Source organism: Coloeus monedula (assembly GCF_965178545.1).
Source record: "Coloeus monedula genome assembly, contig: HAP1_SCAFFOLD_67, whole genome shotgun sequence".
In the NCBI taxonomy this organism is placed as follows: domain Eukaryota; kingdom Metazoa; phylum Chordata; class Aves; order Passeriformes; family Corvidae; genus Coloeus; species Coloeus monedula.
This window is the reverse complement of record NW_028120824.1, coordinates 1,482,702-1,624,779: the sequence shown is the minus strand read 5'-3', so window position 1 is coordinate 1,624,779 and position 142,078 is coordinate 1,482,702. Positions and strand designations below refer to the sequence as shown.

At 50.2% G+C, this 142,078-nt stretch overlaps 1 protein-coding gene and 1 pseudogene across 2 annotated transcripts; one reads left to right on the top strand and one right to left on the bottom strand.

The window, feature by feature from the left end:
* Positions 1-24,299: 24,299 nt before the first annotated feature.
* LOC309585546 (epidermal growth factor receptor kinase substrate 8-like protein 2) lies at positions 24,300-132,592 on the bottom strand (annotated as a pseudogene). Its single transcript has 11 exons — positions 132,557-132,592; positions 39,631-39,705; positions 38,821-38,969; positions 38,549-38,675; positions 38,079-38,194; positions 28,392-28,503; positions 27,506-27,625; positions 26,508-26,655; positions 25,237-25,420; positions 24,698-24,830; positions 24,300-24,371 (listed from the first exon to the last, which is right to left on the bottom strand). The product of its transcript is annotated as an epidermal growth factor receptor kinase substrate 8-like protein 2 (transcript).
* A 427-nt stretch (positions 132,593-133,019) lies between these two features.
* On the top strand, positions 133,020-135,548 carry LOC309585548 (inositol 1,4,5-trisphosphate receptor-interacting protein-like 1; the record flags this gene model as incomplete). The annotated part of the gene is made up of 3 exons (XM_082303515.1): positions 133,020-133,302; positions 133,807-133,899; positions 134,254-135,548. The coding sequence occupies 3 exons, from the start codon at positions 133,020-133,022 to the stop codon at positions 135,546-135,548; spliced, it is 1,671 nt and encodes a 556-aa protein (XP_082159641.1).
* Positions 135,549-142,078: the final 6,530 nt, after the last annotated feature.

Genomic DNA, 142,078 nt, shown 5'->3' with positions numbered 1-142,078 from the left:
ACATGCTAAGAACCAAGCTGAGGGCTTAGAGGAAACAACCAACCTCCAGGATATTTTGAATTGTGAAACTTAATTTAAGCTACAGCCCAGAACAAAGAAGTTATGACACCCTCATAAACCAGATTTAGTCTGCTCTGTCATGGCACAAGATTACAATGTCACACTTTCACAGAATGGTTAAAGATTGGAAAGGGACCACTGGAGGTCACCTAGTTCCCAGACATGCAAGGGTCCCCCAAAGCAGCTTATTGAGGATTGTGTCCAGATACCTTCTGAATACCTCCAAAGAGGGAGACTCCACAACTTCTCTAGGCAATCTGTTCCAGTGCTTGGGCATCCACACAGTGAAGCTCTTGCTCATGTACATCAGTTTCTGCCCGCTGCCTTTTGTACTATCGTTGGGCAAAACCCAACCAGAGCCTGGCTCCATCCTCTTGGCACTCTCCCTTCAGATACTGATAGACTTTGATGAGGTTCCCTCTCTGTCGTCTCTTCTCGAGGCTGACCAGGGCCAGCACCCTCTGCCTTTCCTCACACATGAGATTCTCCTTAATCATCTTTGTCACTCTAAGCCGGACCCTCTCCAGAGGCTCCATGTCTCTCCTGTCCTGAGGAGCCCAGAACTGCACACAGCACTCCAGATGCGGCCTCAGCAGGGCCGAGCGAAGGCGCGGGGTCCGTCCCTCCCGGGGAGGCTCCGGCGGCCTGTGTGAGGGCCGGGCAGGAGCGGGGCGCACCGGCCGCTCCCTCTCGCGGCCGCGGGGCCGCGCTGGGCTCGCAGCGCTGCGGCTGCCGGGCCCTCGCTCCCGGCAGGGCCCGGCCTGGGCCCCACCGCCCGTGCGGGAGCACCGGCCGCCGGACCCGCCTCCCGGGACACAGCCCCGCTCCCGCCCGACCCCGGCCCCGCTTACAGCACCTCGAGCCCTAAGTGACAGCTGGGCTTCGCAGGACCGAGCGCGATGGAAAAAGGGAATCCAGCCGAAATACGCACGCCTCACACTCCCAAGCTGTAGGGTGGGCTCTGATGAGAGCAAGAGCTCATCAAGACAGGCCCAGCCTAACCTGGGGGAGACCTGCGACAGAGGAGCTTGAATGTCCCATACCTGGGAAAGCAACAAAAAGCCTTAACCCAAAATTATTTAAGTAGTTCATATTCAGCATAAGTTTTCCTCCCTAATTCCCCATGCCCTCCCCACGACCCCAGCCAGCCTGGGTTTTGTAGAGTAATTTTAGGGCTCCGTGTTTCTGACCAGATCTCATCTACTGTGACATGTGACAGAGCCCAGTGAGTGGAAGGCTCCAGCCCACAGATCCCCAAGAAAATCTAAGATTTCCTTGCTGCTCATGCAGTTTTCTCAGACTGTTTGTCAAAAGTTATTGGTGGCTATTTTTTAAATGAAAGGAGTAGAGGGAACATAGCTTTGAGGCATATTGGGCTAGCATATTGTTCAGACTCTGTACAGGGACAATAAAGCTTTTAGGATCCTTTGATTGACATATATAATGAAGGTAGCTGTCAAACCTTTGTGCAGCAATTTTATTTTGTATTGACAAGCTATTTCACTGGCCAGGGTTTTGCATAAAAGGAATAATTCACATTGTTGTGGTGCTGCTATTTACAGAGCCTAGAGGACAGTGGCATCACTACAATATAAAGATTAATATTCAAATTTCTTTTGAAATACATAACTCTGTATGCAACCTATCCTACGTGCGCATCTTCATACAGGGAGAAAGGCATTGTTCTGCAGAGAGAAGGGGGCCTGGAGCTGCTGGGGGTTGTTGTTCATTCACTGATTCATCATGTAGCTTTTGAAAAGCCACTTAGTCACTCTGCAGTTGAATGTTTCTCTCTGGGGAGCAGAGAACAAAGCCTCAACACAAACTGCCATCACTGTTACCAGTCAGTGGCAGAGCTCACAGAGCCAGCATGGGGTCAAGGGGCTGCTCTGAGCAGCCCTTGTGTGCACAAAGCCCAGGACAGCTGTGCTCCTCCCAAAGAAGCTTCTTTCTCCTGCCAAAGCAGTGGCAGGGTCAGCTTGGGCTACCTGAGACAGCAGTTGCTGCTTGCCCACTACCTTTCTTTGATTATGAACAATAACTTGCCAAGAAATCACTAGCCTCAGAGAAAACAGGCAGAAAGCAAACGAGAGGGCAAAGCAAAACATAAAGGAGAGGGGGGAAAAAAAAATCCACATAAGCAAGGATGACTCTCACACTGTATTTGCTATGCAGTCAAGCCCACAAGTGGGTTGTGTATCTGAAGGTGGAAATACAAAGACGTGTCCTGTTCCCTGGGGAAAGGTAAGCAACTTCTCAAATGATCTTTAGAGGCTATTATCAGTCTCGCACTAGCACTGACATACCCTGTGCCCAAAGCCACAGCATGCACACACTGTATCCATAAAAAGAGATATTCATAGCTCTGCAGCTCATAGAAGTGCTGTGCCCGTGCTCTGGTACCAGTATCATTTAAAACAAAACAAAACAAAAAAAAGTTTGAGTTGCAAGTGAGGGCATGGAAGAACTTGCACGGCAAGAATTTGGAAAGAGCATGGTAATCCAGCTTGGTCAATGGGCACACAATTTTTTAAGAGTGTACCACGTTTGTTTGTTCAGTCATTCCTATATTCATTTTCAAGTCCAGAGACAGCAGCTTCATGTCTAGCCCCAAAATAACAGCACTGTCTGAGACAAAACCAGCTTGGTCAGGGGTACCAGAGCTTTTCCCAGCCCGTTTATGTAATAAAGCATTATATACAACTGTTGGAAAACATACCAGTTTAAAAATCTTTTATCTATGACTTTAGCCAGGTTTGCTCATCTTTGCCCCAGGGGAAGGGAACTGAAGCTTCTTTCCAGGGCATTGTTTCTCTAGGTGAGGCCTGATGGGCTTAGCATTTCAACAGACTGGGAGTAGCCCCAACAAGATAAAGCCATCGATGGAACATCAACAGAACCAACAGAACCTCAGTGGCCATCTAGGAACATCTACCCCAGACTCTGCCTCCGGCAAAGACTGATAAGAAATTCAAGCAATGAAGATCTAATTAACATCAGAAGCGAAGAAATCCGGATCTAATAGGAGAGCAGATAATAGGAACTACACAACTTGAGACCAATGAACACTGACCCAATTCGTTTCTGTGAGTTTTGACTGCAAAAAAGATCTGAAAATTCTAGTAAAGATCATGTGTCATGGAATGATTCTCCGCACACCCGGGCTATGTGCGGATGAGATGATTTCTGTGGTACATCCTGGCCAGAGAAGAAAGTAGTGCCTTGACTCTCTAACATTAAAAATGTTGTTGGAGGGCTTTTTGTTTTTCCTGCAGTTTCAGTGACACAACCAGGAAGCAGAACAGGAGCTATATGTCCCTGTTACTTGGGTCCTAAAATACAGAGAAAGAAGACAGGGCAGAAAGCAAAGAAGAAAAACAGCTTTGTCCTCATTCACATGATAGCCCTGTAAGGCTTTAACCCAAAAGATGTAACTGTATAGTGAAACATCTATGGGGGACTCTCTTGCCTGGCACAGAGGGGTTCTGCAGATAGACTTCCAGGGTGGGGAAAGAGTACCAAGTCGGCAACACAAATTACTTCAGGCCAAACTCCAATACATAACTAGAGATTCCATAGATACATCCAGCCTTAAGCCCAGGAGCAATACAGGTGGAGAGAACGGAGCCTGGGTGATTAAAACTACCTATTTAAGCAGTTCAAGGCAGCTGGAAGCAGCACTGGTGCCTCTGGGTTTCTCTGTTCATTATTTAAGGTGAACATAAAAACACAGAGTGCAGGAGCCCAAGGATGTTCCTCACTGGCTTCAAGCTGGCAGTTTGCTAAAAGCAGCGCTCCTTGGTTTCCTTGGTTTGCCGACCAGCAGTGCCACCTCCCCTCCCTGCTGCCACGGTGCTCAGCCTTCCCCAGGGTTAACAAAAGGGCACGTTACTCTGCTTCGCCAGATTTCAGCTCTGAGAATTTCATTCTGAACAGTTCAGCATCTGCTTTAGCCAAAACAGTTCCGCTATTTCCAGGAATATTATTAAAGGAAAAATATACTGCTTGGCACACGCTACCTAAATTCAGGCAACCTTTTATATGAGGATCTCTAGCTTCGGAAGGGAAATTTTGGAATCTGGCAGAGAGGTGACCTTTGTGGTAGAAATGTGTCTATCCCTATCAAAACCTACCTACCTTTGGCCAGATTACAGAGCAGGGAAATACTGCAGTTAAGGGCGCAGTAACGAGTTCTGAGAACTGCAGTTACTTGCTGTTTCTGCTGTGGGCAAGAGGTCCCTGATCTCCTGCAGAGCTGCAGCTTGTGCTCACCCACTGCCTTGGCCAGTTACGGCTGCACAGGTCCTCCATGGCTGGATGACGAAATTACAGAGCCAAGGGTGAGCGGAGAGACCAGCATTCCATCTGACGCCTACATACATTCCCGTAACTTTGGGATACGGGACAGCCCCATCTGCCACACAGCCCAGGGTCAACGTCAGCATCACGAGTGCTGCGCAGGCACGAGGGCACTGCAGGAAACAAACTGCGACCAAAAAACCCAGGGCCATTACAATACATCGATGCACAGCTGGAAGAATTAATGTCAAGCAGACAACGGCATTGCAGACGTCCCCTAATAACGAAGGCTTGAATCTGCTGTCTCAGTAAAACTCTCTAAACGAGGTTTGTGTGCAGCTTATGGGGAGTTTATGAAAGAAATATAAATATAGGCCATCATTCTGCAAAGCTTCACAAACCCAAACCCTTGCATTCAGGTGCCATCTCTCGGACTTTGCTGCAAAATCAAGGCCATTCACGTTAAAAGCACAGACAAGAACATCTGCTCAAACTGATGTGTTTTAACTGTATTAGTTAATTATCCAGACAACTCTTCTTATGTCATGGAAATGCAGTTTGAACACTGGCAGATAAGTGCTCTTGCATTAAAAAGGGAGAAATCAGTATTTGCTGTTGGATGTAAGCAGCCATTAGAAGAAACAGTCCCACCTTTCACCCAAGCATACCTTCTCCCCATCTTCAGCACATTATGCAGTCCTTCTGTGTATCCGTGTGTGGGATCTCAGGACTCATATCCATATACCGAGAACTGGCATGTCATCATCATCCTGGAGAATGATTTCAGTTCATGAAGTGCTGCTAGGAAAAAGATTATAATTCCTCTCACCAAAAGCCTCAACAGGCTACAAAGGAAGAGTACAAGGAAAAGTTAACTTCTGTCTTCATTATATGTATGCCCTTTCCTCATGCATAAAGCAGGAGCAACACAGAACTTCTATACATATAAAGAAGTTCTATAAATAGATAGATAGATTATATACTTCAGTACATATATATATGTAGATAGATATAGATCTATGTATTATTATGTACATACTTCAGGTCTGGTTAAAGCACAGCGGCGAGCAGAGGGGGTCTGTGGTGCTTTCATTCCATGAGAGAAGAAAACCGTACCTCCTGCAGAAGGCAAACTGTCCGTGCAGACTGCAGAAGGCACTCAACAAACAATTTTGGTTTGTCACTCAAGTGCTTGGTTAATGATTCACCCTGAACAACCAGGCAAGGAAGAAGCGAGCTTGTCCTCCTTCAGTGCACTGGCTGCATTAAGAAGAAAGAGCTCAATGTGGAGCCAGTGCAAGAGAGAAACTTCCCACCTGCACTGCTGCAGGAAACTCTTCCCAGGAGTATGAACTGGGATTATGTATCACAACAGCAGGTACGGCTGGAACTATGGAACCAACCCAGCCACACACGGACCTTGTGATATATTTTTCATTAGCAGAACCCAGATCCTTTACGCAGTAGTTGCCTCCCAAATGTGGAAACTGCAAGATAAAAAGCACATTTGGGTGACTTCTTGATGGGTGACTGCAGAGCCACAGGCTCATCTCAGATCTCCCACAGACCCAGCCTTGGAGTGCCTGCAAATTCCTTTTTTCCTCTTATGCTTCTGAATGGTTAAAGGCAGCGTGGCGAGCCATTTTACAGGGGATTTCAAGAAAATGACACGCTTGATGTTTACATGTTTTTGCCCATGAGACAACTTTGATATGCCTTGTGAAACACATGCTTTCACAGAAATCTGAGGAGGAAAACGACATCACCAAGAACAGTAAAATCTTGTTCTGTTTGGAACAGACAATTTTAACAAGACTGTTTTAACGGGAATAGCATTTGGTAGATATTTTTAAATGTTGGCAGCAGGTTTTGCTAGACAAAATTTTATGATATCATTCCTTGGATAGATTGCTAATCTGCAAAAACCCATCATTTGAGACCCATTCTAACATTACAGAAGTCCCTTGATTTCCATGTACACAAGGTCAGGCCATTTATGAGTGTAAAGTGTCCCCAGTACTTAATTTTTCCAGGTGACACTTGGTGCCACTTGGCTGTTTGAAAGACAATTTGAGCCAGTACACTTCCACATAGGACTGCACAGAAGGGCCATGTTCTTCTTCCCTTCTAAGAGTTGCATAAGCAGATATAAATGTTTCTGTGTTCAATAACTAAAATTAAGATTCCCTTTGCTTGTAGCCTCCTTCGAGAATGTCACTATTCTGTTTGAGAAACCACATCCTGCTCTGCATCCTATGTGGATTCATTCTGTCAATCCAGGGAGATCAAGTTCAGCAGCCTCCCCAGGACTGCTGATAATCTCCTGAAAGTCCACAGTAAACATTTCTTTACACACTGGATCAGATCTAATGAACTATACAACTTCACACCAGCCAGGAAAGTGTGTGGGACTGACTTTTTAACCAATGCAGACGTGGGGGTACACTTACAGGCCAACTATAATTTTCCCTAGAGAATGCTGAGCATATATTTTTTCCACTCAGAGCTATTGTTCCATGTTTTCCCAGGACTTCAGAGTGTGTCCAGCAGTGACTGGAACCCCCATGCAGTAAACCCACTCAGGCTTACCAGGAAGCTTCTGTGGGAGCCTCAAGTTTCGGTGCAGCTCAGAAGCTGCCCGCGCCTAAAGCATCTCCACGGGAACACGAAGCTTCCCTCGTGCATTTCATTTCTTTATCCGAAATATTCTTCCCACTCAGCCACAACCTAGAAAGGAAAAAAAAGGAAAAGAAGGAAGATCAACTAATTTTGACATAAGGAGTCTTGACTATCCCAACACACTGCAAGGTGAAAAAACATCCCTGCCCCTCTAACAAATCCCCCTGATACTGTCTCCATCAAGTATCAATTATTTAAACGCTGTATTAAGGAGAGTAAAGACACAATGCTTGGAATTCTCAACAACGGCTCAGCTTGGCTACTCCAAGCACTTTCCCACCCAGGGAGCTGAGCAGTTCCAGATTTAAACACCACATTTAATACAAATCTGACAGCAATTTGATTTGATTTGGCTGCCAGCATCGGAGCTGCTTCCACACAGACACACGAGGCTGCTCCGAGCTGCCATTTCATCGGCGCCTGGGGACAGGAACAGCACCCGCACCGGCCACCTGGCTCAGCCCGGGCTCCATCCAGCACCCACCGAGAGCCGCTGCGAGCTGAAATCCTCCCGGCCCCTCCTGCCGGGGAAAGCCTGCCTCCGGCTCCGGCTGCCCCCAGCTCCCACCTCCCGGGGAAAGCCTGCCTCCGGCTCCGGCTGCCCCCAGCTCTCACCTCCCGGCAAACAGCAGCTCCATCCTTGGTGGCTGCTCCCGGCTGCGGGCAGCCGCCGCCCTTCGGGCAAGCCGATGGCTCGGGCAGCTCCGGTGCCCGCTCTTCCTCGATGCTTTTGCGTTTTCCTGCAGCTCCCCGGGCCGGAGGGAGCGGGGGGCGGCGGCGGCGCGGGGGGGGGGGGGAACGAGAGCCCGGCACGGCACCGCGGGGCGCGGGGACCTCTCGTGGGAGAGGCGCGGCGCGCGCGGCACGGAGGTGTCCCCGCCGATGCCTGCTGGCCGGCGCCCACGCGCCTCCCGCCCGCCCCCGACGCCGCTGACCCCACAGCCCGCAGCAGCCCCAGGTGTGAGCGGCCAGGATGAGGAGGGGGCGGCTCCTGCCAGAGGCCGCTCTCCGAGGGTTCCCCGGGCACAGCTGTGCAGGGAGCTGCTGGTCCAGAGGGGCAATGGGGCATCCCGAGTGTCCCTCCAGGGACAATGGTCGGAGCATCCGGCAGGAGCTGGGGAGCAGCCGGAGGCACCTGGGCACAGAGCACTGCTCCCAGAAAATGCCCAGGGAAAACCCCTCGTGCCAAGGGGCAGCACCTGAGCAGGCAGGGCAGCATGTGGGGTCCCAGGGAAACATTCCACTTTCCCCTTTCATCTTGGCAGCCCTTCCCCAGTGCCCCCCCCCAAAAAAAGGGGGGTTATGAGGAGAAAAGGGATTTAAACGGAGGGAAAAAAACTTCCTTTTCCATAATTGTCTGTGTTTAAATTGAGGGGGAATCCCCTTCCTCTGCAATTTTAAGGGCATCAGTTGAAGAAAACCCTGCCTTTTCCATGCTCTTAGGGGTATCACTTGACAGGGAATCCCCATTTTCCATTATTCTCCAGTTTAAATAGAAGGGGAAAACCTTGACAATGCTATTTTATTGATTGGAATTGAGCATAACTCCCCCATTTTCATCATCCCAAGGTTTAAATTGAGGGGAAAGCCCGGTTGTCCCTCCTTTATAAGGGTGTGAATTGAGGGAGAAATCCCCCTTTTTCCATCACTGGAGAGACCTGAAGTAAGGAAAACCCCTCTTTTTCCAGTATTTTAGGGGATTCAGAGGAGAGAACCCATTTATTGCTATGGCATCTATTTAAGTAGAGACAAACACTCCCTAGTCTCTCATTTTAAGGGGTTCAATTGAAGGAAGCTCCCCCTTTTTCAGCATTTTAAGAATTTAAATCTGTACTTCAGGGCACTTCTAGCTGGGTACTGGCACCTAATCTCTCACAAGGGAGCGAGCCCAGCACTCACAAAACCTTCCTGCTGCCAGAGAGCCCATTATTTTTTCAGTTTTATTTATAATGAATACATCCCTAATTAGAGACCCCAACAGGAGTTACACCATGTATATTATTACTATTCTTCTCCACCCTCCATAGTCCTGTGACTCAATAGCCACCAATGAACAATTACAGAACTTAACAAGGAATCATGCAACTCATGTGTCTATGCTGCCAAAACAAGAAGCTTTTTTACCCTTTCAGTGGATGCAGCTGTAGTAAAACAAAAGGCATCTACAGAGCCCTTTAGTCACCTGGAATTTAAGGCAGAGCAGCCAAACAGCTGCAGCTCCTCCCAGTGCTTTTATCCCTTCTGGTAAAATTGCCTCCTCCCTTTTCCCGGGCATTGTGGGAACGAGAGGCGGGCCCGGCCAGGGGTATATTAACCCCAGCCCTGGGTAAAAAGAGGCTCATTCTTTCTGTGGGGTTAGTTGGGTGAGGGTGTCTTTTTATTTCCATGAAGGGGGGGGTCATTCAGGTTTTTTCAGCTTTCTTTCAACAGGTGCTTTTGGCATCTAAAGCAATAGAGGCTTTGAAGACACTGTGAAGAAGATAGCATTGAGTGCATAGTTCGTGATTTTTGGATCGAGTGTTCAAGGTTGTTAAGGTGCTTGGTGCTTTTTGTATTTTTTTTTTTTCCTTTGCCTTGTTTTTCTTAGAAGCACTGCAATTTCCTGAAATTCCAGATTGTGTCAGTATTACACTCCAAATTTTTCAGCAGGTTCATTGTGCTGCAAGAGGGAGCTACCCTGGGTCAGAGATGACATTGGAGATGGAGGCTTCTGATAGGTAAGTTAAAGACTGTAAGTATGAGTGGGAGCGGGAGCAGGGTCCCAGTTAGTAGCTGACTTGTTAGGATTTGGCTTGTATGCCACTACACTGGTGCATTGATTTTGGTTTTCTTTGTCATAGCTGACTAAGAGGCCAACCTGGTGATCCCAGTGCCTTTGGAGATGGCTGAGGTGGACTCCTTTGCATCCAGTGTGGATTCACATCACCGGTCATCTGAAAGCTAAGTTGGGGGCCGGGGCCCGGAGAAGGGATGATAGCAGGATAGTGGGTTGGAAATTGCTGGGAGAGATTTAAAAAGTAGTGTAGGGGAAAGGGATGCTCTCCAAGGGCCTTCTTAGGTAAGCTAAAGGGAGTAGCCCTACTTTTGACTGCAACTGTAGGGTGTGCAGCGCAGAGCAGTTCCAGTGTGTGTTGTCTTGTCCGGTGTGTGTTCTGTGTCTTTGGCTTCCCTTGGATCAGATCTCTCTGCCTTTTACCCTTAAGGGGCTCATCATAAGCATTGGCCATCATCTCTAGCTTCTTGAACTTTCATACTTCTCGGTAGGATGCCAATATCACTTGTTCTTTTACCAGTGGGCTTGGCCACATCTTGGAATCACATCTTGAAAGCATTGAGTCGGATCTCTTCTGAGGCCTTGTTCCCGGCTGTACTGCCATCCATCCTTTCCAGCCATGAGCTGTAATGTCCTGGGGCTTGTAAGATTGTCAGGATATGGGATCATTCTAAATGTGGCCTTGTCTCTCACAGCCATCTTGATCATTGTGACTGACAGTTCTTAGAACAGGTCACTGTTCCAGTCTTTTCTTCTGCTCCTTAGAGCCTCTTTCATCCACCATTGCCATACCATCAGTTGTCTCTTTTGGCGTCGTCCCTGTCCTTGCCATTGTTCTTCTTGCTGAGAGCTTTTTTTATCATCCTCATGTCACACTGCTTGTAGTATAATGTGTTGTTTGAGTTTGTGTCTAGCCTGGAATTGCTCTGCTCTGTAGAGTAGTCTTGGGGGGGGGGGGGTTAGGTGGAGAAGAAAGGAGACTTTACAGGGAGCCTTTTGCTTTGCTCAGCCACCTGAGCCACGCCTTGGATGGAGTGACTGTGGCCAGTCTGTGTGGTGTTCAGTGGAGATGTGGGAGTGGTGCAGTGGTGTCTTGCAGTTTCATAGTAGTTTGTCCTAAGGCCCACTCTTGTGGGATCCTAGGCAGTTTGCTTTGAGGAATGAGAACTTGGGAAAGGCTAAGCTTTCCCTGTCTGTCTGGGTAACTTTGACAAATAATTCTTTTGCAGAGGGAGAGCATGTAAACCTGATATGAATGGAGGAGACCAGAGGAGCACAGCAGCGAGGTGGGTCAGTGCCTGAAGTCCAAGCTACGGCCTGACTTTGGGCTCTACGTTTACCTCACTGTTGGGATTTTCATTTTGAAGATGCGAAGCACTTGGCACAGCAGGTTATTGGCACCGGGGGGACCATGAGCTGGATGAGTATTGATTCCAGCACAGAACTGGATGCTACTGGAGTTGTTGTATTAGTGATGAAACTATAAGTAGCCTTTGATTTTTTTTTTTGCGTTTTACAGGTGGTCTGCAGCATTGAAATCACTACTCCAACGTGACAGACACCCTTGCAGAAAGAGGTCACAGCCAAGCACTTTCAGGTGGAACCTACCTCGGCAATGCAACCCTTTTGGACACTACATGGGCATGTGCCTTTCCATTTTGTTTTGCCCCTTCTCCCCTGGGAAGGTTGGTCATCATTCAGCTTTTCAGGGGTGGTGTTTCATTTTGGTTATGTTGCAGGGCTGTTCTTTGTCTTTATTTTTAGGAAGTAAACCTGGATATCAGCAGTCAAGGTCAAGTGAGTGAGGTAAGCAGTGACCAGTGGACGCAACCAGTTATTGCTCGGGTGCCAAATTCTGGGGCAGCTCAAAGCATGCATTGTCTGAGCATCCATTTGTGTGTTTTAGGTGGCCCACTTGTATTATGCCTACAGGGGCTGAACCCCCTCATGGACCAGCTGATGGAGCCAGTTTATCACCCTTGAGCTGCCTGTCCCTGAGCCTTCCAGAAGTATTACAGGGCTCTGCAATGAAGCCTGTACCTTTTCTGTTTGAAGGTGCCATCTGGGCAGCCTTTGGCAATGGCTGAGGAGTTGTGGAGAGTTGGGGAGGGAGGGAGGAGCGAGGGTCTCCTCAAGTTTCAGCAATGCCACATCACCTTGTCTCCCCTTAACCCAGGGATACCCTGCGACGTCGGCCTCGGAGTGCGGCCACAGAGTATGAGCCGAGGACCGGGGCGTTCTCAGGAGCCGGTGAGTAGTGGAATTGTTGGGTTTTGGCTGATGTGCTGCTGAGTTCAGGCACTGATGTTTGGTTTTCTTTATTGTAGTAGACTGAGAGAGAACAGCCCTCTGAGGGCAGGAACTTCCCAGATGATGAGGTGGCCTTGTTTTGCACCTGATGAGGATTTGCATCCCTGGATATCTGAGAGCTAAGTCGAGGGCTACACCTCAGGGAGGGGGATGAGAGTGGGGTGCTGGGTCAGGACTTGGTGGGAGGGATCTTTGAATTAGCTTTGGAGATGGGGATGTCCACGAGAGGGACCCTTAGGCCACGTAAAGGCAAAGTCTCGCTGTTGATCACAATGCTGAGGTGTGCAGGGCAGAGCAGTCCTGGTGCGTGTTGTGTCACTTGTCTATTGTGTGTTGTGTCTCTATTGTGGGCATCTTGTGTCACATGTCTTTTGCCTTACCCCTTTGAGGGGCTTATCAGAAATGCTGGGCATCATCCTCAGCAGCTCCTTTGCGTTCCTTGGCCCGACGCTGGTACCCTTGAACCTTTGACTTGCAGGCTCGGACATGCATGGGAATCGCATCTCTCTTTAGCACTATTGAGTCAGACACCTTTTACAGTCTTGTTCTGAGCTGTATTGACAGCTGTGCACGGCAATGATCCCTTATAACAGATTAGGACTTGGGAGAATGTGAGGATAGGTAGAGGATTCCAACCGTACGATTCTCGGGCATCCATCTTTGCGGTTCTTGGCATAAGTCCTTCTGTTAGGGTCTTTTTCTGCCAGAGTTCTTTGAGCCTCATCTAGGTCATGTCATTGGTAATTCTTCTTGCTGAGAGTTTCCTCTCCTTGTTGCATCCCCTTGTTTGTCATCTCCTGTGTCACAGGTGTCTGTGTGTTTGGCCTGGGGCTGCTTTGCCCTGCTACACAGTCTGGGTGTAGGTGTAATAGGATAAGTCCTAGGGACTTGACATTTGTAATGTAGGGATTAGTTGGACTCAAGATGGTATTTCTAGGTTAACACAAGATGTCTGGAGCTGCTAAGTTATGATGCAGTACTTTGACTTTTGTCATCACTTTCTTTCAGATGCAGATGGATTGAATCTGTGGCAGAGTGCCCCATACCAGGTGAGGTGGTTCCCACAGGAAGGTCAGTCACAGTTTGTCTTTGCAGGGCAAGTGTAAATGGTGACTATGTTACAGCTTTGTTCTTCATCTTTATTTGTAGGAAGTAATGCTGAAGATCAGTGGTCGAGGTCGATGGAGCGAGGTGAGCGGTGACTGGTGGCCAGAATGAGTTGTTACTGCTTGGGTATCAGTTTCTGGTGCAGCTCTAAGCATCCGTTTTTGTTTGTGCATTTTAGGTGGTCCACTGGGAAGGTGTCCCGGCCCTGGGATGCTGGAGGCCAGGTGGGTGCAAGCTTAAGCTATAGGTGTGGTGTACTTGAGTTGGAGCGGGGAGGCTGTGGTTTCAGTGTCTCAGCATGTTTTTTTGCTTTGCTTCTCTGCAGGTGCTGCTGCTGCCCTGGGCATGCCAAGGGACAGAGGCGAGCAGGTGAGTTGGCATTTAGGTGGGGCAACTGATAGGTGAGAGGTACGTGGCAGCATGCGAAGCGTGTCCCTTTTCGCTTTGCGGGTATCGTCCGGGCCACCTCCGGAGTCGGATGGAGATTTGAGGTGAGCCTGGGCCAGTGGTGCAGAGGGAGCCCAGCCCGTGCATTTATTCTTCTGGAGGGCAATAGTCACAGTTTCTGTTTTGTTGTCTTAGGTACCACAAGTAGGTGCAGAGCCTAAGTTTGGAAACGGCCGGTGAGCGATGAGCCTCAGCAGTTATGAGGGAGAGAGGCATTGTGCAAGGGGTCACTTCTGGGACGTGTCATCACAGTCTGAATTTTGTCATTATTCTCCATCTTTTGCAGCCACCCAAGTGGGCTGTGGGCCATGTATTGACATCCACGGTGCTGAAGCATTCTTTTCTGTTGAGGATGGATTTTGTCTGCTGGTCTTCAAAGAGCTAAGTGTGGGGACTTTTGGTTGGGAGAAGGCAAAAACCTTTGGAATCACAGGAGGCAATTTGAAGTTAGCTGAGAGGAGAGGGCTGTAGTGGGCCAGGCCCCTTGGAGGTTAAGGGAGAGAGGGTTTCTCTTCAGCATCACTCGAGCCTTTGCCGGGCTGGGCAGTTCCAACCCATCTCCATGTTCTTGTGAGCTTTGCATCATTGGATTTTGAGTCTCGATGTCATTGTCCATCTTTTCACCCGAGGAGCCTGCCTTCGGGTCTGGCACGATTGCCACGGTCTAAAGTTTGCCTACTCTTCAGTGTAGCCATGCTTTTGAGCACTTTTGAGCATAGCAAGCACGTGGACATCTTGCATCTTGGCCATTTGTGGGTCGGTCATGTTTTGTGATGTCACTTCAGCCTTTGGCAGCAGAATCCTTCTCTAGGGATCCCTTTGTATCAGCTGGCAGTCGTTGCCTCCTTCTCTAGGCCTACTGCACTTCTTGAGCATCCTCTTACCAGCTTTGGCACTAACTTCTCATAAGGAGTTTACCTTTCACTGTCACGTACTACTGCCGTAGAGCCTTCTTTCCTTCGGCGTCATGGGCCTCTGGCTTATCTTGCACTAGCAATCTTGGGTCCATCAGGTAAAACTGCTGGGCAGTTTCAGTTTGTGTCTATGTGATGTGGTCTGTGTCCGTTGTCTTCAGTGTCATAGGGCTTTGTGATGTCTCAGTGCTTTACAGGCATCGTTATGGGCCATATTGGCAGCAGGAGCACTTGCATACTTTCCTGGATCGGGCTTATTCTGGCATCTTTATGGTTTTGCTTTTTGAGACCAGAAGAAGTACACAAGGTGTTCCTATCCATCTTCCTTCTCAGTTTTGGTAGTATCTTTTTTTTCATGTGCCGTTCCCTTGGACTTCTGTATGAAGTGTACTAGACCCTCCTCACTGCAGTAGTTTCGTAGCTTCTGTCGCCTCAAAGCATCCTGGTCTCAAAAATTTATCTTCTGAAGCGTTATCTCAAGTCTTCATGTCATCTTTGCTTATATTTGATGCACTGTGTGTCCATGTGCCACTTATGCTTGGAGCTGCCCTGCCCTGGCACATTCAGTCCTGGCTAGTTTGAACAGTTTTAGAACTCTCCTCTCCTGTCTATGGGCTTTTGGGTAGAAAGTTTATGGGCCTGGTGTGGGGATAACTCCTAGCTGTCAGCTACTTGCAGACTGCCTCATGCTGTCTTGCAGGTCCCTAAGGCAAATTTTGATCCCTATGGTCACTGATGCTACCAATTTTCCCAGGATCTACTGTTCCACATCAAGGAGCAGCAGATGGAAGAAGATGTTAAAGCATCTTCTTTAGGGGGGAGTGTTTCTAGTAAGGGCTGCAGTCAGCGTGTAAGCTGAAGAAGGGGTGTCTGAGAGTGTGTCTGTCTGTGTGTGTTGACTGGCTCTAACCTTATATGTGTGTTGTTTTTTGCCTTTCAGGTTCTTCAGTTCATTTTAAAATTTAGAATACGAAGAACCCAGCTGGTCCTGCCCATGCTGTGGGGTCAGTCAGAGGGACACAGGGTTCCTCTTCTCCTCTCTGCTGGGATGAACTGCCTAGGGAATACCATTTCTGACAGCCCAGTCCTACCTGTGTCCTTTGGAAAAGGGCAGAGGTGAAGAGGCGACTGCCAGAGTTCCTTGGGGATGATGGAGTTGTGGTGTTTGGCTGTGCCCAGAGGGGCAGGTTGGGCATTATTTGTGTGTCTGAGGACTGGGGAGCCGAGCTCTCAGTGCATTCCCAGCTCTCCCAGGGGTGGGAGCTGGTGCAGGGCTGGGCGACAGCCTCTGGTTGGCCTTGGGGCGGGCCCTGGCCCTGGCACAGACACGCTGGGGTGGTTTGGGGACGCTTGGGGAGCAATGGGAGGAAAATGAGGGATGGTGCTGGGCGGAGCGATCGGCCTGCGCTCGTGTCAGCGCAGCTGTGCAGGGCACTGGGATCTGGGTAAAACTCCAGCTCTCCTGGTGTTCAGGGATGCAAGGTCTGAGGGATTGGATTTACTTGGGCTTTCCAGGAACAAGGGGAAATGTGGTGCCAGAGCTGTGCCCTATCAGGTTGTGTTTCCCTTTGGGGACAGGGAGTCTCTGGGCTGAGGTGAGATTGCTGTGTGAGTGGCAGGGAACAGGGAGCTCAGAATTGCAGGCACTGATGGAATAATTGTCTTAGGTCTGTTTGGTTTGTGCTGGTGAAAACTGGGATTTGGGCTGGAGAGGTGCTCTTGGGAACAATGGATAGAGTACATTTGCTCCATGGATGTGTCAGGAAGGACAGAGAAGGGGAGTATTTATAACCTGTTCTCAGTATTTCATGCAAATTTGGGGTGGAGCAGCAATGCAGGTGGGTGGGTTTGGCCTGGGCCTGTCAGGACTAACCACAAAGAATCCAGCCAAGCCCCTGACCCCTCAAGGCATCTGTGAAACACTTCCACAGCAACCCAAGTCAGAAATCCAGTGATTAGGGAGGTAAAATTATAGGTAATTGCCTATGATCTGTGGGGAATTTCCTTTGGAATTATCAATCAAAGCAGAGCATATCTTCCAGCTCTTTTCCTGGTGTGCAGTTTCCTCTCTGGTTTCAAGGAGTTTGTGTGCTCCTGTTAACAAGCAGTGTGTTTTCACCCTGAAATTTGGGGTGATAGGCCTTCTTTAGCGTTTTTCCCACAACTGAATCATCCCTTCCATGAGTAGTCCATGTTGTTCTACACAGCTGCTTTGGCCGTGGGTCAGAGAGAGAAGGGAAATGACTTTTTAGGGCATTGAAATTTCTCCAGGCAGGAGTGGGAGGTCGTCTTCCCCCTCCCCAGAGCCCTGCAGGCGCATGGGAGTAGCTCAGTGCCAGCGCAGCTCTCTGAGCAATAACAACGCTTGGGAGGTTTGAGTGTTGATAACAGCTCTCCTGTCTCCTGGTAGCAGTCCTAGGCGGAGGAGGGGAAAAAAGGAACTTGTGTTATTCATGGAAAACTTTCTGCTGTTTCTTGTGCAGTGTTTTAGATCTTTGTATGATTTACTATCCAGTGTCTGTAGGTAGAGAATGACTTATTGGAGGTAAAAATTGAGATAATCACTAATGGAAATGTTAGGGAAAACTTTTGAAGTGAACTTGAGGTGACCTGTAATGGAGAGCATGAAGATTTTGAAGTAAACTATAGCAATCAGTTGTGCACAGGTAGGGAAACCTTTGGGGGTAAAATACAAGGTCACCTCTAGGTGAGGGAATGAACACTTGTTGAGGTAAACTGAGTGAATCAGTTGTGGAAGTATTAGTAAATTCTGGGGGTGAAACTTGATGTAACCTCCATGGTAGAAAATAAATGAATCTTTTGAGGTAAAAAGGAAGTAATCAGTGTTGGAGAGGCAGGGAGCTTGAGAGTAAACTTGAGTCTGTAGTCCAGAGAATGAACATACTGAAGTTAAATGGAGGTAGTAACTTGCAGACAGGGAAAAAATGTGGGGGTCAAGTCTGAGGTAATCTCTAGGGGAGACAACATTTTTGAGGTAAACTGAGGCAGTCACTAGGTGACAGGTTGGCAAAGTTTTGGGGGGTAGAAATTAAAATGACCTGTTGGGCAGAGAATGGACATACTGAGGTGAATATCAGGTAATAAGTAGTGGACAAGTAGCAATAATTTTGGAGGTGAAAGCTGGGGTGATGTGTGGCAGGGAGAGCGTACATCCTGAGGTAAAGTGAGACAGTACTGGAAAGATAGTGAAATATTTCAGGGTAAAACTTGATGAAATCTCCAGGATAGAAAGAGAATATTTATAGGTCAAAAAGAGTAAATAGTTAGTGGGCAGGTAGGGAAAATACTGGGGGTAAAACCTGAGGTTATCTCTAGGGGGAGAGAATGAACATAGTGAGGTAAAAATCAGGCAATGACTAGTGAATGTTAGGGCAATTTTGGGGGGGTAAAACTGGAGCTAATCTCCAGAGTAGTGAATGAATACTTTCTTGTAAAAAAGAAGAAATCAGAAGTGCACAGACAGGGACAGCTTGGAGGGAAAATCTGAAGCAATCCCCAGGGAAGAGAATGAACAGCATGAGGTAAACTGAGGTAGTCACTTGCAGAGACACAGTGAAAATTTTGGGGATAGACACTGAGACATTCTGGAGGACAGAGAAAATTACTTTTTGGGGTAAAAATGGGATGATGGGTAGGGCAAAGCTTGTGGGAAAAACTTGAAATAATCTGTAGGAAAGAGCATGAGCATTTTGATGGAAAAATGAGATATTTATTCTTTGCTTCCCTTTGGGATAACTTAATCTGCACCCTTCCATGAGCAATTCCTTGGCTTCTCCTGGAGAAAACCCCCATGGCAGAGGCAGTGTGCAAAGGAGCCCCGAGCTGTGCTTGGAGCAGAGAGTGCCGAGAGCTGCGTGTGCCTCTGCTGCCCCAGGCTGGCAATATCCCCATGGAACAGACTGGGCAAATGGGATTAGAGGGAGCACAATCCCTTCCTGGAAGAGGTTTTCTCCTGTGCAGATCAGGCACAGGGCAGGAAGGGAACTTTGGAGATCAGCTGCTTTCCCCCAGAAAGCATCACTCACACCAGCATGGATGACATGACCTGTGCCCACTGCTCACCATGCACCTGGCCAGAATCAAGAGCAAAGGTGGGTTTGGGGGTGAGCACTTGAAATAACTTTGAAAGAGAAGCAATCACCTTTTGCTGCTTCTTTCTTTCTTGCAGATGCTGGGATTGCCTCTGGGCACATGTGCTGAGCTCTCCCTGCAGGGAACTGTCAGCCCTGAATGCCTGTGCAATAACTGCAGCTGCCCAGGCAGACACAGGAAACTATTCCACACATTAAATTGCTGTGACCCAAGGCACTCCTGGAGAGAGAGTGTAGAGAGTTAGAGCACTGATCCTGCTCCCTGCTTTCCCAGTAGTGCATGAACATGATTTCATCCTGATCCTGAGAGCTCCAAGGACAGTAACAACTGAGGTGCCACTGATGCTGCCACTTTTCTGATGGGCCTGGCCCAGAACCATAGCCCAGCAGGGGTCTGTGGGAGCAGTTCAGTTCCCCCTCCCTTCCTGCACTCTGGGCAGTTCCAGGAGCCATCTGATCCCTTTCTGAGGTTGCCACCACAGCCTAAGCCCCCCCCCCCACTGGGCCATGATGGCATCTGCGTTCCCAGAGCCAGCGAACGGCTCCAGCCCTCGCACCACTGCCGCACATCAGGCCCGGCCAGGGGAGCTGAAATAAAGCCTGGAACTCTCAAGGGTAAACTGGCACCACAACCACAAACCTCCCTCAGTTGAGAGTAAAGAGGTGTCCCTGTATTTACACACGTCCAGGAACAATACTCCTCTAGAGCAGGCGTGGATTTACTTTTTTATCAGTTGAACTGGCACTGCTGCCACCTGAGGCCATTAAATTCTCCATCCCCACAATCCCTGGTTCCCCTTGGCTGTGGGGTTTTTGCTGTCCCACAGTGAGTTAGGAGGGATCTCTGGCCAGCCTTGTTGCCCAAGAGCATTCAAAATCCTAATCCTCACTTCTCTGACTACTGACTACCTTAAATGCCACTCTGCGTTGTGCAAAAAAATGCCTTGGTCCCACTGGGAACTGCACATCTCTAACAGCTGTTCTCAGTTATTCCAACTGAGTAAAATAATTATTAAAGAAAAGAGGAACCAGTTAAACCTAACAACTTTTGCCTGATATTTTCCTCAGGAATGAGTTAGGAGCGCAGTAGCAAGGCCTTCAGACAGGCACAGTGTCTGATATAAACTATATCTGTGCACACATAAAAAATAGGTTATATATAAATAGATAGCTATATGCCCTAATATATAATACATATTTATATTACAGAGTTATGTAAGGCATAAATATCTGCCCTACATCTAACCAAAAATATTTATCACCAACTACCTCTAAATTACCCCCTGACCCCTGATGCTAGGAATGTAACATTTTTAGGGATCCTAAAATCAAACAGATGCAGGAAAATAAACCACGATTTTATGCCATTAATTCCAAGATGTTTTCCTGGATCTGTGCTGCTGCGTCTGTTTTTCTGTAAGATCTTGTGCCTTATCCCTGAAGTGCACTCAGAATTGTCAGGATCATGAAATCCATTTGGGATTTTACTGTTGCTGCAGTATCCAGTGAGATGACTTTTTCAAAATTATGTCTCTTGGACGGAGCACATCTCCTCAAGTTCCTTCTCACTTTCTGCATCCTGGAAATGCAAAAAGGGAAAAGATCAATGTACAGCTCAAGTGAAACAAATAAAAAGCATCATTTCCCTTCTTTCTCTCCAACCCCAAATCAGTTTTTAAGCGTATCATGGAATCCTGGAATGGTTTGGGTTGGAAGGAGTCTTGAAGCTCATCCAGTTCCACTCGCTTCCACTGGGCCAGGCTGCTCCAAGCCCCGTCCAAGCGTGAGTCTGAAAAACCCCAAACAAGTCCCAGATCTAGACAGCCCACTGGAAGAAAACCCAAAATTAATTAGAACAGCAGAGCCTGGCTTCAGTCTGGCACTTCTCCTTGACAGCACGCAGAGCTGAACGGAGTGCTCAGGGCACACCCGAGGGCAAACTGGGAGAAATCACGGCGGGGTCTGCCCTGGGATGGAGACCCAGCGCCGCCACCGAGCGCCGTCCCGCTCGCCCCCCCCTCCGGCCCCAGGGTGGGTCGGTCCCTGCAGCGCGCGCCCCTTCGGCCGGGCTCGCCCACTCTCCGTGAAGAGGGGCGGGAGAGGGGGCTAAGCAGAAGCTGCGGAGACAGGATCCCCTCATGCCGCTTCTCACCGTTGAAGTCCCCGGTGTCGGCCACCACCGTGGTGTGGTGCTTGAGCTGGTCCAGCGCCGACTCCACCTTCTGCCGCTTCACGGGGGACACCGACACGTCCGCGGCTCCGGGGGACTCGCGCGCCCAGGAGGGACGGTACGTGCCCGAAGGCCACCGGCCCGCGCGCTCCCGCCGCCCGCCGCCAATCCCAGCCTGGCTGGGCGGCAGCGGCCAATCAGGAGCGCGGACAGGAGACGGACGAGGCTGCGGGAGGGAGAGCGATTCTGATTGGCTGGTTCGTGAGGGCCGGGCGGGGGTTCGCCTTGGCGACCGTGACGCCGCCATCGTCCCCGACGGAGCGTATCGGGGGAGTCTCCTGGCCCCGAGATCTCTCGGGCCCGGAACCTCCTGTCCCCGGAGTCTCCGTGTCGCCAGAACCCCCGGCAGTCTTCCCCGCGGCCGGTACGGCGCCCGACCCGCCCCTGAGCCACCCGTCCCTCGTGGCCGCGCGGGGCCCGGGCGCGGCCGGTGCCGCAAGGTGGCGGCGGGCAGCCCCTGAGGGAGGCGGCCGTGAGGGAAGGCTCGGGGCCGCGTCGGTGGTGCCCCGCTGCAGGAGCTGAGCGCTCTGGGCTCCCTTCCCCGCCGTTGTGGCAAGGTTCGAAATGGTTTATCGAGTGCAGCTCCAGGCGCTGAGAGAGCCCTCGGCCCAGTAAGGCAGGTGTTTTGGGCTCGTGGTTCGCCTGAACTTTATTTAGGCTGTAAAAGAGGTGATCTTGTTAGTGTGGGCCCACTTGGAAATTGTACTCTCCAAAACATCTACAGAAGGAATTACCAGTTATTTCAGCTGGGTAATTTAATTGTTAAGGAAAAGAGAAGACAAACTTTTGCTTCTGGAAACAGGATGGCTCTTGGCTGGAAATGTTGGAGAATCCGTGTAACAGGCTCCTAGTCATGGGGTTATGCTGTTCCCTCTTTCTGTATGGTTCCACTTGGGACAGCTGCCACAGTCGTTCCCCTTCCAGAGAGGCAAGAATGTGCTTTTGTGCAGCCTTCTCATGCTTTGCCCCTATTCTTAAGACACAGCTATCCAGGCCGTAACATCCTTCCTGTTGAATGTCAGTCCCCAAACCCAAAAGGAAATGTGTGGTTTCAGACATTCTGCTGAGTTTCTGAGACTCTCAGTGACAAAGCATTATGAAAACCCAGTGAAAGAGACGGAGATGGAGTTATAACTTAACTATTTTAATAAATCTTGTACAGTGCATGGTTATATCATTGTCTCCTTCGCTCAGTTACATCAATGTACAGTACTTTATAGCAGTGTCTGCAGGCAGTACAAACAGAACAGATGCACAGCTCAGTCGCGTGGAAATTTGTAAAAGTGGCCTCTGCAATAAGGTCTACTGAGCTATTTGTTTTAGGAAGTGCTCCTGTGGCTCCCGGCTTTACAGAGCTGTCATGTACACTCCTGTTAAAATCCCAGATAACTGTAATTCCCTGTGATTTGCTTTCCTCTACACCCCAGGACTAGAAGATGGTGTGTTTCCTAGCTCAACATTCGTTTTTATTTTCATTTTAGAAACTTTTTCGCCTCCCGTGCTTGCCATCCTGCCTCCCATCTCCACCCTAATCCGGAGCCAGGGCTTCTCAGGAGGATTGTCCTCTTCATCCCTCCCTGACAAGGTGAGTGCCCTTCTCAGATCCTAGCAGGGCTGTGACTAAACCCAGGATCCTCCCCTGCCTGCACCCTAATTCTGCTGGTGAGAGCAGTGTCCTGTTTCAAATGAAGAAAACAGATTATCCATTGGAGACGCTTAAGAATGAAGCCAAAACTAAGGTGCACTGGTGTTCTCAGTTTTAGACATGAGCTCCCCAGATGCTGTTTTAAAGCTTTTTCCATTAAATGTGCAATGACAGGCACAAATTTGGACAAAGACTCAGCATGTGCTGAGAGAGAAAACCCAGCTGTCCCTGGGCTGTGGGCAGCTCTGGAGCTCTGTGTGCTTCACTGCTTTGCAATCAGATTGGTCTGTCAGTCAAACAGAGCTAGAAATGCAATGTGCCAAACTTGCTGTGGACAGGAACTACGCTGCTTGCTTGAGTTTTGAAATGGTGAGTAAATTTTGGAAGCATAATCACTTAATTCTGCTTCTAGGGAGAGGGATTTTCCTCACCCCTATTTACAGATTGCTATATACAAATGCACATAACTTTATGAAGGAAAACGGGAAGTAAAGAGCAACACCCTGTGCTAAATTAGAGGGGGTTTTTTTCTTGTGGCCATTTAATTTGCGTTAAACCTGCCTTTCCCAGTGTGCTTTGGGGTTTCAGCTATTTGGGAATCATTTCAGCTGACTTTTTGCAGTGAAAATGTGAAGATGGGGACAAGTGACCAACACCCTGGGAAGGGCTGTGGGTGTGCCTGGGTCGGGAGCAAACGGTCAGGGCTTATCTTCTCCTGGTTTGAGGCCCGGTTTGGCAACACCACCACAACATTCCAGTGCAGGATCCGTGCCCCAGGGAAGGGCTGCACAGCTGCCCCCAGCCCCAGCCTCTGCATCAGCAGCGGTGGGCGGGTGGAACTCACCTATTTCCAGATTCAAATCCCTTTGTTTGTCACTCCTGCTCATTTCTAGGCACTGAAAGCTCATTTCAGCTGTTCAGAGATAGCCCTAGCTGGTCCATGGATTTAAGGAAGCAGCCAGACTTCGGGAATGTGTGTTGCCATTCTAGCCTTGTCCAACGAGGGGGCACAGGGGGACAGGACAAGGACAGGCAGTTGTCACCAGCCCTGTGCTCGTGGGCTGCAGGGGACACCTGCACTGAGGAGGAAATGGAAATGGAAATAGAAAGGGTTAGGTTGCCCAGAGAGGTCATGACTCACCATTCCTGGAAGTGTCCGAGGCCAGGTTGGACAAGATTTGGAACAATTTGGGCTTGTGACAGGCATTCCTGCCCATGGCAGGGGGGTGGAATGGGATGAGCTTTAATGTCCTTTCCTTAAACCCAAACCATTGCAGGGTTCTAAAGCCTTATTCCTCTGGTCCAGGCTCCAAGCCTTGAGGCTGGCCTCTCTTGTGCTGTGTGCCACGCCTGCTCTGCCAGGGGAGAGTGGGGAGCAGGGGACAGCCCTCGGAGAAAAGCTTTGGGGGTCTTTTTTTGCTTGAAGCCAGCCCTTGTACATCCAGCCCCGTGTGAATCCTGCTCTGATCGCATGCACGGAAAATTTCAGTATAAAATATATAGTTATAAAAAAAATACTTCATGCAAAATTAAAACACCTTTCCCAGTGGGACATGGTCTTATTGTCAACCCTTCCCAACAGTGTTCAAGGAATTGTCACTCTGATGGCAGCTGGACCCCAACGGGAGCTCTGCTGCATCTGGCCTGGGCCAGGAATCATTGCTTTCATTCCCTTTTTTTCTGCACTACTTAGGGCTAAGAGCTGAAATAAAGCAGAGAGACTTTAATTTGCAGAATCAATCCTTTCCTGGCGGCGCTTCGTGATTTCTTGGAGCTCCGACTCCCCTCTGCTTTTCTGGAATGGAAACAAAACAGGCAGTTTGGATTTGAACTTCAAGCTGCAGTTAAGTGACAGTATTTAATTAATGCTGTAAAAGTAGAGCTGGTTTCAAAGAGATAAGTGATATCAGTAAAAAGCAGATTAATTAGTGGAAACAGGGGGATCTTACAGATTTGCTCAAAAGACACTTCGGAATTTTTACGTGTGTTTTATTGCTGGTGTAGGTTTGGTTGCATTTTTTTTCCCCACAATTGTATTTTTTAAAATGCCTGTTTAATGAGCTATCTGACGCTGCTGGTACAGCCCCCATTCCAGCAGGAATTATCCAGAAAAATGCTTACCTCCAGCTGGTTTTTCTCCACTGTGATCTTGCTGTAGACTCTGTTTCCCTCATCACCGCACACCTTCTTCAGCTCCTCTCTGTTGAGGGAGAAGAGCTGAGCTCCGGTGAGGATGCCCAGGTGTTCCACGGTCCTGGGGAGACACAAAGTAGGGAGGTGACGATTGTGCTGCACGTGGCCTCGTGCCAGAGGTGAGGAGTTGGAGATGGGAGGCCAGGAGCTGCAGTGGGACCATATCACGGGGCCCTGGGGCTGTTCCAAGGTGGCAGCTGCAATTCCAGTAGCATTTCAGGCCTTGGATTTAGTTAGTTAACTGTTTATCTCCAAGAAAATATTTATACCAGAGAAAGGGAGTGACTTTGGGCTCTGAACATTCTGGTTATAGAGCCTGGATTGAACAGGGTTGAAATCTAATTTGCAACACAGGCTCTGTAAGTAAATCCAAGTGGCTTGTCCCAGGTGAGATGGTGCCGGTGGCCTCCCCCGCTCCTTCTCCAGGGAAGGACGAGCATTGCACGTGGCAATAGGGCAAATCTTACTCTTTGCTGAATGACTTGGCCTCCAGCCAGGCTTTGACTTCTTCAGTGCTGGATTCAAAGGTGAGGGGCACGAAAACTTGCTGAGGCTTTTCCACTTTGAAATTCCTGTGGGGAGGCTGAATTTTATTGTTTGTGATCTTCTTTAGCAGCTCGTCGTTCAGCTCATCCGTTTGGTGAATAAGTTCTGTAGAAACAAGTAGGGAATGAAAGCAAGTCTTCAGTCAAAAATGCCATTAAATGTTTGTGGGGAAACTGTAAGGCAAATGGGGATGTGGCTCAACATTCTTATTTAAATTCAGCCCAGAAAAGTGATTCCCATTTTCCTGTGCCCCTGTGTTGCCATTTATTTTGCTCCCATCACCCCTTGGCTGTTGCCTGATGTGGAAGCACAGTTCTGTGAGAATCTACAATTGGAGGTTTGGAATTGAGACCTTTTCAGTCCTCTCTGCTGCTTCTAGTCACTAATTTGCTGATCGCAGAGCTCCAGGTTTTGCTCCGCAACAGAACAGAAGCGGCAGGAAGCACAAACTGGGAATGAGCAACACACTCATGATGGGATGAGCTTGAAGGTCCCTTCCAGCCCAGGGCATCCTGTGCTTCTGTGAAAACTCCAGTGACTCTTCATCCAGTATCACTTTCCCCATGAAACTCCTGAAGACTGTGGAGAATAACTCAGTGATACGAACAGATTTGTGTCCTTGTATGGTGGGGCTTCCTGTCGTCCCAGAAGGGCTCCTGCTTCCAGGAGTGGACAGGGTGGGATAAGGGGTGAGGTGAGCAGGGCCCCTGATCTCTCTCCTGCTCTGTGAGCCCCACAGCACGTGCAGGGTGAGGGAGTGATGCGGATCTCCTGTTTGGCCGGGAATTCTGTGGAACCACATGAAGGAAGCGGCCAGGCGGGCACGGTGTGTGTGCCGGGAGATGAGCAAAAGGAAGTGAGAGAAAGGGATTGACCTGAGCTGTTCCTTAGACACACTTAAACATTTTGGAAGAGAAAGGAAACTCTCTCCTTGGGAGGAGGAGGAGGAAGTTAGAACTGGAGGAAGGAGGCATGGGGTGATCACTTATTGCCCTGCTCGGCCCGGGCCGCCCGAGAGCCCCGGCGGTGTCACAAGCCCCAGGGCTGCTCTCTTGGCTCTTGTCCTGCCTGGAATGGCCTCCAGACACAGTGCTGCTGCATTGCTGTGATCAGTAAAAGGTGCAGGGGAGCCCCTTGGGCAGGTCTGGTCCCCCGAGCGCCCAAACCCAGGGGAGCCCAGAGTGGGACACACACGTGCGTTCTTTGGCGTCCTGTGCAGAGTGGCGCGACAACATCTCAGTGCCCCACTTATCCCCGGCGTAGCTGGCAGGCAGCTTGTGGGTTGGGCTGGATGGGCCATGGCCCCTGGGGCTCAGGTCTCCTTTGTACCTCTGGTTAGACTGGTTAGAAAGGGAAAGAAAAGTAAGAATTTTTTTTGGTCGTTTTTAATTTTCTTAAGCTTTCTGCCTCACACCCACGGAGGGACAAACTGCCGTGTTCTCCTTGTGCTGATGTGGGGCTGGGGAGACCTCAGGTGGAGCTGCATGGAAGAAGTTAATTTCTGGGAATGAAGAACCCAAAGCAAAGTCTGAAGTTTGCGCAAGGGAATTCCTAGTTGTGCCAAACATGTTCGATCTCATTGGAAGGCAGAGCCTCACTGCTCCGTAGCTGGGATGTGAAGCGGGACCACTGCCAAGGGCCTGGAGCGGACTGGAAAGTTTTTTGACGTTTTGATTAAACTAGCAGGGATTTATCCAGAAGCCTGCTGGGCCGCCTTAGGCTTTGCCCAAACGCTGCAATACCAAAATGGGGAAGCAATTCCATGCTTCCCTAGGGTGTTTAGAACACTCCAGCTCCACATTTCTGCAGTGCAAGTTGCAGTATTCAGTTAATTCTCACTTAGATGGTGTTTCCATCTGCCTCCACTCCAGTAACGTGTTCCTGGTGCTGAACTGAACTGGCTGAGGGAAGTGTCCATCTTTAATTTAACCCCCAAGAAAAATCTTGATGTGGAAAAATATGGAAAGCAGGAGGCTGGTGCACAAATAGGAAGGATAGGCCTTATTTGGGAAGACGATCGTAGCAAAATGTGAATTTTATCATAGGAGACTCAGGAATCTCCTGGCTTTGTCTACTTCTGAAGGTCTGTCCTGATTGGTGCATAGTATCCTAAGAAATCAGGGAGGTCTAATGACAACATTATTCCCAGAGGCAGATTGTGCCCTGCAGCTGATACCAGTCAGGTATTACCTGACTACAGACCTGTTTGAGCTCTTCCAGTTTCACCACATCCAGGATATTGTACGGAACATAACCGGCCTGCCCACTCCGGTTGAGCAACTTCCACCACTGCTTATTATCTTCCAACACCTGAGAGAGGGACAAAAATAAATCTGCTGTGGGAAAATGGGATTTCAGGCATAAACAACCAGGATATAGCGGGGCCGAACCATCCAAAAGGTGAAGTTGCCAGAAGGACATCACTGAGGCCAGGAGCTCTAATCAGATCTGTTGCTCTCAGATGCAATCCAGGACTGAAACTTCTCCTGGAAAGCATCAGAATTTATCGTAAGGATGAACAGGAGAGCACCTCTGCGTGCTGAAGAACTCATAGTTCCTACATAATGTCCCTGTTTCTCCAGACCTTTTTTTCCTAATGACTGAGTTTCTGATGTCTTTTTGCATTAAAATAAATAATTAAATAAATAAAAAGCCACATTTTGCAGAGAAACCTTTTCCTCAGGTCACAGATCAGTGTCAGCCCAAGTCACGTCCCACCTTGTCCAGCTGCCAACAGTGCTGCAGTAAGAGAAAGGTTATGAGAAAGGTGCTTTTCAGAGAAAACAAATCCTCGTGGAGGAGGAAGTGGTGATAAGGAACCGACCCAGCGGGGGATGAGCAGGGCTCTAGAGCGAGTTGTTGTCCTCCCTCCTCACTGTGGTTAAAATGGGACCGATGTCTTTGAGCTGAGGAAATGACACAACACAGCACAGGCAGCCTGCTCCAGCTTTGGGTTTGAGCAAAGCTTTGTGTCACTGCTGAGATACCACCAGGGAAAATGGAGTTGGTGCTTGTTGCTATCCCGAGCTCTCTCCTGCCCCTGGGGGACACACCTTTTCCAGGAGCGGTCACGTACCTCCAGGATTTCATCCTTCAGCACCGAGAGCTCACTGGCGTTTCGCGCGGTGAAATCGTAGCGGATTTTGGCAAATCTCTTGGGCACAGCCACCCCCTGGGCCTCGAAATTCCTGCAGAAGAGAAGTGTCCTGAAGTTCATTAACCTGAGCTAGACTGTTGGAAGGACTCTGTGTGGAAGCTGGAATTGTATTAGAGGATCATCATAAACTAAAAATATATGTGACAATGTGGCCAGATTGCAATGAATCTAAAGACAGGACAGGGTTGGCTCGAGCTCACAGAGCTGCTGCCTCCAGTGTAAACTAACCGCCTCGTGAAAGCAAATGGTTTTTCACAGACATTATTCAAATAAAAGGGGAAAGGGGAAAAATAACCCAACCAAGAAAAAAGGAAGGTTCCCATTAGCAAAAAAAGCCTACATGAAAAAGTGAGGTTGTGAGCTATGGCCGAAGGGCCGAGTTTGGTGCTGATTCTCAATCAATTCAGCAAATGACAGTGCAATGATGCAACTGTTTTTTTAGTCAAATTTAGTCCTGATTCTTCACAGTAATTTGCCTCAAGAAAATGAGCCCCATATCCTTTGGTGAGTTCCCTGTTGGCTGAGGCCCAGACCTTCAGGCCGTGACTTCTCAACATACTTGCAGTGAGACTGGCTCCCTCTTAATTGCTTCTTTTTGAAGTATGGTTTGTCACTATCATCCTGCTGAAGATGAACAGGGCTGGTGTCTCATCTTCATGTATTCTTCCCCCTCCTCCCCTCTCCTTCTTTTCCCCTTTTTCACCTCTAAATAAATTTCTTAAAGGCGATTTAACCCTGGGATAGTCTAATCCACTTTAGTCCTTCGTGGTCCACCCTCAGATAGATGTGTTGGCACAGAAGAAGTAAGGGTGTTCCTTTAGGATCTGATACTGTAATAAAGGGAAGAGAAAGATGAAACAGGCATTTCATGTTTGTCTGTTTTCTCTCCATGTCGTTTCGTGAACATGTACTCACACTTGGCCAAGAGTAGTGCATTCAGACACTGAATATGAGTGTTGAAGAGGGGACTGAGAAGGAAGAAGCTTAGTGTTCTGCAATAGGAATTATGCTTTGGGGATTTTACGAATTGTTTCCCTCTTTTTCACCATCATGCTCTTCTTGCACACTTCCTTGTCTTTTGCTATTGAGCGAAAGTCTGGAGGCTCAGAAAGCCCAAGTTTCATCTGAGAAAGATTTCCTGTGTCAGAGAGAACGGAAGGGATTCTGTTTCCATCCTTTCATGCCAGGAAGGATGAACTGCCTGTATCAGGAGGTGCCGAATTGGTTCTGGGTGCTGCTGTAGCTCACAGAATTGCAAGACCCAGTGCTGCAGGAGTTCAAATAACAGACCGGTGGAAAGGCTCAGGGGCCACAAGCTGTGCTGCATCTCTCATGGACTTGCAAGGAACCTCTCCTTTGGTGTCTGTGCAAGTGCTGGCTGATGTGGGCACTAGGATTGCTCTTTTAATCAGGCAGCTCCAGTACCTTTCAGAAAAGAATTTTCATGGCACATCATGAGCCATTAATCTCTTGACTAACCATAACATTTCCTTACTCCTTGGTTTTACAGCATTACTCAAACACTGACATTTGTCATTTCACCAGCCATCTCCCTTGACCTCTAGCATCAGGCACTTGCAGGGGGAAGGATCTGGTCTCACAAATATTTTCATACTCTGATCTCTGTGATTTATTAACCATGAAGTTTTGCCTTCAGAACTCAAGATGCCATTTCAAATAATTTCATGTGCAAAAGTCGAGTTATTGGGCAAAAGGGATCCTTGATAGCTGGGTACAAAGGACAGCAGGACTGCTGTTGCTGTTTTCTTTTCAACTACTGTGCTTGCTGTGTGACCTTGAGGAAATAGGTTCACTGCAGCTTTATGGTTCCGTTTTTGCATAGGGAAAATAAGGGCAGTGATAATTGCTTTCAGTTGTAAAACACTTCAAGATTTATGGAATATGAATGATTCTTACTAAGTGAAAAGTGTTGCAAAGCTGGCTTAGTTGCACACTGTGCTAACAAAATCCCCTATCAGCCTATTGACCCCAGCCTGAAACACTCATTAAAGTTTATAGGACATTTTGGTGGATGAGTTGAGGCAGTTGTTCTGCTGGAAATATCATACTGAAAGCACTTTTAAATCCATCATCCGCTTTGACTTTTTTCTCTATTAAAACTAAACACAACTGCTTGCTCTTTCCAGTTTTCTTAGTTTAGTTTTTGATGGGTAAGTACTCACTGTTAACTCAGCTTGTACCCCCATGGCATCTGAGACATTACAGTTCATTCTAGTCATAGCATAAACACACAATAGCTGTTGTACTGAGACAAAAAGAGTTATAAAACATGTAAGATATCCAATGGACTGGTATTAACTATCAAGTTGCATGGTCACTTTTGAATGTCAAATGTTCTTTTTATGGATACTGCGTTAATTTAATTTGTGCTTAAACGTTAGCTAGGCTAGACATTGGTGTCTGAAAAGTTTACATATTTTTCCAATGTCAAAATGTGTAAATTTAGTATTAAAGAAACAAAACATATTTACTTGTACTAGAGGAAAAATACTTTCGTAGCAAAGAAATTAACTGAGGTGCTCTTTAGAAATAGGTCTGGCTTGCTTACAGAATTGTTGCTTATGCAGTAAAGCAGATCTACAGATGTTTTCTTTTTTTCTTCCAGATAAAACTTGGATTGTTTGAAAAGTGGGGAGATATTTCACCATAGTACAAAAGAAGATACAGAAGAGGAGAGCAGAATGAGAGCTTTGCAAGTGCCACATGCCTGCAGCCTGCTGTCTTTAGCGATGCTGTTCCTTCCAGTCACTGGAACGTCAAAACAAAATATCCCAAGACTGAAGCTTTCCTATAAAGGTAAACTTTTCAGTAGTTTTTCTGATTCTGCCACTTTGGTTTCGATGTGATACTGCCAGCAGTTCTTTTTGTATTACTAACCAGGAAATACATAATAGAAGCCTTAAAGATGGATGAATTCTGCCTCGGGGCAGTATTAAAATCTGGGTTTTTTGTTGTGTCGGGGCACATGTTTCTGAAGTAGAAATGTCTTTTAAAAGTATTATTTCTGTTTGCTCCAAGAGGATGTTAACAGACTATACATAAATTAGAGGGGAGTGGTCCTTGAAAGGCTCTGAGGTGCATTGGAGACATTCCTGTGTGGCTGGTGCGGATGATGTGACACATGGAGGACATTCACACCTTCCTACAGCATCAGAGAAAGTTGAGAGCGCTGACTCAAGTGTTTCAAGGGGACTGACATTTATTTTTGTAATAATTCTTTTTCTATCACTAAGTGGATATGTTAAACTCTTCATATGTGGTTTTCTTTCTCCTTGCCTCTTTGGATCACAAAAGCGTGATTCTCTGCAGAATTTCTTAGTCTTGTGTGTAGTTCTTGTTAAGAATGGTACCGTCTGAGGGATTTCAACACAGACATATTTATGTATTAATGGCCAATTTTTTAAAGAAGGTGGATTTCTTTTTGCTTTGAATGTACAGTACACCTCCACAGGCACAGAGATGTGTCACTGACACTTCCTTCTTTAGTGGAAACAAATGCTCTCCAGTTAGTTATGTTTCAGCTATGTCAGCACCTTGCCCTTAGGGGAGCTATTTCTGCTCTGTTTTTCAAACTTATGTCTTCCTATGCATTGCAGAGTTACACTCAGGATGGTGTGATGGGACAGGCTGTAGAGCCTTCATCGGGGCTTATGATATGTTTATCATGAGTTTAACACCCAGAGAAATGTATTGAGTAAGCAGAATGACATGCTATTTATTTACAAGCTTCTCTTTTGCTAGATTTGCATGCCACTGTGCATGCTATTCCACTGTGTATATAAATGTGTTTGGATGTGTTTGTGCGAGAGAGACAGAGGAAGCAAGATCAAGGGATCTTGACAACATTTTTATAAATTCAGGGAACAGTTGCACTCCCTGAAGCCAATGCATACAGAAACTGAAAGAGCTGACATGAGTTATGAAAGTTAGCAGTAAAACCCTCCTGACATACAGCCGGCCTTCTCACAGCTAGGCCTTTTGAGCTAATTCCCAAAAGCAGCATATACCATATGGCCATGGCATTTACTGTGGATTTGACACTCACGATTAGTGAATCCCTCTCAACTTCAAAAGCAGATAGCCTTTGGCAAAATCCTGATGGATGCCTTTGGCAGGTAAAGAGGGGGAGAAAGAAAAATTAGTGAGGTCAACACAGGGGGAAAAAAATGGCTGAAATCTTAGTTTAAAATAGTGGCAGAGACCTGCTGGGAACAGTTGGGAAAATGCCTGAGCTCGTTTAAAAAGACAGTGAGCAGATGATTGATATTTAGGCCCTGACCCAAACTTTTCTTAGCAACTTTATAAACCTTTCAGTTTGGCTTGAGGGATACCGTTTCCTGTCCAAACTTATTCACCTATATCCCTGTAGGGGGGGAAAATCAACAACAGATACAGATGCAAAACAGCACATAAATCTTAGTTTTGAGAGCTGTGATGGAACTGAAAAATCAGAAGAAAGAGAATTACCAGAATTTATTGTGCCTTGTCTTACTTTCTTGGGGGGTTGGAAGGTGTATATTTTTCCACATGGAACAAGAAATAATTTAATGCTGTTTTTTCACATTTATGTATTGTAAATGATTCCAGTATGGCTTATCATAATTAAACTATATTTTGCGTGTTGACAACAGAATATCAGATGTACTGAATATTTAATATAGTTGTGAGAATTAAGTCCACCTTCCTCCCCCCAAATCTTTCAGACAAAACAATTCCAAGGTTTCTGAGAATAAGATGTAGGAGAAATGAACTCTTTTGCCAGTTCTCATAAAATTGTTAGTCATGTCACTGACAAGTCCTGGCATCTCTGTTCTTTGGAATTCATACTTGAACTATCATGAAGAGGAGAATACAGGGCTCTTTTCCTTCTTTATGGAAAACAGATGAGAACTGGCCACATCAGGCAGTTCCAAAAACCTGGTCACATGTGTCTTTGAAGGGAAGGTTTCATCTCCTTTCAGGTGCAATGTGCTTATGGCATAGCTCCATCTTCCCAGAAGAGCTGAGCATTTGCTGGGGCAGGAGAGCTGGAAGTAAGCGGGACTTTGCTCTGCAGTTACTGAAGCTTCCAGTTGCATCAATCAGTGGTGGATGGAGGAAGAGGGAGAGGGTAGGGTGGTTAAAGATGTGTCTATAACTGCAGGAGTGCTTCAATAAACCACAGCATGTCAAAGCTCCTTTGTGTTCAAACAGCAATTGAAATTTTAGACCTTCTCTGAATGGCAGTTATAGGTTTCCTTCTTCTCAAGGTTGTCATCTTAACGAATGGGAATCTGTGCAGGAAATGTTAAGATATTCCAGTGAGTGATGTTGGGATCAATGTAAAGTCATACAATGGATTTCCTTTATTGTTTGTCCCAGTCTAAAGATGTGTTCTAAAAAATTGTGCATGTATAAAACTAAAACTACACACAAATCAATTAAAATATGTTGTAGTACAGAATCAAAGTCATATATTTTCCACCTGTGTTAACCGAATACACTATGATCTTTAATCACATATCTCATCCTTTCACATTTTCCCTGATCCATTAGTTGAAAAATTCTCTTATTCACTCAGACTTAACGTTTAGATACTCGTTCATGTCATTACTATCCCAGAAATTGTCACTCCTCTTGTGATGTTTTTAGGGTGCTCTCACTGCATATACCTTACTTATTCTGTGTATCTTAGATACTTCTACAAGATTGAGGTGCTTTTACTATTACAGCTTTAATATTAGGAGAAGGTAACAAACTGTCTTCTAATAGAAGATTATGATCTTTAGAAAACCAGGGGATGATTTTGAGTAATATTCCATATTTTGACTCTCTTTGCCTAGTACTGCTTTCAGTCTAAGACCAACAGTGTGTATTTATCACTCATTTTCATGTAGCTGGAGATAACCTGTGACCTTCATCCAAACTGCAGAACTCCACAAGCACAGAAGTGATATTCAGCTTCCCTAAGCAGCACGTCCTTGTTGTCTGCTGCCTCATTTAACATCCTCATTCCAATCTCTAGAGCAGATGCAGAAGGTTTTCATATACCAGTCTAATTCATTAATGTCATTTTCAGGACAGCATCAGTTCTGTTACTAAAGAATGGAAGGCTCAGTGTCCTAATTCATGTATGTTTAATTCATACAGTGTAGACAGTCTTGTTTCTGTTTGATCTTCTGAGTAATAATTTTTCCTAATTCATTGGGAGGTCCTTCCATAAATATCGTGTGTGTGTCTTTTTAGATTTTACTTCATAGGGAGAAGTAAAGAATAGCCAGACCAGAAGGTTGATTGCCTTCTGAGAAAAAGAAGAAAAAAAAGCAAATTTTTCTCAATTTGTGGCTATCCTAAAATTTTCCTGCCGAAAGAGAGAATCCTAATTGCAAATTTAACCCTATTGATTTGATTTACTTGGCTGCTTTTCATGGACATTTTAGTAAGTGCAGTCTGTGTTCTCAGTGAATGCATTTATATTACAAAAGTGTGCACCCTAGTTTCTTGGCTGGGGGGCATGCCCTAGCCCAGATTTGGACATTGTCACCAGTGACATCCACAAACATCTATCATTCCCGTGTGGGAATGTGGCCATTCCCCAGAGCAAGCCATGCTTACTGTGACAGCGGTGACTTGGTCAGAGGACCAGGAATCCTGCATTGTGACACAGTACAGAGGAATAAGCAGGACTGAAGGCAACGTTTGGCTTTTAAAGCAGGATTTACTTAGCACTGTTAAAAACGACTATGGTAGTAATTTACATCTAATAAACAAAAGCATTATTCTCAGCTGATTTGTTTTTCTCCATATAGAATGAATTAAGATGCAGTCTCACTCTCACTGAAGTCATGGCAAGAGTTTTTCCACTGAAGTTAATTGAAGCAAGATCAAATTCACGCTCTTCACTTTTTTCATCTTACCTAAGTAAACTAAAGACAGGTAGTTCTTTCTCCTCTGCTGAAGGATGACAGTGCTAAATCATCAGCTCCACATGGAAATTAGCCATGTTTAAGGATTGTTTAGTTTCACGCAGTGTTTTGCACACAGGATTTTCTTCCCCCAGAGTGATCTATTCTTAAAACATGGTGAAAAAGCAAACAGAGAACATTTTGGTGCCAGGAATTCTTTTGAAAATTTGACTGGGTGAGTGCATTTCCTTAATGTTCAAAAATTATCCTTTGACCATGCTATTTAACAGTGTCAAGCATTCTGTTCTCTATATTGTTTTTGCTTTAAACCTGTTTCATTTTAGAACTGATGAGATGCTTAACTGTTGCATCAGAGCAGTTAGTTTGTTCAGTTTCAGTACAGCTGGCTTATTTCCATGTCATGCATCATTTAATTATACATATAAAACATAGTTAAAATTGTACAGCTCCATGAGCCTCACTTAAACTGTCTGTGGCACTGCAGTAATCCCAGTACCCTGACGGGGTGTTGCACAGCTGTGACTGGTTGGAATGTGGTAAACTGGTGATGTGTAAGAGAGCCTAGAAGTGAGCTTGCATTTTGCAGCTGTGCTTGCTCTACTGGAAGAGGAAGTTAAACCAGAAAAAAACTGCTCTTGTGGCAATATCAGCATCTGTAAATCTGAATGCTTAATGAAAATCAAGGAAAATGTGCTGAGTGAGGAAGTGGTGCTTTTCCCTTGTTTGTCATTTAATTAATTTTTGGTGGTTTGTTATTTCTCAGAAAAATCTATCTCAGATTCCTCTGTGGAAAAACATGAAGTGTTTATGTGAGAGTGAAGATCCTAGTATTGGATGATTGTCTAGATATGCAAAAGACTTTACCTGTTTTGTCTCAAAAATGCTTTCTGGAGGCAGTGATCATTGAGACTTAAAATGTACCCTAGCTTGAAGATGGATGGGCACTGCTGTCCATGTGTATATGCTGTCGACTGAGTATAAACTTGAAGGCATCTATTACATCTTAGTAATGGGAAAAGCAGCAAATTTCTTACAGACATTTTTTTCCTTTTTTAAGCTAGTGAACTTGAAGGTCAGATTCAACTATATGTTGCATTTTCTGTCATATAATTATCATATCTATAATGTCCTGAAGAGCAGCCTCCAGTCAGTGACATCAACAGTTTACACAGCAGTTGAACTAAGAATAACCTTGGAGAACTGACCCATGTCAACCTCTTATGAGTGTAAACTCTAGTTCACAACAGTTTCTGTTTTTTCATGATCACAGAAGGGCCTCAGTTGGATAAAAGAAGAATTGTGTTCAAAAAATACAAAACTATTCTGCTGAATGTTCACTTTACTGTATCTCAGAAGATGAGAGGAAACAAAACTGAAAGAGTAATACTTAATAAAGTATTTTTGCTCCCTTATAAAAAGAAGGACAGGACAACATCAAAAACAGCTTCCCTAGAAGAATGCAGGGAAGATACATGATAAGTGGCATCAACTTGGAAGAGGGATCAAAACTCTTTCTTTGATTGCTTTTACTAATGACATCTGTTTAAGTAAATCCAATTCAGAGCAGTTTCAGAAATCCCAAACTTGTTCTCTTTCTGAGCACTATTTGGAGGGCATGGTCTGCCTGACATCAGTGTCTGTCTAGCAGTGGACATCTGTGGTCACTATGCAGGTGCTCGATTCACATCCTGTTTCCTTTTCCTCCCTCCCCATTTCTGCAGTTCCATTTATAGGTGAGTTCCCCAAAGAAGAGCTGAGGAACATAGGGGATGACTCTTCCGTACTCACAGTCCTTTGGAGATAAATACACAGAGATAGCAGAAAGAGTCAGAATTTCCTTTAATAAACCAGCGCAATATCAGACAGGAAGGGCCAGGAAGTGCTCCAAGAGCTAGAGCATTACACAGACGGGCTGGGAGGGCTGGGAATGTTCAGCCTGGAGAAGAGGAGGCTCTGGAGAGCCCTTAGAGCCTTTTCCAGTGCCTAAAGGCGCCCCAAGAGAGCTGGAGAGGGACTTGAAGAGCCTGGAGTGAAAGGACAAGGAGGAATGGCTTCCCGCTGCCAGAGGGTGGGTTTAGATGGGATATTGGGAAGAAATCCTTCCCTGTGAAGGTGCTGAGGCCCTGGCACAGGTTGCCCAGAGAAGCTGTGGCTGCCCCTGGATCCCTGGCAGTGTCCAAGGCCAGGCTGGACAGAGCTTGAAGCAACCTGGGATAGTGAAAGGTGTCTCTGGCCATGGCAGGGGGTTGGAACGGGATAATCTTTAAGGTCCCTTCCCACCCAATCCCTTCTGTGATTCCATGATTCCAGCGTCTCTACACACATGGAGAGCCAAAGCACAGTGCAGCATCTTTGGCACCTGATCCTTAAGGTCACTTTGCTGGGCTGATGTTGGGAAACAAGACCTATGGATGGACTGATGAAGTCAGTCAATATTTTTGCCTCCTGCAGTGGAAAACACCTGCGATTCCTTTCCTTGCAGAGTTGCTGGGGGTTAAACAGCAGACAGTGCTTATGGGAATAACCCCTCAGCTGATCTTTGTCTTCCCTTGGTGGTTATTAACAGTGGCAGGGAGTTGTCTCCAGGATGCCCAAACGTCCCAGTGTCACTGTACGTGTCCGTGTGCGTTCATGAGGTTCCGAGGCGGGAGCCAAAGCTCCGGGCGTGCGGATCCATCACCTATTTCCATGTGGAGTGATGTTCTGTTTGAAGGCATCCCCGACCTGTGTCTGCTCAGCCGTCTGGCCATGCTTGAGTGAGGAGTTCCAGTAAGGATATCCATTGGCTGAGGAGAGCTGGAAAGGCAGACATGGAGTCAGTGTTACCAGGAAAGGGGAAAGCTGATCGGAGAAAAGGAGAGGGATAGTGGTAGATGAGTCATGGTCTGGCAGATTTTGGTCAAGGTGTTCTCCAGGGAAGCCTGTGTCCCTGGAGCTCAGTTACGCTGTAGGGTGCTGTTGCCTTGGATTGGGAGAGGCTCATTATTGCTGCCCTTTTCCAGCCTCATTTGCTTTCTGTATTTAACTGGGGCAACCAGATCCAACTGAGTTTTGAGCCAACTACTTGTTGCACGCCACCACTACCCCTGCAGCTCCATTTCTCCAGAAAAGGGGGAGGGAGAGTGAAGAGACAGGGACACAGGACTAACCTTCCTCTTGCAAGTGTCCAATGTCTATTTCCCAGGGAGCTCCACGGAAGATTTCTGTGGGTGGTTCCCAGCCGTTGTGGAATTTGGGGATGTAGGTGGGGATGTTCATGTCTCGGGGCCACTCGGCTCTAGGACAGAAAGTGGGAATATGAGGGGACATTCACAAAGAATGTGTCTTTCAGGGCATCCCCTGAAAGAAGAAGCAGGAGCATCAGGGAATCCAAGCATCCCGTCTGCGTGGGGAGCCTGGGGAGATGGCAGCTCTGTCCTTACCTGGATCTGGTCCATGTCTCCCCCAGGGAATCCCAGAGGTTTATCTCTTTGGGTGTCAGGTGTCCTCTCAGGAAATCGGTGGTGTCTTTAGAAAGCAGTGGGCTGAGGACAGACGGGGCCAGCTCAGGGCCACCGCAGCTGTTGATGATCTGGGTCACACACAAACCACACAAAGAGGAGAGAACTTGCAGGAAACGGTCAAAATGTCAAACCAGGGACACACAGATGAGCAGGAATCGAAGACAAAGCTGATCCTTGGATCAGCACAGTCACTGCAAGAAACATCAACCTAAGTCTTTGAAGGAGACTGGACAGTTCAAGGGAACATGAGATTTTTTTGGATTGGAGTCAAAGGAAGAGCTGATCTACAAATGAGCTGTTGTTACAGACGAGTGAAGTGTCAGAAGCTGACACTTCAAAAAATGGAAAGTATCTTGCTATTCCTTTGTGGCTCCTTTTCCAAGTTGGGATTTCTGCTTCCAAGCATTTTCAGTGCAAATACCGAGCTGTATTTGCCTGAAGGTGAGACCAGACAGATTCCCAGGGGGGATTCCAGCTGGCTGCCCCTTTTGTTCACAGTAATGCCTTATTGACCCGGTGGAAGGATTCATATTTGCTGGGGTTCCTGTATTTACTTCAAGCTTCAAACCGGATCAGAGGCCAGGAACAACCGGCATCACTTCTGGAAGTTCCTGAGAAAGCTGTGGCCAGGTATGAGCAGTTTTCCAACCCTGTTGCACAATCTATCTACTTGTAAGTGTGAACTAGAAATAAAAGGAGTTCCCAGTGAGACCTGGGAATAAGATTTACCAGTTCCAGCGGCCCAAAGAGGAAATGCACCAACTCTGAAGCACGGGGGTTTTGGATGTGCTTCCTTAGTTTGGCCTGAAAAGAGAACGTAAACACAGTTTAACCCTAACCTGAGTGTGCCTTCTCTTTTCTGTCACATGGGGCGAGTGTTGTGGACTGATGAGAAGAGTAAGGGATGGAGGAGTAGGAATCATTCATTTTTATTTTGTGTCCATTTCTAATTCCCAGTGAATTTCAGGCGGGGGGGAATACCCTCTCTGTTAAATCAGTGCCTTTAAAGCTAATTTGAACAGACACAGAAGACCTTGGCTTATTTTGAAAGTCCTAGTGAGGAAGGGCCAGGATTGCTGGTGCTTCTGCCTCTTGCAGGGTTGAGAATCCCACTAGTTCCATGGATGAAAACAACAGGATAGGTGTTCTGAGGGTCCCCTGGCAAACTGCTGACAAGGGAAAGTCTCCACCAAGGTCTTGCCTGGGGCACCCGGAGCTGCCCTGGCCACTGAAAGGCTCCAAATCCAGTGGTATTTGAGGTGAGCTGTGGCAGAATGGAGGAGCAAACACTTGGGATTGATTTACTGCAAGAACTGGGTTTCAGTAACAGCAATCAGCTGAGCTGTGGTGAGAAACCTCTCCAGTTTGTGCTCCCATTCAGCTCCTTCTCCTGTCCTGGACTCCTGGCACTGTTGCCATGGGAGACAGGCTCCCCGCTCCTACCGAAATGCAAAGCATTTGAAATGCCGGAGATGAAACATTAATGTGGAGTGGGAAACAACTGCTGGCAGCAGGGTGACCCAATGAACGGGCACTTCCCAGGGACTCGGCAGCCCCATGGTGAGGAACGTGGCAGGACCCCACCACAGTGTCCCAGCTCTGCTGCGTGCTCCACCCTGGGCTCTTGCCAGGAGATCAGCTGCTCCTTCTGATCCTGAGCAGGCACAAATTAGCCATATTTGCTTCTCAAAGAAAAGGCTGGAGCTTGGTATCCTGCTTTAAGGTTGTTTACAGTCTCTTGGTTTTCCTTATTAATGACTGCCCAGGAAGGAGCTTGTAGGATGTGTTCGCTGGACAAGTTTGGTCACAACTGACAGAATTCCTGCTGCAGTGGTGAGGCAGGGACTGAGCCTGGTTCACTGTCCCCAGAGCTCGGGTAGTACAGGACAGTCAGGCCAGTAAAGCCCCTGCTCAGGGCTGGGAACGAGATCCTGGCCAGCTTTCCCTCTCTGCCCCTCTCTGCAGTCCTGCTGGCCTATGTCATGCCCTGGGGCCACTCTGCCGTTGCTCAAATGGCCAAAATCCACTCATCCAGGAGTGGGAAAGGGAGGGAGGGCACAGGAATTCATCTTAGGTGGTGAGGCCTGGAAATTTTCAAGGCAACAAATTGATCTTTGGATAATTACAGCAGAGCAGAGAACACGGTGCCATGGGCTCTGGCAGGGCTGTGCTCAGCTCTTTGTTCTCTCCCAGGTCCAAAAGTGTGACCAGTTCCAGCAGCAGCAGCAGCAGTGACAGCTCAGCCAGCGACTCCTCTGACAGCCAGGACTCCTCTACCTCCTCCGAGGACAGTGACAGTGAGGACAGCTCCTCCTCTGTTGAGAGTCTTTCTGAAGAATGGCTAAAAAGCAAAGGTCATGATAACACAGCAGGCTTAGTAAAGATGCAGACACTGAGTCCTTGAGCAAGAGGTTGCATAGATAACAGAATGTGCATTCAGATAAGTAAGAAGACAGAAACCATATGGAAGAGGAAGATAAGACCACCGTGTTTGCAGATCCCACGGAATAGCTCCCACCAATGAGGAGCTCGACTTTTGCAATATGTATGAGCTAATTAAAGGTACTATAAGTAAGTGTAGTTTTGAAAAATAAATCGAGACTTGCTGAACATGATGCCTTGAGTGCTTGTCTCCCGCGACTCCACCCAACACTCCTCCTCCTCCCCCTCCTCCTCCTCCAGCAGCTCTTCCTCCTCCTCCGACTTCGACTCGGATCCGAGCTCCTCCAGCAGCAGCAGCAGCAGCAGCAGCTCTGAGGATGAGCCCCCAAAGAAGAAGAAGAAGAAATAGCTGGGGAGCTGCAGGACTGGTGTGGAGTGGGGGACAAGCCCCTCCCAGGGGCTGGAGCACACGGCTGCCAAACATTCAATGGTCAACATTTCTACTGCTCACACTTTCCAAGTGTTTTGCCTAGTTGTTCCTAGGACATGGAAGGTATTAAATGGCTTCCTGAGACGTACTGAGAGAGTATTTTTGTGCTTTATCCTTTTATGGAAGATTTTACTTTTTTAGTTCCAAGAAAAATTAAAAAAAAATCTATCATCAGATTCGTTTCCATGAGCTGAAGTCCAGTAACCTGGATGCTTACATGCTGGAAAGCAAAAGCTTTTTATTGCAGGTTATGTTGTGCATTGTGTGCTGTTCCTCTGTTAATGACAGCTTCACTTCCATTGAGAAAATCCTCTCCAACTGTTAAAAGCAGAAGTTTTTCAGCGCTGCTGTGGAGCTGTGGCATAGTTGAAGCTGAATGCACAACGTGTCCCACACAGAGCCTCCCATCTCATCAGCTGGTGCCAAATGGATTCTGTGCTGCTGAGCTTGTGTTCCAATGGCTTTTCCTGATGCTTCCAGGTCCAGTCTTAAGTGCACCATCCAGCTGAGCTGTGTTGGTTTGTTACTGATCAGTGGAGTGCTTGTCCTGCCCGCAGGCTCTGGGCTTTTCACTCCCCTGTGGCCTTGGCTCGTGCGTTGGAAGTGTTTGCTGAGACACAGAGTGTTGGTGGTGGGAAGCAGCAGCTCAGTGACTTGGGGCTGCTGCTGCTTTAGGAGTTTCATCTTTGTGCCTTTTTTTTGTCAATTCGGTGTGCCCCAGTGAGACAAGGGCTGCAGTGGGTGTTCTGCAGAGCTCCAGCTCAATATTGCCACGCAGCAAAAGCAGAGAAATAATAACAGCCACAACTGGGCACTGTTCTCACTGGATGCTCAGTAAAAAAGAGACTCCTTGAAATAAAGGGCTCAAAGGAAAGTGTTTCCCTTTGCATGTGTGAAATGCAGGATTGCCGAGTGACAGTCTGCAGAAATTCAGTCATTCTTTGTTTGTGGGAACTGCCCTGTAGAAGGAAGTGAATGCAAAAGCCCCACAAGCCCTACAAAAGCAGATGCAGACAGGCTGCAGAGCAGGGATTGCTGGATGCAGAGTGGGAACTCGTTGTTCTTCTGGTGCATTGAAGCAGTTGCCATTAGGATTTTATTTGGTGATGCAGTCTCCTGAATTTCTTCTTGTCGGAGTGCCCTTTGTGGGGAGGGGGCATCACTTGTGGAAGAATTCTCAAGTATCTTGGTTTAGGTAGAATACAGTAACTAAAGTATTTTTAATAATTTTTATGGAAAAAGTAGTGCGTAGACTTCCTTTGGAATAAACTGTACTTCTTTAAATGTTTGTGCGTGTGTGTCTGTGAGCACTCCTGTGTTTTACAGAACACGCTGCAGACTGTAAATAAAACTACCAGAAAGGTGTTGAAGTCTTGTGGACTGAATGTACCATTTAATGGGAAAGGGAATAAATTATTAAGCAGCAGTTGCTAAGTGGATGCTTCCTGCAAATATCTGAAATCTTTGTGGTGTTTGTGTGCAGGTTTCAGCTGGAGTTGCCCTGGCATTGCCTCCCAGAGGGGCAGGATTGCTCCCCAGGAAGTTCTCCAGCCAGAAGTCCCTCTGGATCCAGATTATTTTTAAAAAAAAGTTTAGTTTGTCTTGGCTTTTTCTTTTTTCCCTGCCCTTTCTGGTTTGTCTCTCCCTGTTCTTCTTTTACAGAGGAACCCCTCCCCAGCCCGGCCAGAGCCGCAGCCTCCTTCATGTGCCGCTGCCTCACTCGCTGCTGCTGGTGCTGGCTCAGGAATGTGCTCAAAGCCCGGCTAAGCAGGAATTGTTCCGGGCCTGCTCTGTTGAATCGCTGCCGCCGCGAGCAAAGCTGCCCCTGCTCCTTGAGGGGAGCGCTCGCTGCAGCCCGGCAGGAAAAGAGCCCAGGAAAAGCCGCGCCCTTTGCAGGAGAAGCGCTGGGAGCAGAGGGGAGAGCGGGAAAAGGCAGCGAGAGCAGCTGGGCGGGCGGGGCGGCATCAGCGCTGATCCCTCCGCGGGCAGGAGCGCATCACAAATAGTCCCTCCGGCGGATCACTCCGCGGGCGGGCGCCATCACCGCTAATACAAGTATTTATAAATTCAAAAGAACTCATTAACACAGAAGAAAGCAAGTATGCTTCATGCTGGGTGGGAAACATAGGGTCTAAGGGATAAGAATTTTAAAGTTGTTGATTTTTTTTTTTTTTTTTTATTTTATGAGAGAACTACATATCCCATGGCACCCACAGAGTTCAGGACGGGTAGAGAGGATGAAACAAACTTTAAAGAGAACCTTAACTGAATTAATAATTGAAACTCAAATGTCATGGGGTATGTAGTTCTCTCATAAAATTAAAAAAAATTAATATAAAATAAACAACTTTAAAATTCTTATTTTATTATTATTCCATGTTCTTCTCCCCCTCCTGGATGAGGAATAGGGGTCGGTATTTGCGGCTGTGCACTGTAAGGAAATAAACGAGGAGTGGCTGAACCTGCCATCGCAGGTGGCTGTGATCTGGCCACTGGAGGAGAGGGTGCAGTGGATCTGGGTAGGGTACTGCCAGCATGCGGGATGGGTGAGGGGTGGGGACCCAGTGCTGCAACCTCTGGAGGCAGATAATCTGCACGTTCTCTGAGTCGGAAATAAAGGTGACGAACAAAGTCATCCGAAAGCTGAAAGCGACGGTGGAAAAATGAGGGATCAGATGCCTGTTGTGGATTTCGAAGCTGTGAAGAAGGCATATGAGAAGTTGGAGTTGTATTGGTTGTTGTAAAAAAAGGAGATGAAGCTTGGGAAGATAGAGGAATGCTTTCTGAAGCTGTGCTGGTCACTATATCCTTCTCACTGAAGTGTTGAGCAGGCATTTGAGGATGAAAAAGTCCCATAAAATCAGCTGAATGTCCCTGAGAAGTTCGAGAAGAATGTGCATGAAATGGAATGTCTCGATGCGAGACGTCACTATTAATAACACGTGCTTGGTCCTGTTGTGATGGAAGAGGTGTCCACGTATAGTTGAGAAAGTCCTCTTTCTGTTCTGGAGATAAAATCGTATTTGTTTCGCTGAAATGGCACGGGAAACATGGTTCAGCATCGTGTGATTGTTGTGATAATCCTCTGAGTGGTGTTATCAGAGTGATGATAGGGGGTACATGCCGTGGTGACACGGCAGCTGTTGAAATGTCTCTGCTGTGTGTCCACGGCTGTGGCTGCGGTGCAGACGGGGGCTGTGTGGACACAGAGCTGGTAGGAGGTGTAGCTGCCGAAAGCTCCTAGGATGGAACTGCAGTAGCCGAACGAATTGCACTGCTGGCTGGAGGTGCTGTGCTTATCGGTCGTATCGGCGTGGCAGCTGAAGCGTCCGTGTGTGGCTGGAGGTGCCGGGCAGCGGGGCCGTGGCTGGGCTGGAAGCGGGGCCGGGGCTGGGTTGGAAGCGGGGCCGGGGCTGGGTTGGAAGCGGGGCCGGGGCTGGGCTGGAAGCGGGGCCGGGGCTGGGCTGGACGCGGGAGCGGGGCTGGGCTGGAAGCGGAGGCGGGGCTGGAAGCGGGGCCGGGGCTGGGCTGGAAGCGGGAGCGGGGCGGGGCTGGAAGCGGGGCCGGGGCTGGGCTGGAAGCGGGAGCGGGGCGGGGCTGGAAGCGGGGCCGGGGCTGGGCTGGCAGCGGGGGCGGGGCTGGCAGCGGGGCCGGGGCTGGGCTGGAAGCGGGGCCGGGGCTGGGCTGGCAGCGGGGCCGGGGCTGGGCTGGAAGCGGGGCCGGGGCTGGGTTGGAAGCGGGGCCGGGGCTGGCAGCGGGGCCGGGGCTGGGCTGGCAGCGGGGGCGGGGCTGGCAGCGGGGCCGGGGCTGGGCTGGAAGCGGGGCCGGGGCTGGGCTGGCAGCGGGGCCGGGGCGGGGCTGGAAGCGGGGCCGGGGCTGGGCTGGCAGCGGGGGCGGGGCTGGAAGCGGGGCCGGGGCTGGGCTGGAAGCGGGGCCGGGGCTGGAAGCGGGGCCGGGGCTGGGCTGGCAGCGGGGCCGGGGCTGGGCTGGAAGCGGGGCCGGGGCTGGGCTGGCAGCGGGGCCGGGGCGGGGCTGGAAGCGGGGCCGGGGCTGGGCTGGCAGCGGGGCCGGGGCTGGGTTGGAAGCGGGGCCGGGGCTGGCCTGGCAGCGGGGCCGGGGCTGGCCTGGCAGCGGGGCCGGGGCTGGGCTGGCAGCGGGGCCGGGGCTGGGCTGGAAGCGGGGCCGGGGCTGACGTCCCGGGCAGGGCCGGGGCCGGGCCAGGAGCGGCTCGAGCCGCGAGCGGCGTTGCCGGGGTAACCGGCACTGAGGAGGGGCGGCCGATGCCGCGCCGCGCAGGCGTGGAAGCGAGGGCTCCCGAAGGCGGAAGTAAGGCCGGGATGGAAGCGGCGGGAGTGATGACGTCAGCAGCAGGCGCCGCCGTTCAAACGCGGAAGCGGCCGCGAACCCGGGCCGCGTGGGGATAGCGGGAGGGCCCGATGGAAGCTCCGGGACCGCCCCTGGCCGCGCGCATGGCTCATCTGATGGGAGGACCCCAGGCTCGGGAGGTAGGGACCTGCCTCTGCCTTGCGCCGTAACACATGGATCGGGCGAGATGGAAACCGAGAAATATTCTCGGCACTCTCGGTTCCTACACTCAGGTGTATTCCTGGTTCCTGACATTCCTTTAAAACTACCGAATTCTTCTCTCAGGTCCCTGGCAAATGGGGCTTTGCAGCCTGGGGGAGTTCTTGCAGAACGGGGTCTAGTGAAGCGCTCTGCAGGAGTGGTTGTGCACCTGAGCGGTCATTAATTGTCTCCTCTAATGAGGGAAACGTGATTAAACTCCCGGTGCTGTGCTGCTGTTGTGTGTCGGCCTCGAGGTGTGAGACAGTCCCTGTGTCACACTGGAGTTGCTTAGTGGCTGGACTGGGACTGGGACAGGTCTTGTTGGTCAGGAACAAAAGGGAAAATTTATCTTTTGGCTTGCTTAATATCTTGGCTTTATTAATGTATCAATGTCAATTGTTGTCATTTGCTGCCTCCTGCACAGTGTGTTTGCAGCTCTGTGTGAGAGCAGACTCTCCCCTGTTGGGGAGTGAGACAATCCTGGAATATCCTGAGCTGGAAGGGACCCACAGGGATCACCCAGTCCCACCCCCGTCCCTGCCCAGACCCCCCAACAGCCCCAGCCTGGGCATCCCTGGCAGCGCTGTCCAAACGCTCCTGGAGCTCTGGCAGCCTCGGGGCCGTGCCCATTCCCTGGGGAGCCTGGGCAGTGCCCAGCAGCCTCTGGGGGAAGAGCCTTTCCCTGATCTCAGCGTGAGCCTGCCCTGGCCCAGCTCCAGCTGCTCCCTGGGTCCTGTCTGTGTCCCAGGGAGCGGAGATCAGAGCTGTAGGCCCCGATGTGTTCTGACCTCACACTTCTCTACCAGAACAAACCCAGTGCCCTCAGCAGCTCTTTCATGGTCCTTCCACACCCTTCCCCATCCCCATGTCCCTTCTTTGGATGCTGTCAGCTTTGTATCTTTTGTATACTGTGGCGCCCAAAAGTGCCCCCAGGACTCCAGTACAGTTTAACAGCAATGAAAGAAAACAGTAGGTTTCAACTTTGATCTCAAAAGCTGTCTCAGGCCCCTGATACTGCCTCGAAATGTCTTTGCAGTTCTTGCTTTATGACTTGTGTCAAACACGGAGAGAGTGAGACTGAGCCCCTGGGGTCAGGTTCTGTGTGAGAAGCCACACAGCAAGCCAGAAATCTTTGCTCCAGATCACCAGAAATTTACAGTATTGAGGGCGGAAATACTGAGAGTTGAGTCTTGGGAGCTGAGCCAGGAAAGCAGCACCTCTGCCATGGGCAGATTTGGCACGTGGAGAGAGCTCGAGCAGCTTGCAAGAGGTCCCAGCAATGTGTGTGTGGAGCTGGGAGGAGCATGAGTTGCAGTGTCGTGTTTGGAGTCCCCCTGGGTGAGGATGTAGGAATAGACTGGAGTTTTTGGTGACTGAGGTTTCTTTTCTGTGGCAATAATTGTTCTTGGCCACATCATTTTGGTTTGTTACTCGCCTGTGGTTTGTTCTACAGGCCTGTTTCCTTTCTCTCCTACTATGGTGTCTCAGTTATCTTCAGCAGAGGCTCAGCAATAACTAAACTTGAGCTTAGATACTTAAACTTCAGTTCAGAGTAGATACATGGAAGAAATCCTTCCGTGTGAGGGTGGGCAGGCCCTGGCACAGGGTGCCCAGAGAGCTGTGGCTGCCCCTGGATCCCTGGCAGTGTCCAAGGCCAGGCTGGACACTGGGGCTTGGAGCAGCCTGGGACAGTGGAAGGTGTCCCTGCCCTTGGCAGGGGTGGCACTGGATGGGCTTTAAGGTCCCTTCCCACCAAGGCCTCGTCTTCCTTTGCCTTCAGTGTCTGCCTCAGAGTTTGTACCCAAACCAAAGTGAGGTTGGTGTCACCTTCTCTAAACTGGGAGAACAGATCACTCCAAGCTGTGGGGAGATGGAGAGGCTGTAGGATGGAGAGGGTGCAGCCCTGCAGACGCCGAGCTGTGGGGTTGCTGCTTTTCCTCGTTGTTGCTGCGGACACAGCTCAAGGTGGGTCTGAGAGAGACAAACTCTGCTTTTGGGGGTTTGTGTTGATGAGGAGGGGAGGGGAGGTCGCTGCTCTGCTTCTTGTAACTGCTGTGGCAGAGCCAGGAGCCCAAGGCAGGACAAGGGCAAAGCAAACCTCTCCGAGCTCTTGGGTTCTCTTCATTCCCAGATATTCTGATTCCTGCCCAAGTCCAAGTTCATTGTGCTGTGCAGGATGCAAGTTTAATCAGGTTTTAGTGCTGGTTTAGCTGAGTGTTTCTAGGGCTTGAGGATGAAGCCAAATGCTCTGCACTGAAAAAGTGATGGATGTTCAGCACGAGATTCTCTTCAGGAACTGGCACGAAAAGTGGTTGCCGAAGCTGAGGGAGGAGCAATTCACAGCTTGGCTGGAAGAGGGAGAAGTGCTCACTGCTGGTCTGTCACTTCATCCTCATGAGTGAGTCTGGGAGCTCCCGAGATTGGCCAGGCTGCAATTTCAGATAGTTTAGATGGGCTGGCCTTGAAAAAATCATATTTTGGTGCCTGGAGCAAAAGCTGAAGGTGGCAGGAAGTGGCAGCAGTGGCAGGGAACTGAAGTGACACCACCCTGAGCTCAGAACTAATTTTGGTTGTGACCTTGAGCAGTCCCTGGGCCACACCAGAGCTTTTTGTGTCACCTGCTTTGGGAGGTTCTTCCTTGCCCGTGGAGAAGTTGGGTCTGGCACAGGTCTGCTGTGGAGCACCTGTGCCACCACCTTTAAAGAGCCACCCTGGAGGTGTCAGTGAGCCCCTCAGTGCCTGCCCAGCCTAGAGCAGGGCTGGGAGGACAGGGGGCTCAGGGAGTGCTCATTCCTGGTGGTGTTGGAGCTCTGAGCCCAGCCCTGAGCTGGGTTTGTGGCTCTGAGGGCATGGGGAGTGTCCGGAGCAGGCCTGGCCTGGGCAGAGTAGGAACTCCTGGAGTAACTCCTGAGTAAGCCACACCTTCCACGTGAGAGGGAGGCACTCCCAGAGTCAGGCGCTGTCTCCTCAGAGGTGCTTTGGGGTTTAATTCTGTTCTCACAGTGACTCCTCTCACCTGGGAACCCCGTGGTTACCTACAGAGGGTCTGAGGCCTTAGGGATGTAAATATGGACAGGAGGGGTTGGAATCTGCCTATCAGGGAATCTTCCCCTTGCCCAGAGGAGAGTGTGCAGAACTCTTCTGTGTGATGATAATGTTTTCATACTTTAGGTGTGAAAATAAAAAATGGGAGAAATCTCGTTTTTCTGGCAGCACGCAAAGAACTTTCTTCTGTGTCACCACTAAAACTCTGTGAGGGGATGAATACCTGGGAATCTGAAAGAGACATAGCTGGAAAGCATCAATATGAATGGATTTTTCTGCTTCTTTTTGCACTTGAAAGAAAGGTGAAAGTTACAGGCTGAGTCAAGCTTTTACCCTTTATTTCAATCAATTCAGTTATTGCTAAATATGGCTACACACAGGTAGCCCAGGTGACAGAGCTGCCTCCAGCTGCTCCTTGGCCCCAGTGTCCCACGCGGGATGCTTGAGTTATCCACTGAGAGCCCCCTTGAGACTGGAGCACAGGTAAATCTGCCTGTCTGAAGGGCAGGATTGTGTCCTAAGTCCCTCCTCATTCCTTTCTTTCCTCAGGCCCCACCATTGTGGCTTGGGTGGCAGTGGCACATTGGAAAGGCCTGGGGGTGCCAGCTGGGGTGAGAGCTCGGGGTGCCAGCCCAGGCTCCACCAGCACTTGGCCCACACTGGGGCACAAATTGAGAGATGAACTCTTGGAAGCTTGTCCTGAGGAGGATGAGTGGTACCTGCTGGCGAAATTCGGTGCTTTTGCAGAGCTGTGATAAACCCCAAAGTCTTAGACTGCCAACCTACAGCCTCTGCACCGTCACATTCCCCAGTTGCATTTTGTATTGGAATTTTACCTGCTCCCACCTGCGTCCTCCTGCTGGCAGTGCCAGCAGCCCACGTGCTGCCTCTCCTGAGAGCAAGTTCCTGCCTGTTTCCTCTCCCAGCCCCAGCTCTTGCTTCCCTCTGGCAGAGGCAGCTTTAGGTGCAATATCCTGATGTTTCTGCAAGTGGGTTTTGGAATAAACCTACACACGGGATGTTCATGGGTTGCTGCTATGGATTCTGTCAAAGGTGATCAGGAAAAGCAAGTTCAGAGTTACTCAGGGGATTCTCTGATTCCTGCCCATCTCACGGAGCTGCTCAGGGTGAAACTACTACTCCCATGCTTTTTATTTTGCTCCTCTTAGTGCTGGTTTTTCCCCAGGTAAGTCAGTGCTGGAGCAGCCCTTGTGGGTTTATCTGTGATGAGCAGTGGTTGTGTCTGCACACGGAGATAGCAGATTCCAGCTGTAGTGAGTGTGCAAACGTCGGTGCTTTGTGCCTTAGTGCACAGCCACATTTGTCAGCTGACAGGGCTGATGCGATGAGAAAACCTCGCACTCTCCAATAACCTGAGCACAGGCACTTCCTGCGTTGTTACATTTAACCAAAGCTCTGATAAAAAAATACTACATTAATTTTTCTAATGGAGACCAGATTCCGCATTATCATCATTTACGTTTTTGGATAGTCTTTGATTGACTCTGGTGGGAAGGGAGGTGAATCAGTATCTTGTACTTTAGGGAAAGATCTAGGGGAGAATTGAATTGTACTTCCTTGGAATTCACATCACCCGCCCTTAGTCGGAGATGTTGATCTTGAGAACAACAAGCAGAGAACAGCCCAGGAAGGGCTGAACGTGACAAAACAGTGCAGAGCATACAGAAATCCTCTTTGCTGTGTTCATCATTCTGTCTTCATCTTGGATTGTTTCCACCCTTCTCCTCCACCTGGAAGTCACAAGCATCCTGCAGTGGCAGGTACTCTGGGTTCTTCTGCCAGGAGTAGTCTAAGAACAGCTTTTGCTGGGAGCGGCTCTGACCTTGCTGAAATCACTGCTGAAACCTCCCCTGACTCTTGCAGTGCCAGAATTTCAGGGTGCCAGTGGTGAGGCAGGGACTGAGCCTGGTTCATTGTCCCCAGAGCTCAGGTAGTACAGGACAGTCAGGCCAGTAAAGCCCCTGCTCAGGGCTGGGAACGAGATCCTGGCCGGCTTTCCCTCTCTGCCCCTCTCTGCAGTCCTGCTGGGCTATGTCATGCTACTATGTTACAGCATTGTTCCATGTCTTTTTTTTTTTTTTGGAAGTAATGCCGGATATTGGCAGTCAGGGGCGATGGAGCGAGGTGAGCAGTGACCGGTGGACAGAATGAGTTGTTACGGCCTCGGTCTCAATTTTTGGAGCAGCTCTAAGCATCCGTTGTTGTTTGTGTGTTTTAGGTGGTCCACTTGCAGGATGTCCTGGCCCTGGATGCTGGAGCGTGCAAGCCTAAGGTATAGGTGTGGTGTACTTCAGTCGGAGCAGGGAGGCTGTGGTTTCACAGTCTCTCAGCATGTTTTGTGTGTTTTTGCTTTGCTTCTCTGCAGGTGCTGCTGCTGCCCTGGGCGTGCCAAGGGCCAGAGGCGAGCAGGTGAGTTGGCATTTAGGTGGGGTGGCTGATAGGCCAGCGGTCTATGGCAGCGTGCTGAGCGTGTCCCTTTTCATTGTGCAGGTTTGTCCTGGCCACCTCCAGAGTCAGATCAGGATTTGAGGTGAGCCGGGGCAGTGGTGTGGAGTAGCCCGGGGATGCTCTTCTGGAGGGCAACAGTGACGTTTTCTGTTTTGTTGTCTTAGGTACCGTGAGCAGGTGTGGAGCTGAAGTTTGGAGAGAGCAGGTAAGCGCTGAGCCTCGGCAGTTTCGAGGGAGGGGGCCTTGCGGAAGGGGTCTCTTTTGGCGTGTGTTGTCAGAGGCTGAATTTTCTCCTTGTTCTCCATCTTTCGCAGCTGCCAAAGCGGACCGTGGGGAACGTGTTGACATCTGAGGTGCTGATGCATTTTTTCTGCCAAGGATGGATTTTGTCCGTTTGTCTTCAGAAAGCTAAGTGTTGGGAGCGGTGGTTGGGAGAAGGGAAAGGCCTTTGGAGTTCCAGGAGGCAATTGGAAGTTAGCTTAGAGGAGAGGGCTGTTGTGGGAGGGCCCCTTGGAAGTAAAGGGAGAGGGTTTCTCCTCAGCATCACCCGAGCCTTTGCTGGGCAGGGCAGTTCCCACCCATCTCTGTCATCGGCCTTTGAGTCTCGACATCATCGTGGATCTTTTTGCCCGAGGAGCTCGCCTTCGGGTCTGGCACGATCGCCACGGTCTCCATTTCACCTACTCGCTGGCGTAGCCGCCCGCGGGCATCTTGGCCACTTGCTGGATGGTCAAAGGTAAGGGATCAAAGGTCGGGTTGTCAAGGAATGGGTCAAGGGGTCAAAGGTCAGGGGATAAAAGGTCAAGGCTCGGGCTCAGGATTAGAGGTTCCAGCATGATTTTCTGTGGTGGTTCCCAGTGTGGGGACACGGGGTGTGGGGTCAGTGGCGCCGGGGGCGGGCAGGAGCCCCGTGGGCAGTGGCCGGCAGCGGCGGGGACGCCTCCGTACGGTCGCGCCCCTCCAGTGCCAGCAGAAGCCCCCCTGCGCCGTGCGGTGCCCGGCCCCACTCCTTGCCCTCCCCGCCGCTGCCTTCCCGCACTCCCACCGCACCCCCTGCTCCCCTCCAGCCCAGGGAAATGCAGGAAAACACAAAATCATTGAGGTGGAACAGTCACCAGAGCTGCCCGAGCCATCCCCCCGCCTGAAGGCGGCAGCTGCCCAGAGCCAGGGGCACCCAGCAGGATGCAGCTCCCCTTTCCCAGGAGCTGGAGGCAGGGTTTCCCAGGCAGGGGGAGCAGGGAGAATTTCAGCTCCCAGCAGCTCTCTGTGAGTGCTGGATGGACTCTGGGCTGAGCCAGCTGGGAGGTGTGGGTGGTGTTCATGTCCCCAGGAGCTGCTCAAATCCACCTTAAACTCCTGGAATGGTCTGTGCTGGCAAGAACCTTACAGACCATCCTGTTCAGCCCCTTGCCATGGTCAGGGACACCTTCCTGGGGTGTCTGTGCCAGAGTGGTGGAATGGGCAGGACTTTCTCCCTGAGCCCAGTCCCGGGCAAGATTGGGGTTCCCATGGGAAGAAGCCTGTGAGCTGCATTTCCGGAGCTGGGAGCCTCCATGCCCGGGAGTGTTTCCAGTACTGCTCTTTGGCTTTTTCCATAACTGGGCATGATGTTTCTCCCCAGAGCAAGGTGGTTTTCCCTGGATTGTTGGGGTTACACACTGGCTGTTTGACAGCTCTGTTGTCTCTTTGTCCTGAATGGAAGAGTGAGGAACGGGGGATGCTCCCGACTGTCCCAGGGATGTGGGAACAGCCCAGTTCCAGTGAGGAATGTGACGCCCAGCTCGTGGCGTGTGCCCTGAGATGGTCTTTGCTGTTGTTTTGTCCTTAGAGCCTGTTGGAGTGCTGGCCTGGATTTGGGAGGAGCCAAGTAGCCTGGAGCAGTGAGGTTTTTCCTGTCAGAAATCCATGCTGGGGATGTTTTCCCTGGCTGTCCCAAGGGGAAGGAACAGCTCTGGAGTTTTTGCAGCCACAGGCTGGGGATGCATCCCCTGAAAACCAGTTCAGGATCGTTCATCTGACTCTGTCCCTGACCTGTGGCTTCCAGGGAGCCTTCTGGTCTTCTGGATATTCCCAGGAGAGGATATTCCACCACCTGACTTTTAAGCCAGGAATTCCAAACCCAGTAAGTTGGTCACATTCTATGGGAGCTGCCCCAATGGTGGGATGGCAGAGGGCACACCCCACGCTGCTGTTTGGGACATTCCTGACTGGAACGGGAGCCAGCTGGGCATTTTGGAGCACTGAGGCCACCAGGGCAGCCTTGAGTGGCATTCCCAGGCAATGCTGAGGCATCCCATGCCTGTGGCAACACATGCCTGATGTGGAGCAGAGAGAGGAAGGGAGAAATTCTGAGTTGATGGGAGGAATGGAATTGGGCTTTCCAGAATGGAATTGGTATAGGTGCTGATGGTATCATGGAATCATGGGGTGGCTTGGAAGGGACACAAAGACCCTCTGGGCTCTGTTATCCCATCCCGTGGCAAAGAACACGTCCAAAACGGCCTCCTCACCCTCATGGAATGGCAGTGGGTGTTGGGAGCTCTGGCTGGAGCACCTGGAGACCAGGTAAGAATAGCAGTGGCATTGTTTTGGCTGCTGCTGGATGTGGTTTTCTCTTGTCAAGATGTTCCTCTGATTGATGTTTTCACAGTAGCTTGCTAGGCCTCATTTGAGGATAATTCCAAGAATTTGGAAGTCGTTGGAAAAGAATGAGGAAAAAAGGTGAACCTGATCCATTTCTAGTAATTCTGAACTTCTCTTGCAGCACCGTTCCAGGGGAAAGCTGGTGAAAGGATAAAGATGCAGAGGAACAAGTGTTGTAAACCCCCTTGCCTCCCTGACAAAGCAAACCTTTCTGCAATCCCAGTAAATCTCTTGGAGAAACTGTGGGATCATAAGGTTTCCTAGGAAAGGAAAACTAAGGACAGAGATGAGGAAATAGGCTTCCAATTAACAATGATTTGATGGAGGTAGGAATGATTCTTGTATGTTTGATGCACCCCTTTTTATTCCTGGGATAATTTTAAATGATTTCTTTTAAAAATCATTTCGATTTGGGAATTCAGATTAGAGAGGAAACGATGCAAAATAAATGCAGGGAGAGATCACAGAATCATCCTGGAATGGCGGAATAATTTGGGTGGGAAGGGACCTTAAGAATCACCTCATTCCATCCACAGGGTGCTCCAAGCTGCGGCCAGCCTGGCCTTGAACACTTCCAGGGATGGGGCAGCCACGATTTCCCTGGGTTTACGGGCACAAGAGGAAATTTCCAGCAGGAAATTTCCCTTGCTCTGCCTGGCCCTAGCAGGGCTTTGGGAGGCAGAGGCTGTGGGAACAGGAGCTTTGTCCACTGCCTTGGAGGAGTCTCTGATGTCCCAAAACCCAGCAGAGCAAGTGGTTGTGGTTTAACATCCCGTTCAAAGGAGATGCCAGGCCAGGAACGGGAATGGACTGCAGAGCAGGGATGGTGCCCAGCAGAGGGGTGACTGTCCAGGGGGTCCCAGCAGTCCATCCCTGCTGCCCAGGTTTGGGATGAGCAGGCTGGTGAGTGTCCCTGTGCTTGCTCTGCAGGATGAGGAAGCCAGGCCTGCTGAGGAGGAAGATGAGGAGGTGTGGGAGGATGGAGACAACGGCCACCAAAGGCTGGGGAAGGCACAGATCCAGGTAGGAGACGTTGCCTTGCGAGGAGAGGGACTTGTCTGTCCCGTTGGAATTTGGGGCGTGAGGCCAGTGGAACAAAGGCTTTGATTCCATTTTCTTGCTCGGGTTTTCACGTGCCTTAAGAGAGCTTTGTGAAAATGTCATTATCCCTGATTGAGTCTCTGAAAAACAGGGATTGAAGCTTTCAGAAGGGGCCCAACCCTGCCTGCATGTATCCAAGTGCAGCCCCCACTCCCTGTTTTTGTGTACAGCTGGGATGAGACCTCAGCTGCTGTTACTTGCCAGCTCACAAGTTGTGTAGCTCAGAGCCTCAGCCATGAAGGGCCAGGCTGTGTTTAAAACAGCCCAAGGTGCCAGAGAGCTGGAGTCATTTCCTAGCAGGTAACTTGACTTGGAAGCTGCATTCTAAAATTTGTCCGCATTTAATTGATGTCCCACATGGAGACACCTAAAGAAGCAGAGGTGGGGTGTTCCTAAGAAAAGAGCATCTAAATTCTTTGGTGGTAGAGGGCTTAAAGTCTGAGTGAGGTGCCTTTAGGACACTTCCATTCCAGTATCTGAATAGAATTTAAATGAAGTAGCCAAATCCTGACAAGCTTGTATGAACTCCAAAGCCTCTGCAAGTGGTTTACAGCCAGGGAAGGAGATAAGAGTCTGGAGTCTCTTCCCCAAAACCTGGCTGCTGGTTTCTTTGGCCAGGCATAGGAAGAATTGTGTATTCCCTGGGGCTCTCCTTATGGGGAGAGGTTTACTTATGTGCCCTGGGTTTATTCAGTGCATCTTCAAAGTGATGGAAACTGATTGCATTGAAATGCCAGGGGTGCCAAATGTTTTCCCCAGGCAGAGCTCGGAGCCAGCCCAGTGGGAAGGGGTTTAGTGGCCATTTTCCCACTCCCTCGGGGCAGCAGCACTGGAGCACTCACACCCACCCGTGCCCGAGGTGCCGAGTACTGGCAGGAGGCAAAGCCAGGGACTGGGCAGGAGGAGCTTGCAGTGCTCCTGGAATCGCAGAGCTGGAGCTGTGGGTTAGAACTGCCAGGAGCTGCTGCCTCACTCAAACCTTGTTTAAAGCTCAGCATCCCTCCTGCTCCCTTGGAATGATTGTTGCTTCTGTTGTTGCTCTTTCCCGATCCATTATGATTATTATTGTAAATTCCCACTCCATTTCTTCCATAGCCCTTTGCTTCCCAGAGGTGGTGCTTTAGGCAAGCCCCTCCAGCCTGGGAAGGGGCTTTTGGCTCCAGACTCAGTCCCAGTCCCCATGAGCAGCTGGAGCTGTGCTGTCCCCAGCAGGTGCCTTTCCTTCCTTCCCTGCTGCACTTTGGCTTTTTGAGGGCTCTCTAGGGGGCTGAGGGAGAAGTTCTTTGTCATTCCAGGGCAGCATAAGCCCTGATCCCACTCAAAGCAGGAGGAATCATTCCATCCTTGCTTTTGGATACACCTTTGGTGTTCTCTCTCTTTTGCTGACACTGTGTGGTGAAGCAGCAGCTCCCTGGAATAACTTTTATTTGTAAAACAATGAATTCCCTGCTGGAATCCCAGTCCCAGCCCCCCAGATCAAGGTGCAGTTTAAGGCCTTACACCCTGACCAGGACAAGTTCCTGTCCTTAGACATGGAAAACAGGGGAAAACTCAGACTGGATTGGAGCCAGCATCCAGAATGGGGAGAGTGAGGCAGCATGCTTGGCCCAGGCTGGGGCTGGTACAGGGGGTGTTCCCCATAGGATGACACCCGTTTGGAGCAGATGCTTCTCTTCCTTTGTCCAAAGTCCAATGGCAAAGGAGTGAAGAACCCACAAGTGGGGCCTGGAAGGAAAACAGTTCTGTTAAAATTAGGCAAAGAATGCACTAAGAAAAAATGGACATCCTTTTTAGGTATGAAAGTAAGTAGGGGAAAAATGTTGAAAAAGAGCTCTTTTATTTGGTGCCACCTCTCATTTTTTTATGGATAAAACCCTCTAGTGAGCAATCAGAACAGGAGTGGGAAAGCCAGGAGCCTTTGACTTCCACAGTGGACTTAATTGCCATGCTTAATTTCAACAATTTCTTCTTTCTCTCAGGCCAGGAAAACCCACTTAACTTGTCCCATCTTTGCCAAAAGCTTTGGTGTTTGAGCAGCCAAACCCAATGGGCTCTGGCCCCACCAGCCTGTACTGGAGGGCCCCTGGTCCTGCCCATGGTGTGGGATGAATCCCCAATTGTCCCCAGAGGGGGCTGCCCTGGTCCCTGCAGTGCCCAGCACCTGAGACACAGAGAGAGCCCTGTCCAAAGGGGCTCCTTGTCAGGAATGTGGCAGCAGCCCCAGGAGCAGGCTGGAGGTGAGAACTGGGGCTGTGTTTGAGACTGACCAGCTCAGCTCAGTGTTTACCTGTGGGGGGAGTTTGGCCCCCCATGCTGAGTTGAAGCTGGATCAGGGTGACAGATGCTGCATTTTGGGCACCCTGAGAGTTTCTCTCCCCCTTGGAGATTTCCTGCAGGGATGGGGCAGGGCAGGGAGCAGAATTAACCCTGCACCTCCCGTGGGCACTGCTGGCCTTTGTCTCTCTGCTGTGCCATCAGCCTGTGGGAATTTGCTGCTGCCGCTGCCACCCCACCTGGGGGCTGCGTGCTCCTGGCAGCCCTTCCCAGCCCCACACCCGAGCTCCAGCGCTGCCTCCAGGCTGTGTTGGGAGAGTTTGCTGGGAATGTGCCTCATCCCTGGGAGTATCCTTTCCTTCCAGAGTGGCTGGATGGAGCTTCTGGGCTTGTCAGCTTCAGAGTTTGCTTGCAAAAGTCACTGCAGGGAAGAATGACAAGGAGGTTTGTCAGAGTGCTGCTGTCAGACCCCACCTGCCAGTCTGTGCTTTGGCTTGGAGGTTGTTGTGTATTGGCCCTGCAGGGAATGAATGTCCCCTTCCCACCTCAGCCCAGCAGATCCCAAGGGCTCTTCCTGGAGTACTTACTCTTTGCTTCCCTTTGGGATAACTTAATCTGCACCCTTCCAGGAGCAATTCCTTGGCTTCTCCTGGAGAAAACCCCATGGCAGAGGCAGTCTGCAAAGGAGCCCAGAGCTGTGCTTGGAGCAGGGAGTGCTGAGAGCTGCGTGTGCCTCTGCTGCCCCAGGCTGGCAATATCCCCATGGAACAGACTGGGCAAATGGCATTAGAGGGAGCACAATCCCTTCCTGGAAGAGGTTTTCTCCTGTGCAGATCAGGCATGGGGCAGGAAGGGAACTTTGGAGATCAGCTGCTTTCCCCCAGAAAGCATCACTCACACCAGCATGGATGACATGACCTGTGCCCAGCACTCACCATGCACCTGGCCAGAATCAAGAGCAAAGGTGGGTTTGGGTGTGAGCACTTGAAATAACTTTGAAAGAGAAGCAATCACCTTTTGCTGCTTCTTTCTTTCTTGCAGATGCTGGGATTGCCTCTGGGCACATGGGCTGAGCTCTCCCTGCAGGGAACTGTCAGGCCTTAACAGCTGTGAGGTTGTGTTCTTCTCAGTGGGGAACTGGAAATAATTATTAATTAATTGCAGAAATGTTTTCTGAACCTTTCCCCTTTCCTGGTAGATCTTCTCTCTCTGCCTCTGAATTTACAGCTGTTCCCTGGTGTCATTGGCCCTGCCTGAATTCCTTGCAGCTCCTCACTGGGAAAACCTGGGATGACTTTGAGGGGACAGAGGAGACATTTTCAGCTGAAAACCTGGGGTGACTGAGAGGGGACACAAGAATTGTTTGTGTAGGAAAATGGGAGGTGATGTCAAGCAGAGCAAGGTGGCATTTTTGAGGGAAAAGCTGAGGTGATGTTTAGGGGAAAGAATGCACATTTTTGGGGCAGAAAAGAGTTAATATTGTACAGGAAGGAAAAACTGGGGGGTAAAACTTGATGTAATCTGTAGGGGACAGAATGAATATTTTGGAGCAAAAATGAGGTACTCAGTAATAGACAAAGAAGGAAAATTTTGGAGGCCAAACTTGACAAAGTCTCAAGAGCAGAGAATGAACACTTGGAGGGAAAAAGGAGGTGATGAATACTGAGCATGTGGGGAAAATTTGGGGGCTAAATCTGAGCTAATCTCTAGGGGAGAGCATGAACACACTGAGGTAACATGAGGGAATCAGTTGTGGGCAGATAGGGAAACTTGTGTAAAAATAATATTAAATAAGCTGTAGAAAGAACATTTTGAGGTAAAAATGAGGTAAGCAGTAGTAGACAGATGGAAAACTTTGGGGGTAAATCTTGATAGAAGCTACATGGTAGAAAGGAAATAAATATTGAAGGAAGAATGAGGGAGTCAGTAGTGGACAGGTAGGGGAATTTTGGGGGGTCAAACTTGAAATGATCTAAAGGTTGAGAATGAATCTTTTTTGGTAAAAATGAGGTAATAAGTTGTGGACAGTTCAGGAAAATTTTGGGGGTTAAACTTGAGGTAATCTCTAGGGAGAGTGTGACCACTGACATGAACTGAGGCAATCACTGGGGCTAGGCAAGGAAATTTGGGGTGTAAAACTTGGGAAGATCTGTAGGGCAAAGAATGAACATATTGAGGAAGCAATGAGGTGATCAGTAGTCAAGATGAGGTAGAATGTGGGGGGCAAACCCTGAGGTAATTATGTAGGAACCATAAGTGGTTTTGAGAAAAAATCTGACCTAATTTGTAGGGGACAGAATGAACATTTTGGGGGTAAGACAGACATAACCTGCGTGGTTTGGGTTTTAAAATCTAGTCAGTGCACAGGGGACAAAATAGACATTTTGGTAATAAAATCCGAGTTCATCTGTAGAAGAAAGAACTCATGTTTTGAGGTAAAAATGAGGTGATCAGAACTGGGCAGGTAGGGAAAACTGAGGGGGTAAAATGTGAGGTCATCTCTAGGAGAGAGCAGGAGCATCCTGAGGTAAACTGAGGGAATTGCTGTGGACAGGTGGGTAAATCTGGCAGGTAAAACTTGAGGGAATCTCCATGGTAGAAAATGAGTATTTGGAGGTAAAAATAAAGTACTCAGTCAGTGGTGGAGATGTACGGAAAATGTTGGAGGTAAAATCTGAGGTGATCTGTAGCAGAGAGAATGCACTTGATGGGGTAAACTGAGGTAATCACTTATGGACAGGTAGGGAAGTTCAGAGGGGTAAAAATTGAAAGCATCTGTAGGGCAAAGAATGAAAAGATTGAGGTGGAAATGAGGAAAGAGGTAGTGGACAGGTGGGGAAAGTTTTGGGGGCAAATCTTGTGGTAATCTCCAGAGCAGAGAAAGAATGCTTCCTTGTAAAAAATGAGGAACTCAGAAGGAGGCAGATGGGGACATTTTGGGGGTAAAATCTCAGGTCATCTCAAGGTGAGGGAAGGACTATTTGGAGGTCAACTCAGCACTCACTGTGTCTTCCTTCCTTGGCAGCAGCTGGCAGGGAAGGGAGAAGAGGCCTCAGGCTGGAGAGGGGCAGGAGAAAGGCACTGTGGGCAAAGGCACCTCCCTGGCATCCCCAGGGTACCTGTGGGGAACACAGTGGACACTTGGGGAGCAAAGGGAGGTGATGGCATTGTCCCTTTGGGGGATGCTGGCATTTAGATCATTCCATCCATTTGCCTGCTGACATTTCCCAGCCCAGGGGCTTTGGCTGCCAGGGCAGCACAAAGATTGTTCCCTGGGTGGTGGGCAGATTTGGGGGTTGGCTTTGCTAGTTCAGATGAATTCTACCCAAAGCCCTGAATTCCCTGCTGAATTGCCACTGGCATAGCCTCCCAGCGCCTCCTGGAGCATGGATATTCCCATGCAGAGCTGCCTATTTAACACCAGCTGTGGCAGGACCCAGCAGAGCTTCCAGGGAAGCTCAGCAGGGTCAGGGCAAGGACAGCTTCATGTTCCATAGAATTTGCTGTTTGTAACCCTCATCCCCCAGCCCCCCCCCCCCAATGTCCCTGGGGGCACCTGACAGAGTTCCCTGGAATTCAGCTGCCTGCACCCCCCGAGCTGGGGCTCCAGGTGATATTTGAAAGCAGGAACAGGCGCTGGCTGGACACGCTCCCAGCCCGTGCTGAGGCAGCCCCTGTGCCCACGGGAGGACTTCTCTCCCTGCAGGAGTTGATTTCATTCCAGAGCCTCAGGAGTGGCCTCTGCAAGTTCTTTTCCCTCAGGAAAGGGATGCACATCCCTGCCTTCAGGGCACCTGCAGTGGGAGCCACCTGGGAAAGCTTTCCATCAGTTGTGCAGTTCCAGCTGGCTCCCCAAAAACTCCCAACTCAATCCAAAGAGATTTCTCTGACTCTGACCTTTCATTTGAAGGCATCTCTGAGGGCATTGCTTGGCATTTCATTGCTGTGGGGGAAGCTTGCCTTGGCTTTAACACTGCTGAGGGATGATGGCCTCAGGCTGGAAGGGAAGGCATTTTGGGTGGCTGGGACATAGCTGGCAGGTGTGTGGGAGGTCAGCACTGGGAATTGCTGTCTGAGCCCCTCTGCAAACAGCCCATTCTGACATTGCCCAGTGCCAGCTGTTCCTTGGGGCATTTTTGGGGTGTCAGTGGGGTCTGTCGGGACTGAAGCATCTCTGGGTGCCTGTTCAGAGCAGCCCCTGGCCGAGGGGCCGCGGGCAGCCCTTTATCCATGTCCATCCCAGCGCTGCCCGGGCAGCCCAGTGCCCGTTCCGGGGATGTGTGTTTGGCACACTGCGTGCCACGGGCAGGACACTGCAGGCACAGCTCCTCTCTGCAAATCCAAAGCACAAGAGCTGCTGCTTCCCTTCCTGGGCCTCCTGGCCTTCTCCTTCCCCCCATTCCCTGCCAGCTGGGACACACGGAAGGAGCACCAAGGAACACTCCTGGCAGTGAGCAGGAGTTGCTGAGAGCTCTGTGCAGCTCTGGGCCACAAAAGCTGGCCCGGCCTCAGCAGCCCCTGGGATTTTGGGCTGTGAACACTCACCTGTGGGAAAGGCCCCTCTGCAGGCAGGAGCAGCCCTGACCCTCTCCAGAAGAGCTTTGGCCGTGGAGCAAGTGAACCCTCAGGACTTGCCTTGCTCATTTCTCCCTGGAAAGGGCCATGGAACAAGCACCTTTGCAGCTGTTGGGTAAATCCTGGAAAGGGCAGGAAATCAGGGTTATGGGAAGAGTTCAGTGCTGTCACACAACTGCTCACCTGTGTTGTTGCATGATCAGGTGCTGGCCATGGAGCTCTGCCCTATGGCAATTACAGGGGCTGGTGTGGCAAGCAGCATTAGCATAAAAGAAGGAGTTGTATTTGCATAGGAATGATCTTGCTGGCACTTGGCATTCCTATCCCAGGCAGGACATTGCCAGGAGCTGAGATTGGCTTGGCTGGAGCAGGGTGCTGAGAGTGCCCAGGTGTGGGTTCAGTGGCCAGAGGAGCCATTCACATAAGGGTTCGACTTGGTGGTCCTTGTGTAGCCATTGCCACTCAGGATCTCCTGTGCTCTGGAAATAAAGAAGAAACATTTTTCCCTGGCCTTTTAAAGCCAGAGGTTTTTGCAGTGGAGCGTGCAAGCCGCAGAGAAAGCGGGGGGGAGGAAGGAGAGCATCAGGTGTCAAGCGGCAGTTGTGGGATGAGCGGCTCAAGCAGCAGCGAGCCCCGGCGAGGCCCCGGTCCCGCAGCGGGCGCAGTCAGAGCAGGAGCGGCAGCAGCGGCCTCGGCGCCAGCGGCCGGGCCGGGGGAGCGGCTCGTCCCGCTGCAGCCGCGCTGGTTGGGCGGGGCCGCGGCGGGCGGGAGGCCCCCGGGGGAGCGGCCCGGGGCAGGGGGAGGCGGGCGCTGCCGTGCGCAGGGGGTGCGGCGGCCTCGGCAGTGCCGGGGCTGGGGGAGCTCCGCGTCCCCGCGGGGGCTGCGGGCGGGGCCGGGCCGGGAGCGCCGGCGCTCCGGTTGCGCCAGGGGGCGCCCCACAGGGCGGGCGGCGCTGAAGGAGCGGCGGCCTCGGGGGGTGCCGGGGCGGGCACGGGCGGTCCCCGCGGCCCGGCCGCTTCCAGGCGCGATCCAGCGCCTGCTGCGGGGAAGCGCCGCCCTCCCGGCGGGCCCGGCACCGGCACGGCCCCGGCTCCCCGCGGCCGCAGCGGGAGCGTAGCCGGAGCTCCGGCGGGAGCCCAGCCCCGCGCTGGCCGCAGCCGGAGCGGCAGCGCCGGGCTCGGCGCCAGCGCCAATCCCGGAGCGGCACTTGCCAGCCGCGGCGATCCCGATGCCTAATGCCATCCCCCATCCCACCTCAGTTCTCCGAGCCCGGCAGCCGCACCCCGCCCGCCGAGAGACAAGCGGCTCGGCCCGGGACCCCCAGCAGACACCGACAGGACCCAGCCCCGAATCCCAGGGCCCGGGTCCCGTTCCCATCTCAGCGCCTCGGGCTCGGCGCAGCGCCGGGAGCAGCCCCCGGTGCCGGGCTCCGCACAGCGCTCCGAACGACGGTCCCGCCACAGCCCGGGAGGAGCAGGATGAGCATCCACCGCACAAAGCGGAGCGGGCGCGGATCCGCCGGCATTTACGGGCGCGGGCGGGGCGGGGCGGGCCCGGCACAGGTGTGAAGGGCGGGGTCCGCACAGGTGCGCGGGGCCCCAGAGCGGCTGCGCGGGGCGGGGCCGAGGGGATTTAAGCCTCGGGAATCGGCGGCGCCGCCATTTGCTCCCTCGGCGCTCGGTGGGAACGGTTGTGGCCGGACCGGGCTCTAGATCTCTGTATTTCCATATTTCTATGTCTCTGTAGTTCTTTTCCTTTATATTTGTGTTAGTTTGTCTTCTTCTAACCCTTCTCCGTTCTCCCCCCTCTGCCTCCCCTCCCCCACCCCCTACACCCCCCCCCCTACCCCCCCCCCTCCCCCCTAGCCCTCCCCTCCCTCCCCCCCCGGCCCGGTCCCCCCCATCCTCCCTCCCTGTCCCCCTACACACCCCAACCCTGCCCTACCCCTCCACCCTCTCTCCCCTTCTCCACCGTTCCTTCGCCCCCATCCCGGGTCCCCCCTGCCCCCTCACCCTGCTCCCCTTCCCCTCCCAGTTCCCCCCACCTGCCCTCAATCCTCCCCCTCCGTCTCCCACCTTTCCTTCCCCCTCCACCTCCCCCTGTTCCTCTTCCCTCGTTTCCCCTCTGCACCTTGACCCCCCACTTGTGCTCCGTCCTCGTCTTCCCCCCGCCTCCTTTCCTGTCCCCCCATCCCACCTCTCCCTGCACACCCCGAACCCCCCACCTGCGCTCCTTCTTTGACCCCCTCTGCTCCCTTATTCCCATCCTCTGTCCCGTCTTTCCCCCGCAGCCGCGGGGCTCGGGGCGCCGGAGAATAAAGCCCAGAGGGCCGGAGCCCGGCGCCCCTGCCCTCGCTGGAGCCCCACACGGGCCGGGCCCGCTCGGCGGGTCCCCCGTGCAGTACAACAACAGCGCCGGGGCTCCGGCTTTCCACACATCACACTGGGGATCCCCTCCTCAGGAGGGGTTCCCGGGGGGGTGGTGGGTTTCGGGAAGGGTGGTGGGTTGGGGTGGGCCCCCTCCTCAGGAGGGGGTCCCGGGGGGGTGGGTGGGTTTCAGGGAGGGTGGTGGGTTGGGGTGGGCCCCCTCCGGAGGAGGGGGTCCCGGGAGGGGGTCAGGGTGGGCCCCCTCCGGAGGAGGGGGTCCGGGGGAGGGGGGTGGGGCGGAGGGGGGACTTTCCCCCCTCCAGTCCCCGCCCCCTCTCCCGGACCCCCTCCTCCAGACGGGCCTCACCCCAGCCCCCTCCCCGGGACCCCCTCCTCCGGACCGGGGCCTCGGGGAGGGGGGGTGGGGGGGGGGAAGCAGAGGGGGGTCACGTCACTCTGTGGCATGAACAGACATAGAGCTCACAGGCCAAACCAACAGCCCCTCCCGCCCGGACCCCCCCACCCCACCCGCCCCCCCCCTCCCTCCCCCCGGGGCCCCGGTCCGGAGGAGGGGGTCCCGGGAGGGGGCCGGGGTGAGCCCCCTCCGGAGGAGGGGGTCCGGGAGAGGGGGCGGGGACTGGAGGGGGGGAAAGTCCCCCCTCCGCCCCACCCCCCTCCCCCGGACCCCCTCCTCCGGAGGGGGCCCACCCTGACCCCCTCCCGGGACCCCCTCCTAAGGAGGGGGCCCACCCCAACCCCAACCCACCCCCCTCCCCGAAACCCACCACCCCCCCGGGAACCCCTCCTAAGGAGGGGGCCCACCCCAACCCCAACCCACCCCCCTCCCCGAAACCCACCACCCCCCCGGGAACCCCTCCTAAGGAGGGGGCCCACCCCAACCCCAACCCACCCCCCTCCCCAAAACCCACCACCCCCCCCGGGAACCCCTCCTGAGGAGGGGATCCCCAGTGTGATGTGTGGAAAGCCGGAGCCCCGGCGCTGTTTTTGTACTGCACGGGGGACCCGCCGAGCGGGTCCCCCGTGCGAGGCTCCAGCGAGGGCAGGGGCGCCGGGCTCCGGCCCTCTGGGCTTTATTCTCCGGCGCCTCGAGCCCCGCGGCTGCGGGGGAAAGAGGGAACGGGGAGGGATGAGATGGGGTAGGGAGAGGAGTCGGGGTGGGTTGGGGAGAACGAGGGGGGAAGGGAAAGGTCGGGTGAGGGGAAGGGATGATGGTCAGAGGAGGAGGAAGAGAGGGGAGTCGGGTTGGGGAACGGGGTACGGAGAGGGGAGAAAGGAGGGGTGGGGGAGAAAGGAGGCGGGGGGGGTCGGGGATGCACAGGGGAGCAGGGAGAGAGGGTGGGGGGGCGCTGGGGAGAGGGCAGGCAGGGGGCTGGGAGAGACAGGGAGGGTGTGGGGGAGAGAGAAAGAAACTGGGGGGGGTAGGAAAGAGGTGATAAGCGGGGGAAGAAGGAGGAGGATAAGGGCAGGAGAAACAGGGGGAAGAAAGACGGGGAAGAAAGAGGGGGAGCGGGGGCCTCTCCCGGGCCACGCCGGGGGAGCCCGGCCCGGCCGCAGCCTCCCCGAGCTCTGAGGGAGCAAATGGCGGCAGGGGCGATTTCGGGGGCTTAAATCACCTCGGCCCCGCCCTGCGCAGCCGCCCTGGGACCCCGCGCACCTGTGCGGACCCCGCCCCGCGCACCTGAGCCGGGCCCGGCCCCGCCCCTGAAGCCGCCCCCGGCCCCGCCCGGCCCCGCCCGGCCCCGCCCCAGAGCCCCGGCCCCGCCCGGCCCCGGGGCCCGCCCTGCCCGGCACGGGGGCGGCTCCATCGCTCGGGGCCCCGCCCCTCTCTCCCGGGCCGGGCCCGCCCCGCGCACCGGGGCCGCACCGGGGCCGCTCTCGGGACCCTCCCCTCCGCTGACAGACCCGGCCCCGCTCGCTCCCGCTCCTTGCCACGCTCGGCAGCCACCGAGGCCGCCGCCCTCTCGGCTCAGCCGGCACCGGGCGGCAGCAGCGCCGCCCAGCTCAGCCCGGGGGCAGGCACAGAGCACAGGGAAAAGCCGGCTCCGGGCGCTCTGCAGCTCCTGCAGCCCGAGCGTCTCGGCTCCTGCGGCCAGGCGCTTGCTGCTTTCCTTCCTACAGAAAAACGCCGGCTCCTTATTCTCAAAACCTGCGGATCTCTATTCCCAGCTTCTTATATTGCTGTATGCGACAGAGTAGAGAGAGAGGGCTGGCTCATTTCAAAATGAATTTACATCTACATCAGTAGCATTTGCCTATAGATGTAAAAATGAAGAACTGAACACGTTTTAGTATTCTGCACACATCCCTCCCTGGGAGGAATGGTAAAAAGTTAAAAACAAATGAAACTTTAAAAGTAGAAAGTTAGAAACAAAGTTACAACGGCAGAAATTTAGAAACAAACAAAGAGGTAAAATACAAGAAACAAACAAATTTCTAAAGGGAGAAAGTTGAAAACAAACAAAGTTAGAAACAAAAAAAAAATTAGAAACAAACAAAATTAGAAAGGTAGAAATTTAGAAACAAAGTCAGAAAGGCAAGTGTTGAGCCTTTGACAGGGTACCCCTCCTTCTCGGACCAGGGTGAAAGAGCAGAGGAGGCTGCTGTTCTGCTAAGTTCTTTATTTCACGGTCTCACAGCTGTCTTGAAGGCAGAGTTCGAATGGGGTTACATGATACAGCCAAGCAGCAGCAGCAGGCAAAAACAGCTTCTTCTATATGCTCCATACACTCTATTTTTTCTTATAGAAGTGTGGATTCTATTTGTTCATTGACCAGTAAGATTAACACACGATTCTAGTTTTCCTTAAACCCATCCCGGTCTAATTCTAACAGTCGTAAGCCTCACACAAGTGTCATCTGCCCTTGTTCCATAAGGAATCCCTCTACAGACAGGGAGTTGTCACCGGCCCCGTGCTCATGGGCTGCAGGGGACACCCGCACTGAGGAGGAAATGGAAATGGGAAAGAGGGAACTGCAACCTGATGGGACGCACCTCTGGCACCACATTTCCTCTTCTTCCTGCTGTCCTGGAAAGGCCCAAGTAAATCCAGTCCCTCAGACCTTGCATCCCTGAACGCCAGGAGAGCCGGTGCTTTACCCAGATCCCAGTGCCCTGCACGGCTGCGCTGACACGAGCACAGGCCGATCGCTCCGCCCAGCACCATCCCTCATTTTCTTCCCATTGCTCCCCAAGCGGCCCCAAAGCACCCCAGCGTGTCTGTGCCGGGGCCAGGGCCTGCCCCGAGCCCGACCAGAGCCCTGCACCAGCTCCCACCCCCGGGTGAGCTGGGAATGCACTGAGAGCTCGGCTCCCCGGGCTCCCCAGCACCCAAACCGGTCCTCAGACACACAGAAATGCCCAACCTGCCCCTCTGGGCACAGCCAAACACCACAATTCCATCATCCCCAAGCAACTCTGGCACTTGCCTCTTCACCTCCGCCCATTTCCAGTAGCCGGGGCTAGGACCGGGCTGTCAGAAATAGCATTCCCTAGGCAGTTCATCCCAGCACAGAGGAGAAGAGGAGCCTGTCCCTGACCCACACCATGGGCAGGACAAGGGGGGCCCTAGCTGGCTTTGCCTACTCCAGCACCAAAGCTCTTGGTCCCAAAGATGGGGCGAGTTCAGTGGTTTTTCCTGTCCTGAAAGAGAGCAGAAAAGGGAAGTTAATCCCACTGTGGAATCCAAGACTCCTGCATTTCCTATTTCTGCTCTGATTGCTCACCGTGGAGTTTTAGCTATGGAAAAAAAAAGGAGAATGACACCATATCAAATAAAAAGTGCCCTTTCCCAGCATTTTTATTCCAGGCATTAAAAGGATGCTCATTTCTCTTCTAGCATTGTTTCCCTCATTTTAGGAGAACCGTTTTCATCCCAGGCCCCACTCGTCAGTTGTTCGATCCTCTGGCACTGGATTTGGACAAAAGAAGGGACGCACCTGGACTGCAGGAAATCACTGAGAGAAACCCTTCCAAAACGTGACAGAGAAAAACAACAGGAGATGCAGGAAGACACATCCCTCATTTGCACGTCTGGAACGCTTTTCTAAAGACTTCTCTGCATCTGGATGCTCTTTGCTCTTGGCTTTCTTCACAGGAATGCATTTGCTGCTAAACACGTCTCAGACCCTTATTTGATCGGGATAAGGTGGGATGGAGATGAAGACTCCCACAGGGAATAGCCAGGGAGATGCAGGGCCTGGGAACATCAAGGACGGAGAAGAGAAGGAACAGGGATTGTTTTTCTTGTCTCGAGCCAGCAGTGCTGTGAGCTTGGAGAACACACGGCACCGCAGGGATCCAGGGCAGGAGCGGGATAACTGCGGGATAAGGGGAATCTGCTCCCACTCCAGGGCTGTGCCAGTGAAGGAGGGGAATTTTTTAGTGCCTTCATTACACACAAAAACCAAACCCGGCACCACCGAGCTGGGCTTTCGTGAGCCGCAAAACAAAGCGGCCCCTGGCCTTTGGGGGAACACAACCTCACCGAGTCACGGAGCCAGGGGATGACACTTGGGAATGATCCTTGCTGCTGCCTGCAGGCAAATCGGATGAGGGAGCCACAGGAGCTGCGGGGTTTCCTGCTCTTCCTGCAACGCCATCGGTCCAGACCAGGAGACCTTTCCTGGAACAGATCTTCCCTGTAAAGGGAGCTACACCAAAGCTCAAGCCCTCATTTAGAGACCCTTGGAAAAGCAAAGGTGAGAGGGGATTACCTGGAGCCCCAGGGGACCGAGGCGAAGGCGATGAAGAAGCAGACAGCAAAGTGCTTCCACTGCTTCTCACTCCAGCAAAGGGAACATCCCTGGAATTTCATGGCCAGCGTCGCTCCCAAACCCCACAGGTGAACCCACACGTACTCCAGGACTGATCTCCTTCAAACTTCCAGCAGCACAGACTCACCGGGAGGAACTGCGATCCAAGGACACACATCAGCAACCGTCTTCCCGCTTGCCCCTCTCTCCACATTTTCCCTTTCCAGCGGGTGCAGGTGCCACCCCCCAGAGGCAGGAAAACTGCCTTGCAATCCAGTACAAAACCTGCCTGGAAAGCCCAGGATGCCCGGAGCCAGCAGCCGTTTCTCCTGGAGCTCCTGCTGACAGGCATTTGAAGCCTGCTGTGCCTCACAGCTGCTTTTCTGCCAAGGGCATTCCCATCTTTTCTTTTTTAGCCCAAAGAAAGGTTTGCAAAGCTGAGTTTTGTGAGAAGCGCTTCATATTTGGATCGTTCTTAACTTGGAGTTTCCCTTGGCACCAAAATCAGGGGCTCACCTTTTGCTTGGAGCTTGGCTGAAGTCCTCAGCAATGCCAGGGAATGTGGCCATTGGAGGCTTTGGGCAGATTTGGCTCATCTGCCTTTTTAGGCCTTGTTTCTTTCTCTCAGCCTTCCCACTGGATTGTGGCCTCCGAGGAATACGTAAAATCCCATTCCATTCCTATTCTTTCGGACAATTTTTTGCACCGTCCCTGTACAAAACGAGGCCCCCTGTTCGGATGCTTTTCCCCACCGCTCCCCGGCACTTTTATCTGCCGGTGCATTCCCTGCGTTGCTTGGGCTCTTCCCAGCTCTCTGAGCTCCTTCACAAGGCAGGAGATCGATTTGGCCCAGGAACTAAACCCTCCCGAGGAATTGTCTGATGCCATCTCCGCATTTGACACCTGATCCTTGTGCTCAAAGGATCCCTCTTTCTTCCCTTCAGCCAATTCCAAGGCTCGCTGCCCCCAGCTGCGATCAGGCCCCAGCCTGATCCCTGCAGTCTTCCCTGCCGGGATCCTGCTCAGGAATCCCTGGGCTACAAATGTAAGAATTCATTCTTCCCACCCCTGCCCAGTTCCAAAGGATTTGGTGTCTGCCTTACCCGGCTGGAGCCTGCTTCCAACTCTGTTCTTGCTGCTTCTGCTGCTTTCCAGTTCCCAGGAATTCCACCGACGGAGCGACAGCGTTTTCCAGCTCCGCCAGGATTCCCTCTGCTGCGTTTGGGTGCTGGAAGGATATCAAAACCAGGCTCTCTGGGGCTTTACTATCAGGAAATTACATCCCCGGATTTGTTCATTTCCAAATATTATCTCTTCCCAACGAAGCACTGGGCATCCAAGGAATACAGAAAGTGATGGGCTGACCACTGCTTACTCCTCTGGAATGTCAGAGCTTGGAAAAAAAGGGCACTTGAGGCTTCTCCTGGTGCTGCCCGTGAGGTGTATTTTACTTGAGAGCCCCTTCCCGTGTCTTTCCCTGTATCCACCAAAAAATCCACCCCTTCATTCCCCAGCTGCTTGCTTCCTCCCTCTTTTCCTGTATCCAACAGAATTTTAACAGGTCAATAGTCCCCTCTGCAAGAGCACCTTTCATTCCAAACCTAAGAACAAACGAATCACTTCCCTTCCACCGTCCTTATTAGGATTCCACTGAGAGCAGTGGATGGAAAATGATCCTCTCCTGGTCCCTGCTGGATTCCCGGAGCAGGGATCCTTTCCCTCTTTCCCCCCACCACGGTGCCCTCCTCCCCCTCCCGCCCCACCCCACACCCTTTTCAGGCTTTGTTCCACAGCTTTTGCCTCCAGGCCTCAGATCCTTTCGTTCTCCACGAGCTCCCAGCAGCTCCACAGCCTTCCCGCTCCCATCCCGACCATTTCTCCGGGAATGGAGCTCCGCATTTCAATTGCCTTCTCTTTTCTCTGACAATTCCCACCAATCCAGAAGACCTAAAGCTGACACAAGGAACACTCGGTGCCCACAAATCCAAACCCAGACCCGGCCATCCCCAAACCAGCAACTCCCGGACAATTTGCGTTCATTCCAACCTAACACTGAGGACTCACCCAACCCTTCAAAATTCCCAAGAAATATCCTGTTGCCTTCACAGCTCCCAGGGGATTCTGCTTCGTGCTCACACGAAGGATTTGGGACTTCCCTGAAAAAACCCGTGCAGGGCACGCTGGAATCCCCGATCCCGTGAATCCGGGGAGCGTTAAAAGCTCGGTCCAGCCTGGGCCCCCGGAAATTTTTGCCAAATATCCCCCAAGTCCTCGGGATAACAGAACTCTCTGGTACTGCATTTTTGGCGTTGTAAAGCCTGGAATTCCTTTATTCCTAGTGCTGGGCTCTGCATATGGCCGAGAAAATCCCGGCCTCCACACAGACCCAGATTCCAAACTTTTGGATACATTTCAGCAAGCCGAGAAATTCACCTTCCCTACTTCTTCTTAAGGGCATCCTTCTCTTCCCTTACCCGGCGCGCTCTCTCCCACTGGGGGTGGGTTTTCCCCTTCCCATGCTAATTAGTCCCTACTTCTAGGAGGTTTAGGTACCTTTCTTCCCTGGGACGGATTTCTTAACACAGCTACCGAGGCTTTGGGAGTCTCCTTTATCTTCTACTTTCTGGATCCATAAATGCCACAATCCAGACGCCCAACTTCAACAAGACATCCTTTCTACCTAAAAACACACACTCTCAACTCTTAGATCTTTTAAAGTTTTACCCCCGCAAAATTCCCCTATTTTTCCACCACTGAATTCCTCAGTCCTGCTTCCAAGGATTTCTTGAATACCACGGGGCTTTTCTCAAGATTTACCCCCACGACCTTCCCTACGTGCCCACTGCTCATCACCTCATTTTTCCCTCAATGTGGTCGTTCTCCACCCCAGAGACTTTGTCAAGTGTTGCCTCCAAAATGTTCCCCATCTCTCCACTACTCAGTTCCCCATTTTGCCTCCAAAATATTCAATCTGTCCCCTCCAGACTGCATCCACTTTTACCCCCAGCGTTTTACTTCCTCTACAATATTGATTCAACCTTTTCCACCCCAAAAATCTGCATTCTCTCCCTTAAACAGCACCTCAGCTTTTCCCTCAAAAATGCCCCAGAGGGAAACTCAGATTCAGCCCCCAAACTCCCATTTTCCTACACAAACAGTTCTTGTGGCCCCTCTCAATTCCCCCAGGCTTTCAGCTCAAGGAAGAACTGGAAGCCCATTCCCTCATCTCCACCCTTGTTTTGCTTTCCTGGAAAACCTTGCGATCCCACACTTTCTCCAAGAGATCTGCTGGGAGTACTGGAAGGTTTGCTCTCTCAGAGCGCCAGGGGGCTTTACAGCACTTGTTCCTCTGCATCTTTACCCTTTTATCAGCTTTCCCCTGGAACGGTGTTGTGGGAGAAGCTTGGAACTACCAGAAATGGATCACGTTCACATTTTTTCCCCACCAGTTTTTATCTGGTTTCAGATTCCTGGAATTACCCTCAAATGTGCCCAGGAACACTGCTGTGAAAGGATCAATGAGAAGAACAGCCGGAAAGCAGAAAACCACCTCCAGCAGCAGCCACAATGATCCCATTTCTCTTCTTACCTGGTCCTGCCAGAGCTCCCAACAGCCATTCCCATTCCAAAACAAGAGCTATGGAAGACATTCCTGCTGTCCGTGAGGGTGAGGCGGCAGTTCTGGATGTTCTTCGCTGTGCAATCAGACAACAAACAGAGTGTAAATGATCCTGGTGGTCCCTTCCAAGCCAAACCAGCCCGTGATTCCATGCGTGGATCAGCACCTGTCCCAGCTCCATTCCAGAAACCTCCTCCCACTAACCCAGAACTTTCCTTTTTCTGCTCAACATCAGGGCTTTGCTGCCGAGTGCCCCGGGCAGGGGACGCCTCAGCCTTCCCTGGGACCGCAGCATTCCCTGCGCTGCCTCAGCATCCCCTGCGCTGCTGTTCCACGCCCATCCCGTGGTCCAGCGCCTGCGCGGGCTGCAGTGCCGGGCTCTCCCCACGAGGCGGCAGCACCGGGAGCGAGCAGCCCCGGCCGGTCCCGCTGTCTCGGGGCAGCTGCGCCTTTAACCCGCCCTGAGCCGGCGGGGCCGTGAACACAGCGGGCACAGACCCCACCGCTCCCCTTTATTTCACCCTCAGAGGCACAGGATCGCAGCATTTCCTGGGCTGCAAGGGACCCACAGGGAGCATCGAGTCCAAATCCTGGCCCTGCACCCCAAGAATCCCACCCTGTGCCCGAGAGCCTTGTTCAGACCCAAACTCTTCCCCCAAGATCCTGAAAACACAGCGGGGCTGGGAGAAGGATGACCACGGAGGATTTTTTTATACAGATCTCCTTGCACGATCGTTAAATAACATTATTAGACAGTCCATGAACGCATCCCTGTGCCGGGACAGCCACCCCTGTGCCGGAACACTCATCCCTGGGCCGGAATACCGATCCCCCGCGGCCCCCACCGTCCGCTCGGGGCTGTCCCCGTTCCCCGCTCACCTCCGAGCCCGGAGCACCCGCCCCGGTGCCCCCGGCCCGGCAGCGCTGCTCCCCGGGCTCCCCGCCATCGCCGCTCCTGGCGAAGAAGGGCGGAAGTCACCGGTACCGCACCGATGCGGCTATTCGACCTTCTCAAGATGGCGGCCGGAAGGACCCCCCCCCCCCCCCCCCCCGCTCCGTCTATTCGACTGCCTGAATGCTCCCGCCTGCCCCAGGCGCCGCTGACCCCACAGTCGGTGTCCGCGTAGCGGGAAACGCCTCAGAAAATTGCGTGCAAGCGCTGGGCTGGCGTCGGCGTCGCGTTCAGGCAGCCGAATAGACGCAGCTTGGGGGGGGGGGGCCTTCCCTGCCGCCATATTGAGAAGGTCAGAAAACAGTGCACACGACCGCCATCTTGAGTGTGGCAGTGACGACACTTCCGCCCTTCGCCGCCATCTTGGGTGCTGGCAGAAGCCACTTCCGGTCGAGCCGCCATCTTTAGTGTGGTACACTTAGGGCCCCCGCCGCCCCTCACAAGGGCTTCTGTCTAGTCGGCTGCCTGAATCCGGCCCGGACTCCGACGCCGGCCCCGCGCTTTCCGCGCGATTTTCCGCCGTGCTTCCCGGTGCGAGGACACGGCTGGCGGGGTCAGCCGCGCCGGAGGCGGGCGACGGCTCCGCGACCGGCGGCAGGCATCGGCAGGGACACCTCTCGCAGGGGGCCTACTGCGTCCGCCATCTTGAGTGTGGCGGAAGTGTAAACCACCCTCTGCAAGGTCCTGGCAGATAATAAAATAATAAAATAAAATAAAGACTGTCATATTCTAATAAAAACGTCACTTAACGCCGTCCCGAGAGCGCGGAACTGCGCCTTCCTTTCCGAGCCGCCTCCTTGAGAGCGACACGCGGGCGGCTCGATTCCGACCGTGCCCGCCCGGTGCCTCCCGCCCGGGTCGCGCTGCGACCGCGCCTCTGCTGCCCGGCAAAACCGGCCCCGCCGGGCCGCCCCCCGCGCTGTCATTCCCCGCGGTCGCCGCCCCGCACGGCGCCCGCTCCTTTCCATAGCTGTGGCCCCGCTCATGCACGGCCGTGTCCCTTGGCGCTGCGAACCGCCCTTCGCCCCTCCCCTCCGCTGACAGACCCGGCCCCGCTCGCTCCCGCTCCTTGCCACGCTCGGCAGCCACCGAGGCCGCCGCCCTCTCGGCTCAGCCGGCACCGGGCGGCAGCAGCGCCGGGGCGCCGTGTCGGGGGCGGCAGTGCCGCGCTCTCGCCACCAGGCGGCAGCAGCGCCGCCCAGCTCAGCCCGGGGGCAGGCACAGAGCACAGGGAAAAGCCGGCTCCGGGCGCTCTGCAGCTCCTGCAGCCCGAGCGTCTCGGCTCCTGCGGCCAGGCGCTTGCTGCTTTCCTTCCTACAGAAAAACGCCGGCTCCTTATTCTCAAAACCTGCGGATCTCTATTCCCAGCTTCTTATATTCCTGTATGCGACAGAGTAGACAGAGAGGGCTGGCTCATTTCAAAATGAATTTACATCTACATCAGTAGCATTTGCCTATAGACGTAAAAGTGAAGAACTTAACAGGTTTTAGTATTCTGCACACAGCCCTCGCTGGGAGGAATGGTAAAAAGTTAAAAACAAATGAAATTTTAAAAGTAGAAAGTTAGAAACAAAGTTACAACGGCAGAAATTTAGAAACAAACAAAGAGGTAAAATACAAGAAACAAACAAATTTCTAAAGGGAGAAAGTTGAAAACAAACAAAGTTAGAAACAAACAAACAAAAAAAATAGAAACAAACAAAATTAGAAAGGTAGAAATTTAGAAACAAAGTCAGAAAGGCAAGTGTTGAGCCTTTGACAGGGTACCCCTCCTTCTCGGACCAGGGTGAAAGAGCAGAGGAGGCTGCTGTTCTGCTAAGTTCTTTATTTCACGGTCTCACAGCTGTCTTGAAGGCAGAGTTCGAATGGGGTTACATGATACAGCCAAGCAGCAGCAGCAGGCAAAAACAGCTTCTTCTATATGCTCCATACACTCTATTTTTTCTTACAGAAGTGTGGATTCCATTTGTTCATTGACCAGTAAGATTAACACACGATTCTAGTTTTCCTTAAACCCATCCTGGTCTAATTCTAACAGTCGTAAGCCTCACACAAGTGTCATCTGCCCTTGTTCCATAAGGAATCCCTCTACAGACAGGGAGTTGTCACCGGCCCCGTGCTCATGGGCTGCAGGGGACACCTGCACTGAGGAGGAAATGGAAATGGGAAAGAGGGAACTGCAACCTGATGGGACGCACCTCTGGCACCACATTTCCTCTTCTTCCTGCTGTCCCGGAAAACCCCAAGTAAATCCAGTCCCTCAGACCTTGCATCCCAGAACACCAGGAGAGCCGGTGTTTTACCCAGATCCCAGTGCCCTGCACGGCTGCGCTGACACGAGCACAGGCCGATCGCTCCGCCCAGCACCATCCCTCATTTTCTTCCCATTGCTCCCCAAGCGTCCCCAAACCACCCCAGCGTGTCTGTGCCGGGGCCAGGGCCTGCCCCAAGCCCGACCAGAGGCTGTCACCCAGCCCTGCACCAGCTCCCACCCCTGGGTGAGCTGGGAATGCACTGAGAGCTCGGCTCCCCGGGCTCCCCAGCACCCAAACCGGTCCTCAGACACACAGAAATGCCCAACCTGCCCCTCTGGGCACAGCCAAACACCACAATTCCATCATCCCCAAGCAACTCTGGCACTTGCCTCTTCACCTCTGCCCATTTCCAGTAGCCGGGGCTAGGACCGGGCTGTCAGTAATAGCATTCCCTAGGCAGTTCATCCCAGCACAGAGGAGAAGAGGAGCCTGTCCCTGACCCACACCATGGGCAGGACAAGGGGGGCCCTAGCTGGCTTTGCCTACTCCAGCACCAAAGCTCTTGGTCCCAAAGATGGGGCGAGTTCAGTGGTTTTTCCTGTCCTGAAAGAGAGCAGAAAAGGGAAGTTAATCCCACTGTGGAATCCAAGACTCCTGCATTTCCTATTTCTGCTCTGATTGCTCACCGTGGAGTTTTAGCCATGGAAAAAAAAGGAGAATGACACCATATCAAATAAAAAGTTGATTAATCCACGTAGGGGCTGTGGAGAGGATACAAAGGAGCTTTTCCATGATTTTGGGGCTTGAAGAGGGACTGAATTTCCCTCAAAGCTGGGAAGGGCCTGAGGATAATAAAGCAAAGGAGCAGCTTCATCTCTCCCTGGCAGAGAGCTCGGGGCTCCATTATGGATACAAATCAATCCCAGCAGGATTTCAAAGGGTTTCTTTAGGATGTCAGGTCCCTCTTTATCAGACCCCTGCTGGGATTCAGGGCCTGCCTGGTCACGGGGTGCTTTGATAAGGGCTGGATTTAAATCCCAGATCTGAGAACAGACATGAAAGGTCCCTGGGTTTCTAGGGGGTTGAAAAACTCAAGCTGGATTCGCTGCAGAGCTGAAAAATCAGGGTAAGAGAGAGCAAGGAGTGGCCAGCAGGCCCAGGCTCCTGATCACGCCCCTGGGATCCATGGGATCCATAGGATCCACGGCCTCTGGCACGCTGCTCCAGCACCCTGCAGGGTGACTGACAGCCGGGCAGGGGAAGGAGCCACCAGCAGCTCTGCCATGTGCACCATCATTCACCTTGCACGTGGCCTAAACAGCCACCAAGCACTGATGGACTGACTGAGCCGAAAATATCGGAGAGATCTCAGTTTGCACTCCAAATTCCCTGCAGCCTGTTCCCTTCCTGATCCATCCCTTCAAGCAGCAAGAGTGGAATTCCTTCCATCGTTGCTCTTTCCCTCCTGTTTTCCACTCAACAAGAAAAAGAGCAGCCACGTGAACAGGAGTAAAAGCCCCAAACCCACAAAAAAGCACATTCTCAGCATCACTAATCCCTGCCAAACTGCCAGGAACCTTCCAAAACTACATCCAAGCTTGGAAACAGGGATCCAGTTGTTTGTTTAAGCAGCTATTGATCCAGTCTCTTCCAGCTAATTAAACTATTCACTATTTAAACTCATTAAACTGCTCATCCTGCTCCTGGCAGCCAGAGGCAAAGAAGAAATCGTGTCTAGATTAAATGGTGTTGGTGAATGTGCCCATCCCAGTCCTTGGAGAGGTTGGAATTGCATCCCTGTTCCTCTGCTCTCTTTTCCTTCCTTTTTCCTGCAGTGATTCCCACCCGGATTCCTCAGCTCCAGCTCTCTGAGCAGCCTCAGGGGGAGCATTTCATCCCCTTAGAGCCAACTCCATTTGTTGCATCCTTCATGCCTCAACCACCCCTAAAAGCAGGCAAGTGCTGATGGGCAGTGCAGCTGCTTCCACTTGGGAATGTTTCCAGTGGAACAGGGAGGGAATTCTGAGAAGCTTCCACCCACTGCACGTTATTGCTGGATAAAAGGTCAGGCAGCAAAGGATCAACAAAGGGAGATTTCAGCAAGACAAAGTCCAGACAGAGAGGCTGCAAGTGTGGCTGGGGCTGCTAAACTGGGAAAACTGCAAGGTCAGGCTGTGGGAACATGGATTATACTGAGGTCTGGAACTGGTGTTGGGAAGAGAAGGAGAAGGAGAAGGAGAAGGAGAAGGAGAAGGAGAAGGAGAAGGAGAAGGAGAAGGAGAAGGAGAAGGAGAAGGAGAAGGAGGAGGAGGAGGAGAAGGAGAAGGAGAAGGAGAAGGAGAAGGAGAAGGAGAAGGAGAAGGAGAAGGAGAAGGAGAAGGAGAAGGAGAAGGAGAAGGAGAAGGAGAAGGAGAAGGAGAAGGAGAAGGAGGAGAAGGAGGAGAAGGAGGAGAAGGAGAAGGGCCCGAAGTAACTGCACAGTGAATTTCCTTACCATGAGCCAGGCTCATTCCCTGAGCTGACCAATATCTCCGAGCTCCCCTTCATGGCACAGCCCTGCCAGTAAAGAACAGAAGTTCCTGCTGCTCCCACTGGAATTCTGTAGCGTGCCTGGCATTCCATACATTCTGCTGCCTGAGAATTCCTGCAGCCGTCCTCGGGAAGAGCAGTTCACTGCCACAGGAGGAACAAGAGGAAAGCAGCTGCCACTCTCGGGTTCTGTGCCCTGTAAAAAGTAAAACCAGATAAAGATCAAAGCTCCATAAAGCTGGAACCATCTCCAACCTCGGGACAGCACTTCTGTGGGAAAAGCGTAGATGGGCCATTAGGAAGGAGATCATCATGCAAATGGGCAAGGGGGGGGGAATTAAATTCTGCTGCTTTCTGATTGAGGCCTGCTTCAATTTGCAGCCTTTATAATATCAGTTTAATGGGACTTTTTGTGCTTTAAAGAGGTTTTTATTAGCTGGGGGTTGTCCCTGCCTGGACTGAGGCACAGCACAATGAGTCTCCTGCCTCCTGAAGCCGTGTCGTTATCCCAGCATCTGAAATTAAAAACCAGCACTCTGGGAAACCTCTCTACTCTGAGGAGAAGTGTGAGGAGCGTTTGGGTCTGTGGAAAGCCTGGAACAGCTCTGAGAGACACCAAACATCCTGTGGATCCCAATAAACAGCAAAACATTCCAGCAGCTCCTTCCAACACCGCCCTTGTAGGGAACTCTGTCACCCCAGTGGGTATTTGTGGGAGTAAGGAAGAAATCCCACTAATGACCTCAGTGTGATCACCTCTGGTTCGTCTGGGGATAAATCTCCTTTATCCTTCTGGGAGAATAAAGGAATCCAATGCTGCCTTAATCCCCAGCTCCTCAGAGTCTGCATTTCCAGAATCCATCTCCTGGCCCAGCATGGGAAGGGTTGTCCAGCGCTGGAACAGCTGCCCAGGGCAGTGGTGGAGTCACCAACCCTGGAAGTGCTCATAAAATACATGGATATGGCACTTGAGTGTTCATAAAATACCTGGGTAAATACATGGGTAAATATAGGAATAAATACATGGGTAAATACATGGATAAACATATGGATAAATATAGGGATAAATATGTAGGGATAAATATGTATGGATAAATACATGGCACTTGAGGTCATGGGTTGGTGTGACCATGGTGGTGGTTGATGTTTGGACTTGATGATGCTAGAGGCCTTTGCCAGCCTCAACAACCCCAGGATTCCATGATTTTCTGCCTTTTTCTCCTGCACTGGGGCTGAGAAACTCCTTGAGCGGAGCAGCAGTGGGAGCAGGGAGCCACAGGCTGCACATCAGAGCTCTGCAGGCACTTTTAATCCACCTCTCTTCATGTTCATGGAAGATGGCACAGGAAATCTCTCAGCCCGAAAGCATCTCCCCAGCTCTGCACACCCGGGACAAAGCCGAGGTGAATGATCCCCTCCAAGCTCCTTCCAGAGCCATTCCAGCGGCAACCAGAGGCAGCAGTTCCTAGAGAAACGGCTCCTATCCAATTCAGGAGCCTTCCCTTGGGGAGGAGACATCCATTTCCCCTTCTACCTGTCATTCTTCTTCATTCATGGACTCGATAAGGCAGGAAATCTGGCAGGCTTGAAGTAAAAAACGAGCTGTTCACAGCAAAGAGAGCCTCAGCGGGTAAAAAAAAAAACAAACCCCAAACTGTTGGAATCAAGATGAAGTTAATAGGAGCAAAAATAAATAGAAACAGACCCTAAATGTAAATGAACATTACATCACCACTGGCATTTCAGCTCCTTTTCAAATACAGAAATAGCAGCAGATTTAACTTGCAGAAAGTTGCTGTGTTCACACAGCCAGAGCTGCTTCAGGGGCACAGCCCTGAACCTTCTGCTCCCCAAAACAACTCAAGACTCGAGAAAGGAGAAACAGGGATCAGGCAGAGGGGGAAAATCCCAACTTCCCGGTCAAAAGAGGTTAAGAGAAATACAATTCCATCCCTTAACTCTGTGGAGATGGGATCTGTTGGCGTTTGCCAGCTCCAGAGGAGTTCACTCCACCTCGGGCAGATCGGAGGTGAAAGCAAATAATGCAACTGCAGCCCCGGAGAAGGCTGGGCTCTTAATTGACAGAGATTCCAGAGAGAGGGAAATAACCTCCAGTACCATTTGGGCAGCAGGTTTCTCTCCCAGCTGCCACCTCAAATCCTCGAGATCCCCGTTGGCCACCCAAAATTCCAGGCACCATTTCCAGCCTGGAAACAAACTCGGAGTGCTCTCAGAGCGAGACCTTAAAGCTGGAGCACCTCAGCCCCCACACCTGCTCAATCCCTGCTCTCCCAGGGGCTCAGCCTGGAGAAAAGGAAGCTCGAGAGAGACCTTTTCTCTCTCTGGAATTCCCTGACAGGAGGGGGCAGCTGGGGGGGGGGGGGGGGGGGGCGGGCTCTGCTCCCAGGGAACAGGGACAGAAGTTCTGAGTCATTTCAGGGAGTGAAGAGTTACAGGGCAGGAAACAAAGGCAGCTGAAGAAGATCTGAGACGATTTTCCCTTATTCTTACACACCTCAGACATTCAATTTTGTCCAAGTTTGTGTCTCGAATTTAAACCCAACTCCTTCCCTGTGGGAAGGAGGAGATGATCCCGGCCTGCCATGTGCCAGAGCGAGAGTGACAGAGGGAAGGATGTTACTTGGGGAAGGGTGGCACACTGACATTTCATCGTGGCTGATATGGCAGAGAGACTTCATTTTTTTTAACAGCAAAAGCTTCAATATTTCACAAAATCTGTGTTCCCTGTGATTATTTGTAAAGCATTGTGGATGGGCTTGGCACTTCCCTGACAGAAACACTGGCAGGGCTCTGCCTGGAGGGATCTATAATTGGAGATGGGAAGAGTGGATGGGAGGACAGGGATGCAGCAGAGGGAGATCAGAAAGAGAATTAGGAATTCTTTCATTCTTTTCTGGATTTTTTGGGTTCTTTTAATGTGATCCATTTTAAATCCAGGCTTAAGATCTGATTCAACTTCAGATTTTTTTTGCTGCCCAAACTTTCTTCTGTTCCTGGCTGGAGCAGAAAACCAAAATTTCAAAATTCCTCATGAAATAAATAGGAGGGTGGTGTGGGAACAGCCTCACTTTCCCAGGTGGAAACACTTCCCTCCGGGTTTATCATTCTGGGAACAATTCTGGCCCAAAGAAGGGGAAGCACAGAGTGGCACTGCCAGGGTGTGACACGGCCAGGGCACAAGGAGGCCCTGGGTTCTCCTCCAGGTTTGTTTGTGGAAGGTTTGGGGTGGTTTGGGGTGGCTGAAGGGTTTCTGACAGCATTAATTGGGAGTCAATCCCCCTACGGATCCCCATTCCCAGTTCTCCCAGGAAGCTCCTGCAATGGTCTCTAAGGGGTTAATGGAATATCTGCTTTTCCCTGCACGGATGAAGGGGCCCAAAGCACTTCCCTGGCCCTGCAGGATCCCAACACTGCAAATCCCCGAGCAACACCTCGGAGCTGCCACAGGCACCCAGACAGAAGGGGAAGGTGCCCGTTCCCTCAGCTCCCGGCTACCAGATGGGGGAATATTTTGGGCTTTTGGGAAAAGCGTTGGGTTTCCACCTTTTCCCTGCGTGTGAGGAAGCGCCTGGCACCAGGGAATGCTCTGCTGAGCTGGGAGGCCCCGGCATTCCTGGAGAGAAATCTTTAGGATTAGGTGGGGGATTACACCACCTGCTCCCTTTCCCTGTGGCTGGGGGCACCAGGCTGAGGGCACAGCGGGCGGGATGTGCCGGAGACCCAAATCCCACTGGAACCACGGCGTTTTCCATCCCCTTGGGTCCAATTCCGGGCAGGAGCAGCACCTGGAGGACAAAGCTGCGCAGCAGCCGAATGCCGGGTGACAAAACCCCTGAAAAACAGGCTTGAGGAAGTGGCTGGGTGGAAGGGTGAGCTGAGGGAGGTGCTAATTAGAGCACTGGGGGAAGGTGGTAATTAGAGCACTGGGGGAAGGTGGTAATTAGCTCTGCTGCTCACCGTGGCTCAGCCTTCAGCTGTCACTCACCCACGCCTGGAGCCTGTGGAACACGTTCCTGTCCCATCTGCGAGGGAAACGCTTCCCCTTCCCTCTTCCTGCAAAAGCAGAGGAATCCTTGTCCCTGGATGACCAAGGCCGGGCCAGGGGTGGAGACGCCATCCCTGCAAGGCTTCAAAAACCGTGGATGTGGCGCTGGAGGACAGGGGTGGCTGGGGAGCGTGCTGGTGGGGCTGGGTTGAGGGTTGGACTTGGCGATCCCAAAGGTCTTTTCCAGATATTCTCCTGCAAATAGAATGTTTATATAATAAAGCACACAATTTGGAGCTCGTTAAACAGTTATATTTCAGTCAAATCTCTGCACATAATCTCTTCATGAGGGGTTTTGAATTCCACCTCCCCTCTGCAGCAGCGATCCCGTGATTCCAACACGGATCTCCAGTCCCCTTTGGCATTTTCTGATTTCCAGGCAACATCTCATGGCCTCAAAAGCCTTGGTAGACTTAATCAAAACTGGGCTGAGTCTAAAGTGGACTCGAGCACAACGTTCAGGTGCAATGGATGCTGCTGGAATGGGGGCTCTAATGCCAGGTGTCACATCCTCCCAAACTTCCAGCTCCCGGAACTAGAAAGGAGCTTTAATGGATGGAAAAGAAATCCCCAAACCACAACCCCGTGGGAATCAGGGATGCAGGACTCGGCTGTGCTGCCATCACTCCCTCAGGAATAGCCAGGTTTAGCTCATTCTGTCTGCCCAGAGAGGAGGATTTGCCCCTGGATGCCCTGGAATGTTCCAGGCCAGGCTGGACACTGGGGCTGGGAGCAGCCCGGGACAGTGGGAGGTGTCCCTGCCCGTGGCAGTGCTGGCACTGGATGAGCTTGAAGGTCCTTCCAAGCCCAAATGGTTCTGTGAGTCTTAGAGCCCTGAAATTCTCATGACAGAGGTGGAACTGCAAGAGCTTAAGGTCCCTTCCCAAAGAAACCCCATTGCAGGACTCTGCAGCTTCTGGAGCCCTGGGTCCATGGAAATGCATTTTCAGAGGAGCTCCGAGGAAATGGGTGTTTTGGGGAGAGCAGAGTGGCTGGAACAGAGGAACAGGAACGGTCTCCTCGAGCAAGCCCTTGTGTCTCAGGGAGCGGGATCGGCTCGCTCCTAACGCACCTGGTGACTCCCAGAGCGGGGGATGGAAATGCAGCCCAGGTCCGAAAGAAACCTCTGCGCATCATGCGCGGGCGCGCTGCCCCACTGCGCGCGGCCCCCGCGCGGGCGCGGTTGCTACTGCGCATGCGCGGGCGCGGTTGCTACTGCGCATGCGCGGGCGCGGTTGCTACTGCGCATGCGCGGGCGCGGTTGCTACTGCGCATGCGCGGGCGCGGTTGCTACTGCGCATGCGCCGGCGCGGTTGCTACTGCGCATGCGCCGGCGCGCGGGCTACTGCGCATGCGCGGGCGCGGTTGCTACTGCGCATGCGCGGGCGCGCGGGCTACTGCGCATGCGCGGGCGCGGTTGCTACTGCGCATGCGCGGGCGCGCGGGCTACTGCGCATGCGCGGGCGCGGTTGCTACTGCGCATGCGCGGGCGCGGTTGCTACTGCGCATGCGCGGGCGCGCGGGCGCTACTGCGCATGCGCGGGCGCGCGGGCGCTACTGCGCATGCGCGGGCGCGCGGGCGCTACTGCGCATGCGCGGGCGCGCGGGCGCTACTGCGCATGCGCGGGCGCGCGGGCGCTACTGCGCATGCGCGGGCGCTACTGCGCATGCGCGGGCGCGCGGGCGCTACTGCGCATGCGCGGGCGCTACTGCGCATGCGCGGGCGCGCGGTCGCTACTGCGCATGCGCGGGCGCGCGGGCGCTACTGCGCATGCGCGGGCGCGCGGTCGCTACTGCGCATGCGCGGGCGCGCGGGCGCTACTGCGCATGCGCGGGCGCGCGGTCGCTACTGCGCATGCGCGGGCGCGCGGGCGCTACTGCGCATGCGCGGGCGCGCGGGCGCTACTGCGCATGCGCGGGCGCGCGGGCGCTACTGCGCATGCGCGGGCGCGCGGGCGCTACTGCGCATGCGCGGGCGCGCGGGCGCTACTGCGCATGCGCGGGCGCGCGGGCGCTACTGCGCATGCGCGGGCGCGCGGTCGCTACTGCGCATGCGCGGGCGCGCGGTCGCTACTGCGCATGCGCGGGCGCGCGGTCGCTACTGCGCATGCGCGGGCGCGCGGTCGCTACTGCGCATGCGCGGGCGCGCGGTCGCTACTGCGCATGCGCGGGCGCGCGGTCGCTACTGCGCATGCGCGGGCGCGCGGTCGCTACTGCGCATGCGCGGGCGCGCGGTCGCTACTGCGCATGCGCGGGCGCGCGGGCTACTGCGCATGCGCGGGCGCGCTGCCCTTCTTATATTAAAACTAAAATTTGCACTCTGTCCCCTGTAGTTTTCCTCGTATGTACCTTCAAAACGTTCATTCTGTCCCTCACAGATTAGCTCAGGTCTTTTCCCTCAAATTGTCTCTGTCTGTCCCCTACCGATAAGAACCTCAATTTTCATCCCAAAATGTCACCTACTAATTGCCCCGATTTTACCTCAAAACGTTCATTTTCTCCCATACAAATTAACTCACATTTTACCCCCAAAACGTTCGTTTTATCCCCTACAGAACGTGCCCAGCATCCGAGCAACAGGACCGCGAATGCCTGGCGGCAGCAGCGCCACCGCTCCGCGATTTGCGCTCTGGCCACTGAAGCCCCACACGGCCGGGACAAGCATGAGGCGGCGGCACCCACGGAAATCGTGAGGTCGTGGCCTGCGGTACGGGATGTTACCCCCTGAGCGGCAGCACCGAGCGTAAAAAGCCGCCGCGCCCGCACGGCCTTCCCGCGGCGCTGCGCGTGGGTAGCTGCGGCCGCTCCCTGCACACGCGCAGCTTTCTTCAGCCGGCATCGTTGGGCCAATGCGCGCCTGCAGCTGCTCCCCGGGGTGGCTGTAGTGCCTCCTGTGCACCAGCAGGTGGAAGCAGCGAGCAGCACCACGCAGCTCTCCCGCTTCCCTGCGCGCACGTCGCTTTCTGTCATTGCACCCGTGCGGTTTTCCGCGTTACTGCACGGGCACGGCTTCTCAATTTACTGCGCGTGTGCCGCTCTCCAAGTCGTTGCTCATTCCTTTGCTTTTTTGAGTTCTGCCGCTTATGTGCAGGTATTTTTGCTGGGGTTTTTTTAGGTTTGAGGAGTTTTATTACTGCTTTTTAACTGCACGTGCACGGCGCTGCTGAGTTCACATGCACGGGTGCGGTGTTCTTACTTGCGGTGTTAGCGAGAAGGAGAAGAGCCCAGCCCGTGCTTGGGTTCGGGAGGAGTGCAGCAACGCGCAAGACGAACGTTTGAAACAACGCAGGTCAGCGCGGTGCAAACGACCTGGCAGGTGAGGGTAGCGCACAGAGAAAGGCTACTACGCGCACAGTAGCAGAAGTCACAATTGTGACACGGAAAAACATGCTTTCCTTCTCGCCCCCGATACAGGAGTCCAGGATGGACGCTTGGAGCACGTCCATCAGAGCACCAAGGACCTCTGCAGGAGCCACAGCCCTAAAGACTCACGATGGCACTGAACACCTCTGTGCTCTGTTAACCAAAGACTGGGGCAGATCATGCCTGAAGAAAGAGTGGTCTCTGTTTTTTTCCAAGCTGCTACAGAAACAAACAAAGGTAGAAAGGTAAAAATGAACAAAGGAGGGAAGGTGAGAAAGGTCGTTTGAAAGTCAAAGTCAGAGAGAGAGAGAGAAAGAAAGTCAAAGTCAGAGAGAGAAAGTCAAAGTCGGAGAGAGAAAGTCAGAGAAAAGAAAGAAAGTCAGAGAGAAAGAAAGTCAGAGTCACAAAGAAAGAGAAAGAAAAATAGAGAGAAAAAGGAATAGAGAAACAGAATAGGGTTTGAGAGAAAAAGAAATCGAGTTTAAAAGAGAATTAGTGTTGAAGAGAAAAAAAGAAACTGAGAAATAGAGTGACAGAGACATCCAGAAACAGTTAAACAGTGAGAAAAAGATAAAGAGTTAGAAAAAGTCAAGGGAGGAATAGACTGAAAAGTAAAGCAAAGCAGAGCAGCAAAGCAAGAAATACGGCAAAAAAATTACTAAACCACACCAAAGGAAGAGAGCAACCAAAAGGGGGGAGGGGGGGTATCTTTATTAGGGTTTATTCAACTTGATTGAACGAGGGTTTTTTATTTACACTTCAGCAAAGCAAGTGGAAATAACAACATACACAAGCACAAATACAATCCATATGCACACTGGTCAAAGTCCAATTGACATACAGAGCAATATGTGCAAGTGCAGCAGCAAACACCAACACAGAGCAACACAAGCCAACCCCCTATCAGTACAATGTAACAATTGTTCTATTTCTGGAAAATTCATTACATTTTATTGTTTCAGGAAACCCAAAACAACAGCAGCACAGGGAGAAGAAAACACTCATCCACCACACACCTCCTTCAGCTGACACACAAACCCACCCTCGCTCTCGTCTCAAGAGCACCCCATGGGAACGCGGTTCCCGGGAGCCCCAAAATCATCCCGCCTGACAAATCCCCGGCACGGTCGGCACCCAAACCCTGGCGATGAACGGCACCTCACAGACCGGCCGGGTCCCAGATAAACAAACCCAGCCGGGAGGGAAAACATCCCCAGACAGCGCAGCTGGGTTGTTTTTACTCTGAGTTTAAAAAGCAGCTGAAAAGCCTGAAAGGCAAAACTCACACACACAAGGTTAGGACCATTCCACACCCGCACTCTTCTCGCAGGCAGACAGACACAGGCACACACACACACAGTCACACACCCTTCAGCTTACACCCTGACTGCAGCCCTTACTCCAAACATTCCAGCCATGGAGATGCTCCGACACAGCTTCTGGATGCCGCTCCTCGACGTCGAACGGCGTGCGCCGGGAAAATCGGCAGCGTCGGTGACCGCGGAGATCCGGAGCCGCCTCGGGGACCTGCGAGACAACGGGAGGCGGTCAACAAGATGCCGAGGGCTGGGAGTTATTCCCACACCGGGCCCATAAGTCTTCTGCCCAAAAACCCATGAAAAAGAGATGAACCACTAAGTTTTATAACTCTTCTACTCAACCGTGACCCTACGTGCCAGGGCAGGGCAGCTCAAACCCAGAAAGCACACAGGGAAGTGTTTTACCATGTACAGCCCCGTGAAACAGAGTGGGCCGAGAGGCAAGAACTAAAACGCAGGGGAAAGCAGGGATTAGATACAATAAAATGTCGGTAGGGCCTTTTTTAAGCTGAACCTAAGTCGATCACTACATCAGGTTGAACTCTATGTTCACTTCCAAAGACATATGTCTTTTCAAATCCAGACAGCTGGTTTAGAACTTCTGTGTTGCTGTTTAGACATCAAGCTTTGGGGCTGAGGTTTTTTTATTCCCAGGTGCTTGCTGGCAGTAAAAATACACTTCACATCTGCAGTGTGTGCACGTGGCTTGGGCTGTGGATTCTGGGGCAAAAAAAATTCAGGAATCAGGGAAAGAAAGAGACGGAAAAGAGAAAGAGAAAGGGAGTGTGAAGGGAAAGGGAAAGGGAAAGAAAGGTGGAAGAGATAAAGGGAAAGGAAAGGGAAGGGAAGGGAAAAATTAGACATAAAAATAATATTAAACCCAAAAATAAAAATAAATATGATGCCGCTCCCCATCCCGTTCCCCAGTTCCCCATCCCATCCCCCGCTCTCCATCCCGTTCCCCCGCTCCCCCATCCCGTTCCCCGTCCCGTTCCCCCCCGTTCCCCATCCCGTTCCCCGTCCCGTTCCCCATCCCGCTCTCCCGCTCCTCGCTCACCGCCCGGGCCCGTCCGTGCCCGCCCGCCCCAACCGCTCCCGCCGATTCCAACTGGCCACGCGCAGCCCCGAGCCGCCTCCCCATTGGCCAGCCCTCGGCCCGCCCCGCCTTCCCATTGGCCGCTGGGCCCGTCAATCACGCGGGAAACCCCGCCGCCCGCAGGCGCTGTCCCACGGCGGCCGCTGGAATGCGGCCCGGGCACATCCCCAAGGGAAAAGGAGGCACAAAATGAGGAATTGCGAAGTAAAAGGGGAAGGCTGCCCAGCGCCCGCGGCGCCCCGACAACGAGGAGCAGCCCCCACTCCTCTCCCCATCTTCGTTTTGCACCCCCGAGCCCTGCACGTTATCAGGGAGCAGCCCCAACCCTCTCCCATCATTAACTCGGAGATATTCCATGGTTTTTCCAAACTGCTGAATTTATTGTGCTGAAGAGCCGCTTCGTTCAGCACACACCGGTCCATAGAGCTGCATAGAAAAGTGCTGAGATACAATTCCAGGCTTCCCCAGCCCATCTCCAGGTGTCACCCCCAGCCCTCCCAGGGGCTCCCAGTTCCCAGGGCAGAGCAGAACCAGCACCCAGCCAGCAGCTCCTCGGTCCTGCGAGGTGTGTGGCACTTCCAGAAGTACACGATGCCTTGGAGCAAGCTGGCCAAACAATTCCACACCTAAACCCTTCAATCCCTGCACGTCAAGGCAGACTCACAAATGCCCAAGAATTCGCACCTGCCATGGAAAAGTTAAAAGATCAACGTCTGCCTGAACTGCATTTGCAGAGTCCAATTGCACCCATTTTGCTCTGCCTCACGCTCGCAAATTGCCCGGAACGTGCTGTGTACAACAGCCTGGAAACCATGAAAAACTCCTGACACTGGTATCCTGACGCCTCTTGCAGACACCCAGCTCAGGGAAAGCTTTGCAGCAAAGCACATCCCAAAGGAGCTGTTTTCCCCGAGGAAGCCCAGCAGCGGCAGCGCTGCCCCAGAGCACAAAGCAGCAGCTCTGCTGGGGAAGAGCATCCTTCAGTTCCTCTGCTGCTCACTTGACCAGAGAGCTGTTCCTAGGCCACATTCACTGCCCCACCCTGGATGAAATACCTGCACCCCCCCCTTCCAAGTGCTCACTGCTCCCTGCTGTTCACGTGACCTTTTCTACATCAAACTACCAGGAACAGTACCCAGACAAATGGAGACCTTTCAAAAAAAAAAAAAAAAAAAACCTGGGTTTGCATAAATAAGCACTGAACCTAAAAACTTTTATGTTTCCAGTATTCCAACCATGTCCAGATGGTGAGCAGGTGCTAAAAATAACAACAGAAAAGCACAAAAAGACACAAATCTTCCTTCTCGACCTTCAATATCCTCAATTCAGGAAAATCACCAAACTCAACAGCTCTATATAGAAGGGGAAAAAACCCCACGTGTACTTTGAGCTGGTGAGAAGAACAGGAACCTGCAGCAATTAAGGCTGCACAGTCCACAGCAGCGAGAGCTCAGCACACGTCCAGACAGGCAATTCCAGCACCTAAATTAAAAAAAGAAGAAAAAGTTGATTACTTTTTTTAAAAGTTACTCTAAGTTAGTAAAACCAAACCAGCCTTTGCTCTTGATTTTGGCTCACTGATGCACACACACACACACAAGAAGCCAATGGTCACACAGGGCCCCCTTGCAGAATTCCTGATCCAAACCCTCGCCTTTCCTGCCCAGCACTGAGGGAAATCTGACAGAGGATTCATAAAGAGCCCTCGCTGAGAGCAGTCATCGCCCCAGGCCTTCAGGCTTGGCAAGATCCTGAAGTGAACGGACCCAAATTCAATTCCTAAATCTGAATCTCTGACAAGTCCTGTTAGAAAAACAGCGGACAGTCCATCAGAACACAGAATTAAAAGGCTGCACAAGGAATAACAGAAGCTTTTCCAGGAATAGCACAAGTTCCTTCTCTCCCTCACCGGTCCGGGACCGTGAGACCGAACCTTGGGCCCCAGGAGACAGGAGAGCTGCTATCAACACCCGAACCTCCCAAGCGTTGTTATTGCTCAGAGAGCTGCGCCGGCACTGAGCTACTCCCATGCGCCTGCAGGGCTCTGGGGAGGGGCAAGACGACCTCCCACTCCTGCCTGGAGAAATTTCAACGCCCTAAAAAGTCATTTCCCTTCTCTCTCTCTGAGCCACGGCCAAAGCAGCTGTGTAGAACAACCCGGGGGATTTATGGGAGGGCTGATTCTCTCAGGAAAGACCCCAGACCCTGAGGAAACAAAACCACCCCAAATTTCCAGCTGAAAACACGCTGCCTCCTGAACGGGAGCGCACAAAACTCTCTAGAGCCAGACAGGAGGTGACAGACCGGAAAAAGCCAAAAGATGTGCTCTGCTTGCATGCACTCTCTGACTGGTAATTCCACAGGAAATTCCCCACGGATCGTCAGCAGTCGCCTACAACTTGTCCTCTGCAATCGTGACTGCCTTGGCTTTCTGTGGAAGCGTTTCAAACATCCAGGGAGGGTTCAGGGCCTCGGCTGGCTCGTTTATGGCTCTTCCTGACAGGCCCAGGCCAAACCCAAGCACCCCCCTCACTGCTCCAGCCCCAGGTTCAGGGAAATATTGATACGGCTTAGAAATACTCTCCTTCCCTGAAACTCAGTCCCTCCCTGCGCATCCCCGGAGAGGATTTACTCTGTCCTTTGTTCCCGACAGCACCTCTCCAGCACAAGTCCCACTTCACACAGACACTGACTAAGCAGACCTAAGGCAATGGTTCCAGCAGCAGCTGCAATCCCGAGCTCCCTGTCTCCTGCACAGCTCATCCAAGCACTCCCAGCAATCTCACCTCGGCCCAGACACCCTCTGTCCTCAGAGGGAAACACAACCCGATGGCACGCAGCTCTGGCACCACATTCCCTCTTCCCTTCTCCCTTTTTCCAGCACACCAGGCTGCTGGCAATGGCATTCCCATGGCAGTTCATCCCAGCACAGAGAAGAGGAGCCTGTGACTTACCCACACCATGGGCAGGACAAGGGGGGCCCTAGCTGGCAGGGACGGGTTCTTCTAGCACAGAGGTTTCTGAGCCCAGAAAGGAGCCTTGCTTTGGCTTCCCTGACTTATTCAGCAGCCCTCTGGAAACACGTGGCAGGGAGGGAAGCTGCTTTTCCTGACACCATTCAGCTGCCAAAACCAGTAACCCCTCCACAGTGCTCCTGCAGCCTTGCCTGGCCCTGGGGCCATAGAGCAGGAGCCTTGTGGGCATGAACCTGCCCCTGATTCATCCCCTGAGCAAAACCCGCTAGTGAAAGGTGGTGAGAGCAACCAGGGCAGGGGTGGTAAGCAAATCTGGGACCCCTTAGGAGAGGCCTGTGCCACCAGAAATGTAGAATGGTGTCTTTCAGTTGAAGGGGACATACAGTGTTCATCTAACCCAGTTGCCTCACCAAACACGCTATCTGACATACAAAATAATAAGCAGAAACCTTATTTCTGATATTTCCTCACTTCTAAGTCTCAGAACTTGCAACTAAACCTACTCCATCTGAAAATCTGCGAATGTCATTTATTAGATTATTTGTAATCGTCCTCGCTGCTGAAGGGTTAACATGGTGTCCTTACATCCTGATGCTTATCAATAATTAAGGACACAGCAGAATTCTTCACTAAAATCTACTGTAGTCTTTTCCAGAACTGATTTCTAATCCTTTCCAAGACAGCTGCACAATTTATTATTAAAAAAAAAAGTGCTGAACCATATTTCACAACTTGCCAGCTGCCTGCCAGGGCAGAGGGGTGCATGGCTCTGGCAGGGAGGGCACAGCCTCAGCACCAGCCTGCCTGGAGAACCTAGCTCTGCTCAGTGCCTCAAGCAGCAGTGCCTCAGGAAGGACCCTTTCCCAGCCCATCCAAAAGGACATAGGCACTTACTGGTCTGGCCACAGGGAGGGGGTGAGTGCTGCAACGGGGAGGCTCCTGCACAAGTTTGGAGTGGGCAAAGAAGGCACAACTGAGAAGGAATGGCCACCTCAGCCCCTCTCCTTCATTACAGCTCTGCACCTTCCCCTACCTGTAGGTCATAGGGAGAGGTGACAATGGGCACTGAGGGAATTAGTTGGCTGAGCAAGCTGGTGGGCAGAAGGTCCAAGAAGCTGACTTGCAAAAAAACCCCAAAACCTAGAACAGTTCATCGTGATTAACCACATATCAGAAATGCCTTCCTCTCTAATGGTAAAGCCACTGACACACTTCTTCTTCTCTTGCTTTGTCATTTATCTCGTAAATCAACCCATCTGCTTTCAAACCAAACGTGCCAAGTAAATATGAAGATTATTAGGAAGCCTTTTTATTTCCCTAGAGCAAATTAAACAGCTGGAGGTTACATTTTTTTTAATATTGCCAAGCTGTTACCAGGCGTAACAAAAGGCAGTTGGCTGCACACACAGCCCCGCAATGTTTCACTGGGCTGATGCAGCAAAATCAAGGAACTTGTGCCTTGCACCCAGCTGCAAATGCCAGCGACGCACCGCTGATTTTATGGCAACTGTCACACCAGGAGAGCTGATCCTCCCAGACAGTGGAAGTACACAATTAGGTCACATTAAACATCGAGAAAATGCCACAGCAGTTCCACATGCCCACTACAAGGGAGTGACACTGGAAAACAGTTCCTAGCTGGCAAGAGCCATCCCAGCATCAGTGCATAATAAACTGCTAAAAGTTTACAGATGAAGTCTGAGGGTGCAGAAGCGTGAGCAATCACCCAAACAGAGGGATTCGTAACATTTTCCCACAAGGCAGAGAAGTAAGACAGGCAAGCACCAAAGCCTGGTTTATTCCCCCTGGGAAGCCACCGCTACCTCCTGTTCACAGAAACAGAGGGGCTGGGTACAGCATTCCTTCAGGAGGGTTTCCTTTAGGGCCAGAATAACAAGACGAAGCAGTGGTGCTCACAGCAGAAGCTTCAGACTTGTGTAGGCTTTTTTTTCCATGTACAACACCAAGCTCCTAGCCCTACCACAGGAGCAAAAGTGTTTGCAGTGTCCTGACCATTGCACCCACACACTACAGAGTACGTCCTTGGCCAGAGGTGGACTAGCGAGAAAAGCACAGCCCACTCTGCTTACAGAAAGCCTTTTGCATCCTGTCAGCACCACCTACGTTCAGCTTAGTCCAGTCTTGCACACCTGAAATCAAAGGTAGTTATGAAAGGCAGCTGTTGTCACAGATAACAGACATTCTGTTGCACAATTATTTGGTGCTCGCCACAAATTGCACCGAAACAACTTCTATGCCATTGCCACAACAGTGGTAATTCTTTAAAACATGAATAAAAGGGCTCTGTACAGGAGGGCAATGCTGCATGGGGAGAGAACACACCACACCATGTAAACTTCAACACTGTGAGAAGTGTCAGTCTATGTCTTTTTACTCCCATATACTCCCATGTATCTTGAAACTACTTGTGGAGTCTACTGATTACAAAAGCATGCTTAATTTTGCCTGTGATCAAAGACACAGCCATGATGCAGCAGCAAGCAGTGCACCTCAGGGAAATGTCACACAGTTTTTGGGATGGTAAGTGGGCAGCACAGCTTTCTCAGCACATGAATTAACACCTCAATTCTTTAAAAGTTTCCATTTTACCAGTTTCTTCACCAGCACTAGTTGTCGTGATCAGCAGTCCTGTTGCAATATCTCCTCTGCATGCATCCTCACAGAGCATCCCCATGGTTCGCTCCCAAACACAAGAGCAAGGCTATTCTTTACACTTTTAGGTCAGCCCTTTAGCACAGGCCAAGAGCAGCAGCTCATCCCAAAAGCAGCTGTCAGAAAGGCACAGGCAGATACGCATGCAGGAAGTAACCTCCTGAGGTACTGCTGCTGCACTGCCCATGACCAGGTCTGAGAGCAAAGCCACGCACCAGCACATGCTAAGAACCAAGCTGAGGGCTTAGAGGAAACAACCAACCTCCAGGATATTTTGAATTGTGAAACTTAATTTAAGCTACAGCCCAGAACAAAGAAGTTATGACACCCTCATAAACCAGATTTAGTCTGCTCTGTCATGGCACAAGATTACAATGTCACACTTTCACAGAATGGTTAAAGATTGGAAAGGGACCACTGGAGGTCACCTAGTTCCCAGACATGCAAGGGTCCCCCAAAGCAGCTTATTGAGGATTGTGTCCAGATACCTTCTGAATACCTCCAAAGAGGGAGACTCCACAACTTCTCTAGGCAATCTGTTCCAGTGCTTGGGCATCCACACAGTGAAGCTCTTGCTCGTGTACATCAGTTTCTGCCCGCTGCCTTTTGTACTATCGTTGGGCAAAACCCAACCAGAGCCTGGCTCCATCCTCTTGGCACTCTCCCTTCAGATACTGATAGACTTTGATGAGGTTCCCTCTCTGTCGTCTCTTCTCGAGGCTGACCAGGGCCAGCACCCTCTGCCTTTCCTCACACATGAGATTCTCCTTAATCATCTTTGTCACTCTAAGCCGGACCCTCTCCAGAGGCTCCATGTCTCTCCTGTCCTGAGGAGCCCAGAACTGCACACAGCACTCCAGATGCGGCCTCAGCAGGGCCGAGCGAAGGCGCGGGGTCCGTCCCTCCCGGGGAGGCTCCGGCGGCCTGTGTGAGGGCCGGGCAGGAGCGGGGCGCGCCGGCCGCTCCCTCTCGCGGCCGCGGGGCCGCGCTGGGCTCGCAGCGCTGCGGCTGCCGGGCCCTCGCTCCCGGCAGGGCCCGGCCTGGGCCCCACCGCCCGTGCGGGAGCACCGGCCGCCGGACCCGCCTCCCGGGACACAGCCCCGCTCCCGCCCGACCCCGGCCCCGCTTACAGCGCCTCGAGCCCTAAGTGACAGCTGGGCTTCGCAGGACCGAGCGCCATGGAAAAAGGGAATCCAGCCGAAATACGCACGCCTCACACTCCCAAGCTGTAGGGTGGGCTCTGATGAGAGCAAGAGCTCATCAAGACAGGCCCAGCCTAACCTGGGGGAGACCTGCGACAGAGGAGCTTGAATGTCCCATACCTGGGAAAGCAACAAAAAGCCTTAACCCAAAATTATTTAAGCAGTTCATATTCAGCATAAGTTTTCCTCCCTAATTCCCCATGCCCTCCCCACGACCCCAGCCAGCCTGGGTTTTGTAGAGTAATTTTAGGGCTCCGTGTTTCTGACCAGATCTCATCTACCGTGACATGTGACAGAGCCCAGTGAGTGGAAGGCTCCAGCCCACAGATCCCCAAGAAAATCTAAGATTTCCTTGCTGCTCATGCAGTTTTCTCAGACTCTTTGTCAAAAGTTATTGGTGGCTATTTTTTAAATGAAAGGAGTAGAGGGAACATAGCTTTGAGGCATATTGGGCTAGCATATTGTTCAGACTCTGTACAGGGACAATAAAGCTTTTAGGATCTTTTGATTGACATATATAATGAAGGTAGCTGTCAAACCTTTGTGCAGCAATTTTATTTCGTATTGACAAGCTATTTCACTGGCCAGGGTTTTGCATAAAAGGAATCATTCACATTGCTGTGGTGCTGCTATTTACAGAGCCTAGAGGACAGTGGCATCACTACAATATAAAGATTAATATTCAAATTTCTTTTGAAATACATAACTCTGTATGCAACCTATCCTACGTGCACATCTTCATACAGGGAGAAAGGCATTGTTCTGCAGAGAGAAGGGGGCCTGGAGCTGCTGGGGGTTGTTGTTCATTCACTGAATCATCATGTAGCCTTTGAAAAGCCACTTAGTCACTCTGCAGTTGAATGTTTCTCTCTGGGGAGCAGAGAACAAAGCCTCAACACAAACTGCCATCACTGTTACCAGTCAGTGGCAGAGCTCACAGAGCCAGCATGGGGTCAAGGGGCTGCTCTGAGCAGCCCTTGTGTGCACAAAGCCCAGGACAGCTGTGCTCCTCCCAAAGAAGCTTCTTTCTCCTGCCAAAGCAGTGGCAGGGTCAGCTTGGGCTACCTGAGACAGCAGTTGCTGCTTGCCCACTACCTTTCTTTGATTATGAACAATAACTTGCCAAGAAATCACTAGCCTCAGAGAAAACAGGCAGAAAGCAAACGAGAGGGCAAAGCAAAACATAAAGGAGAGGGGGGAAAAAAAAATCCACATAAGCAAGGATGACTCTCACACTATTTGCTATGCAGTCAAGCCCACAAGTGGGTTGTGTATCTGAAGGTGGAAATACAAAGACGTGTCCTGTTCCCTCGGGAAAGGTAAGCAACTTCTCAAATGATCTTTAGAGGCTATTATCAGTCTCACACTAGCACTGACATACCCTGTGCCCAAAGCCACAGCATGCACACACTGTATCCATAAAAAGAGATATTCATAGCTCTGCAGCTCATAGAAGTGCTGTGCCCGTGCTCTGGTACCAGTATCATTTAAAACAAAACAAAACAAAAAAAAGTTTGAGTTGCAAGTGAGGGCATGGAAGAACTTGCACGGCAAGAATTTGGAAAGAGCATGGTAATCCAGCTTGGTCAATGGGCACACAATTTTTTAAGAGTGTACCAGGTTTGTTTGTTCAGTCATTCCTATATTCATTTTCAAGTCCAGAGACGGCAGCTTCATGTCTAGCCCCAAAATAACAGCACTGTCTGAGACAAAACCAGCTTGGTCAGGGGTACCAGAGCTTTTCCCAGCCCGTTTATGTAATAAAGCATTATATACAACTGTTGGAAAACATACCAGTTTAAAAATCTTTTATCTATGACTTTAGCCAGGTTTGCTCATCTTTGCCCCAGGGGAAGGGAACTGAAGCTTCTTTCCAGGGCATTGTTTCTCTAGGTGAGGCCTGATGGGCTTAGCATTTCAACAGACTGGGAGTAGCCCCAACAAGATAAAGCCATCGATGGAACATCAACAGAACCAACAGAACGTCAGCGGCCATCTAGGAACATCTACCCCAGACTCTGCCTCCAGCAAAGACTGATAAGAAATTCAAGCAATGAAGATCTAATTAACATCAGAAGCGAAGAAATCCGGATCTAATAGGAGAGCAGATACTAGGAACTACACAACTTGAGACCAATGAACACTGACCCAATTCGTTTCTATGAGTTTTGACTGCAAAAAAGATCTGAAAATTCTAGTAAAGATCATGTGTCATGGAATGATTCTCTCTGCACACCCGGGCTATGTGCGGATGAGATGATTTCTGTGGTACATCCTGGCCAGAGAAGAAAGTAGTGCCTTGACTCTCTAACATTAAAAATGTTGTTGGAGGGCTTTTTGTTTTTCCTGCAGTTTCAGTGACACAACCAGGAAGCAGAACAGGAGCTATATGTCCCTGTTACTTGGGTCCTAAAATACAGAGAAAGAAGACAGGGCAGAGAGCAAAGAAGAAAAACAGAGCTTTGTCCTCATTCACATGATAGCCCTGTAAGGCTCTAACCCAAAAGATGTAACTGTATAGTGAAACATCTATGGGGGACTCTCTTGCCTGGCACAGAGGGGTTCTGCAGATAGACTTCCAGGGTGGGGAAAGAGTACCAAGTCGGCAACACAAATTACTTCAGGCCAAACTCCAATACATAACTAGAGATTCCATAGATACATCCAGCCTTAAGCCCAGGAGCAATACAGGTGGGGAGAACGGAGCCTGGGTGATTAAAACTACCTATTTAAGCAGTTCAAGGCAGCTGGAAGCAGCACTGGTGCCTCTGGGTTTCTCTGTTCATTATTTAAGGTGAACATAAAAACACAGAGTGCAGGAGCCCAAGGATGTTCCTCACTGGCTTCAAGCTGGCAGTTTGCTAAAAGCAGCGCTCCTTGGTTTCCTTGGTTTGCCGACCAGCAGTGCCACCTCCCCTCCCTGCTGCCACGGTGCTCAGCCTTCCCCAGGGTTAACAAAAGGGCACGTTACTCTGCTTCGCCAGATTTCAGCTCTGAGAATTTCATTCTGAACAGTTCAGCATCTGCTTTGGCCAAAACAGTTCCGCTATTTCCAGGAATATTATTAAAGGAAAAATATACTGCTTGGCACACGCTACCTAAATTCAGGCAACCTTTTATATGAGGATCTCTAGCTTCGGAAGGGAAATTTTGAAATCTGGCAGAGAGGTGACCTTTGTGGTAGAAATGTGTCTATCCCTATCAAAACCTACCTACCTTTGGCCAGATTACAGAGCAGGGAAATACTGCAGTTAAGGGCACGGTAACGAGTTCTGAGAACTGCAGTTACTTGCTGTTTCTGCTGTGGGCAAGAGGTCCCTGATCTCCTGCAGAGCTGCAGCTTGTGCTCACCCACTGCCTTGGCCAGTTACGGCTGCACAGGTCCTCCATGGCTGGATGACGAAATTACAGAGCCAAGGGTGAGTGGAGAGACCAGCATTCCATCTGACGCCTACATACATTCCCGTAACTTTGGGATACGGGACAGCCCCATCTGCCACACAGCCCAGGGTCAACGTCAGCATCACGAGTGCTGCGCAGGCACGAGGGCACTGCAGGAAACAAACTGCGACCAAAAAACCCAGGGCCATTACAATACATCGATGCACAGCTGGAAGAATTAATGTCAAGCAGACAATGGCATTGCAGACGTCCCCTAATAACGAAGGCTTGAATCTGCTGTCTCAGTAAAACTCTCTAAACGAGGTTTGTGTGCAGCTTATGGGGAGTTTCTGAAAGAAATATAAATATAGGCCATCATTCTGCAAAGCTTCACAAACCCAAACCCTTGCATTCAGGTGCCATCTCTCGGACTTTGCTGCAAAATCAAGGCCATTCACGTTAAAAGCACAGACAAGAACATCTGCTCAAACTGATGTGTTTTAACTGTATTAGTTAATTATCCAGACAACTCTTCTTATGTCATGGAAATGCAGTTTGAACACTGGCAGATAAATGCTCTTGCATTAAAAAGGGAGAAATCAGTATTTGCTGTTGGATGTAAGCAGCCATTAGAAGAAACAGTCCCACCTTTCACCCAAGCATACCTTCTCCCCATCTTCAGCACATTATGCAGTCCTTCTGTGTATCCGTGTGTGGGATCTCAGGACTCATATCCATATACCGAGAACTGGCATGTCATCATCATCCTGGAGAATGATTTCAGTTCATTAAGTGCTGCTAGGAAAAAGATATAATTCCTCTCACCAAAAGCCTCAACAGGCTACAAAGGAAGAGTACAAGGAAAAGTTAACTTCTTTCTTCATTATATGTATGCCCTTTCCTCATGCATAAAGCAGGAGCAACACAGAACTTCGATACATATAAAGAAGTTCTATAGATAGATTATATACTTCAGTACATATATGTACGTAGATAGATATAGATCTATGTATTATTATGTACATACTTCAGGTCTGGTTAAAATCAGCGGCGAGCAGAGGGGGTCTGTGGTGCTTTCATTCCGTGAGAGAAGAAAACCGTACCTCCTGCAGAAGGCAAACTGTCCGTGCAGACTGCAGAAGGCACTCAACAAACAGTTTTGGTTTGTCACTCAAGTGCTTGGTTAATGATTCACCCTGAACAACCAGGCAAGGAAGAAGCGAGCTTGTTCTCCTTCAGTGCACTGGCTGCATTAAGAAGAAAGAGCTCAATGTGGAGCCAGTGCAAGAGAGAAACTTCCCACCTGCACTGCTGCAGGAAACTCTTCCCAGGAGTATGAACTGGGATTATGTATCACAACAGCAGGTATGGCTGGAACTATGGAACCAACCCAGCCACACACAGACCTTGTGATATATTTTTCATTAGCAGAACCCAGATCCTTTACGCAGTAGTTGCCTCCCAAATGTGGAAACTGCAAGATAAAAAGCACATTTGGGTGACTTCTTGATGGGTGACTGCAGAGCCACAGGCTCATCTCAGATCTCCCACAGACCCAGCCTTGGAGTGCCTGCAAATTCCTTTTTTCCTCTTATGCTTCTGAATGGTTAAAGGCAGCGTGGCGAGCCATTTTACGGGGGATTTCAAGAAAATGACACGCTTGATGTTTACATGTTTTTGCCCATGAGACAACTTTGATATGCCTTGTGAAACACATGCTTTCACAGAAATCTGAGGAGGAAAACGACATCACCAAGAACAGTAAAATCTTGTTCTGTTTGGAACAGACAATTTTAACAAGACTGTTTTAACGGGAATAGCATTTGGTAGATATTTTTAAATGTTGGCAGCAGTTTTTGCTAGACAAAATTTTATGATATCATTCCTTGGATAGATTGCTAATCTGCAAAAACCCATCATTTGAGACCCATTCTAACATTACAGAAGTCCCTTGATTTCCATGTACACAAGGTCAGGCCATTTATGAGTGTAAAGTGTCCCCAGTACTTAATTTTTCCAGGTGACACCCGGTGCCACTTGGCTGTTTGAAAGACAATTTGAGCCAGTACACTTCCACATAGGACTGCACAGAATGGCCATGTTCTTCTTCCCTTCTAAGAGTTGCATAAGCAGATATAAATGTTTCTGTGTTCAATAACTAAAATTAAGATTCCCTTTGCTTGTAGCCTCCTTCGAGAATGTCACTATTCTGTTTGAGAAACCACATCCTGCTCTGCATCCTATGTGGATTCATTCTGTCAATCCAGGGAGATCAAGTTCAGCAGCCTCCCCAGGACTGCTGATAATCTCCTGAAAGTCCACAGTAAACATTTCTTTACACACTGGATCAGATCTGATGAACTATACAACTTCACACCAGCCAGGAAAGTGTGTGGGACTGACTTTTTAACCAATGCAGACGTGGGGGTACACTTACAGGCCAAATATAATTTTCCCTAGAGAATGCTGAGCATATATTTTTTCCACTCAGAGCTATTGTTCCATGTTTTCCCAGGACTTCAGAGTATGTCCAGCAGTGACTGGAACCCCCATGCAGTAAACCCACTCAGGCTTACCAGGAAGCTTCTGTGGGAGCCTCAAGTTTCGGTGCAGCTCAGAAGCTGCACGCGCCTAAAGCATCTCCACAGGAACACGAAGCTTCCCTCGTGCATTTCATTTCTTTATCCGAAATATTCTTCCCACTCAGCCACAACCTAGAAAGGAAAAAAAAGGAAAAGAAGGAAGATCAATTAATTTTGACATAAGGAGTCTTGACTATCCCAACACACTGCAAGGTGAAAAAACATCCCTGCCCCTCTAACAAATCCCCCTGATACTGTCTCCATCAAGTATCAATTATTTAAACGCTGTATTAAGGAGAGTAAAGACACAATGCTTGGAATTCTCAACAACGGCTCAGCTTGGCTACTCCAAGCACTTTCCCACCTGGGGAGCTGAGCAGTTCCAGATTTAAACACCACATTTAATACAAATCTGACAGCAATTTGATTTGATTTGGCTGCCAGCATCGGAGCTGCTTCCACACAGACACACGAGGCTGCTCCGAGCTGCCATTTCATCGGCGCCTGGGGACAGGAACAGCACCCGCACCGGCCACCTGGCTCAGCCCGGGCTCCATCCAGCACCCACCGAGAGCCGCTGCGAGCTGAAATCCTCCCGGCCCCTCCTGCCGGGGAAAGCCTGCCTCCGGCTCCGGCTGCCCCCAGCTCCCACCTCCCGGGGAAAGCCTGCCTCCGGCTCCGGCTGCCCCCAGCTCCCACCTCCCGGGGAAAGCCTGCCTCCGGCTCCGGCTGCCCCCAGCTCCCACCTCCCGGGGAAAGCCTGCCTCCGGCTCCGGCTGCCCCCAGCTCTCACCTCCCGGGGAAAGCCTGCCTCCGGCTCCGGCTGCCCCCAGCTCCCACCTCCCGGCAAACAGCAGCTCCATCCTTGGTGGCTGCTCCCGGCTGCGGGCAGCCGCCGCCCTTCGGGCAAGCCGATGGCTCGGGCAGCTCCGGTGCCCGCTCTTCCTCGATGCTTTTGCGTTTTCCTGCAGCTCCCCGGGCCGGAGGGAGCGGGGGGCGGCGGCGGCGCGGGGGGGGGGGAACGAGAGCCCGGCACGGCACCGCGGGGCGCGGGGACCTCTCGTGGGAGAGGCGCGGCGCGCGCGGCACGGAGGTGTCCCCGCCGATGCCTGCTGGCCGGCGCCCACGCGCCTCCCGCCCGCCCCCGACGCCGCTGACCCCACAGCCCGCAGCAGCCCCAGGTGTGAGCGGCCAGGATGAGGAGGGGGCGGCTCCTGCCAGAGGCCGCTCTCCGAGGGTTCCCCGGGCACAGCTGTGCAGGGAGCTGCTGGTCCAGAGGGGCAATGGGGGCATCCCCAGTGTCCCTCCAGGGACAATGGTCGGAGCATCCGGCAGGAGCTGGGGAGCAGCCGGAGGCACCTGGGCACAGAGCACTGCTCCCAGAAAATGCCCAGGGAAAACCCCTCGTGCCAAGGGGCAGCACCTGAGCAGGCAGGGCAGCATGTGGGGTCCCAGGGAAACATTCCACTTTCCCCTTTCATCTTGGCAGCCCTTCCCCAGTGCCCCCCCTCAAAAAGGGGGGTTATGAGGAGAAAAGGGATTTAAACGGAGGAAAAAAAACTTCCATAATTGTCTGTGTTTAAATTGAGGGGGAATCCCCTTCCTCTGCAATTTTAAGGGCATCAGTTGGAGAAAACCCTGCCTTTTCCATGCTCTTAGGGGTATCACTTGACAGGGAATCCCCATTTTCCATTATTCGCCAGTTTAAATAGAAGGGGAAAACCTTGACAATGCTATTTTATTGATTGGAATTGAGCATAACTCCCCCATTTTCATCATCCCAAGGTTTAAATTGAGGGGAAAGCCCGGTTGTCCCTCCTTTATAAGGGTGTGAATTGAGGGAGAAATCCCCCTTTTTCCATCACTGGAGAGACCTGAAGTAAGGAAAACCCCTCTTTTTCCAGTATTTTAGGGGATTCAGAGGAGAGAACCCATTTATTGCTATGGCATCTATTTAAGTAGAGACAAACACTCCCTAGTCTCTCATTTGAAGGGGTTCAATTGAAGGAAGCTCCCCCTTTTTCAGCATTTTAAGAATTTAAATCTGTACTTCAGGGCACTTCTAGCTGGGTACTGGCACCTAATCTCTCACAAGGGAGCGAGCCCAGCACTCACAAAACCTTCCTGCTGCCAGAGAGCCCCTTATTTTTTCAGTTTTATTTATAATGAATACATCCCTAATTAGAGACCCCAACAGGAGTTACACCATGTATATTATTACTATTCTTCTCCACCCTCCATAGTCCTGTGACTCAATAGCCACCAATGAACAATTACAGAACTTAACAAGGACTCATGCAACTCATGTGTCTACGCTGCCAAAACAAGAAGCTTTTTTACCCTTTCAGTGGATGCAGCTGTAGTAAAACAGAAGGCATCTACAGAGCCCTTTAGTCACCTGGAATTTAAGGCAGAGCAGCCAAACAGCTGCAGCTCCTCCCAGTGCTTTTATCCCTTCTGGTAAAATTGCCTCCTCCCTTTTCCCGGGCATTGTGGGAACGAGAGGCGGGCCCGGCCAGGGGTATATTAACCCCAGCCCTGGGTAAAAGAGGCTCATTCTTTCTGTGGGGTTAGTGGGGGTGAGGGTGTCTTCTTATTTCCATGAAGGGGGGGGGGGTCATTCAGGTTTTCTCAGCTTTCTTTCAGCAGGTGCTTTTGGCATCTAAAGCAATAGAGGCTTTGAAGACACTGTGAAGAAGATAGCATTGAGTGCATAGTTTGTGATTTTTGGATCGAGTGTTCAAGGTTGTTAAGGTGCTTGGTGCTTTTTGTATTTTTTTTTCCTTTGCCTTGTTTTTCTTAGAAGCACTGCAATTTCCTGAAATTCCAGATTGTGTCAGTATTACACTCCAAATGTTTCAGCAGGTTCATTGTGCTGCAAGAGGGAGCTACCCTGGGTCAGAGATGACATTGGAGATGGAGGCTTCTGATAGGTAAGTTAAAGACTGCAAGTATGAGTGGGAGCGGGAGCAGGGTCCCAGTTAGTAGCTGACTTGTTGGGATTTGGCTTGTATGCCACTACACTGGTGGATTGATTTTGGTTTTCTTTGTCATAGCTGACTAAGAGGCCAACCTGGTGATCCCAGTGCCTTTGGAGATGGCTGAGGTGGACTCCTTTGCATCCAGTGTGGATTCTCATCACCGGTCATCTGAAAGCTAAGTTGGGGGCCAGGGCCCGGAGATGGGATGATAGCAGGATAGTGGGTTGGAAATTGCTGGGAGAGATTTAAAAAGTAGTGTAGGGGAAAGGGATGCTCTCCAAGGGCCTTCTTAGGTAAGCTAAAGGGAGTAGCCCTACTTTTGACTGCAACTGTAGGGTGTGCAGCGCAGAGCAGTTCCAGTGTGTGTTGTCTTGTCCGGTGTGTGTTCTGTGTCTTTGGCTTCCCTTGGATCAGATCTCTCTGCCTTTTACCCTTAAGGGGCTCATCATAAGCATTGGCCAATCATCTCTAGCTTCTTGATCTTTTGTACTTCTCGGTAGGATGCCAATATCACTTGTTCTTTTACCAGTGGGCTTGGCCACATCTTGGAATCACATCTTGAAAGCATTGAGTTGGATCTCTTTGGAGGCCTTGTTCCCGGCTGTACTGCCATCCATCCTTTCCAGCCTTGAGCTGTAATGTCCTGGAGCTTGTAAGATTGTCAGGATATGGGAGCATTCTAAATGTGGCCTTGTCTCTCACAGCCATCTTGATCATTGTGACTGACAGTTCTTAGAACAGGTCACTGTTCCAGTCTTTTCTTCTGCTCCTTAGAGCCTCTTTCATCCACCATTGCCATACCATCAGTTGTCTCTTTTGGCGTCGTCCCTGTCCTTGCTATCGTTCTTCTTGCTGAGAGCTTTTTTTATCATCCTCATGTCCCACTGCTTGTAGTATAATGTGTTGTTTGAGTTTGTGTCTAGCCTGGAATTGCTCTGCTCTGTAGAGTAGTCCTGGGGGGGGGGAGTAGGTGGAGAAGAAAGGAGACTTTACAGGGAGCCTTTTGCTTTGCTCAGCCACCTGAGCCACGCCTCGGATGGAGTGACTGTGGCCAGTCTGTGTGGTGTTCAGTGGAGATGTGGGAGTGGTGCAGTGGTGTCTTGCAGTTTCATAGTAGTTTGTCCTAAGGCCGACTACTGTGGGATCCTAGGCAGTTTGCTTTGAGGAATGAGAACTTGGGAAAGGCTAAGCTTTCCCTGTCTGTCTGGGTAACTTTGACAAATAATTCTTTTGCAGAGGGAGAGCATGTAAACCTGATATGAATGGAGGAGACCAGAGGAGCACAGCAGCGAGGTGGGTCAGTGCCTGAAGTCCAAGCTACGGCCTGACTTTGGGCTCTACGTTTACCTCACTGTTGGGATTTTCATTTTGAAGATGCGGAGCACTTGGCACAGCAGGGTATTGGCACCGGGGGGACCATGAGCTGGATGAGTATTGATTCCAGCACAGAACTGGATGCTACTGGAGTTGTTGTATTAGTGATGAAACTATAAGTAGCCTTTGATTTTTTTTTTTTTTTGTGTTTTACAGGTGGTCTGCAGCATTGAAATCACTACTCCAACATGACAGACACCCTTGCAGAAAGAGGTCACAGTCAAGCACTTTCAGGTGGAACCTACCTTGGCAATGCAACCCTTTTGGACACTACATGGGCATGTGCCTTTCCATTTTGTTTTGCCCCTTCTCCCCTGGGAAGGTTGGTCATCATTCAGCTTTTCAGGGGTGGTGTTTCATTTTGGTTATGTTGCAGGGCTGTTCTTTGTCTTTGTTTTTAGGAAGTAAACCTGGATATCAGCAGTCAAGGTCAAGTGAGTGAGGTAAGCAGTGACCAGTGGACACAACCAGTTATTGCTCGGGTGCCAAATTCTGGGGCAGCTCAAAGCATGCGTTGTCTGAGCATCCATTTGTGTGTTTTAGGTGGCCCACTTGTATTATGCCTACAGGGGCTGAACCCCCTCATGGACCAGCTGATGGAGCCAGTTTATCACCCTTGAGCTGCCTGTCCCTGTGAGCCTTCCAGAAGTATTACAGGGCACTGCGATGAAGCCTGTACCTTTTCTGTTTGAAGGTGCCATCTGGGCAGCCTTTGGCAATGGCTGAGGAGTTGTGGCGAGTCGGGGAGGGAGGGAGGAGCGAGGGTCCCCTCAAGTTTCAGCAATGCCACATCACCTTGTCCCCCCTTAACCCAGGGATACCCTGCGACGTCGGCATCGGAGTGCGGCCCCAGCGTGTGAGCCAAGGACCGGGGCGTTCTCAGGAGCCGGTGAGTAGTGGAATTGTTGGGTTTTGGCTGATGTGCTGCTGAGTTCAGGCACTGATGTTTGGTTTTCTTTATTGTAGTAGACTGAGAGAGAACAGCCATCTGAGGGCAGGAACTTCCCAGATGATGAGGTGGCCTTGTTTTGCACCTGATGAGGATTTGCATCCCTGGATATCTGAGAGCTAAGTCGAGGGCTACACCTCAGGGAGGGGGATGAGAGTGGGGTGCTGGGTCAGGACTTGGTGGGAGGGATCTTTGAATTAGCTTTGGAGATGGGGATGTCCACGAGAGGGACCCTTAGGCCACATAAAGGGAAAGTCTTGCTGTTGATCACAATGCTGAGGTGTGCAGGGCAGAGCAGTCCTGGTGCGTGTTGTGTCACTTGTCTATTGTGTGTTCTATGTCTGTTGGGCATCTTGTGTCACATGTCTTTTGCCTTACCCCTTTGAGGGGCTTATCAGAAATGCTGGGCATCATCCTCAGCAGCTCCTTTGCGTTCCTTGGCCCGACGCTGGTACCCTTGAACCTTTGACTTGCAAGCTCGGACATGCATCGGAATCGCATCTCTCTTTAGCACTATTGAGTCAGACACCTTTTACAGTCTTGTTCTGAGCTGTATTGACAGCTGTGCACCGCAACAGTCCCTTATAACAGATTAGGACTTGGGAGAATGTGAGGATAGGTAGAGGATTCCAACCGTACGATTCTCGGGTGTCCATCTTTGCAGTGCTTGGCATAAGTCCTTCTGTTAAGGTCTTTTTCTGCCAGAGTTCTTTGAGCCTCATCGGCCTCATCTAGGTCATGTCATTGGTAATTCTTCTTGCTGAGAGTTTCCTCTCCTTGTTGCATCCCCTTGTTTGTCATCTCCTGTGTCACAGGTGTCTGTGTGTTTGGCCTGGGGCTGCTTTGCCCTGCTACATAGTCTGGGTGTAGGTGTAATAGGATAAGTCCTAGGGACTTGACATTTGTAATGTAGGGATTAGTTGGACTCAAGATGGTATTTCTAGATTAACACAAAATGTTTGGAGCTGCTAAGTTATGATGCAGTACTTTGACTTTTGTCATCACTTTCTTTCAGATGCAGATGGATTGAATCTGTGGCAGAGTGCCCCATACCAGGTGAGGTGGTTCCCACAGGAAGGTCAGTCACTGTTTGTCTTTGCAGGGCAAGTGTAAATGGTGACTATGTTACAGCTTTGTTCTTCATCTTTATTTGTAGGAAGTAATGCTGAAGATCAGTGGTCAAGGTCGATGGAGCGAGGTGAGCGGTGACTGGTGGCCAGAATGAGTTGTTACTGCTTGGGTATCAGTTTCTGGTGCAGCTCTAAGCATCTGTTTTTGTTTGTGCATTTTAGGTGGTCCACTGGGAAGGTGTCCCGGCCCTGGGATGCTGGAGGCCAGGTGGGTGCAAGCTTAAGCTATAGGTGTGGTGTACTTGAGTTGGAGCGGGGAGGCTGTGGTTTCAGTCTCTCAGCATGTTTTTTTGCTTTGCTTCTCTGCAGGTGCTGCTGCTGCCCTGGGCATGCCAAGGGACAGAGGCGAGCAGGTGAGTTGGCATTTAGGTGGGGCGACTGATAGGTGAGAGGTACGTGGCAGCATGCGAAGCGTGTCCCTTTTCGCTTTGCGGGTATCGTCCGGGCCACCTCCGGAGTCGGATGGAGATTTGAGGTGAGCCTGGGCCAGTGGTGCAGAGGGAGCCCAGCCCGTGCATTTATTCTTCTGGAGGGCAATAGTCGCAGTTTCTGTTTTGTTGTCTTAGGTACCACAAGTAGGTGCAGAGCCTGAGTTTGGAAACGGCCGGTGAGCGATGAGCCTCAGCAGTTATGAGGGAGAGAGGCATTGTGCAAGGGGTCACTTCTGGGACGTGTCATCACAGTCTGAATTTTGTCATTCTCCATCTTTTGCAGCCACCCAAGTGGGCTGTGGGCCATGTATTGACATCCACGGTGCTGAAGCATTCTTTTCTGTTGAGGATGGATTTCGTCTGCTGGTCTTCAGAGAGCTAAGTGTGGGGACTGTTGGTTGGGAGAAGGCAAAAACCTTTGGAATCACAGGAGGCAATTTGAAGTTAGCTGAGAGGAGAGGGCTGTAGTGGGCCAGGCCCCTTGGAGGTTAAGGGAGAAAGGGTTTCTCTTCAGCATCACTCGAGCCTTTGCTGGGCCGGGCAGTTCCAACCCATCTCCATGTTCTCGTGAGCTTTGCATCATTGGATTTTGAGTCTCGATGTCATTGTCCATCTTTTCACCCGAGGAGCCTGCCTTCAGGTCTGGCATGATTGCCACGGTCTAAAGTTTGCCTACTCTTCAGTGTAGCCACGCTTTTGAGCACTTTTGAGCATAGCAAGCACGTGGACATCTTGCATCTTGGCCATTTGTGGGTCGGTCATGTTTTGTGATGTCACTTCAGCCTTTGGCAGCAGAATCCTTCTCTAGGGATCCCTTTGTATCAGCTGGCAGTCGTTGCCTCCTTCTCTAGGCCTACTGCACTTCTTGAGCATCCTCTTACCAGCTTTGGCACTAACTTCTCATAAGGAGTTTACCTTTCACTGTCACGTACTATTGCCATAGAGCCTTCTTTCCTTCGGTGTCATCAGCCTCTGGCTTATCTTGCACTAGCAATCTTGGGTCCATCAGGTAAAACTGCTGGGCAGTTTCAGTTTGTGTCTGTTATGTGGTCTGTGGCCGTTGTCTTCAGTGTCATAGGGCTTTGTGATGTCTCAGTGCTTTACAGGCATCGTTATGGGCCATATTGGCAGCAGGAGCACTTGCATACTTTCCTGGATCGGGCTTATTCTGGCATCTTTATGGTTTTGCTTTTTGAGACCAGAAGAAGTACACAAGGTGTTCCTATCCATCTTCCTTCTCAGTTTTGGTAGTATCTTTTTTTTCATGTGCTGGTCCCTTGGACTTCTGTATGAAGTGTACTAGACCCTCCTCACTGCAGTAGTTTTGTAGCTTCTGTCGCCTCAAAGCATCCTGGTCTCAAAAATTTATCTTCTGAAGCATTATCTCAAGTCTTCATGTCATCTTTGCTTATATTTGATGCACTGTGTGTCCATGTGCCACTTATGCTTGGAGCTGCCCTGCCCTGGCACATTCAGTCCTGGCTAGTTTGAACAGTTTTAAAACTCTCCTCTCTTGTCTATGGGCTTTTGGGTAGAAAGTTTATGGGGCTGGTGTGGGGATAACTCCTAGCTGTCAGCTACTTGCAGACTGCCTCATGCTGTCTTGCAGGTCCCTGAGGCAAATTTTGATCCCTATGGTCACTGATGCTACCAATTTTCCCAGGATCTACTGTTCCACATCAAGGAGCAGCAGATGGAAGAAGATGTTAAAGCATCTTCTTTAGGGGGGAGTGTTTCTAGTAAGGGCTGCAGTCAGCGTGTAAGCTGAAGAAGGGGTGTCTGAGAGTGTGTCTGTCTGTGTGTGTTGACTGGCTCTAACCTTATATGTGTGTTGTTTTTTGCCTTTCAGGTTCTTCAGTTCATTTTAAAATTTAGAATACGAAGAACCCAGCTGGTCCTGCCCATGCTGTGGGGTCAGTCAGAGGGACACAGGGTTCCTCTTCTCCTTTCTGCTGGGATGAACTGCCTAGGGAATACCATTTCTGACAGCCCAGTCCTACCTGTGTCCTTTGGAAAAGGGCAGAGGTGAAGAGGCGACTGCCAGAGTTCCTTGGGGATGATGGAATTGTGGTGTTTGGCTGTGCCCAGAGGGGCAGGTTGGGCATTATTTGTGTGTCTGAGGACTGGGGAGCCGAGCTCTCAGTGCATTCCCAGCTCTCCCAGGGGTGGGAGCAGGTGCAAGGCTGGGTGACAGCCTCTGGTCGGGGCAGGCCCTGGCCCCGGCACGGACACGGGGTGGTTTGGGGACACTTGGGGAGCAATGGGAGGAGAATGAGGGATGGTGCTGGGCGGAGCGATCGGCCTGTGCTCGTGTCAGCGCAGCTGTGCAGGGCACTGGGATCTGGGTAAAACTCTAGCTCTCCTGGTGTTCAGGGATGCAAGGTCTGAGGGACTGGATTTACCTAGGGCTTTTCAGGAACAAGGGGAAATGTGGTGCCAGAGCTGTGCCCTATCAGGTTGTGTTTCCCTTTGGGGACAGGGAGTCTCTGGGCTGAGGTGAGATTGCTGTGTGAGTGGCAGGGAACAGGGAGCTGAGAATTGCAGGCACTGATGGAATAATTGTCTTAGGTCTGTTTGGTTTGTGCTGGTGAAAACTGGGATTTGGGCTGGAGAGGTGCTCTTGGGAACAATGGATAGAGTACATTTGCTCCATGGATGTGTCAGGAAGGACAGGGAAGGGGAGTATTTATAACCTGTTCTCAGTATTTCATGCAAATTTGGGGTGGAGCAGCAATGCAGGTGGGTGGGTTTGGCCTGGGCCTGTCAGGACTAACCACAAAGAATCCAGCCAAGCCCCTGACCCCTCAAGGCATCTGTGAAACACTTCCACAGCAACCCAAGTCAGAAATCCAGTGATTAGGGAGGTAAAATTATAGGTAATTGCCTATGATCTGTGGGGAATTTCCTTTGGAATTATCAATCAAGGCAGGGCCTATCTTTCAGCTCTTTTCCTGGTGTGCAGTTTGCTCTCTGGTTTCAATGAGTTTGTGTGCTCCTGTTAACAAGCAGTGTGTTTTCACCCTGAAATTTGGGGTGATAGGCCTTCTTTAGCGTTTTTCCCACAACTGAATCATCCCTTCCATGAGTAGTCCATGTTGTTCTACACAGCTGCTTTGGCCGTGGGTCAGAGAGAGAGAAGGGAAATGACTTTGTAGGGCATTGAAATTTCTCCAGGCAGGAGTGGGAGGTCGTCTTGCCCCTCCCCAGAGCCCTGCAGGCGCATGGGAGTAGCTCAGTGCCAGCGCAGCTCTCTGAGCAATAACAACGCTTGGGAGGTTTGAGTGTTGATAGCAGCTCTCCTGTCTCCTGGTACCAGTCCTAGGCGGAGGAGGGGAAAAAAGGAACTTGTGTTATTCATGGAAAACTTTCTGCTGTTTCTTGTGCAGTGTTTTAGATCTTTGTATGATTTACTATCCAGTGTCTGTAGGTAGAGAATGACTTATTGGAGGTAAAAATTGAGATAATCACTAATGGAAATGGTAGGGAAAACTTTTGAAGTGAACTTGAGGTGACCTGTAATGGAGAGCATGAAGATTTTGAAGTAAACTATAGCAATCAGTTGTGCACAGGTAGGGAAACCTTTGGGGGTAAAATACAAGGTCACCTCTAGGTGAGGGAATGAACACTTTTTGAGGTAAACTGAGTGAATCAGTTGTGGAAGTATTAGTAAATTCTGGGGGTGAAACTTGATGTAACCTCCATGGTAGAAAATAAATCAATCTTTTGAGGTAAAAAGGAAGTAATCAGTGTTGGAGAGGCAGGGAGATTGAGAGTAAACTTGAGTCTGTAGTCCAGAGAATGAACATACTGAAGTTAAATGGAGGTAGTAACTTGCAGACAGGGAAAAAATGTGGGGGTCAAGTCTGAGGTAATCTCTAGGGGAGACAACATTTTTGAGGTAAACTGAGGCAGTCACTAGGTGACAGGTTGGACAAGTTTTGGGGGGTAGAAATTAAAATGACCTGTTGGGCAGAGAATGGACATACTGAGGTGAATATCAGGTAATAAGTAGTGGACAAGTAGCAATAATTTTGGAGGTGAAAGCTGGGGTGATGTGTGGCAGGGAGAGCGTACATCCTGAGGTAAAGTGAGACAGTACTGGAAAGACAGTGAAATATTTCAGGGTAAAACTTGATGAAATCTCCAGGATAGAAAGAGAATATTTATAGGTCAAAAAGAGTAAATAGTTAGTGGGCAGGTAGGGAAAATACTGGGGGTAAAACCTGAGGTTATCTCTAGGGGGAGAGAATGAACATAGTGAGGTAAAAATCAGGCAATGACTAGTGAATGTTAGGGCAATTTTGGGGGGGTAAAACTGGAGCTAATCTCCAGAGTAGTGAATGAATACTTTCTTGTAAAAAAGAAGAAATCAGAAGTGCACAGACAGGGACAGCTTGGAGGGAAAATCTGAAGCAATCCCCAGGGAAGAGAATGAACAGCATGAGGTAAACTGAGGTAGTCACTTGCAGAGACACAGTGAAAATTTTGGGGATAGACACTGAGACATTCTGGAGGACAGAGAAAATTACTTTTGGGGGTAAAAATGGGATGATGGGTAGTGCAAAGCTTGTGGGAAAAACTTGAAATAATCTGTAGGAAAGAGCATGAGCATTTTGATGGAAAAATGAGATATTTATTCTTTGCTTCCCTTTGGGATAACTTAATCTGCACCCTTCCATGAGCAATTCCTTGGCTTCTCCTGGAGAAAACCCCCATGGCAGAGGCAGTGTGCAAAGGAGCCCAGAGCTGTGCTTGGAGCAGAGAGTGCTGAGAGCTGCGTGTGCCTCTGCTGCCCCAGGCTGGCAATATCCCCATGGAACAGACTGGGCAAATGGGATTAGAGGAAGCACAATCCCTTCCTGGAAGAGGTTTTCTCCTGTGCAGGTCAGGCACAGGGCAGGAAGGGAACTTTGGAGATCAGCTGCTTTCCCCCAGAAAGCATCACTCACACCAGCATGGATGACATGACCTGTGCCCACTGCTCACCATGCACCTGGCCAGAATCAAGAGCAAAGGTGGGTTTGGGTGTGAGCACTTGAAAGAACTTTGAAAGAGAAGCAATCACCTTTTGCTGCTTCTTTCTTTCTTGCAGATGCTGGGATTGCCTCTGGGCACATGTGCTGAGCTCTCCCTGCAGGGAACTGTCAGCCCTGAATGCCTGTGCAATAACTGCAGCTGCCCAGGCAGGCACAGGAAACTATTCCACACATTAAATTGCTGTGACCCAAGGCACTCCTGGAGAGAGAGTGTAGAGAGTTAGAGCACTGATCCTGCTCCCTGCTTTCCCAGTAGTGCATGAACATGATTTCATCCTGATCCTGAGAGCTCCAAGGACAGTAACAACTGAGGTGCCACTGATGCTGCCACTTTTCTGATGGGCCTGGCCCAGATCCATAGCCCAGCAGGGGTCTGTGGGAGCAGTTCAGTTCCCCCTCCCTTCCTGCACTCTGGGCAGTTCCAGGAGCCATCTGATCCCTTTCCTAGGTTGCCACCACAGCCTAAGCTCCCCCCCCCCCACTGGGCCATGATGGCATCTGCGTTCCCAGAGCCAGCGAACGGCTCCGGCCCTCGCACCACTGCTGCACATCAGGCCGGGCTAGGGGAGCTGAAATAAAGCCTGGAACTCTCAAGGGTGAACTGGCACCACAACCACAAACCTCCCTCACTTGAGAGTAAAGAGGTGTCCCTGTATTTACACACGTCCAGGAACAATACTCCTCTAGAGCAGTCGTGGATTTACTTTTTTATCAGTTGAACTGGCACTGCTGCCACCTGATGCCATTAAATTCTCCATCCCCACAATCCCTGGTTACCCTTGGCTGTGGGGTTTTTGCTGTCCCACAGTGAGTTAGGAGGGATCTCTGGCCAGCCTTGTTGCCCAAGAGCATTCAAAATCCTAATCCTCACTTCTCTGACTACTGACTACCTTAAACGCCACTCTGCGTTGTGCAAAAAAGTGCCTTGGTCCCACTGGCAACTGCACATCTCTAACAGCTGTTCTCAGTTATTCCAACTGAGTAAAATAATTATTAAGGAAAAGAGGAACCAGTTAAACCTAACAACTTTTGCCTGATGTTTTCCTCAGGAATGAGTTAGGAGTGCAGTAGCAAGGCCTTCAGACAGGCACAGTGTCTGATATAAACTATATCTGGGCACACATAAAAAATAGGTTATATATAAATAGATAGCTATATGCCCTAATATATAATACATATTTATATTACAGAGTTATGTAAGGCATAAATATTTTTGGTTATACGTAGGGCAGATATTTATCACCAACTACCTCTAAATTACCCCCTGACCCCTGATGCTAGGAATGTAACATTTTTAGGGATCCTAAAATCAAACAGATGCAGGAAAATAAACCACGATTTTATGCCATTAATTCCAAGATGTTTTCCTGGATGTGTGCTGCTGCATCTGTTTTTCTGTAAGATCTTGTGCCTTATCCCTGAAGCGCACTCAGAATTGTCAGGATCATGAAATCCATTTGGGATTTTACTGTTGCTGCAGTATCCAGTGAGATGAGTTTTTTCAAAATTATTTCTCTTGGACCGAGCACATCTCCTCAAGTTCCTTCTCACTTTCTGCATCCTGGAAATGCAAAAAGGGAGAAGATCAATGTACAGCTCAAGTGAAACAAATAAAAAGCATCATTTCCCTTCTTTCTCTCCAACCCCAAATCAGTTTTTAAGCATATCATGGAATCCTGGAATGGTTTGGGTTGGAAGGAGTCTTGAAGCTCATCCAGTTCCACTCGCTTCCACTGGGCCAGGCTGCTCCAAGCCCCGTCCAAGCGTGAGTCTGAAAAACCCCAAACAAGTCCCAGATCTAGACAGCCCACTGGAAGAAAACCCAAAATTAATTAGAGCAGCAGAGCCTGGCTTCAGTCTGGCACTTCTCCTTGACAGCACGCAGAGCTGAACGGAGTGGTCAGGGCACACTCGAGGGCAAACTGGGAGAAATCACGGCGGGGTCTGCCCTGGGATGGAGACCCAGCGCCGTCCCGCTCGCCCCCCCTCCGGCCCCAGGGTGGGTCGGTCCCCGCAGCGCGCGCCCCTTCGGCCGGGCTCGCCCACTCTCCGTGAAGAGGGGCGGGAGAGGGGGCTAAGCAGAAGCTGCGGAGACAGGATCCCCTCATGCCGCTTCTCACCGTTGAAGTCCCCGGTGTCGGCCACCACCGTGGTGTGGTGCTTGAGCTGGTCCAGCGCCGACTCCACCTTCTGCCGCTTCACGGGGGACACCGACACGTCCGCGGCTCCGGGGGACTCGCGCGCCCAGGAGGGACGGTACGTGCCCGAAGGGCACCGGCCCGCGCGCTCCCGCCGCCCGCCGCCAATCCCAGCCTGGCTGGGCGGCAGCGGCCAATCAGGAGCGCGGACAGGAGACGGACGAGGCCGCGGGAGGGAGAGCGATTCTGATTGGCTGGTTCGTGAGGGCCGGGCGGGGGTTCGCCTTGGCGACCGTGACGCCGCCATCGTCCCCGACGGAGCGTATCGGGGGAGTCTCCTGGCCCCGAGATCTCTCGGGCCCGGAACCTCCTGTCCCCGGAGTCTCCGTGTCGCCAGAACCCCCGGCAGTCTTCCCCGCGGCCGGTACGGCGCCCGACCCGCCCCTGAGCCACCCGTCCCTCGTGGCCGCGCGGGGCCCGGGCGCGGCCGGTGCCGCAAGGTGGCGGCGGGCAGCCCCTGAGGGAGGCGGCCGTGAGGGAAGGCTCGGGGCCGCGTCGGTGGTGCCCCGCTGCAGGAGCTGAGCGCTCTGGGCTCCCTTCCCCGCCGTTGTGGCAAGGTTCGAAATGGTTTATCGAGTGCAGCTCCAGGCGCTGAGAGAGCCCTCGGCCCAGTAAGGCAGGTGTTTTGGGCTCGTGGTTCGCCTGAACTTTATTTAGGCTGTAAAAGAGGTGATCTTGTTAGTGTGGGCCCACTTGGAAATTGTACTCTCCAAAACATCTACAGAAGGAATTACCAGTTATTTCAGCTGGGTAATTTAATTGTTAAGGAAAAGAGAAGACAAACTTTTGCTTCTGGAAACAGGATGGCTCTTGGCTGGAAATGTTGGAGAATCCGTGTAACAGGCTCCTAGTCATGGGGCTATGCTGTTCCCTCTTTCTGTATGGTTCCACTTGGGACAGCTGCCACAGTCGTTCCCCTTCCAGAGAGGCAAGAATGTGCTTTTGTGCAGCCTTCTCATGCTTTGCCCCTATTCTTAAGACACAGCTATCCAGGCCGTAACATCCTTCCTGTTGAATGTCAGTCCCCAAACCCAAAAGGAAATGTGTGGTTTCAGACATTCTGCTGAGTTTCTGAGACTCTCAGTGACAAAGCATTATGAAAACCCAGTGAAAGAGACGGAGATGGAGTTATAACTTAACTATTTTAATAAATCTTGTACAGTGCATGGTTATATCATTGTCTCCTTCGCTCAGTTACATCAATGTACAGTACTTTATAGCAGTGTCTGCAGGCAGTACAAACAGAACAGATGCACAGCTCAGTCGCGTGGAAATTTGTAAAAGTGGCCTCTGCAATAAGGTCTACTGAGCTATTTGTTTTAGGAAGTGCTCCTGTGGCTCCCGGCTTTACAGAGCTGTCATGTACACTCCTGTTAAAATCCCAGATAACCGTAATTCCCTGTGATTTGCTTTCCTCTACACCCCAGGACTAGAAGATGGTGTGTTTCCTAGCTCAACATTCGTTTTTATTTTCATTTTAGAAACTTTTTCGCCTCCCGTGCTTGCCATCCTGCCTCCCATCTCCACCCTAATCCGGAGCCAGGGCTTCTCAGGAGGATTGTCCTCTTCATCCCTCCCTGACAAGGTGAGTGCCCTTCTCAGATCCTAGCAGGGCTGTGACTAAACCCAGGATCCTCCCCTGCCTGCACCCTAATTCTGCTGGTGAGAGCAGTGTCCTGTTTCAAATGAAGAAAACAGATTATCCATTGGAGACGCTTAAGAATGAAGCCAAAACTAAGGTGCACTGGTGTTCTCAGTTTTAGACATGAGCTCCCCAGATGCTGTTTTAAAGCTTTTTCCATTAAATGTGCAATGACAGGCACAAATTTGGACAAAGACTCAGCATGTGCTGAGAGAGAAAACCCAGCTGTCCCTGGGCTGTGGGCAGCTCTGGAGCTCTGTGTGCTTCACTGCTTTGCAATCAGATTGGTCTGTCAGTCAAACAGAGCTAGAAATGCAATGTGCCAAACTTGCTGTGGACAGGAACTACGCTGCTTGCTTGAGTTTTGAAATGGTGAGTAAATTTTGGAAGCATAATCACTTAATTCTGCTTCTAGGGAGAGGGATTTTCCTCACCCCTATTTACAGATTGCTATATACAAATGCACATAACTTTATGAAGGAAAACGGGAAGTAAAGAGCAACACCCTGTGCTAAATTAGAGGGGTTTTTTTCTTGTGGCCATTTAATTTGCGTTAAACCTGCCTTTCCCAGTGTGCTTTGGGGTTTCAGCTATTTGGGAATCATTTCAGCTGACTTTTTGCAGTGAAAATGTGAAGATGGGGACAAGTGACCAACACCCTGGGAAGGGCTGTGGGTGTGCCTGGGTCGGGAGCAAACGGTCAGGGCTTATCTTCTCCTGGTTTGAGGCCCGGTTTGGCAACACCACCAAAACATTCCAGTGCAGGATCCGTGCCCCAGGGAAGGGCTGCACAGCTGCCCCCAGCCCCAGCCTCTGCATCAGCAGCGGTGGGCGGGTGGAACTCACCTATTTCCAGATTCAAATCCCTTTGTTTGTCACTCCTGCTCATTTCTAGGCACTGAAAGCTCATTTCAGCTGTTCAGAGATAGCACTAGCTGGTCCATGGATTTAAGGAAGCAGCCAGACTTTGGGAATGTGTGTTGCCATTCTAGCCTTGTCCAACGAGGGGGCACAGGGGGACAGGACAAGGACAGGCAGTTGTCACCGGCCCTGTGCTCGTGGGCTGCAGGGGACACCTGCACTGAGGAGGAAATGGAAATGGAAATAGAAAGGGTTAGGTTGCCCAGAGAGGTCATGACTCACCATTCCTGGAAGTGTCCGAGGCCAGGTTGGACAAGATTTGGAACAACTTGGGCTTGTGACAGGCATTCCTGCCCATGGCAGGGGGGTGGAATGGGATGAGCTTTAATGTCCTTTCCTTAAACCCAAACCATTGCAGGGTTCTAAAGCCTTATTCCTCTGGTCCAGGCTCCAAGCCTTGAGGCTGGCCTCTCTTGTGCTGTGTGCCACGCCTGCTCTGCCAGGGGAGAGTGGGGAGCAGGGGACAGCCCTCGGAGAAAAGCTTTGGGGGTCTTTTTTTGCTTGAAGCCAGCCCTTGTACATCCAGCCCCGTGTGAATCCTGCTCTGATCGCATGCACGGAAAATTTCAGTATAAAATATATAGTTATAAAAAAAATACTTCATGCAAAATTAAAACAACTTTCCCAGTGGGACATGGTCTTATTGTCAACCCTTCCCAACAGTGTTCAAGGAATTGTCACTCTGATGGCAGCTGGACCCCAAGGGGAGCTCTGCTGCATCTGGCCTGGGCCAGGAATCATTGCTTTCATTCCCTTTTTTTCTGCACTACTTAGGGCTAAGAGCTGAAATAAAGCAGAGAGACTTTAATTTGCAGAATCAATCCTTTCCTGGCGGCGCTTCGTGATTTCTTGGAGCTCCGACTCCCCTCTGCTTTTCTGGAATGGAAACAAAACAGGCAGTTTGGATTTGAACTTCAAGCTGCAGTTAAGTGACAGTATTTAATTAATGCTGTAAAAGTAGAGCTAGTTTCAAAGAGATAAGTGATATCAGTAAAAAGCAGATTAATTAGTGGAAACAGGGGGATCTTACAGATTTGCTCAAAAGACACTTCGGAATTTTTACGTGTGTTTTATTGCTGGTGTAGGTTTGGTTGCATTTTTTTCCCCCACAATTGTATTTTTTAAAATGCCTGTTTAATGAGCTATCTGACGCTGCTGGTACAGCCCCCATTCCAGCAGGAATTATCCAGAAAAATGCTTACCTCCAGCTGGTTTTTCTCCACTGTGATCTTGCTGTAGACTCTGTTTCCCTCATCACCGCACACCTTCTTCAGCTCCTCTCTGTTGAGGGAGAAGAGCTGAGCTCCGGTGAGGATGCCCAGGTGTTCCACGGTCCTGGGGAGACACAAAGTAGGGAGGTGACGATTGTGCTGCACGTGGCCTCGTGCCAGAGGTGAGGAGTTGGAGATGGGAGGCCAGGAGCTGCAGTGGGACCATATCACGGGGCCCTGGGGCTGTTCCAAGGTGGCAGCTGCAATTCCAGTAGCATTTCAGGCCTTGGATTTAGTTAGTTAACTGTTTATCTCCAAGAAAATATTTATACCAGAGAAAGGGAGTGACTTTGGGCTCTGAACATTCTGGTTATAGAGCCTGGATTGAACAGGGTTGAAATCTAATTTGCAACACAGGCTCTGTAAGTAAATCCAAGTGGCTTGTCCCAGGTGAGATGGTGCCGGTGGCCTCCCCCGCTCCTTCTCCAGGGAAGGACGAGCATTGCACGTGGCAATAGGGCAAATCTTACTCTTTGCTGAATGACTTGGCCTCCAGCCAGGCTTTGACTTCTTCAGTGCTGGATTCAAAGGTGAGGGGCACGAAAACTTGCTGAGGCTTTTCCACTTTGAAATTCCTGTGGGGAGGCTGAATTTTATTGTTTGTGATCTTCTTTAGCAGCTCGTCGTTCAGCTCATCCGTTTGGTGAATAAGTTCTGTAGAAACAAGTAGGGAATGAAAGCAAGTCTTCAGTCAAAAATGCCATTAAATGTTTGTGAGGAAACTGTAAGGCAAATGGGGATGTGGCTCAACATTCTTATTTAAATTCAGCCCAGAAAAGTGATTCCCATTTTCCTGTGCCCCTGTGTTGCCATTTATTTTGCTCCCATCACCCCTTGGCTGTTGCCTGATGTGGAAGCACAGTTCTGTGAGAATCTACAATTGGAGGTTTGGAATTGAGACCTTTTCAGTCCTCTCTGCTGCTTCTAGTCACTAATTTGCTGATCGCAGAGCTCCAGGTTTTGCTCCGCAACAGAACGGAAGCGGCAGGAAGCACAAACTGGGAATGAGCAACACACTCATGATGGGATGAGCTTGAAGGTCCCTTCCAGCCCAGGGCATCCTGTGCTTCTGTGAAAACTCCAGTGACTCTTCATCCAGTATCGCTTTCCCCATGAAACTCCTGAAGACTGTGGAGAATAACTCAGTGATACGAACAGATTTGTGTCCTTGTATTGTGGGGCTTCCTGTCGTCCCAGAAGGGCTCCTGCTTCCAGGAGTGGACAGGGTGGGATAAGGGGTGAGGTGAGCAGGGCCCCTGATCTCTCTCCTGCTCTGTGAGCCCCACAGCACGTGCAGGGTGAGGGAGTGATGCGGATCTCCTGTTTGGCCGGGAATTCTGTGGAACCACATGAAGGAAGCGGCCAGGCGGGCACTGTGTGTGTGCCGGGAGATGAGCAAAAGGAAGTGAGAGAAAGGGATTGGCCTGAGCTGTTCCTTAGACACACTTAAACATTTTGGAAGAGAAAGGAAACTCTCTCCTTGGGAGGAGGAGGAGGAAGTTAGAACTGGAGGAAGGAGGCATGGGGTGATCACTTATTGCCCTGCTCGGCCCGGGCCGCCCGAGAGCCCCGGCGGTGTCACAAGCCCCAGGGCTGCTCTCTTGGCTCTTGTCCTGCCTGGAATGGCCTCCAGACACAGTGCTGCTGCATTGCTGTGATCAGTAAAAGGTGCAGGGGAGCCCCTTGGGCAGGTCTGGTCCCCCGAGCGCCCAAACCCAGGGGAGCCCAGAGTGGGACACACACGTGCGTTCTTTGGCGTCCTGTGCAGAGTGGCGCGACAACATCTCAGTGCCCCACTTATCCCCGGCGTAGCTGGCAGGCAGCTTGTGGGTTGGGCTGGATGGGCCATGGCCCCTGGGGCTCAGGTCTCCTTTGTAGCTCTGGTTAGACTGGTTAGAAAGGGAAAGAAAAGTAAGAATTTTTTTTGGTCGTTTTTAATTTTCTTAAGCTTTCTGCCTCACACCCACGGAGGGACAAACTGCCGTGTTCTCCTTGTGCTGATGTGGGGCTGGGGAGACCTCAGGTGGAGCTGCATGGAAGAAGTTAATTTCTGGGAATGAAGAACCCAAAGCAAAGTCTGAAGTTTGCGCAAGGGAATTCCTAGTTGTGCCAAACGTGTTCAATCTCATTGGAAGGCAGAGCCTCACTGCTCCGTAGCTGGGATGTGAAGCGGGACCACTGCCAAGGGCCTGGAGCGGACTGGAAAGTTTTTTGACGTTTTGATTAAACTAGCAGGGATTTATCCAGAAGCCTGCTGGGCCGCCTTAGGCTTTGCCCAAACGCTGCAATACCAAAATGGGGAAGCAATTCCATGCTTCCCTAGGGTGTTTAGAACACTCCAGCTCCACATTTCTGCAGTGCAAGTTGCAGTATTCAGTTAATTCTCACTTAGATGGTGTTTCCATCTGCCTCCACTCCAGTAACGTGTTCCTGGTGCTGAACTGAACTGGCTGAGGGAAGTGTCCATCTTTAATTTAACCCCCAAGAAAAATCTTGATGTGGAAAAATATGGAAAGCAGGAGGCTGGTGCACAAATAGGAAGGATAGGCCTTATTTGGGAAGACGATCGTAGCAAAATGTGAATTTTATCATAGGAGATTCAGGAATCTCCTGGCTTTGTCTACTTCTGAAGGTCTGTCCTGATTGGTGCATAGTATCCTAAGAAATCAGGGAGGTCTAATGACAACATTATTCCCAGAGGCAGATTGTGCCCTGCAGCTGATACCAGTCAGGTATTACCTGACTACAGACCTGTTTGAGCTCTTCCAGTTTCACCACATCCAGGATATTGTACGGAACATAACCGGCCTGCCCACTCCGGTTGAGCAACTTCCACCACTGCTTATTATCTTCCAACACCTGAGAGAGGGACAAAAATAAATCTGCTGTGGGAAAATGGGATTTCAGGCATAAACAACCAGGATATAGCGGGGCCGAACCATCCAAAAGGTGAAGTTGCCAGAAGGACATCACTGAGGCCAGGAGCTCTAATCAGATCTGTTGCTCTCAGATGCAATCCAGGACTGAAACTTTTCCTGGAAAGCATCAGAATGTATCGTAAGGATGAACAGGAGAGCACCTCTGTGTGCTGAAGAACTCATAGTTCCTACATAATGTCCCTGTTTCTCCAGACCTTTTTTTCCTAATGACTGAGTTTCTGATGTCTTTTTGCATTAAAATAAATAATTAAATAAATAAAAAGCCACATTTTGCAGAGAAACCTTTTCCTCAGGTCACAGATCAGTGTCAGCCCAAGTCACGTCCCACCTTGTCCAGCTGCCAACAGTGCTGCAGTAAGAGAAAGGTTATGAGAAAGGTGCTTTTCAGAGAAAACAAATCCTCGTGGAGGAGGAAGTGGTGATAAGGAACCGACCCAGCGGGGGATGAGCAGGGCTCTAGAGCGAGTTGTTGTCCTCCCTCCTCACTGTGGTTAAAATGGGACCGATGTCTTTGAGCTGAGGAAATGACACGACACAGCACAGGCAGCCTGCTCCAGCTTTGGGTTTGAGCAAAGCTTTGTGTCACTGCTGAGATACCACCAGGGAAAATGGAGTTGGTGCTTGTTGCTATCCCGAGCTCTCTCCTGCCCCTGGGGGACACACCTTTTCCAGGAACGGTTACGTACCTCCAGGATTTCATCCTTCAGCACCGAGAGCTCACTGGCGTTTCGCGCGGTGAAATCGTAGCGGATTTTGGCAAATCTCTTGGGCACAGCCACCCCCTGGGCCTCGAAATTCCTGCAGAAGAGAAGTGTCCTGAAGTTCATTAACCTGAGCTAGACTGTTGGAAGGACTCTGTGTGGAAGCTGGAATTGTATTAGAGGATCATCATAAACTAAAAATATATGTGACAATGTGGCCAGATTGCAATGAATCTAAAGACAGGACAGGGTTGGCTCGAGCTCACAGAGCTGCTGCCTCCAGTGTAAACTAACCGCCTCGTGAAAGCAAATGGTTTTTCACAGACATTATTCAAATAAAAGGGGAAAGGGGAAAAAAAACCCAACCAAGAAAAAAGGAAGGTTCCCATTAGCAAAAAAAGCCTACATGAAAAAGTGAGGTTGTGAGCTATGGCCGAAGGGCCGAGTTTGGTGCTGATTCTCAATCAATTCAGCAAATGACAGTGCATTGATGCAACTGGTTTTTTAGTCAAATTTAGTCCTGATTCTTCACAGTAATTTGCCTCAAGAAAATGAGCCCCATATCCTTTGGTGAGTTCCCTGTTGGCTGAGGCCCAGACCTTCAGGCCGTGACTTCTCAACATACTTGCAGTGAGACTGGCTCCCTCTTAATTGCTTCTTTTTGAAGTATGGTTTGTCACTATCATCCTGCTGAAGATGAACAGGGCTGGTGTCTCATCTTCATATATTCTTCCCCCTCCTCCCCTCTCCTTTTCCCCTTTTTCACCTCTAAATAAATTTCTTCAAGGCGATTTAACCCTGGGATAGTCTAATCCACTTTAGTCCTTCGTGGTCCACCCTCAGATAGATGTGTTGGCACAGAAGAAGTAAGGGTGTTCTCTTAGGATCTGATACTGTAATAAAGGGAAGAGAAAGATGAAACAGGCATTTCATGTTTGTCTGTTTTCTCTCCATGTCGTTTCGTGAACATGTACTCACACTTGGCCAAGAGTAGTGCATTCAGACACTGCATATGAGTGTTGAAGAGGGGACTGAGAAGGAAGAAGCTTAGTGTTCTGCAATAGGAATTATGCTTTGGGGATTTTACGAATTGTTTCCCTCTTTTTCACCATCATGCTCTTCTTGCACACTTCCTTGTCTTTTGCTATTGAGCGAAAGTCTGGAGGCTCAGAAAGCCCAAGTTTCATCTGAGAAAGATTTCCTGTGTCAGAGAGAACGGAAGGGATTCTGTTTCCATCCTTTCATGCCAGGAAGGATGAACTGCCTGTATCAGGAGGTGCCGAATTGGTTCTGGGTGCTGCTGTAGCTCACAGAATTGCAAGACCCAGTGCTGCAGGAGTTCAAATAACAGACCGGTGGAAAGGCTCAGGGGCCACAAGCTGTGCTGCATCTCTCATGGACTTGCAAGGAACCTCTCCTTTGGTGTCTGTGCAAGTGCTGGCTGATGTGGGCACTAGGATTGCTCTTTTAATCAGGCAGCTCCAGTACCTTTCAGAAAAGAATTTTCATGGCACATCATGAGCCATTAATCTCTTGACTAACCATAACATTTCCTTACTCCTTGGTTTTACAGCATTACTCAAACACTGACATTTGTCATTTCACCAGCCATCTCCCTTGACCTCTAGCATCAGGCACTTGCAGGGGGAAGGATCTGGTCTCACAAATATTTTCATACTCTGATCTCTGTGATTTATTAACCATGAAGTTTTGCCTTCAGAACTCAAGATGCCATTTCAAATAATTTCATGTGCAAAAGTCGAGTTATTGGGCAAAAGGGATCCTTGATAGCTGGGCACAAAGGACAGCAGGACTGCTGTTGCTGTTTTCTTTTCAACTACTGTGCTTGCTGTGTGACCTTGAGGAAATAGGTTCACTGCAGCTTTATGGTTCCGTTTTTGCATAGGGAAAATAAGGGCAGTGATAATTGCTTTCAGTTGTAAAACACTTCAAGATTTATGGAATATGAATGATTCTTACTAAGTGAAAAGTGTTGCAAAGCTGGCTTAGTTGCACACTGTGCTAACAAAATCGCGTATCAGCCTATTGACCCCAGCCTGAAACACTCATTAAAGTTTATAGGACATTTTGGTGGATGAGTTGAGGCAGTTGTTCTGCTGGAAATATCATACTGAAAGCACTTTTAAATCCATCATCCGCTTTGACTTTTTTCTCTATTAAAACTAAACACAACTGCTTGCTCTTTCCAGTTTTCTTAGTTTAGTTTTTGATGGGTAAGTACTCACTGTTAACTCAGCTTGTACCCCCATGGCATCTGAGACATTACAGTTCATTCTAGTCATAGCATAAACACACAATAGCTGTTGTACTGAGACAAAAAGAGTTATAAAACATGTAAGATATCCAATGGACTGGTATTAACTATCAAGTTGCATGGTCACTTTTGAATGTCAAATGTTCTTTTTATGGATACTGCATTAATTTAATTTGTGCTTAAACGTTAGCTAGGCTAGACATTGGTGTCTGAAAAGTTTACATATTTTTCCAATGTCAAAATGTGTAAATTTAGTATTAAAGAAACAAAACATATTTACTTGTACTAGAGGAAAAATACTTTCGTAGCAAAGAAATTAACTGAGGTGCTCTTTAGAAATAGGTCTGGCTTGCTTACAGAATTGTTGCTTATGCAGTAAAGCAGATCTACAGATGTTTTCTTTTTTTCTTCCAGATAAAACTTGGATTGTTTGAAAAGTGGGGAGATATTTCACCATAGTACAAAAGAAGATACAGAAGAGGAGAGCAGAATGAGAGCTCTGCAAGTGCCACATGCCTGCAGCCTGCTGTCTTTAGCGATGCTGTTCCTTCCAGTCACTGGAACGTCAAAACAAAATATCCCAAGACTGAAGCTTTCCTATAAAGGTAAACTTTTCAGTAGTTTTTCTGATTCTGGCACTTTGGTTTCGATGTGATACTGCCAGCAGTTCTTTTTGTATTACTAACCAGGAAATACATAATAGAAGCCTTAAAGATGGATGAATTCTGCCTCGGGGCAGTATTAAAATCTGGGTTTTTTGTTGTGTCGGGGCACATGTTTCTGAAGTAGAAATGTCTTTTAAAAGTATTATTTCTGTTTGCTCCAAGAGGATGTTAACAGACTATACATAAATTAGAGGGGAGTGGTCCTTGAAAGGCTCTGAGGTGCATTGGAGACATTCCTGTGTGGCTGGTGCGGATGATGTGACACATGGAGGACATTCACACCTTCCTACAGCATCAGAGAAAGTTGAGAGCGCTGACTCAAGTGTTTCAAGGGGACTGACATTTATTTTTGTAATAATTCTTTTTCTATCACTAAGTGGATATGTTAAACTCTTCATATGTGGTTTTCTTTCTCCTTGCCTCTTTGGATCACAAAAGCGTGATTCTCTGCAGAATTTCTTAGTCTTGTGTGTAGTTCTTGTTAAGAATGGTACCGTCTGAGGGATTTCAACACAGACATATTTATGTATTAATGGCCAATTTTTTAAAGAAGGTGGATTTCTTTTTGCTTTGCATGTACAGTACACCTCCACAGGCACAGAGATGTGTCACTGACACTTCCTTCTTTAGTGAAAACAAATGCTCTCCAGTTAGTTATGTTTCAGCTATGTCAGCCCCTTGCCCTTAGGGGAGCTATTTCTGCTCTGTTTTTCAAACTTATGTCTTCCTATGCATTGCAGAGTTACACTCAGGATGGTGTGATGGGACAGGCTGTAGAGCCTTCATCGGGGCTTATGATATGTTTATCATGAGTTTAACACCCAGAGAAATGTATTGAGTAAGCAGAATGACATGCTATTTATTTACAAGCTTCTCTTTTGCTAGATTTGCATGCCACTGTGCATGCTATTCCACTGTGTATATAAATGTGTTTGGATGTGTTTGTGCGAGAGAGACAGAGGAAGCAAGATCAAGGGATCTTGACAACATTTTTATAAATTCAGGGAACAGTTGCACTCCCTGAAGCCAATGCATACAGAAACTGAAAGAGCTGACATGAGTTATGAAAGTTAGCAGTAAAACCCTCCTGACATACAGCCGGCCTTCTCACAGCTAGGCCTTTTGAGCTAATTCCCAAAAGCAGCATATACCATATGGCCATGGCATTTACTGTGGATTTGACGCTCACGATTAGTGAATTCCTCTCAACTTCAAAAGCAGATAGCCTTTGGCAAAATCCTGATGGATGCCTTTGGCAGGTAAAGAGGGGGAGAAAGAAAAATTAGTGAGGTCAACACAGGGGAAAAAAAATGGCTGAAATCTTAGTTTAAAATAGTGGCAGAGACCTGCTGGGAACAGTTGGGAAAATGCCTGAGCTCGTTTAAAAAGACAGTGAGCAGATGATTGATATTTAGGCCCTGACCCAAACTTTTATTAGCAACTTCATAAACCTTTCAGTTTGGCTTGAGGGATACCGTTTCCTGTCCAAACTTATTCACCTATATCCCTGTAGGGGGGGAAAATCAACAACAGATACAGATGCAAAACAGCACATAAATCTTAGTTTTGAGAGCTGTGATGGAACTGAAAAGTCAGAAGAAAGAGAATTACCAGAATTTATTGTGCCTTGTCTTACTTTCTTGGGGGGTTGGAAGGTGTATATTTTTCCACATGGAACAAGAAATAATTTAATGCTGTTTTTTCACATTTATGTATTGTAAATGATTCCAGTATGGCTTATCATAATTAAACTATATTTTGCGTGTTGACAACAGAATATCAGATGTACTGAATATTTAATATAGTTGTGAGAATTAAGTCCACCTTCCTCCCCCCAAATCTTTCAGACAAAACAATTCCAAGGTTTCTGAGAATAAGATGTAGGAGAAATGAACTGTTTTGCCAGTTCTCATAAAATTGTTAGTCATGTCACTGACAAGTCCTGGCATCTCTGTTCTTTGGAATTCATACTTGAACTCTCATGAAGAGGAGAATACAGGGCTCTTTTCCTTCTTTATGGAAAACAGATGAGAACTGGCCACATCAGGCAGTTCCAAAAACCTGGTCACATGTGTCTTTGAAGGGAAGGTTTCATCTCCTTTCAGGTGCAATGTGCTTATGGCATAGCTCCATCTTCCCAGAAGAGCTGAGCATTTGCTGGGGCAGGAGAGCTGGAAGTAAGCGGGACTTTGCTCTGCAGTTACTGAAGCTTCCAGTTGCATCAATCAGTGGTGGATGGAGGAAGAGGGAGAGGGTAGGGTGGTTAAAGATGTGTCTATAACTGCAGGAGTGCTTCAATAAACCACAGCATGTCAAAGCTCCTTTGTGTTCAAACAGCAATTGAAATTTTAGACCTTCTCTGAATGGCAGTTATAGGTTTCCTTCTTCTCAAGGTTGTCATCTTAACGAATGGGAATCTGTGCAGGAAATGTTAAGATATTCCAGTGAGTGATGTTGGGATCAATGTAAAGTCATACAATGGATTTCCTTTATTGTTTGTCCCAGTCTAAAGATGTGTTCTAAAAAATTGTGCATGTATAAAACTAAAACTACACACAAATCAATTAAAATATGTTGTAGTACAGAATCAAAGTCATATATTTTCCACCTGTGTTAACCGAATACACTATGATCTTTAATCACATATCTCATCCTTTCACATTTTCCCTGATCCATTAGTTGAAAAATTCTCTTATTCACTCAGACTTAACGTTTAGATACTCGTTCATGTCATTACTATCCCAGAAATTGTCACTCCTCTTGTGATGTTTTTAGGGTGCTCTCACTGCATATACCTTACTTATTCTGTGTATCTTAGATACTTCTACAAGATTGAGGTGCTTTTACTATTACAGCTTTAATATTAGGAGAAGGTAACAAACTGTCTTCTAATAGAAGATTATGATCTTTAGAAAACCAGGGGATGATTTTGAGTAATATTCCATATTTTGACTCTCTTTGCCCAGTACTGCTTTCAGTCTAAGACCAACAGTGTGTATTTATCACTCATTTTCATGTAGCTGGAGATAACCTGTGACCTTCATCCAAACTGCAGAACTCCACAAGCACAGAAGTGATATTCAGCTTCCCTAAGCAGCACGTCCTTGTTGTCTGCTGCCTCATTTAACATCCTCATTCCAACCTCTAGAGCAGATGCAGAAGGTTTTCATATACCAGTCTAATTCATTAATGTCATTTTCAGGACAGCATCAGTTCTGTTACTAAAGAAAGGAAGGCTCAGTGTCCTAATTCATGTATGTTTAATTCATACAGTGTAGACAGTCTTGTTTCTGTTTGATCTTCTGAGTAATAATTTTTCCTAATGCATTGGGAGGTCCTTCCATAAATATCGTGTGTGTGTCTTTTTAGATTTTACTTCATAGGGAGAAGTAAAGAATAGCCAGACCAGAAGGTTGATTGCCTTCTGAGAAAAAGAAGAAAAAAAAGCAAATTTTTCTCAATTTGTGGCTATCCTAAAATTTTCCTGCCGAAAGAGAGAATCCTAATTGCAAATTTAACCCTATTGATTTGATTTACTTGGCTGCTTTTCATGGACATTTTAGTAAGTGCAGTCTGTGTTCTCAGTGAATGCATTTATATTACAAAAGTGTGCACCCTAGTTTCTTGGCTGGGGGGCATGCCCTAGCCCAGATTTGGACATTGTCACCAGTGACATCCACAAACATCTATCATTCCCGTGTGGGAATGTGGCCATTCCCCAGAGCAAGCCATGCTTACTGTGACAGCGGTGACTTGGTCAGAGGACCAGGAATCCTGCATTGTGACACAGTACAGAGGAATAAGCAGGACTGAAGGCAACGTTTGGCTTTTAAAGCAGGATTTACTTAGCACTGTTAAAAACGACTATGGTAGTAATTTACATCTAATAAACAAAAGCATTATTCTCAGCTGATTTGTTTTTCTCCATATAGAATGAATTAAGATGCAGTCTCACTCTCACTGAAGTCATGGCAAGAGTTTTTCCACTGAAGTAAATTGAAGCCAGATCAAATTCACGCTCTTCACTTTTTTCATCTTACCTAAATAAACTAAAGACAGGTAGTTCTTTCTCCTCTGCTGAAGGATGACAGTGCTAAATCATCAGCTCCACATGGAAATTAGCCATGTTTAAGGATTGTTTAGTTTCACGCAGTGTTTTGCGCACAGGATTTTCTTCCCCCAGAGTGATCCATTCTTAAAACATGGTGAAAAAGCAAACAGAGAACATTTTGGTGCCAGGAATTCTTTTGAAAATTTGACTGGGTGAGTGCATTTCCTTAATGTTCAAAAATTATCCTTTGACCATGCTATTTAACAGTGTCAAGCATTCTGTTCTCTATATTGTTTTTGCTTTAAACCTGTTTCATTTTAGAACTGATGAGATGCTTAACTGTTGCATCAGAGCAGTTAGTTTGTTCAGTTTCAGTACAGCTGGCTTATTTCCATGTCATGCATCATTTAATTATACATATAAAACATAGTTAAAATTGTACAGCTCCATGAGCCTCACTTAAACTGTCTGTGGCACTGCAGTAATCCCAGTACCCTGACGGGGTGTTGCACAGCTGTGACTGGTTGGAATGTGGTAAACTGGTGATGTGTAAGAGAGCCTAGAAGTGAGCTTGCATTTTGCAGCTGTGCTCGCTCTACTGGAAGAGGAAGTTAAACCAGAAAAAAACTGCTCTTGTGGCAATATCAGCATCTGTAAATCTGAATGCTTAATGAAAATCAAGGAAAATGTGCTGAGTGAGGAAGTGGTGCTTTTCCCTTGTTTGTCATTTAATTAATTTTTGGTGGTTTGTTATTTCTCAGAAAAATCTATCTCAGATTCCTCTGTGGAAAAACATGAAGTGTTTATGTGAGAGTGAAGATCCTAGTATTGGATGATTGTCTAGATATGCAAAAGACTTTGCCTGTTTTGTCTCAAAAATGCTTTCTGGAGGCAGTGATCATTGACACTTAAAATGTACCCTAGCTTGAAGATGGATGGGCACTGCTGTCCATGTGTATATGCTGTCGACTGAGTATAAACTTGAAGGCATTTATTACATCTTAGTAATGGGAAAAGCAGCAAATTTCTTACAGACATTTTTTTCCTTTTTTAAGCTAGTGAACTTGAAGGTCAGATTCAACTATATGTTGCATTTTCTGTCATATAATTATCATATCTATAATGTCCTGAAGAGCAGCCTCCAGTCAGTGACATCAACAGTTTACACAGCAGTTGAACTAAGAATAACCTTGGAGAACTGACCCATGTCAACCTCTTATGAGTGTAAACTGTAGTTCACAACAGTTTCTGTTTTTTCATGATCACAGAAGGGCCTCAGTTGGATAAAAGAAGAATTGTGTTCAAAAAATACAAAACTATTCTGCTGAATGTTCACTTTACTGTATCTCAGAAGAGGAGAGGAAACAAAACTGAAAGAGTAATACTTAACAAAGTATTTTTGCTCCCTTATAAAAAGAAGGACAGGACAACATCAAAAACAGCTTCCCTAGAAGAATGCAGGGAAGATACATGATAAGTGGCATCAGCTTGGAAGAGGGATCAAAACTCTTTCTTTGATTGCTTTTACTAATGACATCTGTTTAAGCAAATCCAATTCAGAGCAGTTTCAGGAATCCCAAACTTGTTCTCTTTCTGAGCACTATTTGGAGGGCATGATCTGCCTGACATCAGTGTCTGTCTAGCAGTGGACATCTGTGGTCACTATGCAGGTGCTCGATTCACATCCTGTTTCCTTTTCCTCCCTCCCCATTTCTGCAGTTCCATTTGTAGGTGAGTTCCCCAAAGAAGAGCTGAGGAACATAAGGGATGACTCTTCCGTACTCACAGTCCTTTGGAGATAAATACACAGAGATAGCAGAAAGAGTCAGAATTTCCTTTAATAAACCAGCGCAATATCAGACAAGTCAGAGAGATTGGTTAACTCTGTTTAAGGCAGACAATTTTGAAGATGGTGGGAGTGACAGATGTACATCTTTGCTACAAATTTGAAAAATGAGACATTCTACTTTCTGAACAAAATCCTGGCTATCCCAGAATTTTGCACTGTGTTGAACCATAGAGTTTTAAGAGCTGAGAGGTTGTTGAAGACACCAAAATTTTGTAATTAACTTACTGGGCCTCTTTAAGGAGGGTGTTACGTCTTCCTGTGCATCATTCAAGCAGCCTGGATTTCTTTCAGAAAGATTTCTCACTAAATCTGTAACAAAACATTAGCCTATATGACATCCTGCCCCAAAAGTAATAAATATAAATATTATTAATAAAAAATGTCCCCCTCCAAGATTAAATAAAAGCTTACACCTATATACCAAGAGCATCCACGGATCATGTCACACAAATTTATATTTGACAAGGGTTTGTGTGGGAGGGCACTTGTGCCTGCTTTGTACAGGGAAGCTCTGGGGTTCCCAGGTTCACGACTGATGGGTCTGCACTTTGTGTCTGTTGAGGCTCTGGGTGCCCAGGGCCATGAGCAGTTCCCGGGCTGGGGATGGCGGGTGGGGCTGGCCTGTGATGCGCTCTGGGGCCTGTGACAGCACAGGGGCCGTGTCACAATGGGGGCAGCTATAAAAGGCCCCATTGGTTGACGCTGCCCCCAGTAGAGCCTGGGCAAGCGGTGAGTGCCCACAGGCGGTGGGGAGGCAGGGCTGGGGGAGGGCTGGGGCAGAAGCGCTGGCACCCGGGGCGTGTGTTCTGTCCCTGCGTCCAGGGCCCAGCCCCTGGCGGGAGCGCCTTGCTCAGGCTCGGTGCTTGCTGGGGCAGCGGTGCAGGCCTTGCCTCCTGCCAGCTGCTGGGGGCCCTCTCCTTCCTGCTGCCACATCCCCGTGGCTCCTGCCCTGCACTGGCTGCCTCCATTCCGGCCCTACTGAACCCCTTCTGTGTGTCCTCTTGCAGACCATGGCTTTCTTGTCATTGCTCTTCGTGCTCATGCAAAGCCTGATCCAGTACCCCCAGCCAGCTGGGGATGGGCTGGATGAGGCCACGCACCGGCGAATGCAGGAGCGTGAGGAGCTGCTCGACCGCGAGATGGCTCGGCTGCTGCAGGAGCTGGAGCAAGGGCCCCCGGAGCAGCAGGACGAGGGCTGGGGAGCCCTGCTCTTTGGTGCCCTGCAGCAGTGGCCATTCTGGGCTCTTGCTGGACTCCTGCTCCTCTTGGGCCTGTGGTTTAGCTGCAGGAGGAGTCCTGAAGCCAGCAAAACCAACAGCAGCGGCAAGGACCAGACCTCCTGCAAGACCTTGGGAGAGGAGAAGGAAAAAGAAAAGGAAGAAGACAGTTTGGATTCCGAGAGAGATGGAGAAAACATTGATGTGACTGTGGAGGCAGATGACAGTGGCAGCGGAAATGAAGGAGAAGGCAGTCCTGTGGCTGCAAATGAAGGAGACGACAATGATGCCAATGAACGAGATGAAGATGTGAAGTTGAAGAAAGACAGTGATGTTAAAAGTGATGATGGCCATGATGCAAGGAAAGATGAAGGCTGGAGTGATGGGAATATGCCAGGAGACAATACTGCTGAAGGAAATGAAGAAGAACCTGGCAATGTTACTGGAGGTGTGGAAGACCTAGATGAAGCAAATGAAGGAGAAAACAAGGATGTGAAGGTGGAGCCAGACAAGGATGCTGGAAAGGAAGAAGAAGGAGATGGAAATGAAGAAAAAACCGATGATGCGTATATGAAAGCAGGCAACGATGACGTACGTGAAGGTGAAGATGGAAAGGAAGAAAAAGCGGATGTGAAAGTGCAGGAAAGCAGTGATGCCAGTGAACAAAGAAGCAGTGATTGGACAGGACAAGAAGACAGCCGTGATGGTGAGAATGCAGTAGACCATTGTGGTTTTGCTGCAACTGAGGAAGAAAAGAAGGACATTGGAAATGAAGAAAGCAATCTTGGAGACAAAGATGAGAAAGCCAGTGCTGCCGATAGGAAGGGAGAAAAGAATGAAAATGGAAATGGAGAGGAACATGGCAATGTTGCTTCAACTGAAGAAGGTGTTGATAAGATAAATGAAGGAGAAAGCAGCAATATGAAGCTGAAGGAAGACAGTCATTCCAGTGAACACAGAGCCACTGATTGGAATGGGAAGGATCAGGAAAACAGGGATGCGAATGTGAAAGGCGAGAAGAATGAAGATGGAAAAGAAGAAGAAGGTGGAAATGTGGCTGCCAGTGAAAAAGAAGGCAGTGGTGCTGCTGGCAAGGACAAAGGCAGCAGTGGTGGAATTGAAGAGGAAGAAGACGCCTGTGACGTTGGGAATAAGCGAGGGATCCTTTTAGTGGATCGCATACAGTGTCCTGTCGAGGACGTGGAGAGAGGTCGCTCAGTGGCAGCTGAGCTGATGGAGAGCTTCACGCGTGTCTTTATTGACAGCGTGAGCAATAGTTTCTACCCGGTGCCTCAAGAAGCCATCGGGGTGGGCAGTGCCTTTGAGGGTTGGAGTCCCCGTGAGCAGGATGTGGTGTACCGCGTGCTGGTCCCACTGAATCCCCCACCGGGACACGCCTTCCACCTGGAGCTGAACAGTGCAGGGCAGATGGCAGCAAGGACCTTCTGCGTCCGTGTGGAGCTGGTGTGCACGTGCGAGAGGGAGCAGCTGGGCGAGAAGCTGTTGTGCTTCCTGCACCACTCGCAGGAGGAGCTGCGGCGGAAGCAGAAGCCCAGCCTCCTAGAGACACTCTGCACCGGCTCCTACCTGGACGTGGAGAAAACCTCCCGCTGGTTCTACCAGCTGGTGAGATGCTCGTGGCTGCATTTGCCTCAGTCGTACTCATGGCACTTGGTGTTTCAGCCCTGCAGCCGGTCCTGCCAATTCCGGCTGAGCAAAGGCAAGAAGAGCCTGATGGTGGAGATGCTGTTTGGGGTGCGCCACGGGGACTCCGACATCTTTGTGGTCAGCCAGCCCACAGAGGCCCAGAAAGGCGGCTCCAGCATCTTTGTGAGCAGCCAGCCCGCCGAGGCCGACTCCATCGCAAGCACAGCATGGCCTGAGACGTACGCTGTGGCAGAGGCAAAATTCTTCCAGCACGTCGCCAGGCAGGTGCCGTGTGAGAGCTTGCACCTGAAATGCCTGCAGCTCTTCACCTGCATCCTGAGGGGCACAGGTTTTTCCAGCTTGACCTGGAAGACTGTGGTCATGCACGTGCTGACCACCGTACCGCTGTCCCAGTGGCGCAGGAGGGAATTTGCGCGGCGGCTGTGGGACATCATGGCATACCTGCGCCGCTGCCTGCAGTTGAAACGCCTGGAGCACTTTGTCCTGGGCAACCAGAGGCTTCCTGCGGAGATCAGCTTGCCGCCGGCAATGCGAACGGTCGAGCCGCTCAACCTCTTTGAGCACCTGGCCCGAGATCCGGCCGCCCACGCAGAGGCGATGCGAGCTTACGGTCAGCTGCGATTCCGCCTCTGGATGCTGCTCTCCAACCACTGAGAGGAATTCCCTGCACAGAGCTGTGCTGGGGGGGCTCCCACCCGATGGCAGCCACGTGAGCACTGCATAATTCTTGCTTTTTTCACTGGCAATCCTGAAGCTGCTTTCCTGTTCCTGCGGAAGGAAGATGCTGCGGCACATTAATTCATTGTGCAGACACACATCTCTGCGTGGCCTTGCCCTTCACCTTTCAGTTTACCACGGTGCTGTTGCAATGTTCCTGCGTCTACGAGGCAGAAACTGGCTCCACCTGCACATCCTTACAGAAGACTATGAACTGACAGAGGTTGCTTGGCATACCTCCAAGTCCAAAAAACGAGCCTGTTAGGGACTTAATGTAATTCTTCAGTAAGCTGTACTTATTGTAGTTTTTTAAGGATGTAGTTTTTCTTAGTATATGAAAGTACAACAGGTAGTTTTAATTCACTCTACCATGGAAGAATAGGTAGTCCAAGTTTTCATAATGGGAACTGGATATATTATCCATGCTTCAAGAGGCCCTTTAGTATTGTCAGTGTGTAAACTATTTTGTAAACTTACCCTTAGTTTAGGCAATTAAACTACACTGCTGTAGTTGCTTGGCTGCTTTTCAGTAATATCCAGATATTTATGTTAGGAAAAACAATAAAAGGAGAGAAGTTTCTCAAATTGCCTGAAAAGTGTCCTTCTTTATATTTAATCCAATGGTTCTTAGAGAACGTCCATCCATTGCAGCTACCTGAAAAAATGACAAAGTGACTCAAGCGGTGATTGTGTCCAGCAGTCACATCTCGGTATTGCACTTCTGCAACTCACTAGAGCAGGGGATTAATTTTGTCTCATGAATGCAACCAGAAGTCATGATGGTTGAAACAGCTAAAATATTAATTAATCCTCCCAGTGCTGCTTCAAACCTGCCCCTCCTCATTCAGAGCATGGGAAAGAAAGCTGCTGTGGCCCACATCAGAGAGGGAAGGCCTCTGAAGGGACAGGAACAAGCAGCTCCATGTGAGGAGAGCAGGCAGGAACCTCCCAGAGGAGGATCGCTGCCAACAGCAGAACTCGCTGTTCCACTGAGAGGGAACTGTGCTCGCTGGGGTCCCTGCCTTTTGCTTCCTCTGCTGGGCAGGCACTGCTCCCACCACAGCCCCTTTGGCCCAGCTTGTGGAAGGAGGAGAACACCCTCCCTGCTCCCTTCTCCCCAAACACACACACCCACTTTGTTCCCCTCTCCTCTGCCCCCAGCTGCAGAGACCTGCCCTTTCCCTTGCTCCAGCGCTCATCAGCCCCTTCCACAAGGACATGTGCTCTCAGTGGGTAGGACTTGATCTCTGTGTGCCATTGAGCCTTACGGCCTGACCGCACAGCTTGTGTGGCCTCTGGAGCGATGCTTGGAGTCAGGGAGAAGCACGGCCCCCATGGTTTCTTGCTGCACAATGCACCCAGGGCTAGATTGGCCAGGGCCAAAACTATTGCAGGTGGTTAAACTGTGGGTGTGGCTGTGAGTTTTGGTGCAAGTGTGCTGTGTGTCTGAGGAGCATGCTGGGAGAGGGGAAGGGCAGAACCTACAGCTGTCCAGTGTTGCCACTGAAATACTGCTGTGCAGCTCAGGTGCTGATTTTAACTGGTCAGTAGTATGCAACCCCACTAGGATGGAAATTGAAAACAGTGCTCCATAAGAGCAAGCATAGCCAAATGATCTGGATGTCTTTCTGGCACTGAGCTGTTCTTTCAGGCCTTGAAAACAGGGGCAGCTCTGATAAAGTAACTGAGCAGCTGGTTGGTATTAACTCTCCTTTGCACTGTCAATTCACCTTCTTTGGGAATAGCTCACCCTGCTCTGTGTCTCTCCTAAGCCTGTCAGTATCGATGTGAATGTGCTTTTCACACCCATGCCATCTGGCACTGGTATTACACCAGAGTTCCTCCTGCCACTGCAGTTCAAGGTCTTTCAATTTTTGCATGAAAGTCTCGTCTCCTATGTTATGGACACTGCACTCCTTAGGAAGCTGACAAATACATTTGAACATAGTGGGAAAAATGTTGAAGTGGAAGCGTTGCGAAGATGTGTGGCCAATTTCACAACATCTTTCCTGTGGAACTGCTGCAGGCTGAACGGAGCAAGTCCTGCTGTCAGATGTGCATTCGGAGAAAGCAGGTTTGAATAAAATAAGTCACAGCCAGAGAACTGTCAGCGCTTATCAATAGTGTCAAGATACGAGTTTCTGTAGCCAATTGTCCTTTGGATTTACTGAAGAAAATCCCTTACTGGTTTACATCCTGGACACTGAAATCCACAAGAAAATTCCCATTTGCTCCAAAGCGAAGTCCCTTTCCCTTTCTTCCTGCTTCCTTCATCAGTGAAGCACAAACTGAGTTAGAATTTAAAACTGTGTTCTTCTCTGTACAGCCCCTACCAGAGAGGATGAGCAGAAGTATCAGGACAACCTGGTGGTGTCTTCTCTGGCCTTAAACATCTGGGCTGTAAGATGTAGCGAAGTCATTTATCTTGCCTCAGCGTTGCCATGTTCATGTCCAGAGAATGGCCTGTTGTCAGAAGCCTTTCTGAAGATGCAGTTACTTGAAAATTGCAGGTGCAGGTGCTTGCAGCTACTCTAACCTTTTGTGCATCCTTCTGAGGGAAGCATAGTCTGAAATGAAGAAGTGGCAGTATTTTGAAGGCAAGTGCAATTAGAAGGAGGGTAATTTGTTTGGAAAGGTGGGGATAGCACTGCCTATAATTTCACAAAGCATACTTTGAGAAAGGAAGAGCTGTGTGCCTTAAGGTGCTAATCATGATCAGCATGTTCCATTCTGAACACCTGGACATGCTTGCAAAATACAGGACATGTCTCCATCCAGGCTGGAAAGAAGGAGCCCACTGCTGCAGGGTGGAGTGGGTTCCTTTGTGCAAGTCAGCACAAGTCCCAAAGCCTTGAGGTGGACTGGAAGGTAGAGAGCTTCTAGACACAAGCTATTGCCACAGAGTGTTTGGTTGGTGTTGCCTGTTCCTAAGAGTGTGGACTAATCTCCACTCTTCATTCCCCGTGTCTGTTTCCTTCCTAAGGAAGATTCACGCCTTTCTGGTTGCAGGTCATGTGCTTATGCAGCTAAAGGTAGCTGGGAGGCTGCTGAGCTGAGCTGAGCTGGTAGGCTAAGTGGAGCAGTAAAAGTCTTTCCCAGTCAGTGAGTTGACCTCAGGTCCTTCAAATAATGCAGTCCAAGAAGATTTTGCCAGTATTTCCACTGGAAGCCTACCACGGGTCTCTTGCTTTTTCTGTGTTTGACTGGCTGGTAGATTGGGAGGGACAAGGGGGTGTGAAATGCTTGACCAGGGCATGAATGAAATGACTTTTTTCTTTAGTTGGTCCTAGGCATCTCAACCTGAAGTTCTAAGGAGAGAGAGTGGGAGTAGCAGAGTTTGTTTAAAGCTGCCTTTTCTCCAGGGTTAGCAAATTAAGAGGCTCTTTACTACTCTGCATCTGGTAGTGTGGGCTTTCTGAATAGCTTTAGCTACAGGTGAGTTTATGAAACACCTTCCTTAGAGTAGGGTGGAGGTTTTCTCTTATCTGCTTGATTCTCAGGTGACTGGAGGTCAGAAGAAATTTTCCCTCTTATTCTGCATCTTAGTTACTCATGTGGATTAGGAGAGCACTGTGAAGGGACTGGAAGGTAGTGATCAGTAGAGATCTAAAAAGAGGAGGATGAGATGCGCTGCTGAAACAGAGTAGCCTGTGAAATTCCTGACTCTCTCCTCTTTCTTTGTGATGATGCCTGTGAATGACTGATCAGTGGCTGCTGTGATCCTGTCTTCCTCTTCTTCCCTCCCTGCTGGGTAGCACTTGGGACACGGAGCTGTTCAATAGCGACCTCATCTAGATGGCAGAAATTACAAGGCATTGATTGTTATTATATAGGATGGTTCAGAAAACTGTTTTCTGAGTGCACCCAGCTCTTGTGTCATGGCTGGAGAAGAGAAGGGTGATTAATCAGACATTGTGTGTTTTGTCAGCCCTCAGCTGATAAAGAGTATTTCAGAGATCACCCAAGAGGAATTGGAGTAGCCCAAGGGAGCAAAAAGGGAGCTCCTGCTGTGCTGTGCTGTGATCAGCATCAGAGCAACCCTTCCCAATAAACAGCACCATCGTATCCAGTAGCAAGGATCTCCAGTCAGAAAAAAGCAATGGAGGAGGTTTGTATTGAGGATGGTGTCTAAATGCAGACACGTCTACATCCCTATACAAAATAGAGTTCCTCTCGGAACGGCAAGAGAGAAGCCAGTTGCTGCAAGTGTCAGGAGGAGCACATTAGAGTGGAGCAAGCTAAGCTTCAGGAGTTCTGTGGTTTCAGGACTTTTCTTTTTCCTTTTCCAAACTTGTATTTCTTGTTACAGTGGCTTGTCCATTTTTCAGCCGGGCTATTGATCAGCCACATCTAGCGTAAGAAGTAGTTTGGATGGGTCTGAGTATTTTTATCCTGCTTTGCAAAGCATAAGTTGGTTATGTGTGATCTTTTGTCAGTCAATAGACAGATCTTTGAAAGTGCTCCTAATTCTTTCCCTGCTCCACACTGCATCTCTACCACCTGATGTTCCTACCAGAATCAGTGATGGGGTGAATGAGAAGAAGAGTTATTTTGCTGATATAATTTGATTTAAGGTACTTGCCTGTGGATTTGAACTCTTGTAGTAAAGCTTATAAATCCTTTAGATTAGAACAGAAAAGCATGGAAAAACAGTCTGGCTTGAGGGTTTTTTCCCAGACTCGAACTGGCATCAGCAAAGTGGATGGTCAGCTGAAAACTTTGAGTCAAATCCCTGTAAAGTGATGTGTCAAATCACGGCAGAGGATTCGCGTGGAGTTTGGGAAGAGTTTGGTTGCGCTCCGAGGTGTGACAGTTTCCAAGGTGTGAGCTCATGTAAACAAGGAAGCAGATGGGGCTTCTAAACTCTGAACTAAAAGTACTTTGATGAAGGTTTTGTACCACGGAGTAACCGGTGATGGGAAATGAGTGTCAGGGCTGTTAGAAGGTGGAAGAGCCATCTTTCCCTTGGGGAAAAACCAAAGGCAAAGGGGTGGCCTTGTTTGTTCTGGCTTTGGAAGTGACCTTCCCAAGACTTCTGAAGAAAGGGGACGGGTTTTCCCCCATTTTCTAGAATTCTGTCTCATTAAGAAGAGTTGTCTGAACCCAGCGCCCTGTCGGTTCCCTGCGGGAGAGGTGGGCAGGATTGAAATACACTGTTCTATTCAGCCCCTAAACAGTGGGTTTGCCTTTGGTTTTGTCTAAAGCCAAGGGGAAGCTGCTGTCTCCAGTGAAACAAAGCTCCTTCCTCAGCTAAAATGTTTTCCAGCAGTGCTGGGAGGTCGGGCTGCTCTTCCCTGGCCCTGTGTTTCCAACAGGGTGAGGTTTGTGTGTGCCCTTCCCTTAGGGCAGATTCCTCCTGTAGGCAGATTCCTCCTGTAGGCAGCTTCTGTCTGTGCAAGCTGGGGTGACTTTGGGATGGATGGAGAGATCCTCAAGGGAGTCCAGAGGAGGCCAGGAAGGGCCAGGAAGTGCTCCAAGAGCTAGAGCATTACACAGACGGGCTGGGAGGGCTGGGAATGTTCAGCCTGGAGAAGAGAAGGCTCTGGAGAGCCCTTAGAGCCCTTTCCAGTGCCTAAAGGTGCCCCAAGAGAGCTGGAGAGGGACTTGAAGAGCCTGGAGTGAAAGGACAAGGAGGAATGGCTTCCCGCTGCCAGAGGGTGGGTTTAGATGGGATATTGGGAAGAAATCCTTCCCTGTGAAGGTGCTGAGGCCCTGGCACAGGTTGCCCAGAGAAGCTGTGGCTGCCCCTGGATCCCTGGCAGTGTCCAAGGCCAGGCTGGACAGAGCTTGAAGCAACCTGGGATAGTGAAAGGTGTCTCTGGCCATGGCAGGGGGTTGGAATGGGATAATCTTTAAGGTCCCTTCCCACCCAATCCCTTCTGTGATTCCATGATTTCAGCATCTCTACACACATGGAGAGCCAAAGCGCAGTGCAGCATCTTTGGCACCTGATCCTTAAGGTCACTTTGCTGGGCTGATGTTGGGAAACAAGACCTATGGATGGACTGATGAAGTCAGTCAATATTTTTGCCTCCTGCGGTGGAAAACACCTGCGATTCCTTTCCTTGCAGAGCTGCTGGGGGTTAAACAGCAGACAGTGCTTATGGGAATAACCCCTCAGCTGATCTTTGTCTTCCCTTGGTGGTTATTAACAGTGGCAGGGAGTTGTCTCCAGGATGCCCAAACGTCCCAGTGTCACTGTACGTGTCCGTGTGCGTTCATGAGGTTCCGAGGCGGGAGCCAAAGCTCCGGGCGTGCGGATCCATCACCTATTTCCATGTGGAGTGATGTTCTGTTTGAAGGCATCCCCGACCTGTGTCTGCTCAGCCGTCTGGCCACGCTTGAGTGAGGAGTTCCAGTAAGGATATCCATTGGCTGAGGAGAGCTGGAAAGGCAGACATGGAGTCAGTGTTACCAGGAAAGGGGAAAGCTGATCGGAGAAAAGGAGAGGGATAGTGGTAGATGAG